Source organism: Cervus elaphus, chromosome 26 (genome assembly GCF_910594005.1).
Source record: "Cervus elaphus chromosome 26, mCerEla1.1, whole genome shotgun sequence".
Lineage (NCBI taxonomy): Eukaryota > Metazoa > Chordata > Mammalia > Artiodactyla > Cervidae > Cervus > Cervus elaphus.
This window is the reverse complement of record NC_057840.1, coordinates 47,877,945-48,018,954: the sequence shown is the minus strand read 5'-3', so window position 1 is coordinate 48,018,954 and position 141,010 is coordinate 47,877,945. Positions and strand designations below refer to the sequence as shown.

Genomic DNA, 141,010 nt, shown 5'->3' with positions numbered 1-141,010 from the left:
TGGTTGGATCTCCTTGCAGTCCAAGGGACTCTCAAGAGTCTTCTCCAACACCACCCCCATCCCAATTGATCCCATAAACATTCACCAAATTCTATCCTGGGTGTGAAGCCCTGGGCTGGCGGCCCCTCATTTTAAGGCCCTGTCCCCAGGGGGCATGTTCCCCAAGGCCCCTCGGAGGCAATGAGGTGACTTGATGTTTCTGTGATACACGCTTGAATCAGAATAACTCACTTCGCTTGACAACAACAGGCAGTCAAGGGGGGAGGGCGTGATCCCGCTGGATGATGACTAGCGTAACATTTTAAATGGGAAAAACAAGATGCAAAAGGGCGCCATGTGTCGGGGGCATCACTCAGGGCCTGCTGTGTGTGGATTCTGGGAAGCAGGGACAGGGGAATCAGAGGTGGCCCCCACCCCACGCACACTCCGCCCTCTCCGTCTTCCCAAGGCCTCCCTTCCTGGCCTGCTGCAGTTTCCATTCCCCAGCTCCCGGCTCCCTGAGCCCCAGCAGCTCGGGGAGGGGGGTTCCAGGCTCGCGGAGGGATTAGGGTCCCCCCCCGCCCCCCACGCACTGCTTCAGCCATCCCAGCAAGCTGCCCAGAAATCAGGGAAGGCGGGCTTGGCCGCCGCTGAAGCTGTCTATGCTGAGCAACCTCGCTGAGCGGGAGGACCTGGCCCTGGCCCTGGGCTGTGGCCGCCTCTCCCCTAACCCTCTCCCCATGGCACCCCTGCGGCCGCGGCTTGGGTAGCTGGGGCCGGTCTCCCCGCAGGGCGTCTCTTGGGGAGAGGGGCGACGGCACTGTGCTGAGTGTCATGGGGCACACACTCAGGACAGAGTGGTCGCCTAAGGCCAACGACATCCCCAGGAACACTCTTCGGACTGAAACGTGCAGACGGGCCGCCTCTCATGTTCGCGGCAAGGTGGCACATTCCCTCCCTCGCAGCCGCGACTGTTGGGTAGAAACTGGGATGGGGTGGAGCGCTGACCGTCTTTCCTGGAAGAAAAGGCCATCTCTCACCCCGTGCATACGCTCACTGCAGTCCTTCCACCAAACCCGGAAGACTAGCCAAGAGGAGCTCCGGGGAGGCCCTTCGGGAGGTACTTGGAGAGGGGAGCTCTTCACGGAGCAGCCGGGACGCAGCGCCGGGCCCGAGGGGAGGGCTTGGTCCCTCCTGGGTCGGTGTTGACGTCCCCTCTGCCTCCTGGCGGTCCCCTGAGCTCTCAGCCACTACTTTCCCATCTGCAGAGAGAGGCAACGCCCTGGGGGCTGTGAGTGTGTGAAGACACCCAGATTAAGACCCGACGACAGCCATCGATCCCGTGGCCCTGAGTCGGCACAGCGTTTGAACTCAAACTCCGAGCCCCTGTGCCCCTGAAACACAGGGTCCGGGTGTGGAACCCTGTTCCTGGCCAGTGATGCCGACAACAGGTGCTCCCGGAATTCAGAAAGGGCGGCAGGCAGATGGAGCAGGGGCAGCCACCCTGAGGAGGGCGTGTGTCTAGGCCACGGCAGGCTCTGCGTGCCGCGGGGACAAACTCAGGCCCAGAGAGCTCGCCCCTCAGCCCGCCGGCCTTGGGCGCCCAGGGCCTGTGCTGGGGCCACGCCGTCCTCTTTGCCCGGCAGCGGTGACCAGGGATGCTCTGTGGAGGACCGTCAGAGTGCACAGCCCGGGTCTCCATGGTGAACACAACATGGGTCTGCAGGGGGCTGGGAGTGAGGCAGGGCGGAAAGCCACACTGGATGCTGGGTGGTCTCCAAACTGGTCGTTGTTGGCCCAGCGAGGGAACACACAGCCCCCGGACCCCGGTAACCGCCCGGGGGAGCTGGGCCTCAGTCCCGGCCCCTCTGGATCGAGGCTAGACCAGCACAGACGCTGCTGGTCATGCAGCAGGAAGCAACCAGAGGGCACCATGTGGCCCCAGGAACGTCCAGTCCAGGTTTAGGAAAGCTTTCAAAGGTCATAAAAACAGCAGGAGAAGCCAAGCAGAGCCCCAGCAGCTGTGTGCTGGGTCGGCCCGTGGGCTGCCCAAGTCCTTCCGCCAGGATGCCACGTCTCCCTCAGACGGTGTGCTGCGTGCTCACCTTCCTGCGAGAGCCGCAGGTGTCCCAGCGAAGACGCTGAACACACGTTAACCCTGCCCGGGGCACCAGGGCTGTTGGGTGAGGGAGTGACGAGGACGTCACAGCCAGCACACCAGCAGGCCGGGAATTAAGCTTTCAGATCGGAGGCGAAGAGCAGGGGTCTCAGGACTGGACTTCCCCCACTTTTACCCCTGAAGTCGCAGACAACGCTTTCAAGGAGTTGTGCCCTAACCCACCGCGGTCACCAAATGGTTCAGGTAAACACAGCTTCTCACTCCTTCATAAACTACAGAGAATACATTTCGAAGAACCTGGAGCTAATCTAACCCAAACTCTTACTTTATGCTTGTCCGAAGTCCCATCACCAACGATAGAAGCAAAGCTTCCAGCCCATATTCTTGGGCCCCAGCTCCATGAAGCACACACGTTTTGTGTACAGATTCAGCACAAACGGAGTAATTCTCTCAAAGCTCTGTTTCTAGTCTCCCAGAAGACATGTGAGTTTCCTTGTGGCTGAAACAGATCTGTCTCTCTGCATAAATAGAAGATAGATGGGTGGGTAGACACACAGCCACACACATGCAACCTCGGCAAATGTGCACAAGACTATATTAGTGCTCATGTTTGGGTGTGTGTCTGTGTGCCTTTATTTTATGAAAGAAATTTTTTGGGGAGACAGAATGCTAGTTTCAATAAAACTCCTAAAGTTTTGTTGAAGGGTATAAATTGAATGTGGGTCAAAGTGGAAAATTCATTTCTTAGACCCCTGCTCTTACCTCTGGTTATCTACAGATTCTATAATCATTCCAAGTATCTGACTTAGAATGTCCTCAAATCATAGTGTTACCAAAAAAAAAAAAAAAAGTTCACCTTTCTCAGGGATATTTATATTCTTAAGTGAATTACTTAAATCCAAGAAAAACAGTGCCTATAGTAGAAATTCCAGGGTTCATACACATACATGTGTGTGTGCTAAGTCGTTTCAGTCATGGCTGACTCTTTGACACACCTTGGACTGTAGCCCATCAGGCTCCTCCATCCATGGAATTTTCTAGGCAAGGATACTGGAGTGGGCTGCCATGCCCTTCTCCAGAGGATCTTCCCGACCCAGGGATCAAACCCACGCACATATATTTTCTATGGAACAATACACACATCCGTTCTTCAATTCAATCACTACTGGATGTATTGAGTTACTGTCGTGTACCAGGAGCTCTTCTAGGTAAAGTAATGAAAGTTTCTGCCTTTATAGAGGATTCGTTCCAGATGAGTGTTTCTCTTAAAGCAGATTACAAAGCATTCTCACGCTCATTGCCTTAGGAGAAGCTCACAGGAACTTGTGAGTGTATTCGTCCAGTTATCACAGTAATGCTGAGTAACAAGCCACCCCAAAGCTCAGGGGTTTCCAAGAACAAAGGCTGTGTTTCACCCTCATGAGTGTCTAGGTCACTGGTGGTTCAGTTGGCCTACACGGGGCTGGGCTGGCTGTGTGGGTGGCTTGGCTCCAAGCTGTGGGCTGAATTTCTGTCTGACCCGAATGCTGTTCTGGGGCCACAGCTGAAGGACAGCAGCTGACCAGCTGTTCCCTTCGTGGTGGAGCATGAGAACTAGCAAGGACCCCTAGGTCCTGCCCCCAGAGCCTCCACACTGATGTCGCTGCCCGCATCCCTGCCAGGCAAGCCCCGTGGCCACGCCTGATGCCAGTGGGCCAAGTCACATGGTCAGATCCTTCCGGGAGATCTTGCAAAGTCACGCGGTAAAGGGCAGATAGACACTCTTTTCATAGGTGATGGAAGAGTGGGGACCAGTTATCCAACCTGCCACACCTGGGAAAGAGGTGAGGTCTCCATTCCACAGAGGAGGCGACTGGGTCTCCAAGGGGTGGGGGGCTTGTTCAAGCTCACATCGCCCCTCGTAACACAGCCGGGCCGCTTGGCCCCCGGGTCCATGCCCTTTGGTTATTCCCTGTTTCAGCTGCGTGACCTCTGCGTCTTTCTCACACGCCGATTAGGCTCGCTCACCGTGATGCCGCAAGCTCAGCCTCTCTGAGTGTACTGGTGCTAAATAAAACCTCAGACGCAGAGCTTTGGGAGACGTAGAAAAAGATGCTTTATTGCTTTGCCAGGGGAAGGGAGCCACCGTGGGCTAATGCCCTCAAAACCAAGTGCCAACACGTGGGGAGGACAGTGAGAAGCTTTATGGCAGTTGTTCAAAGTGGGCGTGATCAGTGGGTGGACACTCTTCTCATGGGTTGGTGGTGGTGAGGTGAGTCAGAGTCAGCATCACCAACCTTCAGGTCAGCTGCTCTGGGGTCTACATGCCCGTGGCAGCATACTTTGTGTCTCAATAACTTCTCCCACCTGAAGAGGTTTCAGTATCTGCAAAACAGCTCAAAGACACTGTTGTGTGTAGTCAGTAGTGGCGAAGCAGAAGCTTGCCCCAAGACTGTTCTTGACTGTTTCTCCCTGGTCTTATCAGTTCAGTCACTCAGTCGTGTCTGATTCTGCGACCCCATGAACTGCAGCGCGCCAGGCCTCTCTGTCCATCACCAACTCCCGGAGTTTACTCAAACTCATGTCCGTTGAGTCAGTGATGCCATCCAACCATCTCATCCTCTGTCATCCCCTTCTGCCTTCAGTCTTTCCCAGCATCAGGGTCTTTTCAAATGAGTCATTTCTTCAAAACAGGTGGCCAACATATTGGAGTTTCAGCTTCAGCATAGTCCTTCCAATGAATATTCAGGACTGATTTCCTCTAGGATGGACTAGTTGGATCTCCTTTCAGTCCAAGGGACTCTCAAGAGTCTTCTCCAACACCACAGTTCAAAAGCATCAGTTCTTCAGCACTCAGCTTTCTATATAGTCCAGCTCTCACATCCATACATGATCACTGGAAATACCATAGCCTTGACTAGACGGACTTTTGTTGACAGAGGTGCCAAAAACCCAAAGTACTCTCCTTTATGCTGTAAACTTTTAGAAAAGACCAGGGCATCTCTCAAGAGACATTAACCTCAAAACACAGCAGCCTTGAGGAAGTTGTTAAAATGCTTCTCTCTCAGCCGCCTTGTTGGTACCCTGGCTGCCCAGGCCCGCAGGGAGGACGTGGTTCCGCTGATGCGGATGCTCTGCGTCGGCCCTGAGCTCCACCTCTCTTCTTGCTCTTGACGGACAGGCCGGGTCTCAGGTCTCTGGTCGTAGAACAGGGTCCCTGGACTTGGTACACCCACTCCCCGCCTGAGTGATTACCCAGCTCCCCTGCAGGTCTGTCTCCCCCTTCCCCCTCCTTTCCGACTGGGACCTCTCAGGCTGCATTCCTCATAGGTGTCAAGGATGTTTTCTGTTGTACTGCTAATTATAAACAACCTTTAAAATGCCATTAAATATAAATCCATTCATGAGTAAGACCTGACCCATCCATTCTCCAGGCCAATTTTCAGCTTCAGTCAGGAAGCCAAGAACGCAGCTTTAAAGACTGAAGCCAGCCCCTCCAGCACGCCGGGACCAGGATCCTTTAAAGGCAGTGAGCCGATGTGCTGCCCCTTCCCGTGTGGAGTTCATGGCCCCACACAGAACGCAACAGCGTTTTCTCAGCTCTCTGATTGTATAGTTTCTTCTGGTCTCCGTGCAGACAGACTGCCCTTGCACTTGATTTCTGAAGATGTGCTAATTACTTGACATAATTAGCTTCTTATAATTTTGTGCTGTCTACATAAACCAGAAAGCTTTAATTTTTCAAATTTCAACTCGATCGACTTTCACATTTGCCTTTTCAATGTGGCCTTGCCTCGGTCCGATCATTTTAAGACTCACATTTGTCTTTGGGCTTCCCTGATGGCTCAGCAGCAAAGAGTCGTCCTGCAATGCAGAGATGCAGGAGACTTTCAGGAGATGCACGTTCGATCCCTGGTCGGGAAGATCCCCTGGAGAAGGAAACGGCAACCCCACTCCAGTATTTTTTCCTGGAGAATCCCACGGACAGAGGAGCCTGGTGGGCTACAGTCCGTGGGGTCACAGTAAGTTGGACATGACTGGGAGACTAAATAACAGTGTTGTCTTTGGTGGGTTAGCAAGTGAGCCATTACAATTTTATTTTTTGCTGGAAGACATGCATTTATCTGTATGAAAAGGACTGTGGGAAATGTAAATAAAGTAGATAGGGCATTTATGAGAGCACATTCATTGCCAAAGCCACTCAGAACATTTGCACAAATACATGCCTTATCAAATGCTTGCTTAAATTATAGGGCATGATTAAAAACCCAGATTGATTTTGACCCCAAGAATGACATCCTACCCCACCCCAAGAAATGGCAGAGGCTCCAGTACAGTTTTTTCTTTTTCTAGAATCAACCATGTCATTTTGATAGTTATGAGAACTGTTTTAAGATTAGGAATTAGAAACCAAGCTATATTATTTCTCAGGCCCATTTCCTAAAATAAACCACAATTTATAGGTGTGAGCTGCAGAAGCTTTGATAGTCAGATACAGTTAGGAAATGCAGATACTTGCAAAATGAACCGGCCTCTATTCTGAAATAACCAAACAAATCTTTATTTAAGGATCTAGAATGCAATGAAACAAAGACCTCCAAATACCCAAAATTGATCAGTAAGGACTCTGGGGATATCCATTCCCTGAATATTTCAAGGGCTAGGAAAATCTTACTTTGTAGTTTAAACCAAGGACATGTGGTCTCAAGGTCTAGTTCCTAATCCCCTAACCTGGTTTACTCATGAAATAGCAAGAAGCCTAATGCTTGAATTCACATAGTACAGCCAGGTCTCACTCATCTTTTTCCTGAGAGGTAATTACACTAAGAATGAAAAAGAAAATTCTATAGCAGGGTTTTCAATGGAGGTGCTATTTTAAAGCACGTTCGCTCCTCTTGGTGCGAACTGGACGTTGTGATTCGCTTTGCACAGGTGGAGTATGGCGGACGTGATTCATATCACTCCCCTGCGGATCACCAAGGCAGCTGGATCCTCCTCACGCTCCCTGGGAGGCCTCACTGGGGACAAGCCAGCTCGGTGTCATGAAGGCCCACAGCATCCCTGTAGGAGGCCATGCGTGAGGTGTGGATGCCATGGGAGATGCCACCTTGGACGTCCAGCCTTCAGATGACTTCCAGATTCCCCACCCACCAACTCTGAGATGCACACTGAGATATATTTATATGTGTGTGTATGTATACATATGCATATACATATACACATATACACATGTACATATGCATATATACATATATAGGCATACACACATATACATATACACATTTACATATGTAGTGAAAGGAAATGGTTCACATGGTCACGGAGGCTGAGAAGCCCCACCACATGCCGTCTGCAAGCTGAGACCAGAAGGTGGTGCAAGGCAGTTTGGTCTGAAAGCCTGAGAACCAGCAGAGCGGAAGGTGTGAACCCCAGCGAGGGGCAGGAGAGGCTGAATGAGCCGGCTCAGTGCATCAGTGAGCAGGAGAAATGGGGGATCCTCTGCCCAGCACCTTCTGTCCTATTGGGGCCCCAGCTGACTGGACACTGCCCAGTCACAACAGGGTGGGGCCCAGGGCTTTAAAGAGTCCACCTGTTCAAATGTTAATCTCTCATCTGGAAACACTCTCACACACACTCAGAGTCCTGTCTAATCCGGGTGCGTGCATGCTAATTCACTCAGTCACGTCCGCCTCTTAGCGATTCCCGGGACTGTAGCCCGCCAGGCTCCTCTGCCCGTGGGATCCTCCAGGCAAGGATACTGGAGTGGATTGCCGTTTCCTTCTCCAGGGGAACTTCTCTACCCAGGGATCAAATTTGTGTCTTCTGCATTGGCAGTGGGTTCTGAGCCAACGGGGAAGCCCCTGGGTGCCCTTGGCCAGTCGGATTGACACAAAATTTACCATCCTGACTACTCTGCTTACTTCTTCAGATAAAAATGAGGGCCTTATATGGCTTTTTAGGGCTTCCCTGGTGGCTCAGTGGTAAAGAATTTGCCTTCAATGCAGAAGACACAGGTTCAATCCCTGGGTCGGGAAGATCCCCTGCAGAAGGAAATGGCAACCCACTCCAGTGTTCTTGCCTGGAGGATTCCATGGACAGGGGAGCCTGGCGGGCTACAGTCCATGGAGTTGGACATGACTTAGCGACTAAACCACCAAGTACCACCATTGCTTTTTAAAGAGGCTGTGCTGTCTGTGAATTCCATTTGAAGATCATAACAGAGCATCACCAAGTATTTGTTGTAGTGGAGGAGGTGTGGGGGCTGATGAAACTGAAGCTGCTTTTATGAATAATGGTTCACTGAACTATTCGCAAGGGTGTGAAGGGTTTTTATTAAGCTTTTTTAAAGGCTGAAATACTTAAAGGTCTTGATTAATGCATGCATGCTCAGTTGAGTCCAACTCTTTGGCAACCCCATGGGCTATAGCCTGCCAGGCTTCTCTGTCCGTGGGATTTCCCAGGCAAGAATACAGGAGTGGGTTACCACTTCCTTCTCCAGCGGATCTTCCTGACCCAGGGATCGAAGCCAAGTCTCTTGAGTCTCCTGAACTGGAGGCAGATTCTCTACCAACTATGCCATCTGGGAAGTCAGTTTAAAGGTCTTAAGATAATCTGGTTCTAGTGCGAGATTTCATAAAATGTGGCAGAGAGAGAGTCAGGGACAAGGGGGAATTTTCTGGGGCCCCTGAAATCATAGCTCACAGATGGCCTTTGGATTCTGCCTTTCACAGCCAAAATGCCGTGTTAATAAGCTGAGTCCTGGCTTACCGAGTCTGAAATAATGATGATTTTTGCGCCAAGCACGGGATTAAAGCCATGATCACTGGGCCTGAGGGAAGTGCCCCAGGCTCAGGCCCTTGGCTGGGGAGGGAACTGTGTGTCCCTGACCCCAGGCCAGAGGCTTCCTGGCTGTCCCTGGCCGGCCTCCAGCCGTACAGGCTCTGCCTTCAGAATCTCTTTTCTCCGGGTCCTCACTGCTGAGAGGGTGAACTCAGAGGCCAGAGCGTGACCTGTGGCCTGCGGGCCCTTCCTTTACTTCCCACTGCCAATGTCTCAACGCTGACTCTGTGCTCAAGCGCCTCGTGCTGGATTTGGGCCTCGTGGAGACACTGAAGTCTGACCTGGGGGTCTTGAAGCTGCTCACTCCCCGCCTCCTCCACAGCTTCCCGGGGCCCAGCCAGGAGGGAGGGGAGCATGGCTTCCCCTGTAGCCCACGATGTCAGGGAACAAAGACCAGCCCCGGGGCTCCGGGAAATGCCCTGTTCTCTTAAGTTCACTGGGAAATCAATAATAACCCGGAGCAGCCACTTGCTCTGCTTCTGTCAGTCAAGCCACTGCTCCCACTCTTCGCTTTTCTTTTTGGGGTAAATTAAAGAAAGGGAGAGAAACGGAAATATTGAAACCTATAACTGCTGCTTTCCAGGGTCCTCTTGGAGAGCTGGATGCTCCTGAGCCCTTGCACGTGGGTGTGAAAGGAACTGTGGCCGTTTCTGGGGACTCTGACATCAAAGGAAGGCATTCTAGGCCACCGAGGGGTTTGGTTTCTGAAAGCTGCAGCCTTGAAGCTGTGCTACAGGTGTTGACTGTTCGCTTGCAGAAGGGAACTTGATATTCTTTTTTCGGTTCCAGGTCTTCCTGCTCAGTTAGACCTCTGTTTTCATTTGCTGCCACCTCCTGTTCTGCCCTGGTGGATTTCAGACGACACCTCACCAAACGGCCTGGCTGGCGTGAAGTCGGATACCTGCTCCTGGTGGCGGCGGAGTTGGGGGAGATGGCCCCCCGGGGGCAGCAGGAAGGAGGCAGCTCTTGTCTGGAGAGGACCCTGGTCCCCAGCTAAGGATGAAGGATGGAGCAGACACAGCCGTTTCTCATCACGCCCCTTCCAACGGTCTTCTTTTTCATTCTGGAATTTTCCCCACTCTGTGGGGGAGACCCCTGGTTTTCAGAAACCTTAAGTCTGAGAGAAAGCACAGCTTGCAGTCAGGCTGACAGAGGTTGGTGGGGGCCCTGACGGCCTGGCCAGGTTTGCTGAGCCCAGGACTCTGCCGCCCACCACCCCCGACCCCAACTGCCTCCAGTGGGCGTGGCCGTGTGGCCGATTCTGCCCAGGGAGGGCAGGATGAGCTCGGGGCCCCTAGCAACCTGGCCCTGGAAGCCTCCTCTCTCCTCTTTCTCTGGCTGAATGGGGAGACTTCATGATCTCCAGGGGCAAAATGGTGCCGGGACCAGGGGCCCGCATGACCACAGAGAAGGTCACTCACCCCCCAGGAACTTGGCGATGAGTGTTTTCTAAGCAAAAATTAACTTTCTGAAATTAAGGTACAGAACTGGGGTGTCTGGCGAGTCAGTACTGCCCTGAGAAACACGGGCCAGTGGCCCCCACTCATGCCTAGCCCTGGATTTCTTATCCACCCAGTGAGGAAGGATACTGCCCGCCTCGCTGTGTTCAAGCCAAGGTTGCAGGACAGGAAATCTGGGGGCGACTTGACCAGGGCCTGGTCTCGGCAGCTGCTCGATCAATACCTGCGTTCCTGCTTCTCAGACTAGCTCCTTCTCCCCTGAGTCTCCCCGCTGCCTGTCTCTGAAGCTCCATCCCTTCATCCCCCTGTGACAGAGGGGTCCCCAAACTGCCCGTGACAGTCAGTGAGGGGGGCTCCCTCACTCGGCCGTCTTCTGCCATTGGGGTCGTCATTCCTGCCGAGTAACAACCCCCCACCCCACCCCGTTTCCTTGGCTGCAGTAAACGGGACAAAATCAGAGACCGGGACAAGCGGATCTGTCCGTCAAACGGCCACCTAATCCCAGGAGGGCTCAGATCCTTCAGCTGGGACGATGGAGGCCCTCCTGGTTGGAACCAAGTGGAATGGCTCCCTGATAGCTCGTAATTATACATCCGCCAACTGCATGCCCAGGCAGAAATGCACCGGTGCGGCCCGGGAAGGAAGCGGGGACCCCCCCCAGGGGTCCTGCTCCTCAGGTCGGCCCTCAGCCTGGGTCTGGGGCCAGATACCAGCCTCTCCCTACGTCCTGGTCCTGGGGGGTGGCCCTCCTTTTAAGAAGCTGATTTATTCTGCCCAGCTTGTTTGAGGTAAAAGTGACAAATGGAAATTGTTTCTGAAGGCGTGTGGTGCGGTGTTTTGCATGCATGTGACATGTTTCCCACACCAGGTTCATTGACGCATCCAGCACCCCCACGGACACCTTTCATTCCTCATGATGAGAACACTTACATCTCCTCTCTGAGCATGTTTCAAGCAGATGCAGAGCGTTACTAACTGCAGTCGCCAGGCTGGGCATCGATCCAGAGCATCTTCACCTGCTAACTGGAGGTCTGCATCCTCTGATGGACACCTCCCGCCCCCCACTCCACTTCACCCCCCGCCCCAGCCTGGCGACCATCACTGTGCCTTGGTTCTGGCAGTCTGGCTGGTTTTGAGGTCACGCAGTGTTTGTCTTTCTCTGGCTTATTTCAGCCAGCTGGCTTTCTGGCTGTCTGTGTGTCTGTCTGTCTAATGGAGTTTGGCCTCTTCACACCCCTCCATTTTCCAGGTGATTCTCACGGTTGCCCAGAGAATGCACGTCAGTCTCCAAGGACAAGCCCCAGACGTGGACTTTCCTGACACCTGGTGGCCACTCGTCTCCAGGGCATCTCGGTTCTCACCTGTATTAGGGGCACTGCCGGGGGCCACCAAGTGAGGCTAATCTGAGACAGATGGATGGGAGAAAAGCAAACAGGAGCTCCTAAGGCGTGCGTGGCGCATTTACACGAGAACGCAGTGATGCGGGACTGGGGTGCTGGGCACCACAGCTTCCACGGCGTCCCAGCAGGAGAACGAGGGGCTCGGAGAGAAGGGGCAGGACAGAGGACTGGGACTCGAGCCCCCAGGGATAGCGAAGACGGGCTGGCACAGGCTGATGGAGGCAACAGTGTTTCAGGAGGGTTTGCTGCGCAGAGTCCTAAGTGCCGTCTGTGGGCTGAGAACAGTCTAGAATCGCCAAATAATTAAGAATCGTCCAGCCCTTACTGATGGGGGGTGGGGCAGAGTTTATCTTGTATTTCCTTTTTCTTACTGGTTCAGCTCAGAAGCCTCCCTGTGTAGAGCGGTGTATTTGGGGCGGCATCTTCCAGCCCCTCTAGAAGCCAGACCTAGGGGCCTGCAGTCCGGGGCTCCCAGGGCCTGGCTGTTCACCGTCTGGAGACATGACTTGAGGATGCATCTGTGCGTGTGCAGTCAGAGCCTCAGGCTTGGCCCCGTGTCGGTCCCTGGAGGGGCAAGCCTGCCAGGCCAGCGGTTTCCTCCACCGCTCCTTCCCCAGCAGAGCCGGGCCCAGCTGGGACGTCCCGCCCGCGGTCAATCCCTCTGAGGCACTCTGCTCCTCCCGCAGGATGCACTCTGGGGTCCTCAGAGTGAGTCCTTCCTTGGATTCGGATCTGAGCTGAATTCTCTAGAATCAGTGAGAGCAACCAGTGTGGGCTCTGGTGTTGGGATTAGAATGTAAGAATAGTATCAGTTGTAGGGAAGATAAAAACTTGAGGACTTTCGCCAGCTGTTCTCTACCAATTAGCCTTGAGGTGAGGTGCTTGGGGTTTTGTGACCCAACACTTATTCCCCTCAGGTGGATATTGAACTCTGAAAAAAAGTTGGGTTTATCAATACAGCCAACACTGGCAAACAATGTAAATTTTTTTTGTATGTGCTGGTTTGTTTGATTTTTTAAAATTAAACTCCTTAGCAGTTCCTACTTGCTCTGGCTCTGGTGGGGACTTCTGAAGAAAGTGAGCTCCTGAGGGACTCTCCTTTAGCTTTCTCTGAAAGGATGGTGAAAACTTTCTTTCTCCCTGACACATCATGGTTTCCCTTTCTCTGCGAACAACCTCCTAGAACATGCAGACACCTGCACAGAATGTGCTGGGGATGGAGAATGGTTAGGACTCTCGACTTTCACTGCCTAATGCCCAGGTTCAATCCCCGGTCAGGGAACAAAGATCCCATAAGCAGAGCAGTGTGGCCAAAGAAAAAGAAAGAAAGAGAAGAAAAACAGTGTTGCCATGTCAAAAACAAAGGATGCTGAGGCCTTCAAGCCATCAGCCACTGTAGCAGCAAATAGACGGAAACAGGGACAGATTTTCTCGGGCTCCAATATCACTGAGGATGGTGACTGCAGCCGTGAAATTAAAAGATGCTTGCTCCTTGGAAGAAAAGCTATGACAAACCTAGACAGTGTGTTAAAAAGCAGAGACATCACTTTGCTGAGAAAGGTCTGTTTAGTCAAAGCTATGGTTTTTACAGTGGTCATGCATGGATGTGAAAGTTGGACCATAAAGAAGGCTAAGTGTTAAAAATTGATGCTTTTGAATTGTGGTGCTGGAGAAGGCTCTTGAGAGTCCCTTGGACTGACAGATATCAAACAGGTCAATCCTAAAGGAAATTAATCCTGAAAAATCCCTGGAAGGACTGTTGCTGAAGCTGAAGCTCCACTACTTTGACCACCTGATGTGAAAAGCCGTTCATTGGAAAAAAGCGTGATGCTGGGAAAAATTGAAGGCAATGGAGAAGGGGGTGGCAGAGGATGAGATGATTAGGTAGCATCACTGACTCAATGGACATGAATTTGAACAAACTCTGCGAGATAGTGGAGGACAGAGGAGCCTGGGGTGCTGCTGTCCGTGGGGTCACAAAGAGAAGGACGCGACTTAGCGATGAACAACAACAGGTGCATTTGCCGTCTGCCTCTGTGGGCACCGAGTCCAGAGCTGCTGCAGCCGTGACCTTTGACCTGCCCTGAAGGGAGTTCAAGGGGGAAAACAGGGCTGAGCTATCTTGTGCTTCAGAAAACTGGTGGAACAGGCCTTTAGATAATTACAGATTTTCAGGAACTGGTTTTATGACTCCAATCCTGGCATCTCCTCTATCTAGAAAAGCACTAAATCACTTCATGGTGACATCAGCCCCTCATGACTAGCAGAAAAGCTTTTGTAAAGAGAAGTGTTTGTTTGCATGAACTTCCCCTTCAACAGAATCACCTATACTGACCTTGCCCCCTACCTCTTTGGAGCAGTTTCTCAGAGCTATTGGCTGCTGTCCTCATTTTGTCCCAAACAAAACTTAACGTGAAACTACCACATTGTGCTTTTTTTTTTAAGTTGACAGGTGTGTAAACAGGGGAAACCTGTGGATAGGAGTTTGTGTTGTTGCTATTGTTATCTGGACAAAGAATAGCAACTTTATTCAGAAAGCCAGCAAACCAAGAGGACAGTGGACTCAGACCCCAAAGAAGCATCTTGCCTGAGTTAGAGTTCAGGCTTCTTTTATACTAAAACGGGAGGAAATAAAGTCAAACATTTCCTGGCTGTGGGCAGTCTCCAGAGGGGCTGTATCCTTTCTCCTCCCTGCGGCCGTTCACAGGGAGTGATCCTCAGTTATATTCACAGTTATCCTCAGGATGACTTTGCTAAAATTCCCCTCTATGTCCCCTTGTTTCTGCTGGCCAAACGAACACTAATTTACCCAGTATTTGTTTTTCTATTGTCAACTAAAAAATGCACAATGTGAGAGTTTAGAATCAAATTTTATTTGCAGCAAATGAGGACTGCAGCCTGGGAGATAGCACGTCAGAGAGCTCTGAGAGGCTTCTCTAAAGAGGCAGTGCAGGGAGGTCAATGCATAAGATTTTGGTGAAGGGGGAGTTCAGTGCAGGCAAGTGCTTACTTTACAAGAGGTGTTCTGCTAGTCACCAGGAGCTGGGGGATTCAGTGCTCTTGTAGATATGATGAGATGCAAGGATTGGGATCATGAAATCAGTTCCTGAAAATCTCTTTCTGAAGGCCTGTTCCACCAGTTTCCTTGGAGCATGGAGTGCCTGCTTCTCCACCCTGAATTCCCTTCAGGGGGCGCTATAGGCCGGCAGCTATAGCAACACCAGGTTCAATATCTGCAGCGCCAGATTGCAAATGCCCTTGTTGCTGTTGTTCAGTCACTGGCAAATGCTCTTGGCGAGTGCCAACTTCTAGTTGACACTATCTCCATGCGAATTGTCTTGGTCCCTTCTGAAGTCCCCAACCCCCAACATCTTCTTTGGCATTTAGCTGAAAATGGTGTTTGAGGAGAGGGCTCTGGCAATTTTGGTGAATTACTCAGTTTTCTTGGGTCTCTCCCAGGTGGCTCAATGGTAAAGAATCTGCCTGTTGATTTAGGAGCCGTAGGAGACGTGGGTTTGATCCCTGGATTGGGAAGATCCCTGGAGTAGGAAATGGCAACCCACTCCAGTATTCTTGCCTGGATAATTCCATGGGCAGAGGAGCCTGGTGGGTTACAGTCTGTGGGTTCACAAAGAGTCAGCCATGACTGAGCAACTAATTAGACATGAAAGTGAAAGAGGAGAGTGAAAAAGCTGACTTAAAACTAAACATTCAAAAAATTAAGATAATGGCATCCATGATCCCGTCACTTCATGGCAAATAGATGGGGAAACAATGGAAACAGTGGTGGACTTTATTTTCTTGGGCTCCAAAATCACTTCATATGGTGACTACAGCCTTGAAATTAAAAGCCACTTGCTCCTTGGAAGAAAAGCTATGACCAACCTAGAAAACATATTAAAAAGCAGAGACATTACTTTGCCGATGAAGGTCAGTTAGTCGAAGCTATGGTTTTTCCAGTGGTCATGTATGGATGTGTGAGTTGGACCATAGAGAAAATTGAGCGCCGAAGAACTGATGCTTTTGAACTGTGGTGTTGGAGAAGACTGTTGAGAGTCCCTTGGACTGCAAGGAGATCCAACCAGTCCATCCTAAAGGAGATCAGTCCTGGGTGTTCATTGGAAGGACTGATGCTGAAGCTGAAGCTCCAATACTTTGGCCACCTGATGCAAAGAGCTGACTCGTGGGAAAAGACGCTGATGCTGGGAAAGATTGAAGGTGGGAGGAGAAGGGGACGACAGAGGTTGAGATGGTTGGATGGCATCACCGACTCAATGGACATGCGTTTGAGCAGGCTCTGGGAGTTGGTGATGGATAGGGAAGCCTGGTGTGCTGCAGTCCATGGGGTTACAAACAGTTGGACACGACTGAGCGACTGAACTGAACTGACTGATGTATACACGTTATCTAAATTTTGTTTGATTTTCTCTGATTGATCTGTCTCATGTTGATTCTTCAGCTCAGTTCAGTTCAGTCACTCAGTTGTGTCCGACTTTTTGCAACCTCATGAATCGTAGCACGCCAGGCCTCCCTGTCCATCCCTGTTAGTTCTTAGATTAGCCAAGTGAACCTAAAATGGTAGAGGACAATTTCTTCCTCCCAGTTGATGTAGGTGGCTGGATTCAACTTACTGATGGAACACTACTTGCCCCTAGGCTGCTGAGGCTCAGAGAGCCTGAAATTCCTGATAAAAGAAGTAAGCATTTTTGTAGTCAGTTAGCCTCTTGGAGCTCTGCCTGCAGGGTCTGGTGGAAACTGAGTGGTAAGAGTCCTTTATCTCTTTTCTAAAATTATATTAGCAGGAGAAAGAATGGTGCTAATTTCTTGGCTCAATGACTTGGGGGAAATTTGGTAAATTACTCTTGGTTTCCAGATTCTTTCCTCCCAGAAGTGGCGGTTGTTTGTCCTTTATCTGTTTTTCATAAGGAAGAACTTCGGTCTGGTTGGTCTTCCTGCTTGTTCTGAGTCTTGAGAGCTTAGGGGAGCACGGGGCAGAAGTGGTGAGAGTGCTCCCTGACCAGAACTGGGAGAGATGGGACGGAGAAAAGACAGGGGCCGGGGAAGGACTGTCACACTTGGCTTCAGCTTGAAGCCTTGTTGGCTGATTGTGCTCAGCTTCCCTTAGAAACTAGATCCTGTATGCCGCAACTGAAAAAAAAAAAAAAAATCTTGCGTGCCTCAACCAAAGACCCTGCGTGCTGCAACTAAGACCCAGCACAGCCAAACAAATAAATAAAAATAAATATTAAAAGAAAAAGGAAAGAGAAGGAAATAGCAACCCACTCCAGTATTCTTGTCAGGATGACTTGTGGACAGAGGAACCGAGTGGGCTTCAGTCTATGGGGTGGGGTCTGAGAGTCTGCTCCAAAGTGGCAGTGGGAGAAGGCCAATATAAAAGGTTTTGGTGAAGGGGGAGTTCACTACCATGAAGCATTCATTTTACAATTTTTTTTTGATCCTCAGTCATGAGGATCTGATGTCACCATGAAGGGATTTAGTGCCTCTAGATATGAGATTTAAGAATTGAGACCATAAAACCTGTTCCTAAAAACATCCAGCTATCTAAAGACCTGTCCCACCAGATCCCCTGGAGCACAGAGGGCCTCACCCCACCCGGAACTCCCTCAGGGGGTGGTGAAGGTCACCAGCTATCGCAGCTCGGGGCTCAGTCCCGGTAGAGGCAGATGGCAAAGGCCTTTGGTGTTCAGTCTTTGACGATGCTTTTGATAAGTGCCAATTTGTAACTGGCCATTGCATAGAGTTGTACACAGTTTAGCAACTAAACAACAATTGCTTAGCACAGGGAATATATTCAATATTCTGTGATAAACCATAATAGGAAAGAATATTTTTAAAAAGAATAATGTATATATGTATGTATGTATCTGAATCACTTTACCGTACAGCAGAAATTAACACGGCATTATGCATCAACTATATTTCAATAAAACTTTGAAAAGAAAAAAAGAATTCATCAAATTGAGGTATTTCTCTCCGGGAAATTTCAAAGTCAGTTTGAGGTCAAAAGACTCCATTTAGAATTTGATTTGGGGAAGTTGTCCAAAATGTCAACAGTTTTGAACATTTGATCAAATAGGATCATAGATCATTGGTAAATAATGTTTAATTGTCTGTTGGAACAAAGTGACAATGGGAGGTTTTAAAGGCAAATGCAGAAGTTTCAGGGGTTTCCCTGGTTACTCAGAAGGAAAAGAATCCGCCTGCAATGCAGCAGACAAGGGTTCGATCCCTGGGTCAGGAAGATCCCCTGGAGAAGGAAATGGTAACCCGCTCCAATATTCTTGCCTCGAGAATTCCATGGACAGAGGAGCCTGGTGGGCTGCAGTCCATAGGGTCACAAAGAGTCGGACAGGACTAAAATGACTTAGCACGCCCAAAAGTGTATATAATTATGAATAAAATTTAGCTCTTTTAATATTGAGAAGATTCAGTTCTCCCAAGTAATCAAAGACCTAAGAAAGACACAAAGCATAGGAGATTTTGATAGGATGCAGAATCTTTGCTTTCCAGACAGGTAACCGAAAAGGTAAAGACGAACTTTTCACAATCTCTTATCAAGAGCAGAACAATAGTTGAAGAAAATCTTGTTCTTTTTTAACAAAGAGAAAACTAAATTCTGATTTTGCACCAGATTGCACTTGTACCGTTATTAGAAGCTACTCTGTGACTTGAAAGTTGGAACGCCAAGGGCATCCGAAGGACAATAAAAGCAGCTCAGAGACTGTCCGAGGATATGCTGTGGGAGAAGGGCAGGGCTTTGGTGTCAGGGGCAGAGTTCGGCCCCCTGAAGTTCGAGGGCGCAACACCGCCTGTGTCCTTCGATCTCATTCTTGCAAAGTGGACACTATGAAGTGTTTGGCAAAACACCAAATGCCACAGAAACAAGAGTGAGGAGCAGACTGTGACAGGAACTGAGCTCAAGGATGCAGAGCTTTAATCACAGAGGCAGGCATGTACTAAACGCGCAGTGAGGGGAGAGAGCGCCACGCCCAGTGACAAACGCCGTTGCTGTTCGGTGATGGGCACAGCAGACTCACCGTTACACAAACGAGCTGGGAGAACGGAACACACGGCGCCTGCTTGGGCTGCAAGGCCTGGGGACGCTGTGAGAGGAGGATCAGGGCCCTGCTCCTGCCCCGCTCTCTGCCTGGCAAACTTTCATTTAGAATCTAAGTTCTGGCGGAAAACAGCTGTTCATCTAGAATTATATGCCCAGTGCCATAAGTACAATTTAAGATTAAAACTAACGAAAAACACCTGGGAGGTTTTACCACCCAAGAACTCATTAAAGCAAATTCTATAGAACAAACTTCCAGAGAAGGAAAGTTATCCTGTAGAAAGGGCTGACACATAAGAAGGAATGATGAGCAAAGACACTGTTGAACATACAGGGAAATGCAAACTAATATCCATTGAAAACAAGAAGTTTAACTTGGGAGATTAAATTGAAAACAGTTAATACAAAACAGCAACATATAAATTAGGAAGGATGTTCTTAAATTCTTATTATTCAAATGGAAAGTTTAAGACATTCATTAACTTAAGGTAAGTTAAAAGTCGAGGATCACCATTAAAGGAGTAGAAAAAGAATACGTAACATCTAAAATAGAAAATGGAGTATGAAAACAAGCATAAATTCAACCAAATAAAAAGGTGTAAAGAGCAACAAAATTAGGACAAAGAAAAAGCACAAGTAATATTGACAAAATAAGTTTATTTCAGTAGTTATAGTATTTTTGAACTAAATTTCAAGTGAATAGGTGAATTTCTCAGATTTTTTTTTAATTCATCTACATCTTGAGACTTGCCTAAGTTATAAGAATATGAACAAGTTGAAAATGAAAGTATGAGCTGATGCCTATCCATTCTCTGAAAACCACTTGTGAACCCAGACCTGCGCCAGGACTCTTGAACTCCCAGGAGGCGGTCTGGTGTCTGTTGCCCACGCCTGGCAGTGTCTCTGACTGTGCCCTTCCCCTGGCAGAACCAAGCGACTGTGCTGGATCCGAGTGAGAAAAGAGGCGGGGCGGAGTCAGGGGCTGGACTGGGGCGGGGCCGGGGGCGGGGTGGGGCGGGGCGGGGCCGGGGGAGGGGGTGCCGGGGGGCGGGGGCGGGGCGGGGCGGGGCGGGGCGGGGCGGGGCGGGGCGGGGCGGGGGCGGGGCGGGGCGGGGCGGGCCGGGGCGGGGCGGGGCGGGGCGGGGCGGGGCGGGGCGGGGCGGGGCGGGGCGGGGCGGGGCGGGGCGGGGCGGGGCGGGGCGGGGCAAGACGACGCTTCTCGGCCTTCTACCCCGGCCCTTTGGAGTTTCTCCGGCCCCAGAAGCTGGCCTGGCCTGTTTCCATGTGGGTCCTTCACAGACGCTCTGCCCAACGAGGCTCTCTGGAACGTTCACCACAAGTCCTGGGCTGTGAACTAAAAGAGCAGTTTGAGAGACCGACAGAGCAGAGGGGAGCTTCCCTTGTGGCTCAGATGGTAAAGAATACACCTGTAATGCAAGAGACCCGGGTCCGATTCCTGGATTGGGAAGAGAAGGGTTAGGCTACCCACTCCAGTATTCTTGGGCTTCCCTGGTGCTCAGACAGTAAAGAATCTGCCTGCAATGCGGGGGACCTGGGTTCGATCCCTGGGTTGGGAAGATCCCCAAGAGAAGGCATGGCGACCCACTTCAGTATTCTTGCCTGGAGAATCCCGTGGTCAGAGGAGCCTGGCGGTTACAGTCCATGGGGTCACAAAGTCAGACACCAGTGAGTGACTAACAAAAGAGTAAAGGGGAATTAGCTCTCCTGAAATTTGCCATTCTTTGCTCTGGAATTCTAAATTAAACGCAGTGCACATAGTATGGGAAGATGGAGAATTAGAAAACTCAACTCGGACCCTGCTTGTTGGGTTGCTCCAAGTTGAGTCCTGACTTAAATTAAATTTTAAAAATCATTTTGGTGGCTTAAACCCTCCCTGGCTCTGCCTCAGCCTTCTTCCATTCCATCAATTTATAGTCTGGTTTGGTTTGTTTGGTTTCCAAAACATCGGGTGATATCTTGTAGGTATAAAAGTCAGGAAATAGTGGCAAGCTGTTGAAGATACTTGTTCATGTGTGATTTGTAAGTAGGTGATGTGAGCAGTTCAGACAAACTCCCTTTGTGATTATTTGAGTGAATTCACCAAATATTTTGCAGACTCCATGGTTTTCTATTTTGAGGCACTGTGCTGGCTTCCCAGGTGCCGCAGAGGTAAAGAATCTGCCTGCAAAGCAGGGTTCGATTCCAGAGTCAGGAACATCCCCTGGAGCAGGAGATGACAACCCACTCCCGTATTCTTGTCTGGGAAATCCCTCGCGGGCTACAGTGATGTCAACGTCACTTAGGAGGCCAAAGATACAGTTGTTTGCAAACCTTTCAACCATCGCCATCTCTTCTGGACCCCAGGGCATTTCAGGAAATGATTCTGTAGAGTCAGAATCTCCCAGAGTGTCCTGGGAGCATGATACCCACAAGTCAGGCATCGTCTTGTTTGGTAGAGTCTGTATGTTTTACTAAATCCAAAAAAATATATACTGAAGGTCAAGTGCAAAGCGTGGAGAGAAATGCTGGTCAGACTGAGGGACAGAGCTACAGACGGACAGATGGACGGCTGTGTCCCCGCCTCGCGAGGCCCCGCTCTCCTCACTCCAAGGTGGGGGTGAGACGGGGGGCGTGCCTGACCTCTGCGAACCCACGTACCCCTTCTGCTGCAGCCCAGGGAGCCCCCGTCTACGTAGATTTCTGCTGTGGCCCCTGGACCACGCCCCACCCCCCAGCCTCCCAGGCACGGGGAGATCCTCGACAGAGTTCATAACCAGCTCTTAAGACACAGGGTTCTCAGCTCCTAGGAAATAAAGGAACTGCAGTGGAGCACCATGAAGGAAAGCTGTTGAGAACAGGTCTGACGCATCCATGCTGGGGAGTGGGGAGGGGGGAGGTGGAGACGAGAGGTGCCTGTCGCCCCCACCCCGTCCTCACTCGAGCCGTCCAGGTGAGGGGCGCTTCCCAAGCCACGGGTCAGACACGGTGAAGCGTCACACCGTTACTCAGCCGCACCCCAGAGTTTAAGAAGCAGGACATTCGGGATTCCTTGGAGAACCCTGACTTGGCCTGTGGCGCCCACGTCCAGACCCCTTTCCCAGGAAGAGCCCGGGTCCTAGGTGCAGAGCCACGTCCTAGCTCGGACGGCCACTGACACAGTGGGTGTGTCGCTGCCTCTCGGCCGCGGAAGACCAAGATCCCAGGAGATCTCAGGAGAGATCCCAGCCACGGAGGCTCTGCGTGCCCCCAGCTGGGGTTCCCTCTTTGGGGGCACTGGACACTCGGCTCACCCGGAACATAGAGGCCAGGTTTGCGGGCGGCTCGCTGTTCACACAGAACTCTCCCCCATTGTGACTCACAATCTTGTCCGGTTCTCAGAGCTCATCATCAGCCTGCCCCTGCCTGGCCCGAGCAGGATTACCCTTCCCCAGCCAACTGCCATCCCTGGGTCCCTGGCACAGAGGACGGGAAGTGACCAGACTGCTCAAGATGAGCAGGTATGCGGTGACGCCCTAGAGACAGGCAGCTCTGTCTGGGGCAGAGAGAGGGATGTCCGGTCCAGCTCTCTGGGGCAGAGAGAAGGATATCGGTCCTGCTGGCCGGGCTCTCAGCCGCAGGATTCCTGGCTGGGAGGCAGCCCTGCTTCTCCTCTGTGTCCAGGCCCCCGCAGCCCATGCAGAGTGCAGCCCCGGGGAAGTTTGCTGGATGCGGGGAGGCTGTCTGCAACACTGTCTGCCAGCCTCTCCAGGGGCCCCGCCACATCACTTGCTTCTTTAGACAGGCCAGGCCTCAGGGAGCTGTCAGTCCGGTGGGCAGGCAGTGGGAGGATGGATGATCAGGGTGGGGCAGTGGGACCACTTCACCCCCGAAGGCCGGCCCATGCGTCGGTGGGGCGCAGGGAAGGTGGGGTTCATTGGGGAGCGCAGGAGTGGGTGAGCGGCCAGGCTGAGGGCTGATCATCCGTGCACGCGCCTTGTACACCACCAGCTGGGAAGAGGGGCTGGAGAGAAACCAAGGGGAAACGGTTCAACAACGAAAGGGAGAGACCTAAAAAATGCCGAAGCTTCCGTTTACTTTCTGGAGTTCTTCATAACAATATGTCTTCATGAAAAGTATATTTTCCTTTACAAATCTTTATTTTTTTCTTTATTTTTTTAATTGAAGGATGTTTTACAGAATTTCGCTGTTTTCTGTCAAACCTCAACATGAATGAGCCATGGGTACACATATATCCCCTCCCTTTTGCACCTCCCTCCCATCTCCCACCTCATCCCACCCCTCCAGGCTGATACAGAGCCCCAGTTAGAGTGTCCTGAGCCGTGCGGCAAATTCCTGTTAGCTGTCTATTTTACATATGTAAAATAAGTAAATAAGTAACATAAGTTTCCATGATACTCTTTCCATACATCTCACCCTCTCCTCCCCTCTCCCCATGTCCATAAGTCTGTTCTCTAATTTGTTTCTCCATTGTTGCCCTGTAAATAAATTCTTCAGTGCCATTTTTCTACATTCCGTATATGTGCGTTAGAATATGATGTTTATCGTTCTCTTTCTAACTCACTTCACCCTGTATAATATGTTCTAGGTTCATCCACCTCATCAGAACTGACTCAAATGATTTTTATGGTTTTTTGTTTTTGGATTTTTATGACTGACTAATATTCCATTGTATATATGTACCACAACTTCTTTATCCATTCATCTGTCGATGGACATCTAGGTTGCTTCCATATTCTAGCTATTGTAAATAGTGCTGCAACGAACAATTTCTTTAAAAATCTTTATTCTTTTAAAAATGAAATCCTCTTTCTAAAAATATGGAAACAATGTAAAAGGGCATCGATAGAGCACACATACTGCTTCCCCCAACAGGTTCTACTGTACAGAGAAGGGTTTCGTGTGTCTCCTTACAGACTCATTGCATGTGTGTGTGTGTGTGTGTGTGTGTGTGTGTATGAGTGTATATATATTCCTACATGTTGTTGTTCAGTCGCTAAGCCGTGTCTGACTCTTTGTGACCCCATGGACTGCAGAGTGCCAGGCTTTCCTGTCCTTCACCATCTCCTGGAGTTTGCTCACATTCATGTCCACTGAGTCAGTGATGCCATCCAACCATCTCATCCTCTGTCGTCCCCTTCTCCTCCTGCCTTCAATCTTTCCCAGCATCAGTCTTTTCCAATGAGTCAGTTCTTCTATTTCTACATACATACACACAAATGTGGATGACTTTTTTCATTACAATGATTTCCTACCATTTTTATTTAGAACCCACACAATCATTTCCAGTAGCGATCTTTACACAATGTTCTCATTTAATCACCCCCAGTCTCTCTGTAGTCTCTCTACATCTTGCCAGCAATTTATTTTTTCCAAAGAGTTCAGAAGTTCCCAGGTCAGCAGCTGCCAGGGGCTCTGCAATTTACAAACAGGTCCTGCCACTTGCTGGAGCGAAAACAAGTATTATGACACAATTGCCCACGGTACCATTGCAAAGAGCCATTTCCTTTGCAACCGAAAGCCAACCAGGGAAGCATCTCAGGGTTCTGACACACTCCAAGGTTAAGAAGCCATGTGCTACGATGGTGCCTGGAACTAAGGAGGCCACAGAACTAGGTAAAATCGATGGAGGGTGGCGTTATTTAGTTTGGGGACAAAATTCAAATTGTATGGATGTTTGCGTGTTGTGGGAGCAGAGGCACAAAGTTATCTTTGGATATTTACCCGCGTACTGTTACCCCGCCATGGCCTGGCCTGTATAGAAAACGTACTGTCAGCATCGTCACCCTTGCCCACATCTGGGCTTTGGGAGCCCGTGGGCGCTGGGCCCTCGCTGTCCAGCTGTGGCGTCCGGCTCCTCAGCGCTCCGCCTGCCTTGCCAGGGCAGCCTGCTCCCCTCCGTGGGGCTCACCAAGCCGGTCTGTGAACGGCAGACCCGGGGCTGTGGGTTTCCACCCAGAGAAACCTGTCTGGGTTTGCATCTGGGGAGCTGAGTGGCTGTATCAGGGGCCTGAGGTTACTCGGCCAGCTTCGTGGAGACGTTGGGGTGGGATCCCGGTAGGACACGTCCCCAGGCTGCCGGCCAGGTTCCCTGCTCTGTTTGGGGGATGACACGCACGTCTCCCCTGCCTTTGTCTGATTTCTCTCTTTGCCTAGTTGTCTATTTCCCGTTCCTCCTCTAGGACGGGGGCTCTCACCGCCCCGTCAGTGTGAGGCCCCCGCTCCTGGGGGGTACCTGGCGTGGGGTGGGCACCCAGCAGGCGCATGGAAGATTGTGAAAGTAGTTCTCTGCCTAAGGCAGCAGAGGGCATCCTGGGCAGGGAAAGAGGTTATGCCTTTGGGAAAGGAAAGGTGTGCATGCATGTGTGTGTGTGTGCGTGCACGTGTGTGTGTGCACGTGGGTGCATGCACGTGTGTGCATGTCTGTGTGAACATGAGTGTGTCCCACTCCAGCAGCCCCCATCACAGAGCCCCCTGTTGCACGGCTGTCGGGGTGAGTGTGAGGCACGTCAGAAGTGGTGGCCGTGCCCTGCCAGCCTCCTCCACTCTGGATGAACTCCAAGCCACAGTGTCTGGCTCCAGGGGAGACGTGAACTCTTCAGCTGGGACTTGAATCCACAGTCTTCTAACTAAAGTCATACACCTTGTTTCAGGACTTGAAGCTCAGGTTCTTTATGTCTCAGCACAGAAGGAATTCAGTGAGAGGCAAAGTGATACGTGAGAAGTAGATGTGTTAATGTAGGACACTGTGAGGGGTACAAGCAGGCAGGTAAGGGGGCTCTGGGGAAATAAGTGGGCTACACTTTTATAATCAAAGGGAACACGGGAGGGAAGGGAAAGACCGCCTTCTTCCTCTTCCTCTGTAAAGATGTTGCAGGACAATGGGGCGTGAGAGGATGCTCACACCCCAGGTCTTGGCTGAGCCCCGGGATGGGCTGCTGTGAGGGTCCTTGGCTGCCAGCCGGGAAGTATTCAAGAGCCGGCCACAGTCACAGGCAACCAGGCCGCCGAGGTAGGTGCTCAGTCCATAGACAGAGTGTGGTCCCTCTGACAAGGCAGGAGCGCCCGAGGAGTGGGGTGGTTCGAGTCTACGAGCTGGGCAATTTCATAGGGGAAGGGGCCCCCACCGCCCACTTTCTGACCTTTCATGATAAGCCTGGGAACTGGGATGCTGCCCGTGGCTGTGTCATTTAGCTGATGTGTGAGAACGCATAGTGAGGCTCAAGGACCACGGGAAGTTGAATCTTCTGCCATCTTGGGCCTAATCGGTTCCAACCCGTTCGCGTGGTGTCCTCGACGGCCGTGGGTCTTCTGAGGCCGTGCCCTGCCCCTCTTCCTCCTGCCTCCGTTCGGCGTGAGGGTGTGTGGCCTCTTCAGCGCTGCAGGCCAGGGCCTCGGCAGTTCCCCTGGAAGGTTCTGGCTGTGCAGTCACGCGGCCCAGATGGACCCGGTGGAAGTGGGTTCTGAGAACCCAGAGGGCAGAGAAAACCCGGAATCTCGCGAGAGCTGGGCGCTGATAACATCGCGGGTGCTGTGAGGGTGAAAGTGTGTGGACTGTTTCTCGTCTTTTTCTGGCCCTGTGTCAGCAGAGACCCTGAGGAGGGTCTCTGCTCTCTAAGTGATGGCGTGGCAGGGTGGGGCTGGACCCAGGAGAGCCCCCGCCAGCTTCAGTGTCATCGTCCCCGTGGCCCGGACCATCTCAACTCGGGGTCAGCAGATGAGCCAGCTGCTGGAAGGGTTTGGCTGCTTTGGAAGACGCGCTCTGAGGAGATGAAACCATTCCCCTCAGACCGGGGCTTGAACCCGGCCAAAACCCACGGTCTTCCAACCGAGAGCACACACCTGGTTTCAGGACTTGATGAAGCTCAGGTTCCTGGTGTCTCATCGCAGAAAGAATTCTGTGGGAGACGAAGTGGGAGGTAAGAAGTGGATTTATTCCGATTTATTCAGACCAGTGTGGGCTGGCACAGAGCGGAGAGCAGCCTCGAAATGAGGTGTGGTTGGCTTTTATGGCTGAGTAATTTCCTAGGCTGATGGGTGGGAGGATCATTCCAATTATTTTGGGGAAGGGGTGGAAACTTCTAGGCATTGGGCCACTGCTCATTTTTTGGTTTTGATGGTCTGCCTTGCAACTGTCATGGCACTTCTGAGGGTCATTTCGCTTGCTGAGGTGCTGAGAGAACCCCATGAACAGTAAGAAAAGTCAAAAAGATATGACACCGGAAGATGAGCCCCCGCAGATCAGCAGGTGTCCAGTATGCTGCTGGGGAAGAGCTGAGGGCAATTACTAATAACTCCAGAAAGAATGAATTGGCTGGGCCAATGGGGAAAAAACACTCCGTCGTGGATGTGTCTGGTGGTTAAAGTAAAGTACAATGGTGTAAAGAACAATATTGCATGGGAACCTGGAACATTAGGTCCATGAATCGAGGTAAACCAGATGTGGTCAAGCAGAAGATGGCAAGACTGAACATCGACATCTTAGGAATCAGGGAACTGAAATGGACGGGAATGGATGAATTTAATTCAGATGACCATTATATCTACTACTGTGGGCAAAAATCCCTTAGAAGAAATGGAGTAATCATCATAGTCAACAAAAGAGTCCAAAATGCAGTTCTAGGGTGTAACTCAAAATGACAGAATGATCTCCGCTTGTTTCCAAGGCAAACCATTCAGTATCACAGTAATCCAAGTCTATGCCCCGACCAGCAATGTCAAAGAAGCTGAAGTTGAATGGTTCTGTGGTGACCTACAAGACCTTCTAGAACTAACACCAAAAAAAAAAAAAAGTCCTTTTCATCATCAGGGACTGGAATGCAAAAGAAGAAAGTCAAGAGATTCCTGGAGTAACAGGGGAGTGTGGCCTTGGAGCACAATAAGCGTGATATTGATGATCAAGGTCTAGTCTAGGTTGACTTTGCCACCTTGGACCCATTTGAGTCTAATCAGTTCATGTTGTGTCCTCGGCCCCTGTCATTATTTCAAAGGTTGTGCCCCACCCGCTTCCCTCCTGTTTCAAAAACACTTTCTCAAGTTAGAGTTATGCTAACATAAATTGCTTTTCTTTTTTCTTAAAAACAAAGCACGAAGTACATTTATTTCCAAAGTGTAAGAATTTAACTTAGGCAATAATTCGTTTCAGGCCCTCATATACATTTTTAATTCTTTATGTAGATTAAAGTATAATTAACGAATAGGACAAATGCAAATTTATTTGGTGCTGTTTTTATTAACAAAGATGTCAGATTTAAATGTCAAGAAAGTTGATATAAGTTTTCTTACATAAGCAATTCCTTTAAAAGAGCAAATCATTGATTGGACTTCCCTTGAATTCAGAGCAATTTTTAGCTTCTTAGCAGGAAGTCTGCTGATTTAAAATGTGATTCTTGGACTTCCTGGGTGAGGCAATGGATAAGAATCTGCCTGCCAATGCAGGGGACACGGGTTCCATCCCTGATCCAGGAGTACCCCTCATGCCTCGGAGCAACTAAGCCCAAGAGCCGCAGCTCCTGAGGCTGGGTGCTGCAGCTAGGAGGCATGAGTGCCCCAGAGCCCGTGTTCCCGAGAAGAGAAGCCTCTGCAGCGAGACGCCCAGACACAGCTAGAGAGCAGCCCCCGCTCTCCACAACTAGAGAATGCAGCAGCGAGGACCCAGCAGGGCCAGAAATAAATGCACACAATTTAAACGTGGCTCTTCGGCTCTCAGCCCCTTGTTGCTTTTGGTGAACTTGAGCAGCAGGTATCCTGGGTGGCTCAGTGGTAAAGAACCTGCCTGCCAAGCAAGAGACACAGGAGACCGGGGTTCGATCCCCTGGAGTAGACAATGGCAACCCACTCCAGTATTCTTGCCTGGAGAATCCCATGGGCAGAGGACCCTAGGGGGCTGCAGTCCTTGGGGTCACACAGAGCCGGACGTGACAGAGCACGCCCACACTGGCAGGCAGACCGTGACACCTAGTGACTGGTAGAATCACACCAGTGTCAGCCGTTACCCAGTTCCCTAGAACATTCCGTCATTTTTATATCCAGCAAGTGATCACGAACATTTAAGCAACTCTGCAAAATCATCCTCTTTCTGCAAAGTGGCAATGCTCCGTTGCTCTCTGCAACTGCATGGACTGTAGCCCACCAGGCTCCTCTGCCCATGGGATTCTCCAGGCCAGAATTCTGGAGTGGGTTGCCATGCCTTCCTCCTCCAGGAGATCTTCCTGACCCAGGGTTCGAACCTGCATCTCCGCATTGCCGGCAGATGCTTCACGCCCGAGCCACTGGGGAAGCTAATCAAGTGGTCTGGTATTGATGTTAACATTGAGGAGTGAAACGATAGCTGATATCTTCTGAGTCACTTATACCGCATCTCTTTAGCCACTTGAGGTTTGCCCTGGCTCGGGGTTCAGGTTCACGTTTCCACCAACACATCACTGCTGCTGCTGAAAGGTCGAGGCAGTTTTCCTTTCGGTTCCTGGAAATTCCCCTGCCCTGCCCATCCCCACCACATGCCTGCAGGTAGGCGTGAGTTAGGGGGGACACACCTCTGAGCCCGGGTCCCTCTGATTGTGAGGAAAGTGTCACATTACTGCCCTCCTCACAGTAACAGTTTGGAACGTGGAGGACGTTTCTTCTGAGAAGTATTTTGGGAGAGTGAGGTCACCAAGATGGTGACACGGGCCCTTCCTGACTTCACTCCCCTCACAAGAAGGGCAACTGACCGCCTTGGAGAGTGGGACAGCAGTGAGCAAACCCTGGAAGTCTGGGCGGAGGCCACAGCGCCCTGACCCCAGGGACTGGGAGACTGCATGCCAGGTAAGAAAGTGGCCACAGGCTTAGGGCACTGCCCCTCCCCACCGCCCCCGGCACCGCACCACGTGGAGGGGCCCCCTCGAGCCTCCAGACCCCTGAGTGGGACAAGAGCTGGGGTGGGGGGCAGCCTCCGCCCACCCGCCCCGAGCACTGTGCGCCGCTTTGCTGGGTGTGGATTTGCCTGATTTAGATCCTCAGACTGGAGTTTTGCCGACCTAAGAGCTGTTTGCCCAGGTCCAGGCAGGAGCTGAGTCACGGCCCCGCCCGCTGGCAGGCAACCGGCCAGCCCCGTCCGACCAGGAGGCTGGCAAGGACTCCTGCAAGCTGTGCGCCCAGTGCGCTCACGCTGGAGGCGGGCAGGCAGAGCGGGTCGCCCCCAGAGCAGAGCTGGGGGCCAGTGTGCCCGCTCTCTGCTGCCCACAGCCAGGGGACAAGCTCAGAGCCAAGGCTGACGGCAGCTCCTCGCATCTCCAGGCTGGAGAGCCAACTGGGAAGCTGCGGGTGGCCGGGAGCAGCCTCTCCCCTCCTGCCCGGGCAAGCGAGCCGGGGCACACCCCCAGCCCTGTCTGACCGGAGGACTGGCAAGGCCTCCTGGAAGTTGTGTGGCCCAGCAGGGCTTGAGCTGAGAGGTGGGTGGGGCCGATGGTTTGCCAGTGACTCTGTCTGATCAGAGAGCTTGGGGTGCACGTTGGCTTCAGTTAAGAAAGCCCCGAGCTTTCCTGGCCTTAGAGCTGCTTTTCCAGCTGAGCCAGGGCAGGGACTCAGAGGCCTGCTCATCGCTGAACACAGGCTTCAGCCTGAGCGACCAGAGACCCACCCAGAGCACCCGGGAGCCACAAAGCCCAGTCAACAGCCGCACGGGCAGGGGTCTTGGACCCAGAGCATAGCCTGTGGCTTCCCCTATCGGCAGACCAGAGAGGTCAGCGCACACTCAGACCTGACTTGGGTCCCCAGGCTCACAACGAGCATCATACTCAACGGTGAAAGGTTGAGAACTTCTCCTCTAAGATCAGGAACAAGGCAAGCCCACTCTTCCCATTCCTATTCAACATAGTGTTGGAAGTCCTAGCAGATCAATCAGGCAAGAAAAAGAAGCAAAGGGCTTCAGAATTGTAAAGGGGAAAGTAAAGCTGTCCTTATTTATATTTGATTTTATATAAAGAAAATTCTAAAGACTCAACCAAAAAAATCTGATTTCAGTAAAATTACAGGATACAAACAAATAACACAAAAATCAGTAGTGTTTCTACACAGACAACAAATTTTCTGAAAAAGAAATAAATTGATCTCAGAATAGCATCAAAAACAAAATAACTGGAAAAAAATTTTACTAAGAAGGCAAAGGATCTCTAAGACTGTAAGACATAAACGAAAAAAATTAAAGACACCAATAAATGGAAAGTTATTCTGTGTTCAAGAATTAGAAAAATTAATTTTGTTAACATAGCAATATTATCAAAATCTACTTGTAGATTCAATGCAATCCCTATCAAGATTCCAATGACTTTTTTTTACAGAAGTAGAAAAAACACTTCTAAAATTTATGTAGAACCACAGAAGGCCCTGAATAGCCTAAGAAATCCTAAGAAGAACAAAGCAAGGGAAATCACATGTCCTGATTTCAAGCTATACTATAAAGCTATCGTCATCAAAATAGTGTGGAGACAACATAATAACAGACAATTAAACCAATAGAACAGACAGCCCAGAAATAAACCGAATCATATACGGTCAATATTTGACAAGGGAACCAAGAATACTCAATAGATGATGCCGGAATCGTTAGATATTCACAGGTAAAAGAATGAAACAGGATCTATGTTTTACACCGTTCCCCAAAATTAACTCAAGATAGATTAAAAACTAACAGAAGTTCTGAAACTATAGAACTCCTAGAAGAAAACATGGGAAAATTCTCCCAGATGTGGATCTTGGCAATGATTTTTTTGGATATGCCAAGCAAGGCACAAGCACCAAAATAAAAATTAAGCGAGTGGGAGGACATTAATCAAAGAAGCTTCTGCACAGCGAAAGAAATCATCAACAAAGTGAAACGACAACCTACATGATTGGAAAAGCGTACTTGCAAGCCATATATCTGATAACAGGCTAATATTCAAACTAAAGAACCCATATAAACTCAACAGTGAAAAATAAAATAACTTAATTAAAAAATGGGCAAAGGACCTGAGCATTCCTCCAGAGAAGATACATGAACGGCCAGCAGGTACACGAAAAGTGTTCATCATTACTAGTTGTTAAGGAAATTCAAATTAAAGCCACTGAAATGTTGTTGCTGAACCTTGAAAGACTCAGGGATTCTTGCCCTCCGGAGGAGAAGAATGCAATCCAGGGCCAGAGATGAGGCTTGATCGCTCAGAGCTTTTGTGTAATAGAGTTTTATTGGAATATAAAAGAGATAGAGAAAGCTTCTGACATAGACATCAGAGGGGGGCAGAAAGAGTGCCCCCTCGCTAGTGTTAGCAATGGAGTTATATGCCTTTTAATTAGTTATTACAATGAATCAAAAGAATGTCTGGAGGTTGTAAAAATCTTACTAGACCCACTCCCATAATTTACATTTTAAGATAACAGGATTAGCCAGAAGGTTTTTTCCAGAAACTGTCCTCAAGCAAGATACATTATTGTTGTATAATCCTAAGGAATGTAGAGGGAAAAAAATATTTGTCCTTTCTTCCTCCTTGAGAATTCCAGACCCCTCTCTCCTTGGGGACCCCTGGACTTCTTATCAACCTGCCTAGGAATTGACTTTCTCACCACAAAGCGATATCAGCTCACACCCGTTAGAACCGCCATCACCATAAAGAGAAGACGTGGCAAATACCGGCAAGAACAGGAGGAAACGGGAACCTCCATGCGCTGTTGGTTGGAAAGTGGTGCAGCCACCATGGAAAACGAGGTTTCTCAGAAAATCATGAACAGAGCTGCCATCTGGTCCTGCGATTCCACTGCTGGGTGTTTATGCAAAGAAAGTGAAAACACTGACTTAGAAAGACATCTGCACCCTCAGGTTCATAGCAGCGTTATTTGCAATGGCCAAGATGTGGAAACAATGTAAGTTTTTATCAACAGATAAATGAATGAAGTTGTGGTATATATACATATATATTTTTTTCATATATGTATATTCCATATATACATATACATATATGGAGAAGGGAATGGCAACCCACTCCAGTAGTCTTGCCTGGATAATTCCATGGACAGGAGCCTGGCGGGCTACAGTCCAAGGGGTCACAGTCGGACATGCTGAGTGACTACGCACACACAGTATACATATATATATATACATTTATATAATATATATACAATTAATATAATATCATACACAACAAGAAAGACAAGGAGATCCTATGATTTGTGATGACGTGGATGGACCTTGCCCTCAATTATTCTAAGTGAAGTCAGACAGAGAGAGGAAATACTGTATGAACTCACTTATATTGGGAATCTTTTTTAAAAAATTTAAAAACAAACTCATGAAAAAGAGATCAGACTTGTGGTTACCAGAGGCAGAGGGTGGAGGGGGGAAAGATTGGAGAAAGGTGGTCCAAAAGTGCAAACTTCCATTTGCAAGATAAGTAAGGACTAGTGACGTCACACACTACGTGGTGAGTCTAGTTTCACTGCTATTTGATACAAAGCAGTGTTATTAAGAGAATGAATCCTAGGAGTTCTCATCATGAGGAAACCTTTTTTTTCCTTTCTCTTTTCTTCTTATTGTATCCATATGAGAAGATGGGTGTCAGATGAACCTATTGTGACCACAATTTCACAACAGATGTAACTCAAACTGTACACCATAAGCTTATACAGTGATGTATGCCGATTATTTCCTGAAAAAACTGGAGGGGAAAAAAGAAACATTTTTGTCTTGCTAGAGAGCAAGGTTGATTGCAAACCGTCTGTTTCATTTTAAACATCCCTCTTAAGACAAAGGGGAAACACCAAGAGGGAGACTGAAAAAGCAAGCCTGGCAAAGCATGATGTCAGCGATTGATTCCTGATTAGAACAAGGACAGTTAGAGGGGCGGGGTGGAACAGACCAGAGACAGAGCCCCGACGCGCCTCCGCACAGACTCACAGCTCCTCGGGAGACCCGGGCTGACGGTGAAATGGCTGGGTCGGCAGCTACTGGGAGGTGCGCGTGGAGCCAGTTAGAAAGTCAGGAAGGTCGTTCTGGTGACTTTGAACAGCGAGTAGCAGAAGGAAACCCTCGGAGGGGCTTCTGATAGGAAAATGTAAGTCTTCCACGGGTAAAGACAGATCAGAATTGAAGTAAGCTAGAGTGTTGCTGAAGAATAAAAAGGATGTCAGATAACTGATGGTAAGATTGGTGTGAAAAGCCCATGTCATGCTAGATGTGACATTTTAAAAGATTGTTATTGGAGTATAGTCGCTTACAGGGTTATGCTAGTTTTTACTGTACAGTGAAGTGATTCGGCTATGTTGTCGTTTAGTTGCCAAGTCATGTCCGACTCTTTGCAACCTCATGGACTGCTGCGCGCCAGGCTTCCCTGTCCTTTGCTATGTTCCAAAGTTTGGTAAACTCACATTCACTGACAAGGTGATGCCATCCAGCCATCTCATCCTCTGTCAACCCCTTCTCCTCCTGCCTTCAATCTTTCCCAGCCTCAGGGTCTTTCCCAATGAGCCAGCTCTTCCCATCAGGTGGCCCAAGTATTGGAGCTTCAGCTTCAGCATCAGTCCTTCCACTGAATATTCAGAACGGATTTCCTTTAGGATAGACTGGTTTGATCCCCTTGCAGTCCCTTAGACTCTCAAGAGTCCTTGCCAGCATCACAGTTCAAAAGCATCAATTCTTTGGCGCTCAGACTTTTTTATGGTCCAAATCTCACATCCGTACATGACTACTGGAAAATCAGCCATTACATGTAGCCCCTCTTTGGGGAGTTTCCTTCCGATTTAGGTCACCGTAGAGCGTTGCGCAGAGGCCCCTGAGCTGTGCGGCAGGTTCTCATTAGCTGTCTATCTCACACACAGTGTCTCTAGCGTATACGTGTGGCATTTCTTGGCATATTGTCCCCTCTGTATCCTCACTGAAAGTTGGCATGTCATCTTAGCCGGTTAACATTCACTGGTGATCTGTGTCAAGGCTGCGCCAAGGGCTTTCCCAGTGATTAGCTTCTTGAACTTCTGCAGCTCCTTTTTCAAGAGGAAGCTGAGGTTTGAAGAGTCAGTGATCCATCTGAGATGGTCCGGCTAGGAAGTTACAGGATTAGGGTTAGATCCTCAGATCGCGTTCATTTCTGTGGTTACCATCCCTTTTCCTAGACCACGCTGCTCTCGTGTCTTTGTAAGTGTGATCATTTATGGTCAGTCAATCCCCAGAACTGTCATTTTCTGCAAAATGTTATTTCCATAGGAATAAGTTAAGCTGCAAGAAGAACTTTATCACGCTATTCATGTGGTATGGCTTGCTTCCCTGAACTGGGTCACCACCCTGGGTAACAATTACCTACACTGTAAGGTTCGCCTTATTAATCTGAACTAGATAAAAATAACTGGCTTCACAGAGCTTTCAAAACAGTCTTCAAACTCCAAGATTTACTAATAATTGAATAGAGTGACTCACAATTGGAAAGACAAGTGATTTTGCTTGCTTATTGGCTGTGAGATATGAGATAAGCTGTTTAAACTCTAGACTGACCCTGTCCCGTACGATCACACTGGTCATATGTAGCCATTTAAATTTCTATTTTAATCAATTAAAATGAAATGCAACTATGGGTTCACTTCCTCAGTTGCAATAATCATGTGGCTTCTGAGCATGTAAAACATGGCTAGTGCCACTGAGGAAGTGCATTCCAGAGGCTGAGAGTGGAGGAAGGAAATGAAAATACTAACTTAGAAAGAATCTGCACCCTTAGGTTCATAGCAGCATTATTTACAATAGCCAAGATGTGGAAACAACATAAGTTTTTATCAACAGATAAATGAATGAAGTTGTGGCATATATACATATATATTTTTTTCATATATGTATATTTCATATATATACATATATGGAGAGGGAAATTTTTCATCTTAATTGATTAAAATAGAAATTTAAATGGCTACTATATTGGACGGTGCAGAAAGTTCTCTTGGACAGCACTGCTCTAAATCTGAAATTCAAACCCCTCAAAGTCTTCTGATGCTGTTTCCTGTCTGGTAATGGGTCTAAGATCTAATGATAATTATCACCGCACTGTAAGTAAGACAGCGTGTAAAAGGCTTTGCAAACTATAAAGTGTTATATAAATTCTGTTACTTTATTGCAGTGTCATAAAATCATCTAGTCTTTGACATACTAATACTTTGGCCCTTGGGTCTTACAATCATGTCAGCTCTTTTTCAGAAGTTGAATTATGGATCTTGAAGCTGACATGTATGCTTTGTTCTTTAAGATATACACATATATCTAATTATGTAATGTAGGCAATTATACCATGTAATACGAACATCGTCACTTTCCCACATGGACCATATCTAATGGAAATGAACAGAAAAAAGTTCGGTCCACGAAAGCTGATGAGTCCTAAGTGTCGCCTGGTGAGAAAGGGATGACTACGGGTTGCAGAAAAGGTGAGTGAATAACAGGGTCAGGGTGCCTCATGGCGTCGGTGGTTATCAAGCTCATTAACCCTCAGCAGCCCCGGTGACTAACGCACGTCTCACTCGGACTCCAGGACAGAATGTGACTTCTGGGTGCCGCTGCTCTCCCCGAGCCCGGCTGGTGTCTTTCAGGGAACCGCGGAGCCTCTCGGGCGTGAAGCTTCCGGCCGGCGCCATGGAAAGGAACCTGAAGAACGTCCTCCTGCTCTCCTTGGGGTTTCTGCTGCTCTTCACTGCCTACGGAGGGCTGCAGAGCCTGCAGGTAGGTGTGCGACGGCCGCGTGACCTCGCCTCCGGGACACCAAGATTACCCGAGCCGCAGACGGCGAGGCGCGTGGGGTCTGCCCAGGCCACCCTCCCCAGCCCTCTACACAGACGTGGCTCTACACGCAGCCCCCGCTCCCAGTTCAGCGGGATTGCGCAACTGCTGGTGTCTGACCCTTGGACGAGGAGAGCTGGACTTGGGTCAGTGGTTTGATAAGGTCCACCTTGCCTTTTGTGGGTGAGAGGAGACACACGACGAATCACTGTGAATCTGTGGTCGGGGCGGTAACGCGAATGCGTCAGAGGTCCGCGTGGACTCCTGCTTGCTGCTTGATCTGGGTAGTTCCACTTCATGTCTGACCTTTCACTATGGATGAAGCCTCGAGGAACCCCCAGGGCTGGGCAGGAAGGAGCCGGTCTTCAGGCCCCTGGTGCCGCCTTCACCAGCTCTGTGCCTTGGGCGCTGCCCCTCCATGAAGCATTTGTAAGGTTTCTGATGACACGTAGTGTGGTCCCGCAAGGTCTGTCGGTCAGGCTCCTACTGAGCGCACGGTATTGAACCAGAATAGCACACGGAAGGGGCTCAGAATCGGAGGGTCAAGACAGCGGTAGAGATTCGAACCTTCTGTTCTCATTGTTACAGTGCAAACTCTGGACTTGTGGTTGATGAGGAAGCTCAAATTCAGCCCTGAACCCCAAGTTCATGTTTTCCTCAATGAACCCCTATCTGGTCTCTTTTCTGATTAAGCTCTTGCAGAGAATGAAATTTCAGCCCAGGGGGATGCCCAGAGTCAAGTTGAAGGGGAAGCACAGTCCCTTTCTTGCCAGGATCACCCATGACTTTGTAGACACTGCTCAGCGCTCTGTGACGTAAAGTCCTAGCATGTGTGAAGCACCTGCGTTTTGGGGCTGCACTGAGCTCATGTTGAATGTGGTGAGTGGTGTCCAGAAGGAGAGCTGAGCGAAAGCGTGGACCCACCGGTGCCACCGTCCACACAGGAGGAAGTCGGCCAGGCCACTCTCCTTGGGCCCTGGCGTGGCTGGTGGGGTCAGAATTCTCAGGGAGCAGTTGTGATCTGACAGCAGATTGGCCCCTGGACCGAGAAGCCGGGCAGGGAGGGGGTCCCGCCTTAGGATCTGCCTGGACTCCCAGCTCTTGGGACTGTGGGCCTCCAGGATACACACGATCTGAGGGCCTCCCCAGGAGCCTGTCGGAGCGGCCTCTGTGTGGGGAGAGCGTGCAGTTGAGGGGAGGCCACGCCGGCCGCCACATCTTCCCCAGGGCACCCGCTGGGGCCTGCTGTCACTGGCGTGGCCTCCTCCTCCTCAGAAAACCAGCGATGCTGGGGAATGAGACCTCCAACCTGTCATGGGAGGAACCCACCTACCCCTCACCCCACTCTGTCCCTGCTAATTGGGCTATATCTCCTCGCCCACTGATCCAGAGCATGTTGTGTCTGAATGCTGGCAGCCGGAACTGGCTTCAGAAACAGCATGTAAGGACAGCACGGATGTGGCCTTCGGGGTGGCTGAATCCCACGTTGGAGGGATCTGCCTGCCCCCATTACTTCCTTCTGCTTTCATCTGCTTGGCGTCATTCTCGGGCCCCAGAGAGGTAGCAAAGGCAGCCATGAGCATGCCCAGTGTCCCAGCCCCGGTCTGGATGTGGTCGTGCACTTGCTGGGGACCCAGACACACGTCTACGCTGCCTCCCACATGAGCCGTCAGCCTCCTGTTTATCGTTCAGATCGCAGTGTGCCTGTCGCATTTCTTCTGCTCCTTCCCCGTGCCCGGGGTCTCACATCTGTGTGTGTGCACCTGGGGTCCTATGGGTCACACCGCACGGTGTGTGAATTCCACGAGGCCGGCCCCCCACCCACCAACGGCACCGCTGTATCCCTGCCTCAGACAGCGCTTGGCACACTTGATGGCCATTTGGTGAGTGAAGCCATTGATATGTGCTCATCTCCTGCTTAAGCCCCCCTGGGGCGCTCCACGGGCTTACAGATCTGCTCCAGGTCCCCAGGACGGGGTCCGGGTCTCCCGCAGGTCTAGTCGTCCAGCTGCATCTCCCTGGAAGAGAGCTTAGTGGCTCTGGCTGAAGCATCTGACTGTTCTGGGGGCTCCCCTCTCAGGATGGGGCCTCTGTAACCCACGCCCTAAACATCCCCCCCTCACCTACACCTCCTGACATTTCCCTGGTCCCCTCCACGTCCTGCAGGTCTCACGCCTTCCAGAGAGTCTTCTGATGCGAGAAGGCCCGGCCTTCGTGTCCTCCTAGGAGGTCGGCCCCCGAGTCTCCCCGGCAGGGCTCACTGTCCCCTGCGGTAGCCTGTTGGCGGCATCACTGACACCTGATATCCGTGCAGGTGTTGTCTTTTCCTTGAGCATCCCTGGGGCCTCACATCAGCCGCTGCTGGTCCACGCTTGTGACCGATTGACCTGCGGATCGAGTTGAGTGACCAGCCCGCTGTTGAGTACAGGTCACTCCCACGGGCTTTTTCTTGGGCAGGTGTTTTGCAAGTTGGTTCTCCTCACATTTGCAAAGACAGGCCTTTGAACACGGTCACTCGTGTAAGAAAGAGGTATTTGCTTTTGAAAGTCGTTTCCCGTGTTGGAGGTTGAGATCCACCTTCTTTCCCAGCGGTGGGCAGTGAAGCGCTATGGTCAGTAACAGACGTACCTGCTGGTTGGCTGTGGGGCTGTGGGGGGAGGACATCCTGGCGCAGAGCCCCGATGCCAGCCTCTCATTAGCACGTGAAGGGGAAAGCTCACGAATCGGGAGGCGTCAGGCTCGAGCAAGGGGCCCTGGCCAAGCCCGTTCTCTTGCTCCATGCTCCAGGAGACTAGTTATGAGCAGAAATTTCCAGGTACCCCCCACTTCAGAGCAGACTATTCAACTTCTGACTTCCAACCAGATTTTAGAATTTTCATGGGTCCATTCCTTGTTTTCAGTGCCAGTTAATCAGCCAACACGATTAAGTACCTATTTGGGGCAAGGCACTCGGGGAGATTCAGAAAAAGCACACCTCCCCAAACTCAAGACCCCTGGAGACCCTTGACCTGTGCTTGAAGATAGGGCACCATCCGGACAGAGGAGGATGGTCAGAGGGCAGGGCGTCGGTGCGGAGGGAAAGAGCCAGTCCTGGAGTGAGAGCTCGGCCTGTGGGCCTGCCATCTGCAGGAGGCAGAGCGCCCGGCGGGTGGGTGGGGTCCCCGGCGGTCTGTCTCGCAGGGTGGGGGGGCACCTGGTAGGAAGGAAGGTGAACGGTGCCGGTGTTTACGTCAGGGTTTGGCGTCGTCTAGACTAGTTAGCCAGGCGTGCAACTTGACACAGTGCCCAGCTTTCCCGAGGGGGCAGGGCCACCATCCCAGCCGGAAGGAGAAGGAAGGCGGGAGCTCTCAGTTCAGTGTCTGCCTGCTGCCGACACTCAGGCCATGGTGGTTTCCTGAGTCTGGGGCTCTGGCTTCTGCAGGGGAGAGACCCTGTTGGGGTCATGTTTCTCCCCTGGTGTCTGGTCAGTGGCCTGGAGGCCAGCCAGCATCCCTCCACGAATGACCACAGGGTCGGGCTGATCAGGATGTGGAGGTGAAGGAAACAGGGTCGGGAGGACCCTCCAGAGGGAGGGTCTGGCTGCTGGGGGGAGCACTTGTTTTCTTTCCCTCTCCTCCCCTCCCTCCCTCCCCCTCCTCCCTCTCCCCATCCTCCCCCTCCTCTCTCCCCTCCTCCCATTCCCCATCCCTCCTCCCAATTCCCCTCCCCTTCCCCTCCCCTCCCCTTCCTCCCACTCTCCTCCCATTCCCCATCCTCTCTCTCCTCCCCACTCCCTCCTCCCCTCCTCCTCCTCCCCCCCTTTCCTTTTACATATGAAACAAATGGAAGAAGCAATCAGGCTGGTTCTTCTGTCACAGCAAAAACCAAACATCACCCCTGGCATGGCCTTTGCCAAGCGGGTCTGGTACCTATCTGACCTTTTGGCCCCTTCACACTAAGCTACGCTAAGCACTCAAGTTAAAAACGACAGCACTAGGAGAAGCGTGCATCTGTGTTTGCACAGCTTCAGACCGGGGCTCCTTGCTCAGCCAGAATGCTCATCTCCCGAGGAGCCTGGGGACCCCAGGGCTCCCGGCTGCCTGGATGCCCTCTCCCCTCTCCCGACGGGGGCAGGGGCAGGTGCTGCAAAAGCCTGAGCCCCCCCACCCCCGGCCTCCCCGCGGTCTCTGAGCTGCCAGGGGCCCTGGGCTGCCCGTCCCTGGTCTCCAGAGTTGCTGACTCAGCTTGATCCGAGTCCACTGCCATCTCGTCTGCCCCGTCCCTCCCTCGGCTGGAGCAGAGGAGGCCTGCCGCTGGGCCTTGGGGGCGGGAGGCGGCAGGGAGCGCCTGGCCCCGGCCTCTGACGCCGTCCGTGTCCCCGCAGAGCAGCTTGTACAGCGAGGAGGGCCTGGGCGTGGCTGCGCTCAGCACGCTCTACGGCGGCATGCTGCTGTCCTCCATGTTCCTGCCGCCCGTCCTCATCGGGAAGCTCGGCTGCAAGTGGACCCTCGTGCTCGCCATGTGCTGCTACGTGGCCTTCTCTCTCGGCAACTTCTACGCCAGCTGGTACGCCCGCTCCCAGCAGCTGCCGCACCCTGCCCTGCACCCGGGGCAGGCCGTGACCGCGTCCCCTGCTTTCCCGCCAAGATGCCCCGACTCCCAACCTGACCTCTCCACAAGCCCCCAGCTTCCCTCCTGGGCCAGGGAGGGCACGTTCACGGACCCAGCAGCAAGGGGAGAAGCTGCCTAAGCTGTGGAGGGTGAATTTCAGGGAGACCGAGCAGAATGTGACCTGGGCCAAACCTCACACGCTCAGCCCATCACAAAGGGTGCATGTGGCAGGGCTGGAGCTGGTGTCCCGGGCTGCACCTGAGCTCCGCCTGCTCCGGGACGGACAGGGACCCTCAAGGGACCCTTGCTCCCAGGGGCACGCTGCTCAAGTGTCTCCTAGAGGGACACCCTTTGTCATCCAGGATGTACTGACGTGCTGCTGAGTCGTGTCCGACTCATTGATACCCCATGGGCTGTAGCCCACCAAGCTCCTCCATCCAGGGGGTTCTCCAGACAAGAACACGGCCGTGGGTTGTCATTGCCTACTCCAGGGGGTCTTCCTGATCCAGGGATGGAACCCACGTCTCCTGCTCTGCAGGTGGGGTCTTTACCGCTGAGCCATCAGGGAAGCACGCTGCTATGGTAGCTTCACGTTATTCTTTCTCTTGTTACCAGACAGGATCCTCCTGACAGAGAGCGATAGATAGGGAGGTGGGTGGATACATAGATAATAAATCAGGTTTAATCTTCTGCCATTAGAAACATCTAGAGCCCTCCCAGTCTTACCTGTTGTCCCAGCTCACTGTAGCTGCATCCAAGCACAAAAACAGCACTGACACCAAATTTCACTCTTGCAAATGACCCTGAACCAGAAAAGTGTCTGATTTTCTCATTCATCTGAGTCTGAGGGTGACTCAGTCAAGCTGGCCAACCCAACAACACAGTGACCTTCCCTGGGCCAGGCCGGGAGCTAGGGAGGGAGGAAGGGGCCAAGGCAGCCCACGTCCACTTTTGTCTCTCAGGTACACTTTGATCCCCACCTCCATCCTGGTGGGACTCGGGGCCGCCGCGCTGTGGTCTGCACAGGGCACCTACCTCACCATCGTGGGGAACATGCAGGCGCGGAAGACAGGACAAGTCGGCAAAGACGTGGTCAACCAGTACTTCGGCATCTTCTTTCTCATATTCCAGTCGTCTGGCGTGTGGGGCAACCTGATCTCGTCTCTCGTGTTCGGCCAGACGCCCACTCAAGGTAACAGGAAGTGGGGGCCACCCAGGGTCCCTGGTCCCTCCCCTCATGTCCTCATTCAGGACATGAGCAGGTGGTCACGGGGGCCCCCAGACCTGGTTCTCAGACTGCATGGACCCCAGCTCCTCCCTGGACAGTCTGGGCGGGTCTGAAGGCCCATCTGGTCCCTGGGTGCCTTGGCCGCCAGTCCTTAGGGAAAGGTGTCCTGGGGAAACTGAGGGCCACTACCTGTGGAACGTGAGTTCATGGAGTCCTTCAGTTCAGTTCAGTTCAGTTCAGTTCAGTGGCTCAGTCATGTCCGACTCTTTGCAACCCCATGGACTGCAGCATGCCAGGCCTCCCTGTCCATTGCCAACTCCCAGAGCTTACTCAAACTCATGTCCTTTGAGTCGGTGATGCCATCCAACCATCTCATCCTCTGTCATCCCCTTCTCCTGCCTTCAGTCTTTCCCAGCATCAGGGTCTTTTCAAATGAGTCATTTCTTCAAAACAGGTGGCCAACATATTGGAGTTTCAGCTTCAGCATAGTCCTTCCAATGAATATTCAGGACTGATTTCCTCTAGGATGAACTAGTTGGATCTCCTTGCAGTCCAAGGGACTCTCAAGAGTCTTCTCCAACACCACAGTTCAAAAGCATCAATTCTTCAGCACTCAGCTTTCTTTACAGTCCAACTCTCACATCCATACACATCCATGGAGTCCTTACTATCCTTCTAGACTAAGAATAGTTTCCAGGAATTTATTTTCCCACTGAATCAACCCACTCACCAGTATTTTAAATATTACACAAAAGACCACTATCCCCAACAGATCTGAACATTTGATGACCAGGGTCTTAACTTTTTTCTCTGCCCAGCCTCACTCACAGAGGGTTACAGAGTGTGTGTCTGTTTTATGCCTGCACACTTTGCTGTCTGAAGACTTCAACCAAGGGCAGAGGAAATGCATGTCTTCAGTTCTCACAGGACGCTTTATTAATGGGGAAGAAGTGCTAACTCTCCTGTTATCAGGAATATTTCTCTCTGCCTTGGTCCTCTGTATTGCTCACCCACTTAAGTCCCAGCTTTCAGAAATAAGAATCTTTCCTCCCTTTTTGCTCACATGGTGTCATCCTTGCTGAGTACGTCTGCAGAGGGAAATCGCGGGGTTGACAGACACCAGTCATTACTTGGTATTGTCCAAACCATCAGCAACCAACCAACCGAAGCCGGGGTGAAAGTCCGGGCTCTGACATCACTGGTGTGGAGGCGTGAACAGGTTCACTTTTAAAGGCATGCAGACAAGTAAGCTTACCCTCTCCCTGGTCACTGGACACAGAGTTTGAGGGCTGGAAGGCACGTGGGAGCCTTGCAAGGCGTCTCCACCTTCCTGTGCCCCCAGCCTCCACGCCGCCACCTTGTCCGTGGGCTGGACACCTCCCCAGTCACAGGGGTGCTGCGGCATCTCATGCACTGAGCTCACTATTATGGGAACTCTGGAACACTGAGGACGCTTGTCTGTGACATGTGTCCCCTTTCTTCAGAGACTCGATGTGGGTCTACTGAGAGTCACTGATCGCTCACATGTCTCTCTTTTAATGGCTAAGAAAGCAACATTCAGAGTGAATATGAATGAACGCCCCCATGGTGACGGGTCTCTTTACAGATGAGTCTGAGAACCCAGCGGGCCTGACACCCAGTCTAACGTACCCTATTTATCATTCTGAAAAGTGGAAAATTTTCAATGAAGTTAGCAACGCAATATAACCATAAGCCAGCATTTATTCCACATGAGTCCGGAGTGTCTTAAAATCAAGCATATAGACGTTTCCTAGGAGAGACGTGGCTGAGACACTGGGCGGAGCAGCCCCCGTGGTTGGCTCTGACCCGTGGTGGGTCTCACGCTCCGCATGGCCACACTCCTCTCCCCAGTGCCTCCTTCCGCGTGTCCCGTCTCCTGTTACGAGTACCCCGCGTCCTCAGCCCGCCTCTCTGCTTCCCCAGGGACCGTCCCGGAGGAGCAGCTGCAGACCTGTGGGGCCAGCGACTGCCTGATGGCCGCGGCGTCCACCAACAGCACGAGGCGGCCCTCCCAGGACCTCATCTACACGCTCATGGGCATCTACACAGGTACGTGCCGGCCCCAGGAACCCGGGCAAAGCAAGACGAATGCCTTCCCGGGCCAAAAGGACCGCCTTCCCAGGGCACGGATGATCTGAGCTTATCTGCACACGCCCCTCAGAATGCGTTCAGCTGCGGGTGCCCGGGGCTTTTCCCACATGAGACCCGGGGCAGCAGCCTCTGCTGTCGGAGGTCTCGTGTGATGATGGAACCAGCCCCGCGTCTGCACCGTCCAGGCCCACTGTCATCACATGTGCTTATTGAAATTCTAATTAACGAAAGTCAGATGACTCTTCCGAGGTCACAGCGGGCACGGTTCAAGTGCTCAGTGGCCACTCGGGGCTGTGGCCGTCCTGTTGGTGGCACCGAGGTGGCCCACGGCCTTGGTGCATCGGATACTTGTAGGGCTTCCCTGGTGGCTCAGACAGCAGTGAATCCGCCTGCAATGTGGGAGGCCCAGGCTCAATCCCTGGGCCAGGAAGATCCCCTGGAGGAGGGCATGGCAACCCACTCCAGGGTTCTTGCCTGGAGAATGCCATGGACAGAGGAGCCTGGTGGGCTACAGTCCATGGGGTCGCACAGAGTCAGACACGACTGAGTGAATGTCACACTTCACGTTTCAACTACATCTGGTTGGATTTGGAAGTCCCAAATCTCGCGCTTATCACCTTTTTCTGAAGCATATACTTGAATGACTTCTGAGAGGCTGGGGCTGGGCGGGCGTCTCCCACTGCCCACACTTGGGTATCTGTGAAGCCTCGTGGCTCCCACTGCTGGTCACAGGACAGCAGATGGTGCTGAAGACTGGAAGTTTGTGAAGAGATGGCTGCCCAAGGGGAGTGAGTCCCTGTGATGGCTCTTATCCTTGTTGTTCAGCCGCTCAGTTGTGTCCGACTCCTTGCGACCCCACAGGCTGCAGCACGCCAGGCTTCCCTGTCCTTCTTCATCTCCTGGAGTTTACTCAAACTCATGTCCATTGAGTCGGTGATGCCATCCAACCATCTCATCCTCTGTCGTCCCCTTCTTCTCCTGCCTTCAGTCTTTCCCAGCATCAAGGCCTTTTCCAATGAGCCAGCTCTTCCCATCAGGTGGCCCAAGTATTGGAGCTTCAGCTTCAGCATCAGTCCTTCCAATGAGTATTCAGGGCTGATTTCCTTTATGATTTCCTTGATCTCTTATCCTTAAGATGCTCATTTGAATGAAAAATTTCTAAATGACTCCACTACTTTGGGCATAGCTTTAGATTAGGTTTTTGTTTTTTTGGTGTCCATTTGAAGAAAATTTAAGGATATTCTTTATCATTCTTGAATTCTGGAATCTGTGAAGGCCTTGGATTGTATCCTTAATGACCAGGAGTCTGATAAGAGTCAGATTTTATGGGGCTGAGTGCAGACACCACTGGGAATCAAAGGTCGGGAGGCCGTGGGCACAGTCGGCTTATCTCCATGGAGAGATCTGCTACCACCAACACTCTGGTCTGTTTCAAAGTCACTTCCACATCAGAGGTGCCGAGGGGGCCCTTTACGCTGGCAAACCAGGGTGAGCACTAGAGGTGGGGCCCAGAAACCAGGCAGATGAGGTCCTGGCTGTTGGTGACCTTAGAGGCCAGATGTGCATTCAACTAATCAAAATTTGAGAGGACGAGTGTTTTGAACAAAGTTGTCAGTTGACAAGTAGCTACATCTCCTTGGGAAATTGGGTTCTAGGGCAGCTCTGATGGGGAGGTGGTACCCAAGCCGGGTATTGAAGGATGCGTAGGAGTTTACCAGCAGAGAAGGAGAGATGAGTGGGCCCTGAAGGCAGAGAAGCCCCAGAGGCAGCCAGCGGGGCTGGAGGCCAGAAGGCGAGGCGGGGAACCCGTGTGCGTGTGCGGGGCCCCTGCAGCCCCGCACGGCAGCCTGTCCCCTCCCTGTCCTTTCAGGGTGCGGCTTCCTGGCAGTCCTGCTCACAGCCGTGTTTCTGGAACCCGTAAAAGATGCTGGGCCGGAAGGTGACAGCGAGAAGCGGGCGACCCCTTTCTGGTCCACTTTGCTGTCGACATTTAAGCTGCTCCGAGACAAGCGCCTGCGTCTCCTGATCCTGCTGCCGATGCTCAGCGGGTTCGAGCAAGCCTTCCTGTCGGGCGACTACACGCGGGTAAGAGAGGGGCTGGCTGGCGGGCGGCTCGGGGCTCCCCGGGGCTGCACTCCGCCCTTCCGGCCTCAGGGGAGCTGCCCGTGGGTCTGAACGTGAGCTCATCTGGCCTGGGACCTTCCCGGGGACACCTCTCGCTTGAGACGTGTCTCCAGGTAAAGGACCAAAGCTGCTCGGGAGTCATCGCAGGGACTCTGTTTGCCTGCATCTCACCCGGTGTCCTTGTCTTAGAGAATAGAGAAAGCACTGAAATCTACAAATAACACTGAAATTGCTTTTCACCTAGCTTTTAAAGATTTTTTATTCTACATTAAAGTCCAGTTGATTTACAGTGTTGTGTTACCCTTAGGTGTACAGCGGGGTGGTTCAGTTATACATCTGTATGTATACATTCTCTCTCAAATTCTTTCCCCATTTAGGTTATTACAGAATATTGAGCAGAGTGCCCTGTGTTACATAGTAGATCCCTGTTGGTTATCCACTTTAAATATAGCAGAGTGTACATGTTCACCCCAAACTCCCTAACTGTCCCTTCCCTCCATTCTTCCCCTGCTCGTTACCATGTTAGTTCTCTAAGCCTCTGAGTTTGTTTCTGTTTTGTAAATGAGTTCATTTGCATCATTTATCATATGATATTTGTCTTTCTCTGGCCAACTTTACATAGTATGATAATCTCTGGTCACATCCATGTTGCCACAAATGACATCATTTCATCCTTCTTATGGTTGAGTAGTATTCCATTGTACGTAAGCACCACATCTTTATCCATCCATCTGTGGATGGACATCTAGGTTGCCTCCATGTCTTGGCTACTGTAGACAGTGCTGCGTGTATCCTCTGAGGCCATGTTCTTCTCTGAATATTTGCCCAGGAGTGGGATTGCAGGGTCATAAGGTAGCTCTATTTTTAGTTTCTTAAGAAGTCTCCACACTGTTCTGCACGGGAGCTGTACTAATTTATACTCCCTCTTACAGTGTAGAAGGATTCCCTTCTCTCCACACTCTCTCCAGCACTTATCGTTTCTAGACTTTTTGATGACGGCCATTCTGACTGGCGTGAGGGGTACCTCGCGGTAGTTTTGATTTGTGTTTCTCTAGTAATTAGCAATGTGGAGCATCTTTTCATGTGCCTCTTGCTCCTCTGCATGTCCTCTCTGGAGAAAAGCCTATTTGGGCCCTTACCTAGTTCTTGAATAATGAGTTACAGTCTAGAAACGGAGGTGGCTCAGCGCAGTTGATGCCCTTTCCCTGGCTGTCCACTGGCCCCCTGCACTGTCTGCCCACTCTGTGCCTTCTTCAGGGGTCCTTCTTCAGGCGTGGCTGGAGAGGAGCCCGTGTCTGGCTGGCCACTTTATCGAGGGTCTCTCCCCAAGCCCGTCTCCGGAGCCCCTGCCCAGGTGGGGTTCTGTCCTGCAGAGCCCTGTGGGATGCCGTGGAAGGGACGTCACAGACAGGGATGGCAGAGAGAAGGTTTCTGCCCAGAAAGTGTGGGAGAGCAGCTGGGTGTTGGAGGGGCTGGAGACAGCCAGGGCCAAGGCTGGACCCTCCGAGCTGTGTCGAGAGGCCAGCCCCCGAGGACCAGCACTCTTCCTCCAGGGAACTTCCACTGCAGCCCCCCGACGGCTCCTTCCTAGGAGGGGCTGCGGACTGGCAGGAAAAAAGGCAGGGCACGGATCTGAGTTCCAGACAAACCGCAAACTCCCCGGGTATACGGCCCTGCATGCTCGGGCGCCCGGGGCTGCCCGTGGCCCATGCTCTGAGGACTGCCCCGTTGGAGTCCTGGAGTTTCCAAGAACAGCGGGGATGACACACAGTCCCTGGGTCTGGACGCAGCCACTCCCCTCGGACTTGTCAGGGACCGCCTCCCGTGAGCTCAGGCAGGGCCTGCACCATCCGGGAGCCAGGGGCCTCCTGATGTGTCTGTCCTGATTGTGTGAGCGTGAGAGCCGCAGCCCTTGAGCCCTGGTCCCCCGGGGCCCCTCCGCCCCCCACCTCCCGGGTCTGGGGCAGGAGGTCTTTCTGTTCTTCTCATCTCTATGGAGATTCCCTCCCTGTTCCTTCCATCTTCTTTTTTATTAAGACCTTATTTTTTAGAGCAGTTTTAGGTTCACAGTAAAACTGAGCAGAAATTAGAGATTTCCCGTACCGCCCCACCCCGACCCCACCAGGCCACGGCCTCCCCCACTGTCTACAGTCCATTTGTCCGCCTGTCACTACTGGCGCACCCACACGGACACATTCTCATCACCCCGCGTCCTGCGTCTCCCTGGGGGCTCGCTCTTGGTGTGTGTGTTCTCGGGGTTTGGACGCAGGCGTGATGACATGAATGCACCATGACGGTATCATTCAGGCCAGCTTCAGGGCCCTAAAGCCACCCGAGCCCCCCCGCTCACTCCCAGCTCTGTCCTCAGCCAGCTTCCTACAGGCCCGAGGGGCACGGCCCGCTGCAGCAAGAAGACTTCAGGCTCTGAACAATAGTGCAGCACACCTGCGCTGCAGGGACACGGGGAGAAGGTCCGTCCAGACGGTCCCGTCTCAGCTCTCCCTCAGAAGGGCCGCCAACACTGCCTCCGCCTGCGAACGGAAGGCCGGGACAAGCTTTCAGGCCAGCTCAGCAGGCCAGCAGTCACACAGCAGACAGCGTTTTAGCACAGCCTGGATTCCCTGACTAGGAAGAGGCCCCTGAGCGCGGAGGCTCCCACGCGGGGCCTCCGGGCGCGGGTGACCTCTGCTCTCTCCCGCAGTCCTACGCCACCTGTGCCCTGGGGATCCAGTTCGTGGGCTACGTGATGATCTGCTTCGGGGCCGTCGACGCCCTGTGCTCCGTGCTCTTCGGGAGGCTGGCCCGGCACACCGGCAGGATCGCGCTCTTCGTGCTGGGTAGGCGGGTGCTGGGTGTGGCCCATCCGGCTGGGGGTTGGGGTGAGGACGGGGGGTCGCTGGAGGCACAGAGCGGGCGGGTGGGGGTCAGGCGGGAGGCAGGGAACCTCCCAGAAGGAGGAGATCTCGGTTCACGCGCCGGATGCAGCTGGCTGTCTAAACACGCAGCCCCTTCTGCTTCCCCTGGGGGACCAGGGAGCAGCAGACGCAAGGTGACAGTGAGAAGTGAGGGTGTTCACGGAGACAGCTAGAGTCTTTTGTTTTATATTGAGGAACAGAGACACCTAGTAACTTGCCCAAGGTCACAGAGCCCTGGGAAACCCCGGAGGGTCCCAGGCTGCTCTGTCCCCTCCATCAGGGGGCATCACAGGGTCTGCAGACTCACGAAGCCGAGACCTCAGGCCGTGAGGACAAAGCCGGGAGGAGCGAGGAGGCCCTGCCCCCAGCCCCTGCCTCCCCGTCCTGTTTGGAAAGCCCAGCTCCCAGGCTGGGTGGCCCTTTTCCCCTCCCCTCCCCATGCCCCCCACTCAGTGAGAAGCAGGGGTCTCACCAGTCTCCCTGAATGAAGAAGCCCAGTCTCTCCCACCCTGAGCCCCCACAATCTGGGGCCTCCTCTGCCCAGCAAGATGACACTTTGCTCTAAGACGCAGAGGTGTGTCACCCCAAGGACCCCCGTCCTTGCCCCTGTGGAGGCCACAGCCGGGCAGAGTCCCGCACCTGCAGGGGTGACCCCCGGCAGCCGCCAGCCCGTAAGGGTCACGTCAAAGGCGCGGGAGAAAGCATGCAGCAGTAGTCTAGGGAGCAGGGGGTCAGAGGCGGGGTCGGAGGCTCCGCCGGCGGTTCCGACGGTCTGAGAGGACCCCCGCCCCCCTGCCCCCAGGGGCCGTGACCCAGCTGGCCTGCATTGTCGCCCTCCTGCTGTGGAAGCCGCACCCCAGCCAGCTGCCCGTGTTCTTCGTGTTCCCCGGCCTCTGGGGCATGGCCGACGCGGTCTGGCAGACACAGAACAACGGTGAGTGCCTGGCGCACGGCCGGCCCGCTCAGGGGCCCCAGCTTGGCCAGCGGCGGAAGGCGCAGGGCCCCCGAAGGGAGATGGGGAGACGCGCGTCAAGGAGCAGGGGCCGGAGGGCGGGCCCCACTTCCTCCTGCGGACTTGGATGCGCGATGCCCAGGATAAAAGGCAACCGAGCGCGCAGCTGTCCTTGCTAACGCAACCGTCCCGTCGTGGGTCCCCCCCGGAAGAGCACTTCTGGGCAGAACGATGTCCTGCCCGTGGCGTCTGGGCAGAAGGGCTTCTGCCTGCTGAGGCCGGGGGTGGGGGGGGAGGGGGGCGGCGGGGCAAAGCTTATAGGTTACCATGGCAACATCCCTCGGTGGGCGGGGAGAACTGAACTAGGGGGTGGGAGGGGTCAGTCGCGGCTTCATCCTGGGGCCACGCCCGAGTGGCGAGTGATGTCCAGTCTGATTGTCCTCTGGGCAGCGGGGAGCCTGGGGGAGGCAGGGAAGAGGCCGGCTCCATAACAGCACCCCGCAGCCGGGGGTGGGGCTTGTAAACAGGAGACTATCCTGCTCATTGTTCCGGGGCTGGGTGTCCAGGATGAAGGCAGGCGGATCCGGGGTCTGGAGGGCCCGCCTCCTGGCTCATAAACATCTCACTGAATCTTCGGTGGATGCAGGGGCGGGGCGGGGGGGGGGCATCGGGCGTCCCCTTCACAAGGGCACTCTAACCCCGAGGGCTCCCCCCACAACCTCTTCGCTCCCAGAGACCACCTCCCAACACCGTCCCCTGGGGGTTTCAGCCTCTGTGTTTAGGGGGAACTGTGAGGACAGGCTGGCTGCAGCGCTGAAGGGAAGGGCCGCAGCTGGCCCGATCTGGGACCGACCTGCCTGGTGAAGGGGCGGGGTTCACTCAGCACCCGCGGAAGCAGCAGCAGGGGTTTACAGCTGAGGACGGGGGTAGGGTGAGCTGCTGCTGCAACGCAGGTGACGTGGGGATGTGCAGGGGTTTGCCGCGCAGAGGGACGTAGTGAGAAGGGGCTGAGCGGTGGAGCTGCTGGACGCAGGGAGGAAAGGAGGCCAGGACAGGCCAGGACCTGGCAGTCCCGGGGCCGGGCTGGACATCAGGACCCCCAGGGCTGGAGGCGGCCGGCAAGCCCACAGACAGCAGAGTTGGAGGCGTCCGCTGAAGGGCTTGGCTTGGGCTTGAACAGGACAGAGGACCCCGATCAGGGGGACCCAGCCCTGAAAGGGGTTGTCTTGGGCGTATGTAGCGGTAATGTTATTGTTAAGTCGCTCAATCATGTCCAACTCTTTGCGACCCCATGGACTGCAGCCCAGGCCTCCCTGTCCCTCACCATCTCCCAGAGTTTGCCCAAGTTCATGTTCATTGAATCAGTGATGCCATCCAACCATATCATCCTCTTCTGCCCTCTTCACCTCCTGCCTTCAATCTTTCCCAGCATCAGGGTCTTTTCCAATGAGTCAGCTCTTCACATCAGATGCACAAAGTATTGGAGCTTCAGCTTCAGCTTCAACTTCAGTCCTTCCAATCAATATTCAGGGTTGATTTCCTTTAGGATGGACTGGTTGGATCTCCTTGCAGTCCAAGGGACTCTCAAGAGTCTTCTTCAAAAACACAGTTCAAAAGCATCAATTCTTCAGCGCTCAGGTTTCTTTATGGTTCAGCTCTCACATCCATACATGACTACTGGAAAAATCATAGCTTTGACTAGATGGACCTTTGTTGGCAAAGTGATGTTTCTTCTTTTTAATATGCTGTCTAGGTTTGTCATAGCTTTTCTTCCAAGAAGCAAGCATCTTCTAGTTTCATGGCTAAAGTCACCATCTGCAGTGATTTTGGAGTCCAAGAAGAGAAAATCTGATTATTAATTTTCGATGCAGAGTGAAGGGCTGTGAGGAGAGGAGAAGGGGCGTGGGGAGCAGAGGACAGCTGAGAGGCAGGGAGGGCGCCCAAGGAGGGTGTGTGGGGTCAGGGGGACTGAGGGGCACCCAGGCTGGGAGGGGAGGGGTCCCCTTTCTTGGGAAAGTGTGAGAAGGCAGTTGGCATGAAGGACACAGAGATTACCACTCTGGGGAAAGGAGTTAAGTTCAGGCCTGAGAGTCCTGGCTTCCTGGAGGAGCCACAGCCAGGGATGCCCTAATGTGACAGAGGGCATTGGCTGTGGCCGGCAGGTTAATCCCGTGAGGATTTGCTCATGATGTAACCCAGCAGTTGGCATCACCCCCATGGCACCTCACCCAGCAGCAGTGAGGCACCTGCAGAGGTCTGGGCTGAAGCAGCGAGGGACTCAGGAGGGCAGGGTCTCCCAGGACCCATCGACAGCCCTGGCTGGGGGGCGGGAGTGTCGAGGCCCCAGGAGGCGAGCCGTCTCTGCGGCCGATAGGCCACCGATGGGTGGGCCGGGGCCCCAGGGGCAGACCGGCTCAGAAGGGAGCTTCTCCCCTTGGAAACGCCACCCACCGTCCAGCCCTCGTCAGGGAAGCACCTGGGACTGGAAAGTGGGTCATGCCCAGCCACAAACAAGCCAGCAGCCGCCGTTTCCAGGGACGGGGGCCTGGCTGCGGTCCCTGCACCCAGGGACGTCACACATGGGGCCTCGGCATCCCAGGACAGCCCTCCTTAGCACCTCAGTCGTGGCCGGCCTGTGAAACAGTGGGGGAACATCCCCGAGCAAACCCGATGCCATTGGAATCAAGGGGTTTGGGTTTCACAGTCTTTCTCCTGCCTCCACAACGCAGGAGGCGCTCCTGGAGTTCTGAGCCAGGGGACAGAGTTGTGCTCGGCTCAGCGCCACAGACTGCTGTGTTTGGAACAAAGGGCAGCTGGTGGAAGCGGTGACAGATTAGCCGCAGGTGGTGCTGTTGTTCAACAGAGGAAATGCCTGAGTCAGTAGAGGAGACAAACAGCAACCACGCTCGCTTTTCTCGGCCGTCTGGACTGTAAGCCAGTGAGAGGTCCCAACAGCCCCGGCAGGACTCTTAGGCGCTTCAGCCAGCGATCATCCGGAGAGAGCGTCTCCACGTCCCCGTGGAGGGGCGAGGGACCCCCACTGTTTACACCCCAGTGCTTCTGCCGACTTGCTCTCTGAATAACTGCCTTCCCTGAGCTCAGGGAGTTTTTTGAAGTGTTTACACTTAGAAGTCAGGTCAGGGCCTGGGATGCACAGCCATGCACAGCGTACAACAATCCCCAGGTGTTCGGAAGGCTCGCGGTAAACCTGTTTGGTTTTCTCTCTCCCTGAGACATGGGAGTAATTGCTCCAAGTCCCCCTTCCTTTCCACGGACACGAGAGACTGTCAGGCTGAGCTTCTGTCAGGTTGAGCAGCTGCATGAAGTCCAGTGAAAGACTCGGGTAAAGTCCTTCTTGAATAAGAATACCAATTTAAAATGAACTATTTCTGTCTTTTTGTTCAAATTAGAAGTAAGGGTTTTTTTTGAGTAAAAATCAGTTCTTGGAGGGAAACTGTTGTTCCCGTCTATGATTTGTGACCTTAACCATCTTGACCAGGAGGGCTGTGTTAACAACAGAGCTCCCTGCGGGCCGGCTCCACCTCCCTGTAGTGTGGTCCATCCATACTGTCTCTGTGTTTTCAAAAACTGCACATTTTGTGTAGCTTTTGCCACCTACCAAGACCAGCTCTCTCACTTCTGCTGTTTCAGTAGCAAGTTGGATTTCCTGAATGTGTCTGTTAAGAAAAGACATGAGTCACGTACATTCCTAGTTAATGAGACGGGATGCAACTGCATACAGCGTAACCCTCCTTTGCAGTCACCACTTCTCAATGGAAAAGCAGATTGCTACGACGGGGCGGGACCATCCCAGCCCCTCCTTCCTGGGGCAGAATCCTGCCTCTCCCTGCTCTGGGTTCCCACTGGGCTCCGGGGAGCCCTCCGGCCTGTGGAGCCATTCCTCTTGGCTGCTCTCTGCTTATCCACCCTGACAGTACTGTTGCCATGGCAACACTTGCATGCCAATGCCTGAATCTGAGACGACTCAGAAAGTCTGGCCTTGAAATACCCTTTTGCCTCATCAGCCACTGAAGGGGCTGTTTTCAGGCTGATAAATTCAGAAAATCTGTCCTCTCTTACATGCCCGGTTCACGAAACCTGTCGTTTCCAACCAAACAAGACTTGTCATCGTCCCGGCCTCTGAGCACGGGAGTCCGCATCCAGTCACTTTCACCTGGTGCCTTGGCCAGGTCGGACGGCGAGCAGGCTTTTCTTTTTGTTTTATAATAATCCTAGATCTACGAAAAGTTGCCAATAGAGTGCAGAATTCCCACATACTGTCCATTCTGTTTCCTTAATGTGAACATCTTACAAACCTGTGGTACATTTGTCGAAACTGAGGGATTAACACTGGGAAATAACGGAACTTAAGATTTTATTCCATTTCCCCAGCTTCCCCCCCTTTCTCTATGTGCTCCAAGACCCCAGGCAGGTGGCCACGTTACATGCAGCCACCGCGTCTGCTTTTTGGTCTGTGCCAGCCTCTCTGCTCTGCTTTGATGCCTGTGGCCCTTTTGGAGAATATGGGTCAGGGGTTGTGTAGACTGCCCCTTAATTCAGGCTCGTCTGATGTCTTCTCATCACTGGGCTGGTTTCAGGGAGGAAGACCCCGGCGTGCAGGGCCTTTCTCGTCGCGTTGAGCGGGGGGGCAGCACACAGCTGGCCCACCCGTGGACCCTGCAGAGGGGGCCCCTCGCCCTCATCTACTCAGGTCCCATCTCCCAGTCTTGCTTTCCTGACCTGTGAGGTACGGGGCTGGTTCACGGCCCCTCCGGAGGTCACTCTCATCCATTCTCTTTCTAGTCCACGCGATGGTGCTTCTCTGTGAGAGGCCCGCTCACCGGACTGGTTACCGTCCACACCGTGAAACCCTTCTGATTTCCAGACAGGAAGGTCCTGGGGTGGGTACCTGGGCCTCGGGGAAGCGGCAGCGTTCTCCGCCGGAATCACAGCCGCGTTTCCGCCTCTGCCTGCAGCTCTCTTCGGGGTTCTGTTTGAGAAGAACAAGGAGGCCGCCTTCGCCAACTACCGCCTCTGGGAAGCCCTGGGCTTCGTCATCGCCTTCGGATACAGCACGTTCCTGTGCGTCAGCGTCAAACTGTACGTCCTCCTGGGCGTCCTGGGCGCCGCCATGGCCGCCTACGGGGCCGTCGAGTACCTGGAGTCCAGGAAGGCGGTCGGGCCGCTGGCCGCAGCGCGGACAAAACCCGCCGAGGAGGGGGTGGCACAGACGAAGCTGTGAACCGACAAGCCCCGCGGTGGGCGGACCTGGGGCGGCCCCAGAGCAGGCGAGCGTTACCCGGAGACTCCGCGGGGTCTGCGGTTGATTCTTTACGACCGCTTCAACGCGGTTTTACTTTTAGGTGATGTTTTTTCTATCTTATCAGATTCTTCAGTCCACCATCTCATCAGCGGAGATGCAGAGTGTAGGTGGAGGAATCAGTTCGTTTCAGATACAGAAGAGATAAACTCAGGATACCACCAGCCACCAGGGACTTGCCTAGAGTCACGGGTCAATAGCCTAGGCTTGTTTGGGGGTTGTTGTTAAGAACTCGAAAGTCGCTGAAAAGACGCAGCCCAATGCCAGCACTTTGCAAATGGGCAAACTGACGCCCTGGCAAGTCAGTGACTGCCTCCCAGAGTCAGTGAGGGACAAAGCCAGACGAGGCTCTCTGTGTCTTGAAGCTTATAGGGTATGAGTTTCTAAATAAATGCAGTTATTTTATGGACCTAACTCTTGTCCAAATACTTTACTCCACCCACCTGGATCACACAAACAAACGTCATCACATTGGCTTGTCGGAGGCCACTGATGACAACAGATGCAAGTTACTTCCAACGGGACTTGACACATGGGGCTGATAACACATGAACCCGGACGCGGGCCCACCAGTCTCCTGGCCTCTGCCTGCCTCTCCGGCAGGTACATCCATCCTGCTCCTTCCTCCTCGTCTGACGCCCGATAATGCAGGCACAGGCATTCTCTGAGCCCAGCTGTCTTTTGGAGACACCTCACCCCGGAACCTCTCAGACAGGGCTCCCCATGTCTCCTCTTTTCTCCTTTCAGCCCAGCTTGCCTCCTCCCCCGCCTCGGTCCCTGCTCTTCTCCAGGCTTCTCTCCACGCATCCCGTGGCCGTGTGCCTGCCTGCCCTCCTCCAGCCCTGAAGCAAACCTGTCTGGCAGGCCCTGTGGCCCTCCCAAGGCTGAGTTTCCGAGGTGTGTCCTACAGCCGAGCCCAGGGCCTTCCACCTTCCAGGGGGCCGCCCGGCCCCTCTCCAAGGCACTGTGGCCTCTAGAGCTTTGCTCACGGGCCTCCTCGACCTTGAGTGCCTTCCTGCCCTCAACACAGACCCCTCGGGCTTGTCCGGGCTGTGGCCGTGGCCGCGGGACGCACACTTCCTAACGCTGGCATTTGTGTGCGCCCCCTGCTCAGTACTGTGGCTGGCAGTGCTTGGTCCTCCTGGGCCTGGGTGCTGGAGCTGGGGACACTCTGCCTACAGAGACCCAGTGGACTCGCAGAAATGCACGAACGTGGGCAGAGGGGCTCGGCCGGGAACATCAGACCACAGCCGCCCCTTCTCCCGACTCCAGGCTGAGAAGCCACGGGAGGGCCCTGCGTCCCCGTGAGGTCCGGAGTCAGAGGCCAAGGCACCCCGGGCTCTGGCGGAAGGCAGAGCTCCTTGCTCTGTCTGCGGCTGTTGCTGCTCGAGGGAAAATGTGCGGGAGCCCCAACCCCTCGGGCGACGGGAGGGCTGCGGGTCCAGGGGGTGAGGGCCCGGGCCGGGCAGCCATCTGAAGAGCGGCCGCCGGGGACGCCGAAGGCTCCCACTGGACGGCAGCTCCCGCCTGCTGGCCGGCTGCTCCTGGAAGGTGGCCTGTGGCACTCAGGCCTGTTCTTTCCTGCTCATCCTCTGAACTTGGCCTGCGCCCTTCAACCTGGGTGTATGTTCGGGTACCTTGATGCGGGCACAGAGACAGAACAGGGCTCTTGCTTCCTCCTGGGCCCCGGGCTGGGGCGGGGGGTGAGCGGGGGTCCCTGGGTTGCGCCAGTGTTGCTCTGGGAAGGCTGAATTGTAGCAGAAAGTAAGGGACTTAATCTTGAGCATAGTACTCTATTTGCAAAATGGAAATGTTCCTCCTTCATGAGGAATCCTTGAGACAAGATGTTATTCAAAGGGAAAAAGCAGAGGAGAGATAAATTAGGAGTTTGAGAATAACATATACACCCTGTTACATATAAAGTAGAACAACATATACAAACTATTACATATAAAGTAGAAGAACAACAAGGACCTACTGTATAGCACAGGGAAATATACTCAATATTTTAAAATAACCTATAAAGGAAAGAGTCTGAAAAAGAAAAATATATATATATATAATGCTTAGAATTTTTTTGAAAAAACACTGTGGGTTATAAAACGCTATAAAGCACTGTACGGACTTCCCAGGTGGCTCAGGGGTAAAGAACCCGCCTGCCAACGCAGGAGATGCAGGAGATGCTGGTTCAGTCCCTGGGTCGGAAAGATCCCCTGGAGAATGCAATGGCAACCCACTCCAGTATTCTAGCCTGGAGAATCCCATGGACAGAGGAGCCTGGCGGGCTACTGTCCATGGCTCTCAAAGAGTGGACACAATTTGAGTGACTGAGCACACACACCAAGTACTGTACACAGTGAAATAAGAATGAACACCTCAGACTAAGATTAAATGCAATGGTTTCGTCCATCTCTAAACCCCAGTGGGGCTATTATGAGCCTCAATTAGACTGGATCCAACAATTGTAAGTCTCTTATCCACCTGCCAGGGCTCAGGAACAAAGGCAAAATTTTACTACTTGCTCAGAGTTACTCACTAGGAAAAGATTTTCAAAAATAAAATGTGCAAATGTAATGTCACAATGTATGGTTAAACATATCCTAAAAATTAAATGTGTATCTAAAATAAAGTGGTAAGTGTAGAAATGAAGTCACAAGCACATAATAATAAAGAGAAAGTCTGTGTGGCAATAATCCAGGCTCATGGGCGCAGGAGTCACCATCGTCTAAAACAAGCCCTGAGTTTACTGGCAGCCCAGGTAAGAAGAGAGAGCACAGACAACCTCATGGTCACTATTTGATGGAAGGGGGCTGCCAGTCTTCAGAAGAGAACAGTCCTCTAGGTGACACGTAAATGAGCACCCGCGTGGGTCACGGGTGAGGAACACCGGCGAGCCCGTGGACACCGCCCCTGGCCGACGGCCAGGTGTCCTGCTGGTCGTGGCGACAGTGACCACTCTGGGAGCCCGCCGGACGGGCTTCTGCGGACGGGCCGGGGGCCCCAGGAAGCCAGGAGGGCGGCCTTCAGTGAGAACGGCCCGTCACGTCACACCCCACCCTCCAGGAGCCTGGAAACTCCTACTCGAGTCGAAGCGTTGGGCCTCGGGAGACCCTCACCCTCACCCTGACCCCAGCCAGGTTTATGTAGTCCGTGAGTGAGGCGCTAGTTTACTAGTTTACTAGTTTACCAGTTTACTAGTTTACTAGTCAGAGAGGATGACAAAATAAATCACATGGAACGAGAGGGTTAAAAAGGACTCGGGGTTTGGCAGCCTCTTCTAGTTTCACACCCAAATCAGAAACGGAAATTTTTTTTTCCCCCTCCTGAGCCCCCTTCCAGGCCCAGGTCATGCTTCTCCACGTCTCTGAGCACCCCCCCACCAGCCTCCTCCAAACAGGCCCTCAGAACCCCCCTCCCCAGTCACACAATCCTTTCCAGGCCTCCCCCTGCCCCATAATCTGAGTTCATCTCCCATCTCCCTGCTCCTTTAATCGCCTCCCTCCCAGTTCCTGGGCCCAGGCTTCCTGGTTTTCTTTTTCAAATACCAGACTAAAAGTCTGACACATTCATCTACCTGCAAAGTCTGTCTCCATGGCTTCGTCTCAGCTCACGGGCAGGTCTCTGTCCATCCATCTGCGGGGAGGCGACGTTTGCGGACGGAACAGACAGGACACGTTCACGGAAGGTGCTGCGTCCACCACCTCCAGACGCCTGGCCAAGCGTCGGGGGGACCCCACTGTTGGGGGAGAGCCTTGTGGGCTGCAGGGCAGCCCCTCATCCCGGGGACACGGTGGGCCCTCCACAGGGCTGTCACCACTGCCGCGCTGAGTCCGTGACCAGTTACGAGGCTTCCTCATCCCGTCCTTACAGCTGGGGCGGGGGGGAGCACTGGGTTTATCTCTCCTGACCTCTGACCCAGGGGCTCAGCCTGGAGTGGAGCCTGGGCATCCGCATTTTGGAAAGCTCCCCAGTGTTGGACCGTGTGGCTGGGTTTTAAAGTCATGTCATGTCTCTGCTCTTGCAGCGGCTCGCTCACTTAGCTGGCTAACAGCATATGAAGTACATTTCTGAAAAGAATTTCTGGGAGTAAGCACCACTGCTTGTCGTTGTCATTGCAGCTCATGACAAGTGACATCGTGGAATCCCAGTGCCCCCTGGACGCCATGAAAGAACACGACAGTAGTAGCAGCTCCACTGACGTTTAGCCAAACAGCCGAGTGAGGGGCCCATCACCGACGGCACCGCTCGGCCAAGAGCTCCCGGGGGAGACGCCTCGGCCTTCGCTGTCCTCGCGTTTCCTGGTGGCGGCTCAGCCAGGCCCTCCGCGGGTCCACTGACCCTTTCCCTGCCCCGGACCCGCCGCACCCCTCAGCCTCCAGCACCCCCTCCAGGGGCCTGGCCTCCCCTGCAGGCCTCTGCCCCCCAACGCCTGCAGACAGCGCCTGTGACTGCCCAGGACTCTGGGCCCAGCTCCAGGCAGTCACTCACCCGCCCCTGGACAGGCCTCTGTCTCCAGCATCATCTCCCATAGGGAGCACCCCCCCACCCGCCACGCACCCGCCGGCTGCCCTGGCCTAACCCACACCCACCACCGCCTCTGTCAGGCACCGGCCCCGTTGGCCTCACTTCTGGGAAGTCTTCCAGCCCCGCGCTGTCTGTGGCCTCTGGTGGCTCCTGACCCAATGACCATCCTTCAAGAGTCAGACTCACCCGCTGCCTCCTCTACTCATGACCGGCCAGTGCTGACCATTTTTTTTTTTTCAACACCTTAGTCGGGCCTGCTGGACCCTCCGTGAGTCAGTCCTGACTCATCCTTGCCCCCACCCCTTCTCTCCCCAAATTACAATATAAGTTCCCCCAGTATGACATAAACTTATAAATATATTGCATATAAATATCATAATCTCCACACCTCAGCAGTGATCGCTGGCTTTATCAAAATTCCTTTCCTCCCCCTGTGCTCAAAATTCACCTCAGATGCCTTTTTTCAGGCGCACACTTTGAAAACTGCCTTGCTCCTCCCAGGCAGAGACCCTTCCCCAGAGGGTTCAGCGCTTCCTCCCACGCCTCCGGTTTCACCAGTCTGTCTGTCTGTCCCTTCTCTGGCGGGACGGTGGGGATGGGGGCAGATCCCGCAGCGGGAGGAGCCTGGGTCTGCGGCAGCGGTGGGCAGCCCGCCTGTTCCCCTCTCTCCCACGGGGGCTCAGCACCCCGGGCCCGGGGAGGCGGGCAGGAGGGAGGCGCCTGTCTGTCCCCTCTGTCCGTCCAGGCCGGGGAGCAGCGCGCCAGCATCACCTGGACCGCGGAGGCCGGGCGGCTGCACGGCGCCCCCTGGCGGGCAGGGAGGGCACCGACCCGCACCCGAGCTCCCCGAGGGATGCTCCCGCCGCAGGTGACACCAGGCCCACCTCCCTCTGGCTCCAGGATCCGCTTGTTATTTCTGTCAGAACAACCGTCCGACTTTCGTGCAGCGCTCCTTCACCGCTCCTCCCTCATTTCCTTACGAAAAATAAAACAAAAGAGCCACAAGCAGGCTTCCCTCGTGGCTCAGACAGTAAAGAATCTGCCTGCAGTGGAGGCCCAGGTCCTAGCTGACACTCGAGTGAGCGGCCGGAGGAAAGTGAAGATCTGAGGTCTCAACACTGGCATTTTCCAAGCTTTAAACGTCAGGGTGAGGGCGAGGAGCTGGGGGACGTGACCGGGGAGGCTGGCTGAGCGGGGCTGCAGGGTCCAGACAGAGACCGGGTGAGGTGGGATGAGGGCAGGCCGGTTGCTGACTTGGCGGTGATGAGGCTGCTGCTGTCCGTGATCGCAGAGACTGGCGGGACTTTGGAGATGAAGACGGGAGCCCAGTGGCTCAAAGAGGAGTGTAGACGGTGGGGTCTCCAGCTCCGCCCAGAAGTTTTCTCCAGAGAGAAGAGGCCACAGCTCCAGCGTGGCCTCGGGTACAAGGGTCATTATGTCACCAAAATTGGTGACAGCTGCTCACGGGTCATAAGTCAGAAAACAGGCAAGGTTGGTGAAAGGGAAAGTTTGCTTTATTCTGGTTGCTGGAACCCAGGGGGGCGTGTGACTCCTCTCCAAAGGCCAGCTCCCACCGCTAACCCCCCCGACCATCTTGCCGCTGAGGGTCAGTGGGCAAGAGCTTCTAAGGCGGAGTTTCAGGGGTGTATAGATGGAGGGAAGGGGCTACATGCAGCTCTGGCGTCACTGGTGGTCTAACCAGCATCTTGACTATTTTAAGACCAATTAATCTTCAGTTCAGGGCTTCCCTAACGGCTCAGTGGTAAAGAATCTCCCTGCCAAGCATAAGACGTGGGTTCGATCCCTGGGTTGGGAAGATCCCCTGGAGAAGGAAATAACAGCCCCACTCCAGTATTCTTGCCTGGGGAAATCCATGGACAGAGGAGCCTGGCAGGCAGAGTCGGACACAAGTTATCGACTAAACAACAACGACTAAACTACATTATTTAGTCTTGTTAGACTGCTTTTCTTTGCTTCTGCATTTTCTCACTTCTCTGATTAATCTTATTCTTGGCTAAAGTTTTTCCACAGACAAAAGGCCCTGGAGGGCTTGGGGGTGGGGAGGACCATAAGGTTGAAATGATTCTAGATCAAATTCCTCCTGAGAAATTGAGAAAAGCAAGACTAGACAGCAAGGTTAGTGACTCGTCCTGGATCACACAGCTGGCTAACTGAAGAAATGATACTAGAACCTGGTTTCATAACTTATGGTTGAGGATGTTTTTCTACTAAAAGGCACAAGAGTGATAAATAACTCCCAATGCTCCTCAACTGAGATAGATGCTAAGTTTTTAGAACTTTTTATTGAACTGCAACATAAAGACAGAAAAGGTACAATTATATGTGTACAGTTTGGTGAATTTTCACAAACTGAACACACTGATGTAACCAGCACCCAGACCAAGAAACAGACCACCACCAGCGTGGACCCCCAGGGGACTCACTGTTGTCACTTCCTCCAAGGGTGACAGCTCCCAAAACCATAGGCTGATTTTATGTGCTTACTTACACGCGTCTCTCTCAAGTTTTTCTTACAAAAGTATCTTGTTCATGTAAGTTCTTCAACAGTACTTAAGCGATGATGGTAATTAATAACAGTCCATTCTCAATAAATACTTACCATCCTTCCAATGAACCAGGCACTATGCAAGTTTCGATTTTCCATGCATATTAACTGGCAAAGTGTCAGTGGTGTGGTTACTGGTTGGGACGTTCTTTGGCGTCCAGGAAAGACTTCCACATTCCCATAATCATGCTGCTTTCCCTGGCTGCCTCCCTCAGGCTTGGTAGATGGGGTTGTTTTTCTATTGACCACTTGGGGCAAGGGTCTTGGTGATGGAACTTGGTGTAACAAAATAGTGAACATTCTATTGTGGATTCAGAGTTTCCTTGGACTTCGTGAAAATTCTAGATTTTAAACATCATAATGAGTTGGGGCTGGGAAAAGAGGAAGCATTAGGCGCTTCCTCCTGATGCTCTCAGAGGGGAGCGTGTTTAGTAAGACTGTCCGGTCTCAGAGAACAGACCTGTGAGCTTGAGGGTGAGGTTAGCAGATGCTGTAAACAGTGGATGCCTGTGAGGTCCACATAACTGATGACAGAAAGCCTCAAAGGCTTTGGTGTGGAGCCGGGCAGAAGGCTCCATGATCCAGGCAGATCAGCCCTGCCCTGGAGCGTGGACGCCCCTTGGAGGCGGTTTTGCATGTGGGCAGTGACCAGCAGGCACTCACTGGAAGCCTCTCTATGCGTGAGGAGGCCCAGGTTCCCCTGGTGAACTCAAGCCGTGGAGAAAACTGAGCCCATTGAGAAATGATCAAAAGGAGGCTGAACGTCGAAAAGACAGTTGGGAGAAACGCGTTTTCTCATTTTGGAAAAGGACATCATTGTCATCAGATAAGTGCCCCCTGCATTTTCCTTGCTGTTCATGGGCCCTTAGCAACCGCCTCTCATCGGGACCATCACCTCCTTTCCCAGCCCCGGCACCCATCGGGGCACCCAGCTTGGAACTCTGGAAGCTCAAGCGACCATCTCAAGCTGAATGGAACATCTACAGCTGTTGATCAGACTCAGACAATTCAGGTCCAGACGCCTCCACTCCAGCCTGGAGGCCTCCCCCGGCGTGCGTGTCCCTGACATCCTCCCAGACCTGCCGTTTGACTGCTGTGCCTGAAGACAGTCAGCGGCGGAAGGACTTGATTACTCTTGGTTTTTAGAAAATTTACTAGGTGGGTGGCCGGAGGACAGCAATGAATAATTAACAGGTTAATACGACAAACCGAAAAAGAAAGATGCCTTCTAGGCTCCATACAAGGAATGATTTTATTCTTGATTTGCTAACTAGAAAATCTGCAGTGATTCCCTTTTGTTTGACACCACTCAGCCGGCATCTTTGGCTGCTGGGCTGTGCGGCTTTTATATAGTTACGTGAAGCAGTTTATTGGTCCCGAGTGGTTATAACCGTGCCTGTAATGAGGTAGGTGATGGGGAAACATTACACATTAATCAGTGAGCGATAGCGCGCTGGAACCTGAAGGGGCTGAGTACAAAGTTTCTGTGTGAGGCCCCGGCTTCGAGACGGCTCTCTTGGGTTGGGTTGAGGCCTATAGTCCACAGGCCTGGCCCACAGGCCCCAGAAGACGGGGTGAGATTCTGGGGTAGCCTTCCTGGAGGGTGCATCCACCCGGCATCTGCTGTGGCTTCAGTGGATAAAAAATGTTCACTTTGGAAATGCAGATGTTTTATGTAGAAATAATATTTATTGTGGTCCCACTAAAGTAAAGCCCAGGAGATCCCCAGGGGCTCACCAGAGGAGCCCACCACCTCTTCTCCGAGGCCTCAGGAGTGTCGTCAATGGGACCACTCAGCCTCGGCCTGTGTGGTCTCCTGAAGGGAGGGAAGCCCAGGGCCCACACCCTGACGGGCCCCCAGGGTTTGTGAGGAGAGCAGGCCGCATCACTGGTGACCCGCACACCTGCATCTGGTCCTGCCCTTCTCAGCTGGTCTCTGCAGTTGCCGAGGGAAGGCCCCAAACCCACCCCCGGATCAGGGCCTGACAACGCAGCGTTCCGTTCCCGCTTGGTGCCCTGCGTTTACACCCAGCCGGCTCAGGGACCATCGCAGCCACGCCTGGACATCGCACTCACACTTGGACACCGCACCCCCGCCTGGACACTGCACCCCCGCCTGGACATCGCAGCCACGCCTGGACATCGCAGCCACGCCTGGACATCGCAGCCACGCCTGGGGGGAGGCCTCTAAGGCTCTGGGTCCAGGGCCACTAGGATCGGTGAGCAGACGTCCTCTCCTGTGGGCATAGCAGGCAGGTTCGATACTGTCTGAGCCACCAGCGAAGCCTGGGACCATGGCAGAGTTTTCATTTCCAGCCTGGCCCCTTCCACCAGCGTTTATGAACCGCGAACACGTGCTCGGGAGGCTGGGTGCAAGAGGTGTTTGGAAGTGGCCTTTGCCTTCAGGAAACTGAAGGATTTAATGATAAAATAGACTTCCTTACAATTAACACCAAAAATGGCACATGGATTCTGTTTGAGAATAATGAAATTGTTCTGGGTTTAAACAATGCCAACTTTTTCCTGAAAAGAACATGTATGTATGTAGTACATAGGAACTCTTTTTACAAAGTTATTATTGAAGTTTAGTTGATTTACAATATTAGTTTCAAGTGTAACAAGGAATTCTTAAGTTGGCTGACTTAAAATATAGGACAAATCAGGGACTTGCCTGGTGATGCAGTGGTTAAGCCTTCACCTTCCAACACAGAGGTGGGGGTTCAGTCCCTGGTTGGGGAGTTAAAATCCTACATGCCTCATGGCCAGAGTATGGCCAGAAAACCAAAATGTAAAAGAGAAGCAATATTGTAACAAATTCGATAAAGACTTTAAAAAATAGAGCAAGTAATACATAGGTAATATTTTTCATGTGAGAGGCACTCTGTGTTTCTATAAACTATAAACCACGACTGAAATCTATAGATTATGCATCAGGAAAGGGGGATAAATAGGATGGTGACGTCTCTAAGACAAACGGCTGAGGTTGATTCATCCCCATAAGCTGGCTTCACCATCTAGAAAAATTATGCTGGAACCTCCCGCTACTGCTGGCTCCCATTCAATAAAAATGGAAAATTTTTTAAAGTTTAAACAATTAACTTCTCAATTTGCAAATCGCTGTGTTAAGCCGTGTGAAATATCATCTGTGGGTACAAATTCTACATTCACAACAAGATGGCATTTTAAAATATACTTACACTGTGACTGAAGGTAATGCTATTAATAATAAGAAAAAAAAAGGAAATCACATTTTCACAAGAGACGCATAAAAATAAAGGCTTTGTAAAGGAAATCTCCAGTACTTCCCAAAAAAGGCGGGGAAAATATTTTTGGATTTAACTTTTCAAATTGAAATATCAAGGCCTTTCTGTAGAAACATACAGTTTCATGACTTGTATCTTGTGCACATACACGCTGTAAACAGGCTCGTAGGCCGCATCCGCTGACCGACGTTTCTTATGGAACCAGCCCCCACTTAGGTGGACTCTGTGCTGCGTCTGAATCAGGGTCACCTGAGAAGGTCCTTCTCCCGGCCCCCACACCTTTCCTCTCTCAGTTCATTGGCGAATGAAGGGCAAGGTGTTAATTAGATGGTTTAATACTTCAGTGGGATCCTGTTCCCGTGGAAGATGCCCCAGGGCAATTTGTCTTTTAAGCAGTGGAAGTGCCAAAAAATAAAGTGTGAATTAAAAAAATAAAAGAACTAACTCCCAGTTCTTCTCTGAGGGTCTAGTTTGGAAGGAAATGTGAGAACTGGCAGTCTGACAGGCCCTGGGGGCCAGCCCCACCCAGGAATGCATGTGCAGAGATTGGTCTTTCGGGAGAAGCAGTGGGCCCACAGGGGCATCCCAGGAGCCGGGATTCCAGTGATGACAGAAGTGCTGTCTGACTGATTCCCTTCCCCAGAACCCGTGTGCTCTGAGGTATCATCAAGGTCTGGGAAAGAGAAACTTCCTTCATGGCCAGGACTGTGTGTGACCGGGGCTGAAAGTGAAAGTCGCTCAGTCATGCCTGACTCTTTGCGACCCCATGGACTATACAGTCCGTGGAATTCTCCAGGACAGAATACTGGAGTGGGCAGCCTTTCCCTTCTCCAGGGGCTCTTACCAACCCAGGGATAGAACCCAGGTCTCCCGCATTGGAGGTGGATTCTTTACCAGCTGAGCCACCAGGAAAGCCCAAGAATCCTGGAGTGGGTAGCCTGTCCCTTCTCCAGGGGATCTTCCTGACCCAGGAATCAGGCCGGGTTCTCCTGCATTGCGGGCAGATTCTTTACCAGCTGAGCTATGACGTCATGAGACTAATTATGCTCATGACCTCCTCTGTGTCTGGAATTGTCTTGCTCCTGGACCAGCTCCTGCTCTGATGAAGTCAGCGTGTTACCTCCCACGGAAGACATGGAATGCGGCATGTCTGAAACATCGGTCTTGGGTAGCCCGTTCCAAGGTTCCCTAGGCTTTGACGCACTCCACTTCACACAGCTGAGTTCGAGGCTGGTCCTGGCCCTGTGTGCTGGATCGTCCATCTGGATGAGGGCTCTCATCTCAGGAACCATGCAGAGTGTTCATTCACCGCAGCAGCGTTGGGCACACACAGGATGCTGGCCCTGGCTGCTGCAGGGTCTGCAGAGCTCACAGCTCCCCAGAGCTGAGGGGGCTCCTGCCTGCCGCCTCCTCCAGGGACAGAGACCCGCCCCTGGCCTCCATCCTCGGGGCGGGGGACCCCTCTCCTTGGGGGTGCTGGCTTGGGAGCATTCCAGGAGGTACCAGTTTCCAAGGGACTCTCTACGACCCACGTCCCTCCTCCCACAGAAGGGCTTCAGAGTTTGTCTCCAGCCTGTTTTTCTTTTTTAAATTAGAGTCTAGTTGACATACAGTGTTGCATTCATTTCAGGTGTACAGAGAAGTGACTCAGTTATATACGCACATATATATATCTCCATCCTTTTTTAGATTCTTTTCCCATACAGGTCATTGCAGAATATTGAGTAGAGTCCCCTGAGCTGAACAGAAAGTCCTTATCAGTTGTTTCTTTTATATATATGTCTCTGTTTTCTACATCTGTGACTACTTCTGTTTTGTAAATAAGTCCCTTTGCACCATCTTATTTAGATTCCACATATAAATGACATTATATGGTATTTGTCTTCCTTTTTCTGGATTATTTCACCGAGTGTGCCAGTCTCTGGGCCTGCCTATGTTACTGCAAAAAGCATGATTCAGTCCTTTCGCATGGATACGCTCTCCTGTGTATATGTCCCACATCTTTGTCCTTTGATGGACGTCTAGGTTGCTTTCATGCCTTGGCTATTATGGTATTGCAAGGAATTTTGGGGGTGCATGTACCTTTTCAAGTTGTGGTTTTCTCTGGAGCTCTGCCCAGGAGTGGCATTGCGAGATCATATGGTCACCCTGTATTTAGTGTTTTAAGGAACCTCAGTACTGTTCTCCACAGTGGTTACAACAGTTTGCATTCCCACCAACACAGTCCTTTTCTCCAAACACTCCCTCTCCACCTTTTATTGTTTGTAGATTCTTTGATGATGGTCCAACCTATTTTTAATCCCTACACATAACCTCTACACATATTTTTCTTAATTGAACTGTTTGCTGTCATCAGTACCTGTGAGAACACGGCAGGATAAACACATTTCAAGTAGCTCCAGAAGGACTTTTATTCAGGAGAAAAAGCTCAAATATGCATTTGGTTTCTCAGTGAAATTTTAATAAGAAAGTGGATACTTGATTGAAACGAGGTCCAAGGGCAGTGTGTGTACCGCCCAGCAGCCTGCCAGGATTTGGCCTCCTTAGACTTCGTTCCCCCCCCCAACCACCCACCCCAGGATGAGCCATGGCCTCCTGGGCTCCGCGGTGGGAGCAGACCCAGGCCAGCAGAGCTGCTTGGGAGCAGCGTTTCCCGTTTCTGTTCTCCTCCGGCTTCTCTGACCGCCACCTGCACAGGCTGGGGAAGGCTGGCTCCAGCCTCTGAGCCCTGATTCCAGGTGAAGCGGGCTCTGGTAGAGCACACCTTCTTCTCTCGAGCCTCCGAGAGGTTTACTCCCAAGGTGGGAGAAGGCGGAGGCGGCCAGAACCTGGACACCAGTCCAGCTGGTTCGTCCGACTCGGCATTTCTTACACTGCTTTTGTGAAATGCTACCATTAGCACGTCACACACACCTGAAGAGGGGATCCTGTTCAATCATGGCAACTTTCTTGCAGACAGAGATAAGCATTTTTAACTTTGTTTAATCAGCTTCCATCATTATTTGAGCCAGCCTCACCCAGCCCTTATTTCCACCCTCACACCTGCCATGCACACACACAAATGTACACACTCACAAATGTACACACACTCACACACACACACACACACATGGCTTGAAATACGTGTTAATACCACTGAACACAGTTTGAAAACATCACGGTCAATTGCAAAGACAGAATTCTGTACCAGCCACGACAGATCTATAAATTCTATAATTTATAAATATATATTTATATTTATAAAATTTTTTTAAATTTTATAAATTTTATAAATTTATAACTATAATTATAATCATAAATTTAAATTTTATAAAATTTTATGAAATATTTATAAAAAATCTATAAATACGTTCCAGGTCAAAGCAGTAATGACGCTGAAGGGGCACTCATTTTGTTGATTCTGCTCTGTTCATAACTCTTTCGGACCCTTGTGTGGAAGCCCTTCCTAGCCCACTGGCAGCCTTGATAGCAGAGGCGACCCACACCCTACAGGTGGCTTCAGTTCAGAAACAAGGTCGCTTGGCAACAAGTATCTCCCTTCCTCCTCGACAACTTCTCGCAGCTTCAAATATGGAGAAGGTGGGTGAGCAAGTCGAGTCTCCCCGCCCCCTCCCTTTCATCCTTCCTTCCTTCCCTCCCTCCCTTTCTTCCATTCTTCTTTTTTCCCTTCTTTTGTTGATGAAAATTCAATTAACCATCAAGTTAGGAAGAAGAAAAAAGGGAATTTTATTGGAGCCAAATTGAGGATTATAACCCAGGAAGTAGAGGCTCAGAATGCTCGGAGAACCGTCCCAACCGCTAGAAGTCAAAGGCACAGTCATGTATATTTGAGACAAGAAATTGTACATCAAGATAACACACTGCTACATTACATAAAGTTCACCAAGGATCCATAGTCCAAGTAAACACATACAGAGTAAACAGCAAGTCTCCATGACCCTCGACAGAGCTGGGAAAACACTCTACTTTTATGAAGTTTTATTGCTAATGTCAGAAGAAAGAAAAAACTTGACCTTTATGGTTGCCCAGGCCCTCCTGTCTTTGAGGAGCTCTGGTTAACATGTAATGAGATGCACATGGCCCTAACACACACATACATACAGAATTTTATGTTTAATTTTTTTCTTGTCCTGCCTTAAAATAATAAATTTCATTTTATCACTTTCTTCCTTCTTTCCTTCTTCCCTTCCTTCCTTCCTTTCTTGTCCAGACTGGACACCCTGAAAATACAGCGTGTGTCACATTTACTCCTGCTCCATCAATTGGAATCTCCCGAACACCACAGAATTTCCATCAAATAAATTATTTATGTCACTTTACGTGGTTAATTATGCATGAATGATACAAATATGGTCAAAGAAACAGTCAAAGTGGCCTGAACTTGGAATTTTTGATGAGCACAGAGGACTTTGGAATACTGACATTTTCTCCCAGAGGCTATGACTATTTTCACCTTTTTTCTAGGTCATACCAAAGCCTCAAGCTTTATCGTCAGTTTTGGTTTTTCTCACAAATGTTCCTGTTTTCTTTCTTTGAAAGCTCAGAAAAATGTTGAATCTGCACTTTCTGTTTCTCTTGTAAAATGTGAGGTGCAATCCTCAGACAACCATTGCGATCACAGAATGAGTTTTTAAAAACTCCAATGTTCTTCCTCAACTCTTTCTTGCAAATGAGCTGATATTTGAACAAACTGGGGCCTCTGAAACACCTCCAGGCCCTGGGACCATGAGGTGGGCCCTAGGAGATAGTCACAGGGGCCCGGCCCGAGTTCTTGAAACTTCTCAGGCCAACCAGACCCTGGCTAATCTCGTAACACCACGGTTCCCAGCTTTTTACACATGCTCGGATTCACTTAACTGTAGAAACGTGGCCATTTTTGCTCTGAACAGTGCTCACGTTGTAGCCAACAGGGTCCACTGCGGCTCAGTGGAAGTGTGGCGGGGTCCCTGCCGGCACGTTTAGCTCATTCTTATAGAAGGAGGTGCGCCGGTGAGCTCCGAGGAGAAGAGCATGGGGACACGTGGGTCTGGGTCTCTAGGCAGCAATGATGGGCATGTTTGTGCAGAGGCAAGAGTCCATGAGACCGGATAACGTCTGGGAGGGTACAGACCACAGGTGACCTCCGGACTTGGACTCCTAGATGAAATCTCCACCAGGTCGCCATCTGTCCACCCAACCTCTTTTCTAACAATATATTTTATTTTTTTTAGTTGAAGTATAGTTGCTTTACTTCCTTCTTTGAAGTTGGGGCTTCCCTCATAGCTCAGTTGGTAAAGAATCCGCCTGCCATGCAGGAGACCCCAGGTCAATTTCTGGGTTGGGAAGGTCCACTGGAGAAGGGATAGGCCTCCCACTCCAGTATTCTTGGGCTTCCCTGGGGGCTCAGCTGGTGAAGAATCTGCCTGCAATGCAGGAGACCCCGGTTTGATCCCTGGGTTGGGAAGATCCCCTGGAGAAGGGAAAGGCCACCCACTCCAGTGTTCTGGCCTGGAGAATTCCATGGACTGTACAGTCAGAGACGACTGAGTGACTTTCACTTCACTTCATAGTTGCTTTGCAATGTTGAGTTAGTTTCTGCCACACGGCAAAGTGACTCAGTTAGGTGTGTTATGCGAGTCACTTCAGTCGTGTCCGACTCTTTGCAAGTCCATGGACTGTAGCCCGCCAGGCTCCTCTGTCCCTGGGATTCTCCAGGCCAGAGTGCTGGAGGGGGCGCCACTTATGTATGTTTGTTAATCGCAAACTCCCTCTCCATCCCTTCCATTATTCTCTTCCTCTAACACTTTTCTGATCATCCATTTCTAGAAAAGAAAACCATATCTGATGGCGGAAGATGAGCCTCCAGGGGCCAGTCTGAAGCCCCTGGTGTTCCGGGTGGACGAGACCACCCCCGAGGTGGTGCAGAGTGTCCTCCTGGAGCGCGGCTGGAGCAAGTTTGACCAGCACGATCGGAACGTGGAGGACTGGAACCTCTACTGGAGGACCTCCTCCTTCCGGATGGCCGAGCACGCCAACGTCAAGCCCTGGCAGTGCCTGAACCACCACCCGGGCACCACCAGGCTCACCAGGAAGGACCTCCTGGCCAAACACCTGCAGCACATGGGGCGTCTGTACGGCACCCCACTGTACGCGTTCCTCCCCCCCACGTTTGTCATGCCCAGCGACTACAGCAAGTTCGTGGCCGAGTACTTCAAGGAGAAGCAGGCGTTGGATGCCAAGCTCAGCTACTGGATTTGCAAGCCTGCAGAGCTCTCTCGAGGGCGAGGAATCATCATTTTCAGTGACATTAAAAACCTGGTCTTTGCTGACACATGCATCATACAGAAATACATCTGCAACCCTCTACTTGTCGGGAGATACAAGTGTGACCTCCGCGTCTACGTGTGTGTCACTGACTTCAAGCCGTTGACCATCTACATCTATCAGGAAGGGCTGGTGCGCTTTGCCACAGAGAAGTTTGACCTCGGTGATCTGGAGAACAGCTACGCCCACTTGACCAACAGCAGCATCAACAGGTCCGGGGCCTCGTATGAGAAGATCAAAGAGGTGGTGGGCAGCGGCTGCAAGTGGACCCTCAGCCGCTTCTTCTCCTACCTGCGGAGCTGGGACGTGGACGACCTGCTCCTCTGGCAGAAAATCAACCGCGTGGTGATCCTCACTGTGCTGGCCATCGCACCTTCCGTGCCCTTCGCGGCCAACTGCTTTGAGCTCTTCGGATTTGACATCCTCATCGATGACAACTTGAAGCCGTGGCTGTTGGAGGTCAACTACAGCCCGGGCCTGTCCCTCGACTGCTCGGCAGACGTGTCCGTGAAGAGGAGGCTCATCCATGACACCGTCGAGCTGATTCACTTGCACAGTCTCAGAAACGAGAGTAAGGAGAGCTGTGGGGCTGCAAATGCAAGTCCCGGCGTCTCCCTTGCTGAGAAAGACAGAGGTCGGGGCAGCGACCTTCCTTACGAGTCCTTCTCACAACTCAGGAGCAGAAGAGCGTTCAGTAAGGATGAAACTCCAGTGAAGAAAGCGGTCACGACGTGCCCTGAAAACCGGCACACCTGCCAGCCCCGAGAAGCACTGAGCAGGCAGAAGGAGGTACACCCATCGACGCGGGAGCCTCCCAAAGCCAAGCCGAAGGCCGGGGCCAGGCACCCGGCCCTCAAGACGCTCATCCCCTGCGTGTCGCTCATCCAGCCCCACGGCCGGGAGAAGGGCCTCTCCCCACACGTCCAGCCGGACAGCAGCTGGGTGCCCGGCCCCCAGGCAGGCAACTTTGTTCTCATTTTTCCTTTCAACGAAGCAACTTTTGGAGCATCTAGGAATGGACTCAATGTCAGGAGGATAATTCAAGAGCTCCAGAAACTAACGCATAAGCAATGTTCTCAAGTGGCAGAAAAGAAAATAACATGACTTCTTGAAAACCAGGAATTCCTCTGCCAGGGAAGGCAGGTGGTTCTGTCCCCACCTCAGTTACTTCCCTGGGATGAGAGCTGTCGATTTGTACATAAATATAAAAACTCACAGTAGAGCATGCTCGGGTGTGGTTCTGTTCCGTCACATCACCCGTCTCTTTGCTCAAATCTCTAAGAACCACACGACCCTTACCTGTACTTAGAAATGCCTTATTACAGTTATACTGTGTGTTTTTAACATGAAAAAGATTATATTTAAAAACATTCTTAGGTGAAAACAGTATAAGAAAGGCCAACGGTTAGCTTTTTCTTTTTTAATAGACCATATTTTGTTCACCATTAATCTTTTGTTCACAATTAACCTTGTTAATGATCAAACATTTGTCTAAAATGAGTTACTGAAAGCTTCCCCACAAACAGTCAAATGACTATGGTCTTTATGGATCCTCAGTCCTAAATCAGACACTGTACCAAATAGCTTCCCACCGGGGACATCCATCAGCCATATTTGGAAAGTGTCCCCTCTCTGCTGGCTTTATCACTATTAGATTACCCTCCAGCCCTGCAAAGTCCAAAACTTCCAAATTAGGCAAGTTACCATTCCTGCCAGATAGGAGAGACATAAAGCTCCAGTATTTATTGTAAACGCCTTGCTGAGAAGCCAGACAGATCTTGTGCTGTATGATTCCATTTACATGAAATGCCCAGAGTTGGTAAATCCACAGAAATAGAAAGTAGGTTGGTGGTTTCCAGGAGTTGGTGTGGGTGGGGAATGACAGTTAAATGGCAGGGTTTCCTTTTGGGACAAAAATTTCTGGAAGTAGAGTGGTGATGGTTGCACAACATGTATAAATGTTTAGGACCAGATAAATGTGCTAAATGTCACTAACTGTAAATTTCATCTTGTGCTTGTTTTACCACAATAAAAAACAGTTAAAGCAGGAAAAAAAAAAAAAGACAAGATTAAATTATTGAGAATTGGAATGCATAGCACGTGATGCAAGTATAAATAGCCAAATGCAAGGAAGTAAGGACTTGGGACTATCCTGGCAGGCCAGCAATTAAGACTCCACACTACCAGTGCAGGGGACACAGATTCGATATCTGGTCAGGAAACTAAGATTCCACATGCCTCGCAGCTGGGCTTAAATAAAAAGGAAGTGAGTAGCATCCATTTCAAGATAATGATTACTTCCTGTTTTGGGTGCACATGGAGGGGCTTTTGAAATGACCAATAACATTTTATTACTTGACCTGGATGGTTCAGAGGAAAAAAAAGGGGAAATTTTACAGCAGGTTTAGTCCCGACACTGCAATGCATCTCTTATTCGTTGCCTGTTTTCAGGCATCTATACCTTATTGCTCCCCTCCTTGTTCCAGGAAAGGCTGGAAGGAGTCAAGAAGATAAGTGCATCAAGGTGGTTTTGAGCTTACCTGTCAGTCAGGCTTCCCAGGTGGTGCTAGTGGTAAAGAACGCCCCCCCCCCCCACCAGCCAATGCAGGAGATATGAGAGACAAGGGTTCAATCCCTGAGTCAAGAAGATACCCTGGAGAAGGGAATGGCTACCCACTCCAGTATTCTTGCCTAGAGAATCCCATGGACAGAGGAGCCTGGCGGGCTGCAGTCCATAGGGTCACAGAGTCAGACATGACTGAAGTGACTTAGCATTCCTCAGCCAGGCTCCTACATTACATCTGGCAAATAAAGACAGGAGCCTTTTCCACAGATGCCCAGGTCATCTGATGAGACCAAACCATGCAACACCCATCACTCAAGAACCAGAGATAAGATCTCAGTCTCCCTCAGTGTTTGAAATGCTGGCTTCTTTATTACAAGCCAGGTTTTAACGATTCTTTAGACGTGAACGTGAATCTTACACAGGTGAGCAGAGCATGTGTTATTAAGGAAAGATGCTCTTGTTTGTGCATTTGGAGTTTTTCGGGCTAGAATAGCCTTGGGCCATCCAAAAATCCCAAACCTGGGCTGTACCTGTCTTATAGTAAAGGGTAGGCCAATTAAACTGAAATAATAACAGACTAAGAATTTCAAAAGAGATAGGAAACGTTTTTGCTAATTTCCTAGAATTAGCATCAGGAGTACCGATGTGGGGTGGGGTGGGGGGTGGGGTATGTGGAGGAAAGAGCCCAGACAGCATCTTGCTGAAGTGGAACAGCAAAGCCCCAAGTTGGGAAACCGAGGAGTTCTCTAGAAATACTTGGGCCTCTACTCCCCAAGGAGGGGAGGAGGCGAGTATTTCCCTGTTCCTCCACGAGGGACATCTGCAAACCTTGAGCAGAGCGTGTACATTGGGCAGGGGAGCCCCTGAGAGGTGGGAAGGAGGCAGCCCACCAAGGACCCAGGAAACCCGGGGCGGGATGTCGGGGGTTCTTTTTGGCCTCATCCCCTCAAAACGACACTCCAAAGGAGCAGGCAGCCCAGAGAGGGAAGTGGACGCGGACCGAGGAGGCCCAGGCCTGCTCTCCAACCCGGGGACTGGTGACTGAGCAATTGCAAAAACTGTCAGTTAGAGAGTCTGGGAAACGGCCTGGGATCTTTGGTTCTGAGAGACCTCCAGGGCCTGGAAGTGTCTTACAGCTGAAAGGGAAGGTTCTTCTTTCGTTTCAAAACTGGATTGACTTGGGCTTAGAGGGAACCAGCAGAGAGGGAACAGGAAATCAGGATCAGAATCTTCTAGAAGGAATGAGGAACGAAGGGGTTTGTTCCTGTGACACAGAGGTCACTCTGGGCTGCGTGGGAGGCCCACCTGCCGGACTTCCCCGAGCAGAGTGGACAGATCCCGCATCACCTCTGCAGGCACGCTCCCGCCGCCTCTGGACCACAGGTGGGGAGGCCGTGGGGGCCCAGGGGTCAGGGCCCCAGGCCCGGGGCATGGACAATTGACCACTGCTGTCCCCGTGGCCACGCGGCGCCCTCTGCCAGCCTGTCTCCTCATGCCTTGCCTCTTCCTTGTTCCCAGCCCACCGTCCACCTGCAGGCTGGCTGCTGACACAGTGGCCGTGGAGGCGGGGAAGGATGCTGGACTGGGCTTCTCAGCTCCCCGCGGGGAGGACCAGTCCGGGAGGTGTTAGCAGAGCCACCCCGCCCCGCGCCCCCCTCCTGAGATAGGAGAAGCTGATGTCCCGCCGGAACAGGAAACAGTTGAAGTGCCCGTCATCAGCCCTCCACCCTTCCCTGGAATCCATCGGGGGACGGCAGCAGGACAGTGTATTGGGCCGTGTAAGTGACGCAGACTCAGCTGGGCTCAGGGCAGGCACCTGTGGGTTCTCATCAGTGCGGGGAGAGGCCTCGGGCAGAGGGGCGGGGCTCCGTGTTCCCGGCAGGGCTCCGCCCTCCGCGGACGTGGAGGGCGGACCCAGGAGTCCTTCCAGGCCCAGGGCGGCCGCGCTGGGCTCGGAAGGACAGCAGAGGTGACCCGGGTGAAGATGCGGCAGGTCCCGAGGGAGGGGACTGTCCCTGGGTGGCGTGCGGGGTGCTCAGGGTGGGCTGCGGTGAGCGAGGAGGGAGGAGCCAGGAGAAGCAGCTGGTCCAGGGTCTCGGGAAGCCCAGGGCCTCGCTCTGAACAAGCACCTTTTCCTTGAGGGACACGTGGAGCCTCTGGGGGCTCCACAGGGAAGACGGGATTTGGGGAAGCCTGCATTCCTGAGGCAGCCCCCTCCCTGGTTACCCGTGGAGGGGGCGGGTCTGCTGCTGACCCTTGTCCCCACCCTCACCACACTCCTCGACGTGCAGGCCACACGTTCAGGCAGGATGAGCAGGAGACTAGTGGGCTGCCCTTGCCAGGACCACAGAGGACCGCCTGGTCGGGGAAGCCCAGCTCCTCCTTCAAGCCCCACCTCTGGAGCCCGTGGCTGGCTCCTCCTGTTTTCCCCACATGCCCATCTTCCCTGTCCTCTGAGGCTGTCGAGGCCCTTCCAACGAACTCAGCATGCTGCAGACTGCTGCAGGTACATGGAGCTACGCATGCATGCATGCTAAGCCGCTTCAGTCACGTCCGACCCTTTGCGACACTATGACCCACCGGACTCCTCTGTGCATGGAATTCTCTAGGCAAGAATACTGGAGTGGGTAGTCATTTCCTTCTCCAGGGGATCTTCCTGACCCAGGAATGGAACCCGAGTCTCCTGCCTCAACAGGCAGACATTGAGCCACTAGGGAAGCCCAGATTTAAAAGTACGTTCTAGATTTTGGGAATCAGAATGAAATGTTTTTATAAGCTTGTTCTGATATGCAGCGTACCAGAACACACAGCACACATGGGCCTTCTGGGTGACCTGTCTTATTCTGACCCACGACCTCACGTGCGTGGCTGTTGAGGAGCATTCTGCAGGCTAGAGTTCATGCAGACTGCCCATCAGGCAGATTATCTGCTGTTTGAACACAGTTTACCCACAAAATTGTCTGCTACTTTCTTCCCCTGATCTCCCCAAACAGCTAGAAGTCCTTTAACTTGGTAGAGAGGTTTTTTTGCTTTGTTTGCTTTAATGAAAATTTCCAGGATAAGCCAACTCAAAATAGTCAAAGCAATGAGCGAGTCCATTTCTGGCTTTTCCCTGGTGGTGGTCAGAAGGTAAAGAATCTGCCTGAGTGCAGGAGACCTGGGTTCAATCCCTGGGTTGGGATGATCCCCTGGGAATGGCAGCTCACGTCAGTATTCTTGCTTGGAGAATCCCATGGACAGAAGAGCCTGGGGGGCCCTGTCCATGGGGTCACAAAGAGTAGGACACGACTGAACAACTTACACTTTCGCCTTTCACTTCTTTCTATTTTTGGCTTTTCAGCAGTGGGTTGGTTTTGTCTGTTACATCTGACAAATGACCTCACTCTGTGGTAGCTGCCTCCTGGGCAGAAAAGGCCCCATCCAGTGTGATTGCAATAGAATGCTTCGATTTTCAAGTCAAGCCAAGACCACACATTACTCTTGAGTTACTTCAAAAAGCCTCACCCAACCACGGAGGCGACCGAGCTGTGTGCACCATAGACTTTAGGACTGAAATGATCACACTCACTAACAGATGATACTTCACTTCTGTCACATGAAGACATGAGCACATACAAACATCTTGTCATAAGATTTTTCAGGAAATTATTCCTTTGTTGTATTTGGGGGCTATTTTAGTATAAAAATCAGTTAAATGCCAGTTTGTGTCTTATTTTCTAGGCTGCTTACAAAACAATAAAAGAGGCAACTGTCATTGCCTTGACTGCGAGATTTAACAATGCAGAGTTTCAGGCGGTGGCTTACCACCCGCACAGCTATGGGCATGAGGCCAGGTCACTTGGACCCTGGGTCAGGCTCCCTGTGGGTGCTCCTGTAGTGGCGTGAACTGTATTCTTATCTGGCCCAGCAAGGTCGTGGGCACTGTGCCCTGAGGATAATGGATGGGATGGTCAGGCTAAGCTGGTATAATTCAGGAGGAGAGGGCCAGGGGCCAGCTGCAGGCAGAGGTAGAGGCACCCAGGGCCCAGGGAAGGCTGCCCGTCACGTGTAGAGCTGGTTCTTGTGATGGGCAGAGAGGAAGGGGTCTGGCCGGGGGCCCTGGTGTCATTGTCTGGGAGCTTCCTGTTCTCTGGCTGGTCTAGTGTTGATACAGCCACCTTTCCTAACCAGGAGCCCTGGGGACCAGGCTGTCTCTTCCTTTATAATGTCTGGATGACTTGGGTAGTCCTCAAGTTTTACATGATTTTTCATCACATAGGGCCACATATATTAGTCGTTTCTTTTTTTAGCAAATAATGTAGTTGGAAGGTTACACATAAGTTGGATGGTCACAAGTAATGTTGGAAGTTCACAGGTAATGTTGGAAGGTCACGGGTAATGTTGGAAGGGCACAGGTAAGGTTGGAAGGTCACAGTAATGTTGGAAATTCACAGGTATTGTTGGAAGGGCACAGATAAGGTTGGAAGGTCAAGGTGATATTGGAAGGTCACAGGTAAGGCTAGTTTTGAGGGAGAAGCTACTTCCTGTCCAGGATGATGTTTCCAGCCTCATCCCTGACCTTGACCCTCCCAGACGCGTCCTTGGTCTCCTGGTGGCCGTCATGGTACACGGTCTTGGTGGTGCCATCGGGGTACTCCCTCCTCTTGAACTGGGCCGTGTGGATCTCCCGCTGACCGTTGCTGAGCACAATGGTCTTGTCACCGTTCCTGGTGGAGAGAACAACCTTGTCAGTGGCCAGCACATCCCATGGGGAACCCGTGGGGCCCAAGGGATGTGACCATCCAGGTCTGCACATCTGAACCCCAGATCTTGGTAGATGAGGGTACAGGTCCCGCCAGGGCAGGAGCAGTGAAGACACCTGCAGAGTCAGGGTATAGACAGGAGCTGAGCGGGGCTCAGGGCGGCCCCGGGGAGAGCTCAGGAGAGAGGCCGGGCTCGTGGGCCTGTTTGGGCAGAGTCGCTCGCGGGGCGCCCGAAGGTAGTTCTGAGGAAGGAAGGAGAGGCTGCAGGGCTCCACCCAGGGGGCAGGGACCTGAGGTGGAATCACCCGGGGAGCAGAAACCTGAGGTGGAGTCACCCGGGGAGCGGGGACCTGAGGTGGAGTCACCTGGGGAGCGGGGACCTGAGGTAGAGTCACACGGGGAGCAGGAGCCTGAGGTAGAATCACCTGGGGAGCGGGGACCTGAGGTAGAATCACCTGGGGAGCGGGGACCTGAGGTGGAATCACTCGGGGAGCAGGGACCTGAGGTAGAATCACTTGGGGGGAGCGGGGAACCTGGGGTAGAATCACCTGGGGAGCAGGAACCTGAGGTAGAATCACTTGGGGGGAGCGGGGACCTGAGGTGGAGTCACCCGGGGAGCGGGGACCTGAGGTGGAATCACCCAGGGAGCAGGAGCCTGAGGTAGAATCACCCGGGGAGCAGAAACCTGAGGTAGAATCACCCGGGGAGCAGGAGCCTGAGGTAGGATCACCTGGGGAGCGGGGACCTGAGGTGGAATCACCCAGGGAGCGGGGACCTGAGGTGGAGTCACCCAGGGAGCAGGAGCCTGAGGTAGAATCACCCGGGGAGCAGAAACCTGAGGTAGAATCACCCGGGGAGCAGAAACCTGAGGTAGAATCACTTGGGGGGAGCGGGGACCTGAGGTAGAGTCACCCGGGGAGCGGGGACCTGAGGTGGAATCACTTGGGAGCCACAGGAGCCTGGTGTAGTCACTCGAGCACAGTGACTCTGGCAGTGATGGCGACACTTGTGCCTCTGTGACAGGAGAGGGGACCCACGGAGGCAGCAGCCCACCAAAGCCAGGGCCCCTGCACTGTGGGGAGGGGGGAGCTCGAGGGTCTGAGAGTCGGCACAGGGGAGGGGGTGCAGGGCCTCCCTGCTTGTCCCCCATCAGGACGGCGCTTCCCCGTCCATCTTAGTTGTTGAGCTGCTGCAGGCTCGGGCTGCTACACAACACGGTCTCAGTGGGCACACACCAGACGCCGGAGACTATTTTTATGGCTGCAATTCAGTCATGACCAATGTCAGTGAAGGAAACACTTAAAAACGAGTGTTTGTGGAGTGGGAGGTGGGAGGGAGCGTCAAGAGGCAGGGGACTTGGTATATACATGGCTGATTCACGCTGATGTCTGGCAGAAACCTACACAGTCTTGTAAAGCAACTATCCTCCAATTAAAAGTAATATTTTTAAAAAATGAGTTTTTACATCCATGTTCGCTATGAAATCCATCAGATCAAGGTCATAAGACCAAACCTCTAGGGTCAAAGACGTTTTCTATTATATTTATACAAATACTGAAACTTTTACAAAAATTAAATTAATCCAGAGACTTGACAACTGCACAAACCACAAATTGCGGAGACTTCAGATTGACACCGCCTCTCCCGGTACCAACCTCTCCACACTCACAATGGTCCCGTCTGGGAATACAGTCTCCTCGCGTCCATCATTCAGACGCCACACCGTCCCATCTGGAAACACGATTTCCTTTGAGCCGTCAGGGCAGACTTTTTCTGAAGAATATAGGTTAAGTCAACAGATCTTCATAACTAGAACACTTGTTGCATTATTTAGCTGTACAAACATATTTTACAGTGATCCGCTCCAAGAGGACTAGTATTCAAGACGTTCTTGTATCCTACTCTCTCATATTTTATTTATATTTGCATATCTTGCTCCAGGCAGGCCCATCCCCCTGGTCTCATTAAAATACATAATTTATATTCTCCCAACTTCACTCAAATTATCTCCCTAATTAAAATTTTTCTTTCCTTCCATATGCTCTCTGGCTCCCTAAATCCTGCCTTTCAAGACCCAAGGTCATCACTCCCCCCACAGCATGTGGGCCTTTGAAGGCCTTGGACCCTCAGTAGGGTAGAGTTCACTGTCACTGTTTCCTGTTGACTTGAGGGGTCAGGCCAGATGGTGAATGTTCGAGGGGAGAGAGAAGATGTGGAAAAGCATCGGACTGGAATTCCAGAAGAAGAATGAAAGAATGTGGAGGAACACAGATATGATCAAAGATAATGACTGAATTTCCCAGACTGGATGCAAAAATGTGGCTCTACAGATCTAAGAGGCCCAGCTTATTCCAAGCAGAATAAATGAAAAGAAATCCGAGGGGCATGCTATGGCTTGACCTGTCCCCCACCGCAGAGTTCCTGTATTGATGTCCTGGCCCCAGCACCTCAGAGCATGGCCTTATTAGGACATGAAATTAGTCAAGATGACGTCATGCTGGAGCAGGATGAGCCCTGACCCAACAGGACTGGTCATAGGAATGGAAGTCGTCATGGTCAGAGGGGCACTGATCTTCATATATGCAGCTTATCCCCAAGGGGAACGGAAACTATAAACAATGGATGTGTATGTTTGCATGTATACATACACGCACCCAGAGAATGATACAACAGATGTGGCAACAGGTTAAAACTTGGTGAATCTGGGTAAAGAGCATATAGGAAACTTACATTAAAATAAATATGTATTTTTTAATTTAGGGCAAACAAAAAATACAGGAGCTGGGTAACAGTTAAAGAGTTTGCTCTAATTGATAAATACAGAATGCAGTGCCCAAAAGAGCTCACATTCCTCTCAAGCTCACACAGAATCAGGACATTTAAATAGGAGTCGTACGGAAGAAAGGAGTCATACATAGGAGTCATACTCCTATAAAGAAAATTAAATCGGCAAAGCTAAAATAGAGGGAAAAGTCTCAGACTGAGATTCATGTCCAGGATCACACACACCCGATAGAAATATTTTGTCCTATCTTACTACCCTCAGTGGAACACGAGGTTCTCTGCCCCCAGTCAATACCCATAACCAGCTGTCCTTGACACACCCTTCTGGGGTGATTAGTCGCATTTCATAGAGAGAAAAAGAGTGGCCACCTAAATGTGAGAGAACTAGACAGGGGAACACACTTGGGTGGTTTGCATGATGGTCAGTGAGCCTATATTGAGGGTGGTTTTGGTTCTGTAGGTTACAAACTCAGAGAGATGAGTTTCCTGTCTTAGTGAGGGAAGGACGCCTTGGTTTGGTATCATTTCAGCATCTTTGTTTTGAAAAGCCGAGGGCAGTACTAACCCACCTCCAATTATGTGTAAGGAACAACAGGATTTGAAACACTTGACAAATAGGAAATAACTTTTTTGGTTGGAAAATATAAAGACAAAGTAATGAACCTCTTGAATTGAACAAGTAAGCTGTCACTGGTTCATTCATCAGGGACCCTGGTCCTTCAATGCGGACGTTGGTGGGTGTTCACAAATTGGGCCTATGGTCCCGATGACCACAGAGAACATGTTATAATTCCACCCTCTCTCAGGACAGCTGTGAAACCATGTACAGTGGTCAGGAAGGATATTAAATGATGGCACATGGGAAGTGTCCCACCCAGAGGGGGATCTATTTTTAAATCGGTCCCAGATCAGGAAGTGACACTGTGCAAAGAAGCCGAGATGGTGACCACAAGTCTGACCCTCCTTCTATGACGGCTCGGGAGACAGACAGCCCCATAATGGGGTGGAGGCTGACCGGCTGCAATTAAGCCATCCCAGGGACAATCTTTTGGAAATCTACAAAGCTCAGCACAGGACCAGGACTTTGTTAGTTTCAACAGCAAGAGCAGCAACTCAAGAAGATGGAAATGCCCATCTCACACAGAGCCTCAGTAGCTATAGGCGGCAAGAAAGACCTTGGGGATGCAATCTGTACACTCTTTTAAAAATCCACTCCAGAGGCAACATTCTCAAAGTTCTGGCTGTAATGCTGATGGCGGTTGTTTAATCACTCAGTCACATCCCGTTCTGTGACCCCGTGGACTGCAGCATGCCAGGCTTCCCTGTCCTTTACCATCTCCCGGAGCTTGTGGATGGTGGAGATGATGCTAAATGGGAGGATTGTCCACTAGCTCGTACCATTTAGAGAGCCAGGTCCTCTGAGGATATTCAAATCATTAATATGCAAAATATAGGGATTCAAAATAATGAACGATAAAATTAGATCACAGGTGAAGCAAATTCACAAGGCCAGATTTCTCAGGTTTTAACCCGAGCTTTGCATTCCAGAGTCCCTGTAAACTTGGGAAAAGAATTTGACGTTTTAAGAGGATGAAGGTGCAAAGTTAAGCGTCAGGCCCTGTGGCTGGTGACTTTGCCCCTGATGCTTGATAGGACCAGGCGGGAAAGCTGACTGCAAGCCCACTGACCGAGGTCCAGAGGCGTCTCTCCAGGGGCCAGGCTGGAGAGGCGGGCTCACAGTCATCTGATAAGAATAAGGAAGGGGGCAGTTTTCATTGTTATCATTGTTGTTCAGTCGCTCAGTCATGTCTGACTCTTTGTGACCCCATGGAATGCAGCACGCCAGGCTTCCCTGTCCATCATCGTCTCCCTCCCAGAGCTTCCTCAAACTCATGTCCACTGAGTCTGTGATGCCACTACGCCACCAGAGTTTGACCTCAGGCCAAACTACAGGGAGGGAACACAGCCCCACCCAATAGCAGAAAATTGAATAAAGGTTTACTGAGCATGGTCTTACTCACCAGAGCAAGACCCAATTTACCCCACAGCCAGTCCCTCCCATCAGGAAGCTTCCACAAGCTCTGAGGCTTATCCATCAGAAGGGAGACAGAATGAAAACCACGATCACAGAAAACTAACCAAACTGACCACATGGACCACAGCCTTGCCTAAATCAATGAAACTGTGAGCCATGCCGTGTAGAACCACCCAAGATGGACAGGTCATGGAGGAGAGTTCTGACAAAACGTGGCCCACTGGAGAAGGGGATGGCAAACCACTTCAGCATTCTTGCCTTGAGAACCCCAGGAACAGTCTGAAAAGGGCTTGTATTAAGTGAGTTAATTGCCGAGTCATCTGGCCGACGTCTGCATGGAGAATTTGCTCTAAAAGCGCCCACAGCTGGTAGAATTAACCTTTCCCCAGACAGCGCCCTGGGCATCTCCTGCCCACGGCCAGCACCTCTCCCCAGAGGTGCACTGGCATCACTCACCTGTCTGCTTGTTGGGAACGCGCCCGACTTCCAGAGGCCGGCGATGAGCCATGCGTGCTGTCCGAGCCCCAGCAGAGTGTGTCTGCAAGTGCCAGAAACCCCTGTATTGGGATGCTGTCCAGGGGTCACTCTGAGCTTGGGTTTAATCTGTGAATCGAGTGGAGCGCTTCCTGCAGGCGGAGGCCTGAGCTGTGCGTGGGAAGGGAAGTAGGGCTTTGGAAGAGGAGCTGGACACCAAAGCCCCCAAAATGAAGGCAACTGGGATGCCTCGTTAGTACGGGAGGTCAGTGGGCCAAGAGGTAGCCCTCAGCCCTTCACCCAGACGGGCTTCAGAACCTGGAACCTGCCCAAGCTAGGCAGCCTTGGGGAGATCTGTAGCCATCTAGATCCCCCCTATTTCGTGATGAGCTCAGTGAGTGTGGGCTGTGATCCCTGCCACCGAGAACCTCACCACCCAGCTCCGGGTAACACACAAGCTCCTCTATGGTCATCCGTCTGCACATCTCTGCCTTTTTAACAGTTCCTGTGATTGTGAGCTTCTGAGTTATGGTGACTCCTTTGGCTTCCGATCAAGTGTAGAAGGACCAGGTGGGAAAGTGCAGGAGAGGAGGGGGAGAGGCTTGTTGTTCGGGGGGTCCCTGGACTAAGCTGGGTGTGCCTGAACCACGCAGCAGCGAGGGCAGGTTAAAGAAAGGAAGGCTACAGATACAAAAGGCTGTTTAATGGATGGGTTTGTTTTCAAAGTGAGAACTTGGGAGGAAGAAACCTCAGTCTACTCCGAGCTCTGAGGGTCTGGCCCGGTCAGCTGGTGCCAGACATCCTGAGCATCTCTGCTCGTCAGGAAAAGAGGCTGAGAGAATGAGCCCGTGGAGAGAGCTGTTTAAGTAAAGCTGAATTATTTGGAGAACTGTGCTACCAAGGCTAGAGGGACTGCGGCGCTTTCTTGTTTTGAAGTGAGTCTTCTCACATGGATCGTCTGTCCCGAAGTGAGCAGAAGCAGAGAGAAGGCTTATTTGTCCAGCATCACAGTAATTATGAAGTTCAACCAAGTTTCAGAGGCCAGGTCTCCCTGGAGACCGGAGGGAGGCATGGAAGAGAGCCATGTTCGCCCAGCAGGGGCCCTGGGGTCATCCTCCCCCTCCCCCCCCCACCCCCGTGACTTCCCCGTGACCACACAGCAAGCCGATCCAGCGGCTCGTCTTCACCATCTACACCTACCATCTACACCGAGCATCTACACCCATCCTTGGTCTCTGCGTCTCCACCCGCTCCTGAGTCTGGCTAAGAAACAACTATCTATTACCCCAACGTCAGGGAAACTCAGAGTTCAAAGTCTGAAGGGTTGGGTAGGTTACGAGATCAATACCACATAGCTGTGACAAAATGAGAGGCCACCTTCCAAACAGGTTCTTCCAGACTCTCCTGTTTGCCTTGGTTTGCAAGTAAAAGGGAACGTGTAGGTTAACTCAGGCCAATGAGAGCTCACGTGGCAGGAAAATAGTTTAGCACTCCAACGTTCACCCTCAGAAAGGGTCAGAGGCTTTAGCTGGAGTGAAATCACAGAGCCATCAGCTGACCCAATTAAAACCAATAAAACATGAGGGAAACAGCAGAGATGAGCTCTGCAGTCCTTCAGGACTCCCAGGGCCCTGAGCACTACCTCTTAATCCCTAAGCCTGGTTAAAATAAAAAAGTCAAGTTGAGTATTTAAAGAAGGCTTAAGAAATGTGTAGAACACAGTTTGGTGATGTTTTAGTGCTAAAAGACAGTTATCAGTCTATTACAACCCTACTCTCATCTCCAGGCCTTACTAAAAGGATGATTTGTAAATTCCCAAAGTTTCCTTAGTTAGAACCAAGTTAAATCCCAAATTATCTGGACAATTGCCTTTCTGGAGAAGTTCCTGTAAATTCTGAGATTGTGCTGAATCTCTTCCCCCAAATATGATAACTTAACACAACCCAGACATCAGTTTGTCCCATGAGCCTCGGTCAACACTGACCCCTGCTCCCCCCAAACACATCACGTGCCTCTACCAGTTATAACCAGAGACTGAGTGCTCGATATGCACCAAGCAATACCAGCCTGGTGTGAATTTAGTCTGTTTAATAACCTGTATCGGATTTTCCCAGACTGGGCACAGCTGGTAATTTGGGCCAGATTGTCCTTTGTTGTGTGTGTGTTAGAATGCAAGGGGTCATCCTACACCTGCTGTAGGACATTGACCGTGCCCATGGCCTCCACCTTCTGGATGCCAAACCCCCCCTCCCCCCATCACTCCAGTCATGACAGCCAAGAGGGTCCCCCAGCCTTGCAAATGTTCCCGGGTGCCAGTTGAGAACTACTGATCTGTTAAACAGGTGTGCCCTGATTTTCAGATGCAGAAACTGAGGGCTCAGAAGATCAGTTCATTTCCCATGTTCATACTCGTGGTCATGGAGAAATCTCAGGTCACTGTCCCAGAACCTTGTGGCTCCAAGGCCCAGGCTTCCTGCTCCACCCAGCACCCAGCATCCAAAACCCAGAACCAGAAGACCAGCACTGAGCACTTAGGGCCAACACCCAGAGACCAGCACCCAGTGCCCAGCACCCAGCACCTAGCACCCAGCACCCAGCGACCAGCACCTAGCACCTAGCACCCAGCACCCAGCACCCAGCAGGCAGCACCAGCTTTGGGAAGACTGCCTCCTTCTCCTACCAGACTGTGCAAAAGCCATCCAACTGAAGAAAAGAGAAGCCATCCCTTCCATTTGACCTCCGGCTCACACTAGGACTGAGTTCTCTGCCTAAATCTGTTGCAGTACTGACATTAACTCTATAATTAAGGCACTTTCGCTAAGTGTTTACCACTGAGTTTGCAAACACAGGTTAGTAAACACAGGCGCTGTTTGCTACACAGGTTATGCCCTGTGTCACTAGCTATTCATCACCATCCATCAAGTGACGCTCATGTTACAGAGGCTTAGAGGGCTGACCAGTGCCTGAATGATGGAGTGAGAGCTCACGGCCGGAAGGGGGCTGGCAGCTACTCCCTCTGTGGTGTGGAATCCCGAGTTTCCCATTGACTTGAGCATCTCACCGGCCCAAGAGCGCCCAGTAGGCAGAAGAGCCCCCCCAGTGAAAGCCTGGCACCTGCCCACTTTCTAGCTTCCTCATTGAGCCCCCGAGGAAGAGGGTGACGATGAGCAGAAACTTTCCTAATGACCGGGTGGGGTTTGGTTTTTTTTAAGGCTGTGCACACCAGTCTGGTGTCTGGTGGGCTCTCCTACATGTCCCGGTTAGAACACCGTGGGGAGGCGGCCTTCTTGTCAGCACGCACATCCTTCTCAGTGCCTTTTGAGAAAGTGCCCATTTTACAAGTGTCGCTGAGTGCTTGTCCCCCCTTGATGGAAACACAAGGGTTCTGAGATGGAAAATTACTTAAAGTCTCACTACTGTGGTTTCATGATCTTTCCTTCTGTTCAGAACTGTTATAAGCCTACTGCCTGCGTGGCATCATAGACACCAACTGTAACATTTCCATGAATAAGTCTCACTAAATTGATCAGCGCCAAATCCCCACCCTGAATTTGGTTATGAGTAAAAAATGATATGATTTGCCTTTCAAATATCTGGTTTCCTTAAGGCCATGTTATGTAAATGTGCCTAGATTATCAAATTATTAAGTATCAGTCTAGATAAAATCCCCAGGAGGAGGGCATGGCAATCCACTCCAGTATTCTTGCCTGGAGAATTCCATGGACAGAGGAGCTTGGTGGGCTACAGTTTGTAGGGTAGCAAAGACTCAGACACGACTGATCAACTGAACACGCATGTGCACGCATGCACGCGTGCACACACGCACACACACACACACACACACACTAGCTATTTCATAGTCATTGAATTTGTTAAATTTGGAAATCCTAGGCCATGTAAATACAATAATTACTGTCTAAACATATTCCGTTTCACATTTTTCTTTTGTTTCTACCCCATCTTGTTGATGCATACACTACTCTGTCTGGAATGTTTATTGATTTCAGTTGACCATTGGCAAATATTATATTGCTTCATATCCATCATGCTGAACTAGAAATTTAGAAAAGAATATCTATGTCTTCCCCTTGAAAATATTGTCATGATAAAAATGAACAGAAAGGAGAAAACTGACAAATAATATCAGAATTTTGGGAGTTAATATTTGTGTATATTTTCCAATTAGTAAAATGTGTTGTGGCTAATTTATGGCCTTATTACTCCTACCATAGCTCAGAAATACAGCAGCAATTCAACTGAGAAAATACAGAGGAAATGAAAGCTAACATTGGCTTCTGAAAATACCCGGAGCAAAATCCATCAAACGAATTACGGTGGATGCTCTGCTGGCCAACACAGTAGCCTTCCGCTTTGAGGTCGGAGCCAAGGCTGCGCCGTCACCCAGGCCCCAAACCGGCCAATGAGGAAGGGAGGTTATGTTCTGTTCAGTCCTGCTGGTGCTCAGGCCTAGACCCTCAATCATGTCCAACTCTTTGCGACCCCAAGGACTGCAGCCCGCCAGCCTCCTCTGTCCACAGAATTCTCAAGGCAATAATACAGGAGTACATAGCTACTCCCTTCTCCAGGGGATCTTCCTGACCCTAAAGAGCATGGGTCCATCTTCACCTAGGCCAGAGGCAATTCAACAAGCAAGAATGAGCCAGACTCCGACCTTGCCACAGGCCGACGACCAGCTCAAAATGCCGTCAGTTGAATGCGGATCTGGGTGGTCATTTGGGCATCAGTGAATATTCGTCAGAGCCCACGGGACGTCTGGGGCTGCAGCGGCGGCCATACTGTTCCACCCGCTTCCTGAGAGCCCTGCCCCCCACACCCCCCACCCCCGCCCACTGCATGGACGTGACCTTCAGGAACTGAGACTCTTCTCAAGGGTCGAAATGTGGAGCAAGGAGACACTCCAGGCAATACAAGACAAATTATGTTTAAATCTGTTTTCCTCTGGGAAGCATGTGGCTTTGCTTACTGGAAACAGACTGTCAGCCCAGGAGCTTGGCCTGGGAAGATGGGCAGCCGTACCACCGCCTACCTTGTCCTTGGGGTGCTGGACTCCCCCCTCCTCCTCCTGTTTTATCTCGGTGTCCTCATGCTGAGACGCATTTGGGGGCGACTCTGGTTCTACAGGAAGATCCTGTGCAAAGAGCATCAAAGTGTCTGAGGTCTCCATGGAAACCGTGGTTAGGACCCCTGCCACCACACCTCACTGGGCCAGCCCCGCACCCGATCCAGGGCTGTGTTCTGGGCTTTTATGAAGGCACATGTCCCCAGCATCCCTGTTCATCTGATCCAGGCCAGGATGACTGAGTGACTGACGGCAGGTAATGAAGCACTTCCTGATGGAGACGTCGGCCCCCACCCAGAGCTGGCGGGGTTCCTTCTCAGGAGTTGAGGTGAACCCGTGAGTAAGGGTCCAAAACCAAGTAAAAGCCAGAGAAAAATGTCACCTCTTAGCGCCTTACTTATGACGTCAGAAAGGGCAGAACAGAATGTGGGCTGTTCTTGGGAGGAGGGAAGGGAAGTTATCTCTCACAGCTCCCTACTTCCACACCATGTTGCTGTTGTTGGGCTCCCCAGGCGGCTCGGATGGTGAAGAATCTGCCTGCAATGCAGGAGACCCCTGGGTCAGGAAGCTCCCCTGGAGGAGGAGATGGCAACCCACTTCGGTATTCTTGCCTGGAGAATTCCATGGAGAGGAGCCCGGCGGGCTACAGTCCAAAGGGTCACAAAGAGTCAGACATGACATAGTGACTAAACAACAACAACTTTCACACCATAAATATGTTCAAGCCCAAATTTCCTTCCATGGAGAAAATTATAAATTCTTAAAGAGATGGGAATAACAGACCACCTGACCTGCCTCCTGAGAAATTTGTATGCAGGTCAAGAAGTAACAATTAGAACTGGACATGGAACAACAGACTGGTTCCAAATCGGGAAAGGAGTACATCAAGGCTGTATACTGTCACTCTGCTTATTGAAGTTATATGCAGAGTACATAATGTGAAATGTCAGGCTAGATGAAGCACAAACTGGAATCAAGATTGCCGGGAGAAATATCATTAGCCTCAGATATGCAGATGACGCCACCCTTATGGCAGAAAACAAAGAACTAAAGAGCCTCTTGATGAAAGTGAAAGAGAAGAATGAAAAAGTTTGCTTAAAACTCCACATTCAAAAAACTAAGATCATGGCATCCAGTCCCATCACTTGATGGCAAATAGATGGAAAAACAATGGAAACAGTGACAGACTTTATTTATTTTTGGCTCCAAAATCACTGCAGATGATGATTGCAGCCATGAAATTAAAAGACGCTTGCTCCTTGGAAGAAAAGCTATGACCAACCTAGACAGCACATTAAAAAGCAGAGACATTACTTTGCCAGCAAAGGTCCATCTAGTCAAGGATACGGTTTTTCCAGTGGTCATGTATGGATGTGAGAATTGGACTATAAAGAAAGCTGAGCGCCGAAGAATTGATGCTTTTGAACTGTGGTGTTGGAGAAGACTCTTGAGAGTCCCTTGGACTGCAAGGAGATCCAATCTGTCAATCCTAAAGGAAATCAGGCCTGAATATTCATTGGAAGGACTGATGTTGAAGCTGAAACTCCAATACTTTGGCCGCCTGATTCGAAGAACCAACTCATTGGAAAAGACCCTGATACTGGAAAAGATTGAAGGTGGGAGGAGAAGGGGATGACAGAGGATGAGATGGTTGGATGGCATCACCGACACAATGGACATGAGTTTGAGTAAGCTCCGGGAGTTAGTGATGGACAAGGAAGCCTGGCGTGCTTCGGTCCACGGGGTCGCAAAGAGTCAGACATGACTGAGCGACTGAACTGAACTGAATAATACTACTTATTCTTGTTTTAAATACAGCATATAATAAGCAGATTGCTAGCTAGCAGTTGGAGGTAATTACGCTATATTTGCCTTTGATTTTACTATTAATAGTTTTGGTTAAAAATTATAAGTAAAATTATTATAATATAAAACTTAATTTGAGAACTCAAGTGATGGAAAATTATCGCTCTTATTTTGACAACATGCTAAATGCATCCAAGTGAAAGCTAGAAAAAATGTTTCGACATATCGGTAAGGCTGCAGCCCTTCGGCAGGTTAGGAGGGGCATTTGGAATCATCATCATTTTCTGTTCTCCCCATGAAGACAGAGGGGGTGTCCCTCCCAGTGCTGGGGGCTGCACCCCCTCACCCCACCCACCTGTGGCTCCTCGGAGATGGCTGGGGAGGAACACGTGGGCTCATCCGTCGGGATCCGGGCAGGGGGCCTGCCTGCATCACTCCCGGAGGGCGAGGAGCGTGTGTCTGCGGAGCAAGCGCGTGAGGTTGAGTGAACAGTGAACACACGTCTCAAAACCACATTATCTTCATCTGGTTCCCAAGTCCCACGTAAACTGACTGTGAACACGTTCTCTTTCCTTCATGAGATCAACATGCAAACAGAGGGTCCATTATGCAGACACAGCGTCAATTGATCATGCAGGAAACATGAACTGTTTAAAGAATATGTGTGCTAAGTCGCTTAAGCCGTGTCCGACTCTGCGACCCTATGGACTGCTGCCCGCCAGACTCTTCTGTCCGTGGGATCCTCCAGACAAGAACACTGGAGTGGGTTTTACCATTTCCTCCTCCAGGGGATCTTCTGGACCCGGGGATCGACACCGTGCCTCTAACCTCTCCTGCACTGGCAGGCAGGCTCTTTACCACTGGCGCCACCTGGGAAGCCCATTTAAAGAATATATTCACCCTTTTTCGCATAGTAAGATGGCTCGGGTGATGGAATCCAAAGGCCTGTTGTCTGCCTTGGAGCTGCGAGTGAGCCAGCCGGCAGATGGGTGCGAGGAGAGAAAAACCTGACCCCACGGTGGCAGGTCTGCTGGGCAGAGGGCGCTGGGGGTGAGCGCCCCCTCGGTCCCAGGAGTCGGGGAGCGTGTCTCCAAGGAGGCACCGCTCCTCAGGGGAAACAGGACTGGAGGTTGAGGCTGGGGTGGGGTGGGGGCTGTCCTACTCGGCAAGTCAGCAGCAGGAAGCACCAGCAGGTAAACTGAGGCTGGGGGAGCAGGGTCGGGCCTGGCCCACAGGGTCCTCAGGGGGTGCGAGGGGCCGCCGGCATCGACCTTCTGGGGGATGAATAGCTAGCCTGGGCTGTAGGGAGACCGCCGGGGGGACCCAGAGGACCGGCGCGGGGCAGGGGCCCGCGTCCACCTGGGCCGAGGGCGGGCTCTGAGATGGCAAGGCTGGGGGTCCTGCCAGGAGGACTGGCGGGGGACAGGCAGCTAAGTGCGAGGGTCAGGTCTCCAGAAGCCAGGCAATCCTGATTGTCCCGCTGAGTTCTCGGTGCCCGAGGCCCCGCAGCTCCTGCTCCGCGCAAAGGCCCCACCCTCAGGGCTCTGGCCGGCGCGGAGGTGGGCTTTAGGGTGGCAGGCAGGTCGAAGGTGACTTGGGAAGGGCTCCCCGACACGTCCAGAGCTCGGGGCTCTCTGGTCCTGCTGCTGGGACCCGGAGCCAGGGTCACCCAGCTCAGCTATGCTGAGAGCCCCGAGCTCAGAAATGGGGCGGGGACGGTCCCATCTGGGTGGCGGGACCGCCCGCCCCCAGGACCAGCTCTGCGTGTGCGGGGAGAGCGGGGTGTGCGGGAAAGACTGGCAGAAGGGGGCCCGGCGAGGGAACCAGAGAAGAGGGTCAGAGCAGGGTGGACGACCTGCTGAGAAACACAGGCGCTCGCCCCGGGAAGATCTTCAGGATAATAAAACGCTAACAGGATAATAAAACCGACGTCTGGGAGCCAACAGCAACGCCGAGGAAAAACCCGCTCCAGGAGGCTCACCCGGGTCGTCCTTGGCTCTGTGGTCCTGGGGGGCGACCGCTAGAGCAGCTGGCGCTGGGGACCTCCTGCCGCTCCATTTCTGCAGACTTTGGGGTGATTGTTGGAGCACCTAGGAGCAAGGACGGGCACAGAGCCCACAGGCCCGCTCAGCTGCAGCCCTCAGGGCCGCAAAGACGCCGCAGAAAGCCCTTCCGCGGTCAGCGTTTTCAAAACGTCCGAGGACTCTGCCAGCAGCCCTGAGCCCAGCACTGCAAGAAGGACCTTTTTTTTTTTTTGTCATATTATTTTTGTTGTTGTTGTCGTTATTGACGTAGAGTTGATTTACAGTGCTATGTTAGTTTCAGGTGTAAAGTGACTCAGTTAAACATCTGTATTCTTTTTCAGCCTCTTTTCCCTTATAGGTTATTACAAGATATGGAGCAGAGCTCCCTACGCTATACAGCCGGTCCTTGTTCCTTATCCGTTTTATCTGCAATAGTGTGTGCATGTTAATGCTAATTTATCCCTCTGCATACCCTTTCCTCTTTGGTAAATATAAGTTTGTGTTCTATGTCTGTGGGTCTATTTCTGTTTCGAGTGTAAGTTCATTTATATCATATCTTAGATCCTACATGTAAGTGATATCATCATGTGTATTTGTCTTTCTCCCCTGATTTTACTTAGTAGGATGCTCTCTGGTTATATCCACGTTGCTGCAAACGGCCTTATTTCATTTGTCTTGTGGCTGAGTGACGCTCCACTGTACGTACGTGCCACGTCGCCTTTGTCCTTCCTCTGCTGATGGGCGTCTAGGTTACGTCCGTGTCTTGGCTGTAGTAAACAGTGCTGCTATGAACACTGGGGTGTGTGTACCTTTTCAAATTATGATTTTCTGCGGATGTGTGCCCAGGAGTGGGAGTGCTGAGTCATATGACAGTTCTATTTTTAGGGGCTATTTTTTTTTTAATGTATTCTATGTATAGACACAGGTGTATAGAATAGTTTTTTGGACTCTAGGAGAGGGCGAGGGTGGGATGATTTGGGAGAATGCCATTGAAACATGTCTATTATCATACGTGAAGAAGATCACCAGTCCAGGTTCGATGCGCGAGACAGGGTGCTTAGGGCCGGTGCACTGGGGTGATGACCCAGAGGGATGGGATGGGAGGGAGGAGGGAGGGGGGTTCAGGATGGGGGACACATGTACACCCGTGGCTGATTCATGTCAGTGTATGGCAAAACCACTACAACAGTGTAACGTAATTAGCCTCCAATTAAAATGAATAAATTTATTTTAAAAATAGTTGATTTGGGTAAGTTATCTTAGTTCTCATATGCCTGTAAATAACTGCTTAAAAAAATAAAATAAAATGTATTCTATTGAGGTATATAGCTGGTTTGTCGTATTTCTCAATGTCTGCCATAGAGTCAGTTCAGTTCAGTTCAGTCGCTCAGTCGTGTCCGACTCTTTGGAACCCCATGGACTGCAGCACGCCAGGACTCCCTGTCCATCACCAACTCCCAGAGTTCACCCAAACTCACCGCCATCGAGTCAGTTATTCACGGGGCCGTGTTTAGGTGTAGGAAAATACAGAGCACAACGGAGAAAATGATAATCAGCTCCATTCATTTACTTTTTTAGCATTAAAGTCAAATAATATTCATTAGTATATGAAAATATAATTATTCTTAATAAATTTAAACTATTTAGAATGATAAATTGAGGATTCTTTTTAGACATAGTGGAATTCCATCTAAACCTAGACTTTCAGCATAAGCAGTACAAATTCTCACTACTCCCCAGTGCTACCTTGGCATCCTCAGACAGGGCTGGCCTTTCTTCAGAGGCTTGTTCCCTCCCAGGAGGCTTTGCACGTTTGTCATGAAGATTTCTGAAAAGAGCTTTATTGCCATCTTCACACGGTACCGGTTTCCCTGAGTCAGTTTTCTCTGTCTCTCTGCTTATTGGCTGAAAAGGAACGTGGCAGTACTTTTGCATTAATGACAATAATTATCCAAAAATATCAGCAAAAACCTCATGCTAGGCTGTTCTAGCCCTGTTTTGCACATGCTGCAAAGCAGAATTCTTGGTGTATCTAGTCTCCCACGTGCTAGCCCGTGTTCACACGGAATCGAAGAAAGTTAGCATTGATTGTCTAGAAGAGATTTGCTATCACAGCAAAACAAATTGCTCAAAACTGAATTTTAAAACATGCAGCAGAAATTTTTTCTATCCTTTGCATTATTCGAAAATTGATAGCTTTGTGGTGTGAGCATACCAATTCTTCACTTACACATGCATTGATTAAGGAATTACGTTGCACGCTCCTAATTAATTCATTTCAATGCAGAACATAAGACAACGCTTCGTCCCAAAGCAAACCAGCAACTCCACACAGCGCTGGAGCTTCGGACACTCCCCACCCCAATGACCCGAAAAAGACAGCTTTCCCACTTTTAATAAACACCTGGATTAGGAGAGCCCAGACCCTCCTTCAAGGAATAAAATATTTTCTGCTCAGTCGAGGCATTGGGCAGGAGGGCAGGACACCAGGCCATCCCCAGGAGTCCGGGGGCTTTTCAGCCCGAGTCACCCATTACCCGATGCTGGCCTCCAGGTGTGAAGACACCTCAGAGCTGAAGTAGCAAATATGCTGCTGGTTAAGACAGACTAAAGAGGAGCTGCCCTTAGCCAGGAAAATGCAGCGAGATAAAATAACACCCCGCAGGAGGCCCCCAGACAGCAGCATGAACTGTGCGTGGAGAGAGTCCAGGGCACGAGCCACAAGGGGACGCGATGGCTGCAGGTACACACGACGATGAGCCAGACAGCGTCGTGGCTGTGGTCACCTGGGCCCCGACCCGAGGCTGGATCGGTAGAAATACAGCCCAGACCCAGGTGTACGGCCCTCCCGCCCGTGGCCAGCTCCCTGCCAGGCCCTCTGCCCTCAGGGCCCCAGGGAGACTGCGGCAAGAGAGGGGAACCCTGCTTTATCAGGAGGGAATCCCTCAAAGAGGCAGGGTCCCCCCGGGACGCTGCGGGGACACGTGGGCCTGGGTGCCCAGCCTTCGCGTCCTTTCACAGATGACAAACCCAAGAGTCAGCGGGTGGAAGTTACCTTCCCTGACGGCAGTCCTAGGAGCGCTGCACTGTGACTTTGGCCAGCGTGTTTCGGTGTTATCCCTGTATCAGCTGGCAGAGGGGACGTTTTCCTGACAGTAGGCTCTGACACCTAAGACAATTTATCACACAGAAAATTCAGGAAGCGAGGTCACGTCTCCTGATGTACAGTAACTGGGAGAGAAACGCACATTTAACTCATTCAACAGTAACTACAGTGTCCTAGGGAAAAAACAGGGATGCCAAGTGGGGGACCAGGGTGGGATTCTCCCCTCAACGTGTGGAAGGTTCTCCAGGAACACACACCACATCCCAAACATGGGGATGTCATGGCTCACTGTTTGAAAATATCCCAAGATCCCCAAGGCAACAAAACCAACACCTAATTTGTTTCCTTGCGCTGTGTGTCTTCAGCTGAGAAAGAATTCAAGAAGGAAAAAAGTGCCCCCGTTTCTAGCATCACTCACAGTTTATCTAAGATCGGAATTGGGAGAGCCATAGCCTCCCAGATCTGAAGCATGTGGCCCAATCCCTCAGGCGGGAGGAGGTATTCTAAGTTACTCACCATTCAGCTCAGAGGAGGGCTGGGCGGGGAAGGGGCGAGGGTGTGGGGGATGGGGGGAGGCTGGTCCAGTGTGCTCGTGAGTGGTCACTGACCTTGAGGTCGCTGACCTTCTGATCTTCTGTCCCTGAAGTCGTGTCTGCACACAGATGCACCTGTGTGCACCTAAGGTGTGCAATTCCCATGTGTGTCTGTTCCCTTCAGATCGGGTGTGTACTTTGGAGGGCAGGCCCAGTCCCTCTAAGTAACCCCAGGACCCTGCGACGGGGACTGTCCACAGACCTAAGGCGTGTTTGGAAGCCCGCCAAGTACAAGAGCTCAACACGAGAGAGAGATGAGAGAGGGAGGGCCAGCCGTCATATCAGAGATACCCCCAGGGCTTCCCTGGGGGCTCAGCTGGTAAAGAATTCGCCTGCAAACTGGGAGACCCTGGATCCATCTCTGGGTTGGGAAGATCTCCTGAGAAGGGAGTGTCTCCCCACTCCAGTATTCTGGCCTGGAGAATTCCATGGACTATATAGTCCCTGGGGTCACAGAGAGTTGGACACAACTGAGCAACTTCATTTTTCAGTTTCAAGTCCTTGAACTACAGACTCAGAAGCACACGGTGCGTGCAGACAAGAAGTGTTGGCGCTTCCCTTAATCTGCTAGAGGAAACCCCCAGTTACTTTTCGAGGGTGTTTACATGGTTTCTTGCTGACTCCTGCACGTACAACTCGAATGGTCCAGTTCTTTAGATGCACTTGCCAACACAGCAACAAGTCCTGGCCACCCCACCATCTCTGCGGCCTACGCTCAACCATGCCACCCACACGTGGAAGCCGGGCGCTGCGTGCAGGGAAGCAGGGTGGTCGCTTTCCCACCTCTCCATTAAGCAGTCCCACGGCATGGACAGAGCGGCCCTGGGGCCCATGGGCTGCTTCTGGAATCAGCGAGCTGGTCCGAATCTAGACTCTGGGCTCCCCAGCCACTTGACTATCCCTAGGGTAGGACAGACCCACCTCAGGGGTCATGGCAGGGGTCAATAGGGGCAGAAAGCACAGACTGCCCCCGTAAACCTGGGCAGCATCCCACGTGCTGTTGCTTGGTGTTAGGAGATGTCTTTGCAGACAGACGTGCGGGGCCCCCGTGAATGGCCTGGCCCCTCCCAACTGAACTGGTTGCTCATGGGGTGTGGATTTGGCCAGAGGAAGCAAGCCCCCTGTCTCCTGCATGGGAAGTGCCACGGCCGCCCAGCACCAAGCACGCAGCTCTGGGGGAGACGCTCTGGGCAGCAAACAGAGGCCCCGGTACCCGAGTGTCTGAGCATCTTCTCACGTGCACCGAGCCCGCCTCACTCCGCTTGGCCTCCAGGCGCTGCCTCTCTGAGGCCCTCAGCCCGGCCCGCAGCTCCAGGTTCTGCTTCACCAGTACGTCCATCTGGGCCCGGAGCTCACGGTGGGTGGCTGCCCAGCGGGCCTCCTGCCTCCTGAACTCCTCTCGGAGCCCCGAGACCTCCTGCTGCAGCCGCTGCGCCGGGAAAGAACAAGGACCGCTGTCAGGAGCCCGCGGCCGCTGGGCGCGATGCACCCCCATTTATACACCCAGGCCTGCATTGCTCCAGGACTGCACCCCCAGGCCTGTACCACCTGGACATTCATCCCCTGGACCTTCTATTCTCCCTACAGGTCTACACTCCCTAGACCTTCAACCTCAGATCTGCACCCCTCTGAGACTGCATTCTCCAGGCCTGCACCCGTCCAAGGCTGCACCCCCGGGCCTGTGCCCCGCTCACCAGCATATCCTCAGCCCTGCCGTCCTCTGGGGAGCGCCCGGCCGCTGTGTCAGGGTGAGGCTCAGCCCCACCATTCTCTGGGCAGCTCAGTTCCGTCTCTGCCAGCTTGTCGGCCCCCAGGTGAGCCCTCAGCATTCTGAGGAGGGAGCAGAAGGTCGGTGGGCAGGGAGGGGGTGCAGGCTGCCCCCCACTGCAGCATGGGATCCCCCTTCAGGACAGTCCAGCTCGGCCTGTGTGATGCCTACAAAGCTGACTCATGGACAGGCCATGGCGGTGTCCGCCAAGCTCCCACTGAGGACTGAGTGGCCACACGCAGGCTCTCCTTGGTGGTGGAGAGCAGACACTTTAACTCACAGACCATCGGGCCGTGCAGATGGGACTGTGGCTGGCCCCGCGACCGCGGGTGTGCTCAGGAGCGTCTCCGTGGGAAACTGAGGGCCCCTGCTCTGCACTCAGCATGAGGGCCACTGCCCAAAAGCTGGAACGGACCCTCCTTCCGCCGGGCTGAAGGGGCAGCTTTTCCAACACCCTCAGCGGGCCGAGTCTGGGCCACTGGGGACAAGGGATGTCACCCTAGAGCGGGGTGCTGGCCCTGCCCCCGGACACCCCAGGCAGGGGACAGGTGGACGCATTTCCTGCCTTCAGGCTGCGGGCTTTCGGCCATGGAGACTCCTGTGGCTCCCGGACAGGCTGTGCGCAGACACCGGGAGGAACCAGGCCTCCGGGACGGCGCGTCCACCACCGCCGCACCTCACGGCGGCAGAAAACAGAGCGATACCCGAGAAACCAAATTCCCCAAACACAGGGCATTCTCTGAAACCACCCTCAGCTGATGGTCTTTCCGCTCCGTTTTAAGTAAACCCAGCCCTTTATCAAAATGAGGATTAAGCCTGACTCAGAGTAACAGGCGAGTGTGGCCTTGAGTACAGAATGCAGCAGGGCAAAGGCTAACAGGGACTTTTGTCAAGCGAACACACCGGTCACAGCAAACATGTTCTTCCAACAACACAAGAGACGACTCTACTCGTGGACATTACCAGGCAGTCAAAACCCAAATCAGATTGATTATATTCTTTGCAGCTGAAGATGGAGCTCTACACAGTCAGCAAAAACAAGACAGGGAGCTGACTGTGGCTCAGATCACGAGCTCCTTATTGCCAAATTCAGACTTAAATTGAAGAAAGTAGGGAAAACCACTAGGCCATTCAGGTATGACCTAAATCAAATCCCTTATGATTATACATTGGATGTGACAAATAGATTCAAGGGATTAGATCTGATAGACAGAGTGCCTGAAGAACTATGGATGAAGATTTGTAACACTGTAGGGGAGGTGGTGATCAAAACCATCCCCAAAGAAAAAGAAATGCAAGAAGGCAAAGTGGTTGTCTGAGGAGGCCTTAGAAACAGCTGAGGAAAGAAAGAGAAGTGAAAGGCAAAGTGGGAAGGGAAAGATAAACCCAACTGAATGCAGAGTTCCAAAGAACAAGGAGAGATAAGAAAGCCTTTTCAAGTGAATAATGTGAAGAAATAGAGGAAAACAACAGAAAGGGAAAGATTCGAGATCTCTTCAAGAGAATTGGATATTTCAAGGGAACATTTCAGGCAAGGATGGGCACAAAAAATGACAGAAACCACAAGGACCTAACAGAAGCAGAAGATATTAAGAAGAGATGGCAAGAATACACAGAAGAACTTTACGTAAAAGGCCATAATGACCTGGATAATCATAAAGACCATGATGGCGTGGTCACTCACCTAAAGGTAAACATCCTGGAATGTGAAGTGAAGTGGGCCTTAGGAAGCATTACTACAAACAAAGCTAGTAGAGGTGATAGAATTCCAGCTGAGCTATTTCAAAACCTAAAAGATGATGCTGTTAAAGTGCTGCACTCAATATGCCAACAAATTTGGAAAACTCAGCAGTGACCACAGGACTGGAAAAGATCAGTTTTCATTCCAGTCCTAAAGAAGAGCAATCTCAAAGAATGTTCAAACTACCACATAATTGTGCTCATTTAACATGCTAGCAAGGAAATGTTCAAAATCCTTTAAGCAAGGCTTCAACAGTACATGAACCTAGAACTTCCAGATGTTCAAGCTGGTTTTAGAAAAGGCAGAGGAACCAGAGATCAAATTGCCAACATATGTTGGATCATGGAGAAAAGAGAATCCCAGAAAAGCATCTACTTCTGCTTCACTAACCATTCTAAAACCTTTGACTGTGTGAATATCAGCAAACTGTAGAAAATTCTTAAAAAGATGGAAATACCAGACCACCTTACCTACCTCCTGAGAAATCTGTGTGCAGGTCAAGAAGCAATAGTTAGAACCTGATATGGAACAACTTACATGATTCAAAATTGGGAAAGGAGTACGTCAAGGCGGTGTATTGTCACCCTGCTTATTTAACTTATATGCAGAGCACATCATGAGAAACACTGGGCTGAAGGAAGCGCAAGCTGGGATCAAGATTGCCAGGAGGAACATCAGTAACCTCAGATAGGTAGATGATACCACACTTATGGCAGAAAGTGAAGAGGAACTAAAGAGCCTCTTGATGAGGATGAAAGAGGAGAATGAAGAGCTAGCTTAAAACTCAACATTCAAAAAACTAAGATCATGGTATCTGGTCCCATCACTTCATGGCAAATAGAAGGTGAAACAATGGAAACAGTGACAGACTTTTATTTTTTTGGACTCCAAAATCACTGCTGATTGTGACTGAAGCCATGAAATTAAAAGATGCTTATTCCTTGAAAGAAAAGCTATGACCAACATAGACTGTATGTTAAAAAACAGAGACATTACTTTGCCAACAAACTATGGTTTTTCCAGTAGTCATGTATGGATGTGAGAATTAGACCATAAAGAAAGCTGAGCACCAAAAAAATGATGCTTTGAACTGTGGTGTTGGAGAAGACTCTTGAGAATCCCTCGGACTGCAAGGAGATCAAATCAGACTATCCTAAAGGAAATCAACCCTGAATATTCATTGGAAGGACTGATGATGAAGCTGAAACTCCAATATTTTGGCCACCTGATTCGAAGAGCCAACTTACTGGAAAAGACCCTGATGCTGGGAAAGATTGAGGGCAGGAGGAAAGGGGGGCAACAGAGGATGAGATGGTTGGATGGCATCACTGACTCAATGCACATGAGTTTGAGCAAGCTCCAGGAGATACTGAAGGACAGGGAAGCCTAGTGTGCTGCAATCCATGAGGTCACAAAGAGTGTACATGACTTAGCGACGGAACAACAGCAACAGAGGACATCAGTGATTGTCCCAGGGTCAAGCGCTTGGGGGAGGGCGCAGGCTTACAAGGACAACTGAAACTATGACATCTACACCTGTGTGCAAACAGAAACGCATTTATTCATAAACTTCAAACTATACTAAACATGAAATGAACAATTTAACCACAGTGGCAGCAAAGTAAGAAGTTAAAAGCATTTGTTTTGTGAAGAAAGATAATCAAAAGCACCAACAGCAAAGACTAATGAACTGATCATTCCATCATCCCAGCCCCAGCTGGGTTTTACTAAAGTCTCACTCAGAAGCTGGCTTGAGCGTGTCATCCTTGTGACTCTAAAAAGGTGCTCCTTTCCTGACTCTCTAACAGGATGAATACCAGCTCCTAAGGCAGTCTTGGGGAGACCCCACCCTCGGCCGACCCAACAAGTCTTGCCGCCTCACCTAGTCCAGGGTGGTCATCGGGTGGGGTCCTGGCCCCCCACAGCCACCCTGACCCCGCCACTCCTTCTCAGAGAACAGCGATTGATTCTAAACCGCCTCCCCGCCTTAAAGGGGCACACACGTACCACACTTCCCAACACTCTGGCGAGCTTTATGATTTCATAAAGTTAGAAGACAGTTAAATATTTACAAACGTGTGGTTTGGGTGTAGTCAGTTCAAAGTCAGCGGAATACATTACCCACAGAGGGAACTGAAGGTGGTGGGACTCCACCTCCCAACTGACCACCCACGATGTGTTTAATATCAAGCTTTCCATGCATAACACAGAGCAAGTCCTCATTTCTCTTAGCCCGTGTCCTCGAGGACTTAAAGCTGTCCTTTGACCCATCATTTGCTAGAAGGGTAGCAGGATCCCTGCAGACACAGAGGGAGTGTGGCTATGTAAGTCCGCAGTTGGGGAAATAAATCAGATGAAGCCCCTGGAGGTGGGGGAGGGGGCCGACCCCGAGCCTGCAGACCCTGGACGGGAGGAGAGCAGGGCTTCCAGGTGAAGCCACAGGATTAGAGGACCCGGACACGGGCCCTGGGCACCACGTGTCAGGGAAGCTGTGCTCTCAACCGTGCCGGCTGTTGCTGGGAGTTCTAGGAAAGTGCTGGAAGAAAAAGGCATTTCTAGGCTCTCACTTAGCTCTATGAAGGCATGATCCTGTGGTTCAGTAGAAAGACTATTTGTGACTAATGCTGCCCACTGAGAAAACAGTTTGAAAGTACATTCCTAATACTGTCTAATTAGAGAACCCTCTTAACAAGAACAGTTTGACCAGATTGTAATATTCTTCAGATACACCGGGGAGAATGTCTAGTTAACCATGGCCAAGGTGTTTGAATTTGGAGTATGACTTTAAATGTGCTCCTGGCTCTGGGACCCCATGAACGTGCCAGGTTGAGGAGCCCGGTCGGTGCGGAGTGGGGTCCTCTGTGAATACCAGCTCCTCTTCTCTCAGTCACGGGACTTCGGCACATGGGACAGACCCCGTCTCTCCATGTCCCCTGTCTGCCTCTTCTGAGCGTCAGGTAAGAGGGTCCCTTTTCCCCTCGGTCCCCCAGCCTGCAAAATTTAGACGTGAATGTGGTTTCAGTTTTTGTTCAATGTCGATAAATGAAGAGGACTACCTGGTAAACTCTGATTCTCTTTCAAAGTTTCCCGCACCCCCGAGCCCTGTGGGAAGCTGCCACCCACGGGGGGCTGCCCGAGCAGGGTCACAGCTGGGGAGCAGCCAGCTCGTCGTAACCACAAGCCTGAGAGACAGGAAAGGGCGGGCCTGTCCCTGAAACTCACGCTTTTGCTGGCCTGAGTGCAGGTTCCCAGAGCTGCGTGGAGCCGGACAGGAAGGTTCGTCCCGGGTCACTGACGGAGCAGCGGGGCGGCACTTCCGCCGGGTCGCGGCTCAGTCCCAGGGGTGTGCGTCGGGCCGGGGCAGGGCCGGGGGCCCTGCGGGGTCCCACGGTAGGAGAATCCACTCCCAGTGCCTCCTCAGCGAGCCCCCCCAAAGTGTGTTTCTTCCCCCAGTTACTGGCCTAAAAGATGTATAAAGAAAACCAAAGAAATGCACGATCTTCTGTGTCAACTCTACACCTATTTACTAAAAACAAAAAAATTTAAAATCAAACACATGCAAAGCCCTCCTATATCATGGACACAAGTTCCATCTCTTAGAACCTTCTGTAAAGTCATAGCTAGTGGCATAGACAAAGGCTTGGCTGTAGGATATCCCTCACCGTGTCTACGATGCTGATGTTCGAAATATTTCAAAGCACAATGACATGAGAAGCTTTTTAAGATTACAGATTAAATGGAGAAAAAATATCCACTTTGTAAACATCTACTTCTGCTTCACTGACGACACTAAATCCTTTGCCTGTGTGGATCACAACAAATTTCGGAAAATTCTTAAAGTGATAGGAATACCAGACCACCTTGCCTGCCTCCTAAGAAATGTGTATACAGGTCAAGAAGCAACAGTTAGAACCAGACATGGAACAATGGACTGGTTCCAAATTGGGAAAGGAGTACATCAAATCTGTATATTGTCACCCTGATTATTTAACTTATATGCAGAGTACATTATATGAAATGCTGGACTGGATGAAGCACAAGCTGGAATCAAGGTTGCTGGGAGAGATATCAATAACCTCAGATACACAGATGACACCACCCTTATGGCAGAAAGCCTCCTGATGAAGATGAAAGAGGAGAGTGAAAAAGCTGGCTTGAAACTCAACATTCGAAAAACAAAGATCATGGCATCCGGTCCCATCACTTCACAGCAAATAGATGGGGAAATGATGTAAACAGTGACAGACTTTATTTTCTTGGGCTCCAAAATCACTGCAGATATGAAATTAAAAGATGCTTGCTCCTTGGAAGAAAAGCTATGACAAACTTAGCATATTAAAAAACAGAGATATTTCTTTGCCAACAAAGGTCCATCTAGTGAAAGCTATGGTTTTTCCAGTAGTCATATGGATGTGAGAGTTGGACCATAAAGAAGGCTGAGTGCTAAAGAATTGATGCTTTCAAACTGTGGTGTTGGAAAAGACTCTTGAGAGTCCCTTGGACTGCAAGGAGATCAAACCAGTCCATCGTAAAGGAAATCAGTCCTGAATATTCATTGGAAGGACTGATGATGAAGCTGAAACTCCAATATCTGGCTACCTAATGCAAAGAGTCAGTCATTTGAAAAGACCCTGATGCTGGGAAAGATTGAAGGCAGGAGGAGAAGGAGACGGCAGAGGATGAGATGGTTGGATGGCATCACCGACTCAGTGGACCTGAGTCTGAGCCTGCTCCAGGAGATAGTGAAGGACAGGGAGGCCTGGCGTGCTGCAGTCCCCGGGGTCACAAAGAGTCGGACACGACTGAGCCGCTGAGCGTGCAACAGCAACAAGCGGTGTGAAGCAGCGCCTCATAGAAAGAACTGGAAGGAAATTCACCAAAATTTTAGCAAATAGTGTCTCTAAGTAGTGGGATTAGAAACAATTTTTTTTATTTTACTTATAGCTTCCTATATGTTCTATAACTGAATAGATCACTTCAATAATAAGGAACTAGCTGTAAATTCTAAAGTTTTTAACCTGTGAGGTTACACTTGAGAGGGACGCATTTTCTTTGGAAGCGTCAGCCCGAGGCTGAGGACGCAGTGTTCACTCGTGTGACGAGCAGCCTCGCAGCGCGGTTAGTTATGTGGACACGGGCATCACACCCTCTTGAGAGACGCACAGACAGAGATAAAGACGTGGGGAAGGGCGAGAACATGTGTGATCAGTGTCAAGATTGAGCTCATGAGAACGAGAATTTAAAGCCCACTAGACCACTTTCCAATCCTTCTCATAAGCACAGAAATTGCGTTGGCCATTTTCGGGTCTGGGGGAAGAAGAGGCGAGAGAAGCAGACAGTACTGACCGGAGGGCGCGGTGGGGGCAGTCACACCACCCAGCCGGCAGCCCTCCCCACGCGCAGAGTCACGTCCGCTGATGGGCGAGAATGGCCCAGCGGGAAGCCAGGCTGCGCACAGCAGGGACTGCGTGACCCTGTCTCTGTGTAAAGGCCCGCATGTGACGGGCGGGTATGTAACAGCGACTTCCCTTTTCACTGCGCTTCCTTGTGTTTCCTGTTTGTTAGCGCTGAGATGATGAGACGAGATCTCATTATGAGATCTCATCATGAGATGATGAGACTGGCGATGGGATGAGATCTGAGACTCCTCTGTAAAAAAGCAAACCTGTGTCTAGGAAAATGAGCGTCGATTTCTCCTAATCCTCTGAGCTGTGTGTTATCAGAGTGATGGTGGGAAAGTCGAGGGAGTGGGTTGTGACAGTAGAAGGCGGGGGTGGTGGGGATGAGGCGGCTGCACTGACCCCCTCCCCGCCCCCTGCCCCCCAGACTCCGCCGGGAGGGCGAGGAGAGGGGCGCAAACTCAGGAGCACAGAATCACCGCCCCTGGTCCAGGCGTGGGGAGGAGCGGAAGCCAGGGGCCACGGCATCCTAGCAACAGTTATCCAGGTTGCCTTCAAAGCAAATCTGAAAAGATCTGATGTAGCAGTCGTCTTCCCCCGAAAGCTAGCTGAGCTCCTCTCGGATCAGTGTAGAGATCTGTGATGCACACACAGACACACACGTGTGCATACTCTGTCCATATCTAGCAGTTCATCACCACATGAGGGCTTTTTAAAACAATGATTTTATTGAAATATAGTTGATTTACAATGCTGTGCTAAAATCCGCCGTACAGAAAGTGACCCAGTTATACCGATATGCATTCTTTTTCATAGTCTTTCCCATTGTGGTTTATTATAGACTGTTGGAAACAGTTCCCTTGCTCTACAGAAGAACCTGGTTGTTAATCCATCTTGTATGTAATAGTTTGCATCTGTTCACCCCGAACTCCCAGGCTATCCTTCCCCCAGCCTCCTCAGCCCCTTAGCAACCACAGACCTGTTCTCTGCCTGGTTCATCTGAGCCACACTTTAGATTCCATGCGTAAGGGACAGCATGTGGTACTTGTCCCGTCTGACTCACTTCGCTTGGTGCGGCCATCTCTGGGTTCATGTATGCTGCATAAACAGCATGCTGCAGTCCGTGGGGTCGCAAAGTCTCGGACACTGACTGACTGAACTGAAGATCACGCTGCAGCCCAAACGTGGTTAAGGCAGGAGAAGACTTGCCACCTTACAAAACGTCAGTAGCTGCCACCCTGCTCACACGTCATCCAGATTCCGAGCTCCCATGTGGATCCTCACTCTGGAAGGAGAAAGTTGCTCACTCCTGACCCCTCGGGGAAGCCCCTTCTGGCGAGTTTCCCCAGGTGTGAGGGCTCCTCCGGCAAGTGCAGGCCTGCAGAGGCAATGCCCCTTCTCCCTGCCTTTCCTCCATGTGGCACGGCTTCCAGGGACCTTCGTTTCACTCACAGCAAGGAAATTTTGACAGTGGCATGGGGTCCCTGCCAAAACTTGGGTCCTGCAGGGACCCTCGCCAAAGCTGCCCTCTGGGAGCCTGTCCCCCATGGACCAAATCTGCTCACAGGCACGGGCACCACAGAGGGTGTCTGGGATTTCACACACTGGGACAGAAGGAAATGTCTCAAGGAAAGCACAGAGTCCTGAAAAGCAAATTTATCACATTCTGCATATTTGACTGTTTCTTTACTAAAGGCAAAGGAGAAAAGGAAAGATATACCCATCTGAATGCAGAGTTCCCAAGAATAGCAAAGAGAGATAAGAAAGCCTTCCTCAGTGATCAATGCAAAGAAATAGAGGAAAATGGATGGGAAAAAAGAATGGGAAAGACTAGCAATCTCTTCAAGAAAATTAGAGATAGCAAGGGAACATTTCATGCAAAGATGGGCACAATAAAGGACAGAAATGGTACGGACCTAACAGAAGCACAAGACATTAAGAATAGGTGTCAAGAATACACAGAAGAACTGTACGAAAAACATCTTCATGACCCAGATAATCACAGTGGTGTGATCACTCACCAAGAACCAGGCATCCTGGAATGTGAAGTCAGGTGGGCCTTAGGAAGAATCACTACTAACAAAGCTAGGGGAGGTGATGGAATCCCAGCTGAGCTATTTCAAATCCTGGAAGATGATGCTGTGAAAGTGCTGCACTCAATATGCCAGCAAATTTGGAAAACTCAGCTCTGGCCACGGGACTGGAAAAGGTCAGTTTTCATTCCAATCCCAAAGAAAGGCAATGCCAAAGAATGTTCAAACTACTGCACAATTACACTCATCTCACATGCTAGCAAGGTAATGCTCAAAAGTCTCCAAGCCAGGCTTCAACAGTATGTAGACCATGAACTTCCAGACGTTCAAGCTGGATTTAGAAAAGGTAGAGGAACCAGGGATCAAATTGCCAACATCCGTTGGATCACAGATAAAACAAGAGAGTTCCAGAAAAACATCTATTTCTGTTTTATTGCTTACACCAAAGCCTTTGACTGTGCAGATCACAACAAACTTCTTAAAGGACAATATCGTCTTCCAGAAGTAAGGAGAACACACAAGTATTCTGAGAAAAAGAAGCAGAATTTTTTTAAGTCTATAACTTTGATTTTTTATATGTAAAAGGAAACATATAATTATTTATATATTATATAAATATATATTAAAATATATAAGTATTTTCCTTTTATATTTAAAGGGAAAATACATAAGTATTAATGTTTATGTTACCTATTGAGCTAGAATATTTATAATTTAGAAAGTTTTTGGTATACTGTGAATCTTCTGTTAAGGGATAGTAGCTTTTAAGGTCTCTCCAAGTTTTCAAGGCGTTGAAATGATTTAATCAATTTCTTTCCTGCATTTGTGTGACTTCTGTCCCTGAGCAGTTGAGTAAGTGCCAGCTTTCCTGGGCGTCACCATGAGCCACAGCATCCCTGGAGACGAGCTGGTGGTCTCCAGCCAGCCCTCAGCTGGAACGAACGCATCCTCTCATATCCCTGGAGGCGTCACAAGAGGTACCAGGCAGGATGTTTCTGCAATTGCAAAAGCTTAGACAACTCTCCAAATGCATCTTCTTAGGAAATAAGAGGCAGGCGAACCTGCATGATGCAGAGATGGAAGAATGTGTGGGCTGGTGGTCCAGTTGAAAAGGAAAACCTGATAAAATTAAAGCAAGAAGGAACACAAGTCAAATTGCCTGAGAAGTCATGCAAATCAAAGGCCGTGGCGGGCTTGCTGGGACCTGGACTTTCCACGCACACAGGTGTGAGGCGTGGAAGCCGTGGGCAGAGTGGCCGGGACGCGGGCTCTGGGGCAGGCGGGGCTGGGAGGACCCAGCTCCTGCCGCTCACCGCCCTGCAACCTGGAGCGAGCGACCTCCCCTCTCCGAGCCGCCACGCCGTCGTCCACGGCGCAGAGCTTAGACCGGTGCCTCCTGCACCTCATGCCACTCAGTTCATCGCAGTAACACAGGTGAGCACGGGACGGTGCCTGAAACATGGCAAACATACGGCAGCTAGTAATCCTCACGTTAGAAAACCTCCTGAAGCTTCCAGCTTAGGTCTCAGAAACGAAGGCGTCGAAGAACATGGAACTGAAGTCAGGTGTGGAATTGTACCACGACGTTGGGAGAGAAGAGTTTTGCTGAAAGTCTAAGCATCGGATAGAGGTTAATGACGACTGCAGCACACGCGTCTGGCACCCGTGAAGCCCCAGATGATGGCACACAGCGCCGTGCCTGTAAGAGTGTCTCAGACACCGGGACCCTGCACGCCGACGTCCTCATATGCACCCCGCAGGGCTGCTGAGTGGAGAAGCCGGATAGAACTAAACCCTATTTGACTCCAAAGCGCAAACCAGGCTGAACAGGGACTTCTTAGCGGTTCAGCGGTAAGAACTGCTGTTGCAGGGGGCACAGGTTCAAGCCCTGGTCAGAGAACTAAGATCCTGCATGTCATGAAGTCAAAAAAGAAAAAAAAAATTCAGGCCGAAGAGAAACAGGGAGAATCAGGGCCAAGACCCAGTGAATTAGGGTCAGGATGGGTCGGAATGACAGGTTCATCAGTATTTGGTTTTTGACTTTGCTTATGCCTTAGGCACTATTTCATCACCAGCACACAGAGCGCATCCCTGGGCTCGTGGACCAGCCATGCTGGTGGAGCCTGTGCGTCCAGACCCATCATCGGTTTTACTCTGCTTTCCAAGCCCGTTGAGGGGGGCTTTCCGACCCCCAGGGGTGCGGGTCCCCACGTGGGGAGTGTGGGAGGGTAGGGTAGGATCTTCTCCTCAACAGAAGGCCAGCTCTGATGAAATGAAAGGACAAGTGAAAGTGGGCAACTGTCAAACGACCGGGTCATCCACGTCCTCTTCTTGGGGATCACAGCACCGGGTCTGACTGTCGGAAAACAGTGCAAACTCGAGAACAATCTGTTCCCTTCATTATCTTAACTTTATAAAGTCTTCCTGAACTTCCCAAGCCCCTCTGGGGCCACACACAGACCCTCAGGATAAAGCACTCGATTTAACACAGGACAACGGGAAGTGAAACACAATTTCCCCTTTTTCAGGGCAAAACAAAACTGCAAGGGTTTTTTCCCCTCTGCTCCTGATCCTCTTTCCCCAAACAAATTTTACTTTGTCTCTGACTTCATCCGGATGCTGTCAGTGTGTTCCCTGTGGGAACCAGCACAGCCTCGGGCTCCATCCCTGCCTTCCACTCCCGAAGCCTCGGCTCCCTGGACAGACGGACGGACGGATGGCGGGGACGCGCGACATGCTGCCACCGAACTGCTCGGCGCACAGCCAGGCGGCGGAGGTGGCCACGGCCTCGCTGCTGCTGCTGGAGTGCGGGCTGGGCACGCTGGGCAACGCCGTGGCGCTCTGGACCTTCTTCTTCCGTCTGAAGGTGTGGAAGCCCTACGCCGTCTACCTGCTCAACCTGGTGCTGGCGGACCTCCTGCTGGCTGCCTGCCTGCCCTTCCATGCCGCCTTCTACCTGAGTCACAAGCACTGGGACCCGGGGCACGCGCCCTGCCAAGCGCTGCTCTTCCTGCGGGCCCTGTGCCGCGGGGCGGGCCTGGCCTTCCTCACCGCCGTCACCCTGGACCGCTACCTGCGGGTGGTCCACTCCAGGCTCAGGGTCAACGCGCTGTCGCTGCGGGCGGCCTGGGGCATCTCGGGCCTGGTCTGGCTGCTCATGGCCGGGCTCACGCACCAGAGCGCCTTCCTCTCAGAGGCGGAGTGCCCCAGCTCTGAGCCCCGGGAAGAGTCCTCCTTCCGCCGCCTCTGGCAGGAGGCGCTCTTCTTCGTCCAGTTCATCCTGCCCTTCGGCCTCATCCTGTTCTGCAGCGCGGGCATCCTCAGGACCCTGCGGAAGCGGCTGCGGGAGCCGGACAAGCAGCCCAAGCTGCGGCGGGCGCGGGCGCTGGTGGGCGCGGTGGGCGTGCTGTTCGCACTGTGCTTTCTGCCCTGCTTCGTGGCCCGCGTCCTGCTGGCCGCCTCCCGGGGGGCGCGCAGCTGCGGGCTCCTGACCGCCGCGGTGCATGCGGCTGACGTGACCGGCAGCCTCACCTACATGCAGGGCGTGCTGAATCCCGTGGTCTACTGCTTCTCCAGCCCGGCCTTCCGGCACTCCTATCGCAAGCTCTTCTACACCCTCACCCTGCGGGCCCGCAGGCTGCACGCAGAGGCCCCGGGCTGGGACCTCAGAGACTCGGACTCCTGAGGACTGCCCGCCCTTCCCTGTCTCCAGGACGACTCCCCCGCCCCCCCCACCCCCCGGGCCAAGCAAGCAGGATGGGAAGTCAGGATTCGGCACTACACACTTCACACCGCACCAGCAAGCGTCCTGCTCACGCTGTTCACTGCGATTTCCTCCAGCGACAGAGCCTCACGGAGCCACTGCTCAAAACCGAGCCAGCGGAGCCTCCTTGACACAATCACGGGGCATGCTGAACTGCTCGATTATGGCCCCATGCTCGTCGCTGAGAAAAGATGCTCTGGTGTCCAGTGATGGAGGGGGAGGAGGAGGAAGGTGGCATGCCTCGTGTGGTTCTGACGGTTCGGCGTTGGCAAATCACTTTAACTTCCTATGCTGGTTTGTAAATGCAAAGAGGTCTCTGCTCCTTTGCACCTACTGTGCAGACTGTGGTCACCGACGTGGGGAAGTGGGGCTTCGGGTCTGAAACCAGGTTCCGCCGGCTGTAAGCATCCCGTGCTCAGCTCTGCTTGATAAACTTGAGCTCCACTTGCGTAAATTATAGGTCACACCCAAGACAGCACGGTCAGTGCCTACCTTTATTATTAGGCGTACTTTCTCACTAAACTTCTCAGAAGTGCTTGTAGAACTCTTTAAGGTTTGAATGGCTACGTGCTTCTGAAACTCCGTCTGCTTCCCCTGCTCTAAAACAACTGCTGCGCTCTGAGCCTCCCGGGAGGAGCACTCGGTGTGAGAGCGTGCTTTCCACCCAATGCCCGCGATGCAGAAGTCCTGAGCAAGGCTGCTGGGGACCGGCCGGGTGCAAGGCCACGGCAGAGAAGGTGGGCAGAGTCCCTGGACACTAACAGCGGCTGCCTCTTCTCCTTTGACTCTTAGATGATGTCCCAGATTTGCAGCCCATGCTGCTGACAGAGGACTTAGAACATCATCTTCATATCTGCCTCATCTCCCATCCTCTGTTCAAGGCAGTGGTGCCGCCCCAGAGAGACTCTAAGATGCTTAGAAGGGGCCTGGGGTCTGCCCGTAGCTCTGGATCCCGGGGTCCGCTCGGAGCACCAGGTCCCGGGATCTGCCTGTAGCTCTGGATCCCGGGGTCCGCTTGGAGCACCGGGTCCCGGGATCTGCCTGTAGCTCTGGATCCCAGGGTCTGCCTGTAGCACTGGATCCCAGGGTCCACTCGGAGCACCAGGTCCTGGGATCTGCCTGTAGCTCTGGATCCCGGGGTCCGCTTGGAGCACCGGGTCCTGGGATCTGCCTGTAGCTCTGGATCCCGGGGTCCGCTTGGAGCACCGGGTCCCGGGATCTGCCTGTAGCTCTGGATCCCAGGGTCTGCCTGTAGCACTGGATCCCAGGGTCCACTCGGAGCACCAGGTCCCGGGATCTGCCTGTAGCTCTGGATCCCGGGGTCCGCTTGGAGCACCGGGTCCTGGGATCTGCCTGTAGCACTGGGTCCCATGCAGCCCACACTGGGGCCTTGCATGACCTTCACCTGTACCACCCCCAGGGAGAGACTTCTGCTTTTCCCAGGTGCTCTATGAAGGTACTGAAGGTTAAAACTGCTGGAATTAGGCAACGGGAAATGGCAAAGCTACCTCCCCTCCAGGATCTGTGTGCCTCCCACGTAGGCTGCTTGCCAGAACCAGACCTGAAATGTGGGCATGACCTTCCCACTGTGCCCCTGAAGGAGGCAGGCTGCCAGTACTAACCCAGGGAATGTGGGTCCCCCAGCAACACTGCGCTCTCTTTTCGGAGTTCAGTTCCTCCTGAGTGAACAGAATTTCAAAGGACTTAGAAGGGAAATAGGACCCGATGAGGTGTGATGCCACTGAATAAAATTCTCTGATGTGGCCATTCTAAACTGTGTTTCTTCCGTCTCAAAGAAAAGAATTGTCTCCATTTTTCTTCCTTTGATCTTACTGCACATACAATGCTAAATGCTGCTTTAAAGAAACAGGGTAGCCTGGCGTGCTGCAGTTCCTGGGGTCGCAGAGTCAGACACAAATGAGCGACTGAACTGAACTTAGAGAAACTAACATTCAATATAAGCCTTTCCCATATTATGATAAGTTCCCCATAAGCCTTATTGATAACCCAGTGATCTACTCAGGAGGTGTTTCTTAACAATCTTCATACTGATGACATCTCTGCCCCTACGCAGGTAAATCCACACCCTGAAAACACACAGCCGTCCAGACGTCAGGTACACTTGGGGTGGGGGTGGGCAAAGCCAGCCAGCCTGACCGTCTGGACAGGCTTGCTGGCCCACCCTGGGCACTGACTGCTTCCCACAAGCCGTCTTGCCAGGCTCCCTCCACAGCGCTGTGGCCAGCGGCTCTGCCCACACTCGGGGGGCCAAATGGGGAGGTCTCGTCACAGAACTGCTGCCTCTCAGGGTCCTGATGACCGTCTCCTGGACTTGCTGGGGGATCAGTCCGGGAACTTTTGTAACCTGGATGCCTCAGCTCACCCTGGGGGTTCTGACTCAGTTAGTCTGGGAGGCATGGGTGAGACTGAAGTCCCCTCATGAATTCCGTTGGGCTTCCCAGGTGGTTCCAGGGTAAAGAATCTGCCTGCCAATGCAGAAGATGTAAGAGAGTTGGGTTCGAACCCTGGGTCAGGAAGATCCCCTGGAGAAGGCAATGGCAACCCACTCCAATATTCTTTCTGGAGAATCCCATGGACAGAGGAGCCTGGCGGGCTACAGCCCATAAGGTCATAAAGAGTCAGATGCGGCTGAGCAACAGCGTCAGTTCTGACGCCGCGCAGCCAGGCTGAGAGTCCGGGGGTCAGCGTCCATGCCCGGGGCCCCTGTGTCAGCATGCTTCTCCATCGCTTCCTTGCCTTGTGACCTGGGACAGTTCATCCAGCTGCTCTTAACTCTCCTCTCCTGTCAAATGGGGGCAGGAGAAACAGGCCACACGGGGTGACCGTGTGGCTGAAACAATCCACGAAACTGTGGGCATGGAACCCGGCTCATGACACAGCAGGTGCTGCCTGGCCGCTTCCACACGACCCGCTCAATCAGCGGTCTCTGTGTACGTCCCCACAAGCCTGTGGTCCCTCTGGGGACTCAGCCTTTCACCCACACGCCCTCAGCACGGCCTCCTGAGCCGGCTGTCCGGCAGCTCTGCTACATCAAAGCTTTATTGCTATTCTTTCCTTCCAGCGATTCCTTTCTGCATGTTTTCTAAAGATCCTGTGAAACGGGACGAACTTTTGTGTGTGTGGAAGGTTCAGAATCCACCAGGCATCTCTGAGGATGTTTTGGCCGCCTGGTCCTGCCTCTCCCGTCGGACGCCAGCTCTGCACGTGGACAGGCCTCTTCTTTAAAGACACGGAGCACGGAGGTTGTCTTCTCCAGATGATCTTCTCCGATTAAGGAAATGACTCAGAATGAAAGTGTGAGCAGACAGCACACGACGGCCATCGGAACCGCAATCATCCTGCTGCCAGAGGCAGGTTTTGGTTTCTCTTCTCCCGTGACTCACTTCCTGCAACGCGGTGGGTCTCCAGCCTCGCTGCGCACCTTGCAAATCTCAGCCCTGCCTCAGCTCTGACCCAGATTTCCGTACGAGAGATGTATTTCTTTCTCTGCTCAGATCACGCCGCTGCTCTTTGAAAATCCCGGCCACCTTCTCCTTCCCCTTTCCAGAGTCTAGCACCCCCTGCGCCGGCCTGGGTCACACGTCCTGCAGGTGCAGGTTCGGGCCTGGGACGCTCCAGGCTCTATCCTGGGGGTCCCTCCCTGCCCACCGCCCCCTGCCTGCCACCTGGCTCACCCTGGCCCAGAGGCCTCCGTGGACCTCCCGTCTGCGCTCCCCACACTGGAGGCTCCTTGCACGAGGCTTGGCACACAGTAGAGGCTTAATAAATCTGCGGAATAAATACATACACAAACCAACCTGATCTAAAGTTAAAAATTCACTTTATTCACTGTTTAATAGGGATCTTTTTTAAATGGGTAGAGGCCATCCCAGCAGAGCAACGCTGGGCCCTGTCGCTCCAGCTCTAGTTGAGGATTCCCCACACCGTATCCACACTGCCGGCCCCATCTCACATGCCTGCCATGCGCGAGGGTTCCAATTGCTCCACCTCCTTCCCAGACCTTGTCATTTTCTGGTTTTGCTTGTTCGCTTCTTCGTGTTTATAGCAGCCATCCCAAGGGATGTGAGGTGGAGAAATGTTTCTTTGAAAATCAGGAAACACTTGATGACTTCAGAGACGGAGAAGAAGGCGAGACCCGGGCCCGCAGCGGGTTCGTTCTGCGGCCACCCTGCTCTGTGCTCCACCGAGATCTCAGACAGCTTCCATGCCTAAGCCTCTTTTTCACTGGAACCGTTGGCCAGAAGACACGTGTCCTGAGGGTGGTCGGAGAAGCCACTCCTGGAAGCAGAGCCTAGAGGCCCCCATGCGCAGCCTCTGGCACGGGACCCCCGGGAGCCTGAGTCAGAGTGGGACGGGCTGCCTTCCCCGGGAGCGCTCCGGCCTCAGCTGGAGGCTCAGCCCTGCTGCCCTTCTGTCGGGGAAACTCGAACCCATCACCGGGTGGGGCCCACATCTCCATCCAGAAAGGCTGATGACCGTTCACTGGAAGGACGGCTGGGAGGGCGGCCAGCCCCCCAGGACCACGTCCTGACCCGTGCACATGGGACGCCTGGGGTCTTCAGCGCAGCCCTGCCGAGCAGCCGTCTGCCGACTGCGGTCAGAAAACGGGAGACCGGGCAGCAGGGAGGCGCCGGCCCTTTTCACACCCTCCCCCGCCCCCGCCTGGTTCCCAGGCTGACACCCCGAGTTCACCCGCCCCGCCGCCTCCCCAGGCAAGCCCCGCCCCAGGCTGGGCCGTCCGGGACTTGATGGGAGCTTCCCTCCGTCAGTCCAGCCCCTGGACAAGCGGCACAGATGGTTTCCACGCTCACATTCGAACGGGACAGGTTGCTTAACGCGCCAGTCTTTGTCCTGTGACTCACTTTACCTCTTCAGCCTGTAGAGGAGAGCAGAGTGGAGACCATGCTCCAGGGCACTCCTCGTCCCGCGTGAGGCTCAGAGGGCGGAGGACAGAGATGTGAGTGTGCTGCACAGGGCGTGGGAGACGGAGGGGGAGAGGGTACCAGGCCCGACCCCAGAGGCCCTGCACAGCCCTGCACGGCCTCCTGGCGTGCTCCCAGCCACCTGGCCCGTACCCAGCCTCCTGGCGTGCCCCCGGCCGCCTGGCCCGTACCCGGCCTCCTGGCTGTCCGCTGCACCATCACAGCGCCCGCCTGACCACCGAGAGGTGCAGGAGGGGCCTCCCCAGGCTGCCGCTGTGTCTGGATGGTTAAATCCTCGTCCACCTCAGAATTCTAACAGCTGCCCGAAGGCTGCATTCTGCTCGCAGAAGGCTTCTGTTGAACTCACAAGTAATTTTTAATTTGCCTTATACTATATGTAGTTAAGGAGACCCAAGACTCTTCATTTTTAAAAGTCTAGGTTTTGAAAACTGGCAGAGCTGCCAGCCCTGGGCACAGACCCCCCCCCCCTCCCCGCAGGCCTTGGTGGGGGTGGAGCCCCACCCTGGAGTGGACGTCCCTGCCAGTGCGTCCGGGCCGCTAGGTGGCCCCCTTGGTCCCTGCGAGCAGCTATGCCTTCGTGGACTCCGGTCTGCACCTCCCTGCCGCTGTGTGTGTCTCAGTCCTGTCCGACACCGTAGATGGCAGCCCCCCAGACCCCTCTGTCCCTGGGACTCTCCAGGCAAGAACACTGGAGTGGGTTGCCATTTCCTTCTCCAGGGGATCTTCCCGACCCAGGGATCAAACCCAGGTCTGCCGCATTGCAGGCAGATTCTTTGCCAACTGAGCTCTGAGCAGTAGGCTCACTGACCTACCCATCACCCTAAAGCATGGACCACCTGGGAAGCCCCACCTACACCTCACTGAGTTTCAAACGCATTTTTCAGTTTCCCTTCTTCGGTCACCATGATGGTTACTTGTCTGTGTCTACACGGCCAGACCTTGGTGCCCAGGGACTCACCAGACCCTAACCCAGGCACTGTGTGGAGGCTTTTCTGGACGGGTCAGCGTCTGCATCGGCTGCCTGTGAGGAGAGGAGCTACCTCACCCTTCCTGACAGGGTGGGCCTTGTCCGATCAGGAGGGGGCCTTAGAGGCAGATCCCTGGGTTTCCCGGGGAGAAGGAGGCGTCCTGCGCTCAGACCTGAAGGCAGAAACCCGCCGGAGCTTGCAGCCCGCGGGCGTAGGAGTCAGGCCCTTTAAACGAATCCCTGCACCCGTGTGCACACCTGCGTGCTCCTCGGAGAGGAGAGCTCTCCTCCCTTCTTGCTCTCCCCTTCCTGTTCCCACAGCAGTGATTTCAGCTCGGCTGTCAGGGCAGGTCATCTGAAGTTCTGCTCTTAGCGCTTTATTTCCGTTTCCACCGCCCCCGTCTCCTGGTGCACCTCTCCTCCACGCTCTCAGCGTCAGCTTCACCTGGGCCTCCGTTCCCCCCATCCACAGTGCCCTCCTGTCCTCTGAGGTCCTCGCTTCTCCCCGACACACGCCACCCCCTCGCCGGCTTTGCTCTGCCATCTTCCCGTGCCTGCATTAGGGACGATCAGGAGTCCCCAGAGCGCGTGAATCTGGTTTCCGTTCGACGCGAAACTGAACATTTCTTGGTTAGATTCAGCTCCTATCAGATCAGGCTGTGTGTTCACATGGGGGTTCAGCGCATAGGACAGATTTGTTTTCCAGTTCAGTTCAGTTCAGTCGCTCAGTCGTGTCCGACTCTTTGCGACCCCATGGACTGCAGCACTCCAGGCCTCCTTGTCCATCACCAGCCCCTGGAGTTTACTCAAACTCATATCCATTGAGTCAGTGATGCCATCCAACCATCTCATCCTCTGTCGTCCCCTTCTCCTCCCGCCTTCAATCTTTCCCAGCATCAGGGTCTTTTCCAATGAGTCAGCTCTTCACATCAGGTGGACAGAGTACTGGAGCTTCAGCTTCAGTCCTTCCAATGAACACCCAGGACTGATCTCCTTTAGGATGGGCTGGTTAGAGCTCCTTGCAGTCCAAGGGACTCAAGCCCAGGGGGCTTGTCTCCCACCTCTGGACAAAAGCCCAAACCGCTCTAGCAGCTGTGTGCTCACACGACCAGTTCTTCCCTCAGTGAGAAAACAGGGGCCAGGTCTCAGCACACCCGACCCCGGTCCAACACCGGCCTGAAACTCAGCCCCCAGGTCTCAGCTGCAGCTCTTGGTTAGTCTCGTTACTGTTGTTTTTGAGTCACTCAGTTGAGTTAGACTCTTCCTGACCCCATGGACTGCAGCACACAAGCCTCCTCTGTATTCCACTATCTCCCAGAATTTGCTCAGATCCGTGTCCGTTGAGTTAATGATGCCATCCAACTACCTCATCCTTTGCTGCCCCCTTCTCCTTCTGCCTTCACTCTTTCCCAGCATCGGGGTCTTTTCTAACGAGCCAGCTCTTTGTGTCAGGTGGCCAGAGTTTTGGAGTTTCAGCTTCAGCATCAGTCCTTCCAATGACTATTCAGGGTTGATTTCTTTTAGGATTGTGTGAGTTGATCTCCTTGCACTACAAGTTAAAACTCAACAAATATATTTAATTATAACACTTATTTTCAAATTTAAAATACAGGCAAAAAAAAACACAAAACACCTCTTTTTAAGCCTGAACAGAAACCTGGGATGTGAACACACTCACCATACTAGAGAAAATAAATGTATTTTACAGAATTAATTCCTCCAAGCAGCCTCGAGCTCAGCTCAGGGGGAGTTGCAGGCACACCGTTCTGGTTTCTAACTTAAATTTCAGTGTTGAGTGGGAGAAACTCTAGAACTCTCTCATGACTCACTTATCTCATTTTTACTAGAACTCTGATGCTATCATACTTTTATTTACTAAGAACCCCCCCCCCAATCCTGCTGCATCATAACAAGCCTGCAAGCAATTAGAGCTTTAATTTACTCTAAAATATTTAGTTTGATTCCAAACACCAGCATCATAAAATCTGAAGCGCTGTCTGCCTAGGAAAAACGCACTGGCTGTGACTTCTGCCAACACGAAGGCAGACATTGTTAAGATAAAGGAAGAAAACAGCAAAAATGAGGCAGCAAAATTCCCTGGAAACTGTGGACTCAGCCATGGCGTTACTTGAAAGTTAAATTCCCAACCTGACATTTAAGGGGAGTGTGTGGGGAGAGCTGGTGAAGAGAGCCGGTTCATCAACAGAGAGGCAGACGAAGGGACCCTGCCGTCCTCCGTGGGCGAGAGACAGGAGGGGGCATCCTGCAGATTTTGATGGGGGAGGAAGGTCTCCCAGCATCCTTGCCGACTCACACCAGACCGCGGGAGGGAAGGGCCTTCCTGGGCACTGGCAACGGGGGCCGCTCCCCTCCGGGCCCTGCTCTAGTAACCATGGTAACCGTCACCGGCCTGTGGAAACCTCGGTACCCGAGTTCCTGGCAAGCATCTGGCAGCGTCCCTGCTTCAGCTGTAAACCATCAGCAGATTCCTTCTCCACCCAGGGCTGGCGCACAGGGTGTGAACGCCACCAGGGGAGAGCGCAGGAAGCCCAGCTCTGACTTAACAGGAGGCTCATCACGATTCCCATGCAGAGGGCTCTGCGTCTGCTCCTCCCGGCCCCTGAGCCCGCTGCCACACTCAGCTTGGGTCCCATGGGACAAATGAGGGGTGCTGAGACCCGCACCTTCCTGCCAAGACAAATTGGAACAGCAATGCTGGCATTTCCACTTCAGTTTAGTCACGTCCGACTCTGCAGCCCCAAGGACCGCAGCACGCCAGGCTTCCCTGTCCATCACCAACTCCGGGAGTCCACCCAAACCCATGTCCATCGAGTCGATGATGCCATCCAACCATCTCATCCTCTGTCGTCCCTTTCTCCTCCCGCCTTCAGTCTTTCCCAGCATCAGGGTCTTTTCAAATGAATCAGTTCTTCACATCAGGTGGCCACAGTATTGGAGTTTCAGCTTCAGCATCAGTCCTTCCAATGAACACCCAGGACTGATCTCCTTTAGGATGGACTGCAAAGAGTCTTCTCCAACACCACTGTTCAAAAGCATCAATTCTTCAGCACTCATCTTTCTTTATAGTCCAATTCTCACATCCATACATGACCACTGGAAAAACCATAGCCTTGAAAAGCTGGCCTTTTCGGTGGGACCATAGTGTTCATGGAGAGAAGTGTGAGACCCAAGTGCCGACCGCACACCAGGCTTCCTGGGCCCGGGGTGCAGACTTGGAAACACGGCCAAGGACCGCTCCCTGGGAAGGCCAGGCTGCCGGCCGCCACTGACGGCATCTCCAGGGCGCCCGCGCGTCCCCCACTGACCTCGCGGGCAGATGGGGCGGGGTTGCCCTCTGAGATGCTGGGGCCTCTCTCCTGGACGTCCCGTAAACGCAGACTGTGACCAGCAGGTGGCAGCCGCGTCCCGTCCGGAGGTCCGCCCCCACGTCGCCTGCGAAGTCAGGCCCCTTGAAATTGTGGTGTGCGATCGGTCATTGTGTCCAACTGAGTCAGTCCCTAGGCAGCAGTCCGGGGTCCCCAAGGAGGAGACAGAGATCTGGGGCCCTCGGGGAGGGGAGAGGGGTCCAGAATTCTCAAGGACGAAGAAGGGACAATTATTTTTTTCTACATTCCTTAGTCTTCATCACATAAAACATTCTTTTCTTTACGCCCGGAGCTGATGATTACACGAAACAACTTAGCTTAAACTCTGTTCTAAGGATCATATAACAATGTACCCTGCTCCAGGACATGTTTCTCCTTAAGAGAACCTTTCATCTACTCCTGTGATCTTAAGACGTATGTTGTGGGAGTGGGTCTGATAAAAGTATGTAAGGCCTCGCTGAAGGCAGGAGGAGACGGGGATGGGATGGTTGGATGGCATCAACGACTCAATGGACATGAGTTTAAGCAAGCTCCGGGAGTTGGTGATGGACAGGGAGGCCTGGCGTGCTGCAGTCCTTGGGGTCGTAAAGAGTCGGACACGACCGAGCGACTGAACTGAAGACTACCGAGGGGGCACTCTCCTTCCCCCTCCTGATGTGTCAGAACCTTTCTCTGTCCCTTTTCACACTTAACTCCGCTGCACAAAGGCTTTTGAGTGACCAAGCCTGGTCCTGGAGCTAAATCTTCTTCAGAGATCACGAATCTGACACCGCTCACCGTAAACTATCACAGCTCTTGGGGACCCCATAGACGGCAGCCCTCCAGGCTCCTCTGTCCCTGGGATTCTCCAGGCAAGAATACTGAGTGGGTTGCCATTTCCTCCTCCAGGGGATCTTCCCGCTCCAGGGATAGAAACTGCATCTCCTGCATTGCAGGCAGATCCTTTTCCATCTGAGCCACCAGGGAAGCCCCCAGATGTGGTGCTCAGATGATTTAGAGTGACTGGCTCCGGATGCTGTGCTGGTCATCACAGCAAGTGTGGGAGGAGGCCGTGGGTAGGCAGAGGGCCCCGGGCCGACCCGCCTCTCAGAGGCTGAGCTGAGACTGTTACCAAGCTTGCACTGTGCTCTTTTTACTGCAGCTGAGCATTTCTTTAACACATACAATCTTTGCCCTTGTTTTTTAAAGCAAATGGTACTTCTTTCCATTGAAATCCATTTCCCCAGTGCCTCCTCTCCCCTCCCACAGAGTAATGGTCCATCGTGACACAATTACATAAGTGTGTTCACTGTTATTACATGTGTGTGGACACATGGCTACTCATGGGAGACATTTCTCCAGCCTTCCTTTCCCCTGTTGGAAGCACAGGACCACATCGAGGCCAGTAGGTTGGGAGAAGTGATTTCTATGACTTTCACACTGTGTCATTAAATAAAAGGCTACCTGTTTCCCCCTCTCCTTTTTTCTGTTAGCTGGAATAAAAATGTGATGGAGGGAGCTATAGCAGCCGCCTTGCATCACGAGGACAGACTGACATTGAGGACAACAGTGCCCTGCTGGTGGTCTGGAAAGTCCACCTGGACTCTAATATAAGAAAGAAATAAACGAAGGATTAGAGGGCTTCCCTGGGGGCTCAGTGGTAGAGAATCTTCCTGCCAATGCAGGAGACGTGGGTTCGATCCCTGATCTGGGAAGATTGCACATGCCGCAGAGCAACTCAACCCTTCTGCCACAACTGCTGAGCCTCTGCTTTGGAGCCTGCGCTCCATAAGAAGTGAAGCCACTGCAGTGAGAAGCCCCTACTCACCACAACTAGAGAAAATCCCGCACAGCAATGAAGACCCAGCTACAAACACAACTATTTAAAAGACAAAAGGGAATAGAAAAGACACAGCTCTTACTGCTAGCTAGCTCTATGATGGATTTACCTAAAAACATCAGGGAAATGACTGTATTAGCAAATGCAACTCTAGGAAGAATGTGAGAAAGCAATCTGGCAATTTTCGGTGAGTTGCAAAATCATAACAGGAAAATACAAGCCCCAGCTGCCCGGTCTGAGCGCTGGTTCTGTAGCCTCCCCGCGTGGAAAGTCCCTGAGCTCGAGGCTCCCTCGGGGCAGCAGGCACCACGCGGGAGGAGGTGCTGCGATTCCGGTAGGCCGACCGTACACGTGAAGCCCTGACTCTCCCTGCACTTGTGAGGGAGGCTGCGGGCTGCTGATCAGACAGCAGGGGCCTCTGCAGCCTCCAGCCAGCGATCCCCTGCTGTTGCAAAGAGGTGGGCAAATGGGGCCCCGCCTCCCCTGGCCCCGTCAGAGATGCTTCTGCGGCCACAGCCGCCGCCCACCACCCGGAGGTCCCCGGGAGAAGAGGGTGCCCTCTGCATTGAGCCCAGAAGTGGCCCAGGTTTGGGGGAATCCCCCCTATGGAGCTGGAGGGTGGGGCTGGGGAAGCAGGACCACCCCTTCCCCCAGGGCAGGATGGAGGGGGCAGGTGACCAGTGGAGGCTTCCGAAGGAGGCCCGTCTGCAGGGGGTGCCTCAGCGCAGGCCAGCGGGCAGGGGTGTCCAGCCAGGACCACAGCACCGTCGTTGTCCGCATCTAGCGGGGAGCACAGCTGAAAACTGAAGCCCGCAGTGGGAATGACTGCCCAGGATGCACCTTACCAGGGAGGAGGGACCACCCAGAAATGAGTGCTCACATTTGAAATCAACTCGGGTGTGAAGAGCCGCTCTGCTTCCAGAAACCTAGTCGTTATGGGCTAGTGGGACTTGTGACCTCCAGATTAACACACTGGGGTCCTGACCCCTCTTCCTTAGAATGTGACTATGAGCTAAGTCACTCAGTCATGTCCGACTCTCTGTGACCCCGTGGACTGTAGCCCACCAGGCTCCTCTGTCCGTGGGATTCCCAGGCAAGAATACTGGAGTGGGTTGCCATGCCCTTCTCCAGGGGATCTTCCTGACCCAGGGATGGAACCTGCATCTCTTATGTCTCCTGCATTGGCAGGCGAGTTCTTTACCACTAATGCCACCTGGGAAGCCCAGATTTGGAGAGAGGAGCTTCACGAGCTGATTAAGTTAAAAACAATACCGTTCGGGTGGCCCTAATGTGACTTATGTGGCCTTATGTGACTGGTGTCCCTATAAGAAGAGGAGATTAGGACACACACACTGCCCCCCAGAAGCACGGCCAGCGAGGACACAGGAGTGAGACGGCCGCCTGCAAGCCAGCGAGAGGCCTGGGGAAGAGCCAGCTCCGCAGCACCAGAGCCTCAGACACGAGAAGTCAGCTTCTGCTGGCCAAGCGGCCTGGTCTGGGGCACTTTGCTTCAGCAGGCCTCCCAACGAGACACACCAGTAGACTGTGCCCATGCACACACGCTGTATCTTTTAGACCAGACTGTCCTGATACCCCCCAGAATGCCCAGAACCGGCACACTGGAGGAAATCTTGCAAAGATTTTAAAACATTATACTTTCCTGGCCTCATTTAAGAGCTAGCCTCTCGTCATCAGAAGAAAATCAGGGTACAATTTGGAAGATAACGCTTCAGTGCCTGAATTTTCACCTTTGCTGACATATCATATATACATATACATACATATATATATATATGTAAATCTCAATTATCCAGAAGTAATTGCTCAAGACCATCTCATTTACTTTGTAGCGAAAACCAAGAAAAATTATCTTCTGGTCAGTGTATATTAAAAACACATACATATGCCTATGCAAGAAATTATGCAAGTGCATGTGATTAATTTATTACCAACAGCCTGGCAGGCACGAACCCGCTGTGCCTCCAAGTACAGGCAGCTGATCCCCAAACACGGTGGAACAGTGTTTGCAGAGATTCAGGGGAGAGGCGAAAAGACCTGACTGTGAGCGAAGACAGGAGAAACAGGAGAAAAGACCCAGGTGCCACAAAGTCCAGTCTGGGGTCATGTAACGTAGAGCAGAGACATGGGAGTCCCAGGTGGACCGGGAGTATCCGCCTCTGAGCACCAAATGGTTGTTGATACACCTGTTCTGATGCCCAAGGCAGCAAGAAAAAGGATCCCATTTGTTTAATGAAACAAAGTACATAGCAAGTTTGCAAAACGTCTTTATTCTTTATGGCTGAAATCTGAGAAGAGTTATTGCGTAAAGAGGCAGGCTTCACCCCTCGGGGGCCAGGTGCAGAGGGGCTGTGAGAAGCTTCTGTGCGGGTTTAGAAACACACTTCCCCAGATCTCATCAGGGCTCTGGTCAGACTGAAAGAGGCATCTGAGTGACACCTCCTCTGCTTTGATTTCTAGAGTCACATGCTAACAGATTTGAAAGACATGGGACTGCTGAACACCTGGGTCTCCCGTCAGAACCCTGAGACTGGAAGACGATTCCTACTTCACCCACAGAACAGTTTTATTTTGCAAAGTGAAATCCATGTTTTAAAAATACAGACTTTGGATCTTAAGAAATCCCATTGAATGGCATATAGAGACACAGCTGAGGCTTGCAAGAACAGGAGGAAGTTTCAAATAACATGCTGGTCAGCATTAACCATGTCAGTATCTTTGCAGTTCATGTCAGGACCTTTCTAATACACATTTGTAGGGGGTGGGGCAGGGAGGTTGTTTATTTTTGGCCATGCAGCTTGGGGAATCTTGGTTCCCCTATCAGGGATCAAACCAAGGTTCTCAGCAGTGAAAACAGTGCTAACCACTGGACCACCACAGATTCCCGCATTTGTGTTTCCATAAGATGTGTTGATACTTTCCCACTTTGTTGGCGGTGGTGGTGTTCAGTCACTCAGTAGTGTCCGACTCTTTGCAACCCCATGGACTGCAGCACACCAGGCCTCCCTGTCCATCACCAACTCCCGGAGCTTGCTCAAAGTCATGCCCATCGAGTCGGTGATGCCATCCAACCATCTCATCCTCTGTCATCCCCTTCTCCTCCTGCCTTCAGTCTTTCCCAGCATCATGGTCTTTTCCAATGAGTCGGCTCTTTCCATCAGGTGGCCAAAATATTAAAACACTTTCAAAATTTGAGTCCTATGAACTTTCTATGAAGTCAGAGAGAGTTGTTAAAATCTGATTTTGCAGTTAACTTCAGACTTCAGGTAACACTTTATAGCAGCAGAAACCTACATGACCCTAGTTCTCTGCCAGCTAATTTGAAGCTCGTCACGACCAGACTCCACACGTCTCTCTCTAACACCGCAATGGAAAGGAACAAAACCCCTTTCATTATTGTCTCAGTAGTTTCCTGGTTGTTTTTTTTTTTTAAGTATTCTAAACAATTTAATTTTTTAAAACTAATTTTTAAAAAAATTTAAACAACTAACTCAAACTGGAGTTTGCCTGGTAGCTCAGTTGGTAAAGAATCCGCCTGCAATGCAGGAGACCCCAGTTCGATTCCTGGGTCGGGAAGATCCCCTGGAGAAGGGAAAGGCTACCCACTCCAGTATTCTGGCCTGGAGAATTCCATGGACTGCATAGTCCATGGGGTCACAAAGAGTCGGACACAACTGAGCAACTTGCACTCTTGCCTGTCCTAGGAGCCCCAATTTTATTATGTTTTGTTAAACAAGTGTTTATTAAGCACCTTCGTCTGATTTTTAGAAGATGGCCATCGTGGAGAGAGATACAGCACACTGTACCTCCTGGCGTCCGTGACGACCGCAGCTGCCTGGCCCCTGGGCCGGCGTCACCAGCACTTACGCAGCCACCTCTCTGGTCTCGGAGCTTGTTTTTCCTTCTGCCCTTTTACAATCTCATGCAAGTTGAGTGCATCACAAGGAAATGAGAAAAAGCTCAAGCCAGCCCGTTTTGCTGCTCTGATGACCAACAGTATCCATGGGGATGGAAAAATGTTTAATCTTTTGCCTAAATGAGTTATGTGAGGGCTTTTGATGGTTGTTCCTGTTTCCTTTTGTTTTTAAGTCGTGGGATGTTTTGCAATGACCAGAAATTGTGGTTGAAGGCTTCCTTGCGAACATTCCTGAAAGTGTTCCCGCTTGTAAGCAGTTCCCTTTCATCCAGCGCTTCCCAAAGCCTGCTTTGTGGAATGCCAGCCATCAGGGACAGGGGTGCAGGGCATTCCCGGTCAGGTGAGCTGGGGGTGCTCCCTGTGGGAACCCCCCGGCACCCGGGGCACCCGCGGCCCTGATCCTGCAGGAAAGACCCCGCTCGCTTTTGCTTCATTTCCACGGGCCCCGTGCGTTTCCATCCTGTCTGCGCCAAGCCTGGGGGGCGTCACATGGTGAAGGAGGATGGGTTGTCGTTGTCCGCGGTCTCGCTGTTCTGCCGGGAGGTGAAGGTGTCCGAGTGCAGCCGGGAGCAGGAGAAGCCCGGCGCCTTCTGCTTCCGCCTCACGCACCACAGGTCCTTCATGATCTTCAGAAAGTAGCTCCGAAACTTCTGGCCGATGAAGGCGTACAGCACGGGGTTGAGGCAGCAGTGCAGGAAGGCCAGCACCTCGGTGACGTTCCTGGCGTAGCCCAGCAGCTTCTCGCCGCTGCATGAGCGGTCCGTCCGGCCCAGGTTGACGGCGGTCACCAGGAGCACCATGTTGTGCGGGATCTGGCAGGCCAGAAACACGAGGACCACCGCGATGATGACGCGGATGGCCCTGTGCCTTTTCGAGTTCTGCGCCTGGACTAAGGTCTTGACAATGAACGCGTAGCAGAAGATCATGAACACCAGCGGGACGAAGAAGCCGAAGAGGAGCTGCAGCCCCAGCATCAGCAGCTTCCAGCGGATGGGCTCGGACACGGCGTGGTACCGGGGCTCGCACACGTCGCCGCCCTGAAGCTTGTACTTCTGGTTGAACGTGAAGGTCGAGCTGGAGATGAGGACGGACACCACCCACACCGCCAAGCAGATCAGCTTGTGGTGCGCCAAGGCTCTGGAGCGGAGCCGGAAGGACTTGGTGGCCTGCACGATGGCGATGTAGCGGTCCAGGCTGATGCAGGCCAGCAGCAGCATGCCGCAGTTGAAGTTGACGGCGTAGATGCCCCGGGTCAGTTTGCAGATGGTGTTGCTGAAAATCCACTCACCAGTGGCGTGGTTGACAGCCCAGAAGGGGAGGGTGAGGACAAAGAGTATGTCCGCCACGGCCATGTTCAAGAGATAAACGTCCGTCATAGATTTGGCTTTCTTATAAAAGGCAAAGGTGACAACCACCAGAATATTGCCCAGGAGACCACAGACGCATATCAAGGAGTAAGCTACCGGCACGAAGAGCCCGGAGAAACTTCTGACCTCCTGCAGGGAGCACAGAAAGCTGTCATCATCCAGTAAGTAATCCGAACTGTTAGCTAATCCAAAGTAGTCCTCATTTGAATCGTAGATGTTGGTGGAATTCATTGGTTCCTAGAAAGTGAACAAAGACAGAGCCAGCTGGAGTGTAATTTTCTGGGAGTCAACTTGACGGATATTATCCTCCCAGCCAAAATAACAAGGATGCTCACCCCTCTCATCCTGGTGCTCGATCTGGGCAGAAAGGCCAGGCCTCGGACAGAAGGCAGCAGACTTTTCACCTCCTTTGGCTCACAGTGGAGAGAACAGGAGAGACGTGAATCTAAGGAAGAAGGAAAGCAGAATGCAGCACAGTTGCGTATTCTCAGAGAGCCAAAGAGTTAAGGAAATAGAATTCTTCCCATTTCAACACGAGTGCACAGCATGCTATTTTATACAGAAATACTCATTTAGAACTGGTGTCAGTAACCGCTTTCCATGGAAGGCAGACAGTAAATATTCTAGAATCTGTAGGTCATGTAGTCTCTGACATCACTACTCAGGTCTGCTGGTGGAACCTGAAAGCAATTTCAGACAGCTGTGTGAACGAATGGGCAGGCCAGCCGCCGGCCGTGGGCTGTGATAGCCGATCCCCGATCTGGAGTGTAAAAACAGGTGATACCAGCAAAACCAAAGGTTCAATCTGCAGAAAAATATTCTTGAAGAATTCAGTTTAATTACATTCAACAAGATGCCACTGAACAAAACCTGCAGAAGGGTAGATGTTGCTAGGATACTTAGACTTTATAGTCCTTGCTTAAAAATATTATATATAATTTTAAAGACTGCATGGCTTCCCAGGCGGCACTAGTGGTAAAGAACCTGCCTACCAGTGCAGGAGACACAAGAGACCTGGGTTCGATCCCTGGGTCGGGAAGATCCCCTGGAGCAGGGCATGGCAACCCACTCCAGTCTTCTTGCCTGGAGAGCCCCATGGACAGAGGAGCCTGACAGGCTGTGGTCCCTAGGGTCACAAAGAGTCAGACACGACGGAAGGGACTTAGGAGCCACAGATGTATCCAAAATACAGTCTCGTTAGCAACCGCTGATCTGCTGGAGCCAACACACCCTAATCTTCGGAAACCAGGCTTCAGGGAGGGAGGCTCAGGCCGGCGTGGTCAGGGAAGGCTCTGTGACTGCACAGGCCTGGGTCCCTGCAGAACCAGTCCCTGGCAGGTGACCACTCGGGCTGAAAAGGAATGCTGAGCCCTGCGTGTTTCTGAAACCCCTGGCTGGCTGGGTTGGCTTGACCGCTGCTAAACAACCCCAGTGGCACTGAGGATGTGCTGAGGATGCCAAGAGGGGAGCTGCAGGGCTCCAGGCTCAAGGAACTCACCGGGAGGGGGGTGCAGGCTGGAGCGGGGCCTTGCAGGAAGGCCTGTGGAGTCCATCACTTTGAAACAAACAGGCAGAGGGGAAAGAAGGATTTGTTGCTCTTCCCACATGCCCTTATCCATCTTTACCTGGTGTGGTGCCTCGTCCTGGTTTGTTATCCAGCCACAGACGAAACCCTGGATGTCTGAGACTCACGTGGAACAGGCGTTCCCTCTTCTCCTGCAGCTCCCCCCCACCGGTGGCCCAGGAGGCCAGGAAGAACAGAAAGGCCAGCCTTGGAGGCTCAGGTGGAGAAGGAGGACCCTGCCCCGAGCCCATCCGGCTGTGCCTGGCCCATCCTCGGCTATGGAGGCCACACTGATCCTGGGGGAGGGATCCTGTGTACTCAGAGGTCACCCTGGAGGGCTTCCTGCACATGCTTCCTGCATCACGTGTCTCTCCCGCTGTGGCTTCCTGACCACACACAGATGGCCTCAGCCCCCTCCTTCTCTGCTGCCCGGAGCCCGAGCCTCTGCACTGCCTGCTCCCCGCTCTGGACGCGAGGCCGCAGGGACGCTCGGCTCCCCTCTGCACTTCTACAACAGCCTGCAGAAGGCGCGCAATCAGAGCTCCCATGTTGCTGAAGCAAATGAGGAGATAAGCAGCCATCAGATCACCAGATTAAATGTATCAGACGAAATATGACCTCAAGATTTGTGCTTCCAGCCATGAGGGATTAGCAGAGACCGCGCGCCCTGCTGCATCGAGCAACCAAGAACGCCCACAAAGTGCATCAAATCACGGCTTTCAGACGCTGGGTGATGGACGGGGACTGTGTTCCCTGCCCGGAGGACGGTGAGGCGGGCAGTGGTCTGAGCTCTGCGCAGCCCCCTGGTTCTCACTGGGAGCCGTTCCCATGTGCAGAGCAGAAGCACAGTCCAGAGAACGGCCTCTTCTCAGTGCTGAGGAGACAGGCCTGAATTCAGGGAGGTGGGCGGATGAGAGAGGGGCCCCCGCACAGACAGACAGGGGCCCGCAGAGCCGTCCTGAGAGCACGGGGCGCACGGCCAGGGGAGAGCCCCCAGAAGGGGTGCGGGGCCGCCCGCAGAGGCCCCGCAGGCTGGAGACAGGCCTCCCGAGGGCAGGGCGGGGCTGCAACAGACAGCTGACGGCCCCCACCGAATTAAACCTTCTGCGTTTATCCCAGCCCAACACTCTCACAGACTTTTTTTTTTCCCCTGTCCTTGTTGAACTGCACTTTGAAAGTGATTATTTTCCAGTGAGAACTATACTCTGCCCCCGTTGTTTACTTCTTCGGGAAAACACTCCTTCATGGCCCTTTCCTTCGGGGCATCCTTCGTTCCAGAAAGAAGCTCAGAGAGCAACAGCCTCTAGGACCACCAGAGCCTCTGGCAGCTGGACGCCAGCTGGGATGGTTCTGAAGCTTTCCTGAGGTGAAGGAGATTACACACCGGCACCCTCGTCTGCAGCCCCGGTTTCCCTGGACTGTGAGACGCTTTCCTCCTCTCTCAAGGGAGGGCACCGGCTGGAGGGCCCAAGCCCTGGGGCCCCCTTTGCCTGGCAAAGCAGTCAGAACTGCTCCTTTCTGCTTCACCCAAAACTCTGTCTCTGCATTTTTGTTCAGCACCAGTGAACAGAGGCTGGTGTTCAGCATTAGCAGCGATCACGACCTTCCGAGTCCTGGGGCCCTGGGAGCATCCTCAGAAGGGAACCGTCTTAGGAGTAACAGGGTTAAGATAAGCCAACCTAAAAGCCTCTCCAGACCCGCCAGGACAGAGCCTGAGAGAAAGTCACAGATGAGCCATCTGACTCCAATCATACGGCTACCTTCAGAATGAATGAATCCCCAAATTAAAGATATATGACAAAGTTCAACCTTCAACATGTGAAATTCATAATGTCAGGTGCCCAACAAAATGTCTAGACCACTGTAGGTTGAATGCTTGCAGCTCTCCACGGTTCACACGCTGAAGCTGAGTCCCCAGGGTGACCGTGCGAGGAGATGAGAGCCCGCCCCCGTCCCCAGGGGATCAGGGCCCTCGTAAGAAGAGAAGCGTATGAGAGCCCACTTCCTCTCCGCTCGCCATCCTGCGCGGACGCCGTGAGAAGATGCAAACCAGGAAGCAGGCTTTCATCAGACCTGGATCCGCTGGGGCTCTGACCTTGGACTTCCCAACCGCTAGAACTGTGAGAAGTAAGACGTTTGTTGTTGAAGCCAGTCGGTCTGCAGTAATTTGTTATCGCAACTCAAACTGACTAAGGCACACACCTTCAAAATGACAGGAAAGTGACTCGTGATCTACACAAAGAAACAGAAAAATGGCAGAGATGATGGAATTAGCAGAAAAAGATGCTCTGGCAGCTACTACAAATACACTATCCGTCTGTTAGTCACTCAGTCGTGTCTGATTCTTTGCGACCCCACGGTCTGATCCTGGGATAAATGCAATGGGCTTCCCAGGTGGTACTAGTTGTAAAGAACCTGCCTCCCAAAGCAGGAGACATCAGAGACATGAGTTCCATCCCTGGGTCAGGAAGATCCCCTGGAGGAGGACATGGCAGCCCACGCCCGTGTTCTTGCCTGGAGAGTCCTGTGGACAGAGGAGCCTGGCGGGCTGCGGTTCACAGGGTCACAAAGAGTCGGACATGACTGAAGCCTCTTAGCACGCACGCACTATAAACAGACTGCACGTGATCAGGAAGACAGAGGAAAGCATAGACATGATGAGGAACGCCATGAAAGATATAAAAAGACTAAAGAAAGATCCTGAAGATGAAATGCACAATGTGTAGAACAAGATTACGCAGACTGGGTGACCTCCCTGCTGGTCCAGGGGTTACGGCTCTGTGCTCCCACTGCAGGGGGCTCAGGTTTGATCCCTGGTCAGGGAACTAGATCTATAATGCCTCTCAGGTGCAGCAGGAAAAAAAAAAATACACCGATGGGGATTAACATCAGACTGAACTCTGTTGACACGCACAAAGCAATTGTGATTCTATATCCCAGCAACATTTAGAAATTGAAATTGAAAAACAAATTATCATAGCATCAGAAAGCATGAAATCAAATATTTATGGATACATTCCCCCCTTATCCATACCCTGAAAACTATAAAACAACGTGGAGAGAAATTAAATAATCTAAATTAATGGAGATATATATTTAAATCAAACAGTTCAATATGGTTAAAATGTCAGTTCACTCCAAATTGATCTACAGGGACAAACAAACCCAAGTGAAAACAGTGGCAGGGGTGTTTGTAGAAATGGACAAAGTAAATTTAAAATGGTTAAGAAACTCAAGGGATTTAAAATAGCCTAAGCAACTTTGAAAGAGAGAACAAACCTGTAGGACTTACAATACCTGATCTCCAGACTTGCTACAGAGATACAGTAGTCATGAGAGTGGGGTGTGATAAGAGAATAGACCCAAGAAGCAGCCGAACAGAAGAGAGACTGAGTTTTAACTAAAGGTCCAAAGTAATTCAGTAGGAACAACAGTCTGTCCAGTATATAGAACCAGCACGGCTGGATATTCTTGTATGAAAGTTGATCTGTACCCCTTATCTCATACCATAGGCAAAAAAAAAAAAAAAAAATCCTCATAGGTTATAGATCTGTATGTGAGAGCCAGAAGCACAAAACACCTAGAAGAAAACACAGTGGATAATTGTCATGCCCTTGAGAATGAAGGCGATCTCTTATATGGATTGCTCAAGGCACGGACTGTTAGAGAACTGATAAATTGTAACTCATCAGAATTTAAGACTTCTGCTCTTTGAAAGACTTCACAAAATGAAAAAGACCACTGAATGGGGCGGGGGGAATGTAAATTTATATCTCATCACTGTAGCCAGCATCTTCAAACACTTACAACTCAATGACAACTCAAGAAGAACCAGGCGTAAGATTTTAAGTCGATTCCCCGAAGAAAACACATGGATGGCAAAAGAACATGAGAAAAGGCACACCAGGTCCCTCATTACTAGGAAAATGCAAATTAAAACTGCAGTAAGAAGTCATTTCACACTCACCAGACTGGCTGAAATCAAAAGGGCAAATGTGGAAGACACAGCCACGGGCGTCCCACCCAAGCGGCGGGGCCGTGATGCCGAGGCCCGCTCTGAGAAAACAGGGCCAGGCCTCTCTGGTCACACACACACACACTCACCACTCGAACCGCGAGGGACCCCTGCGTTCACCCGAGAGAATGAAAATGAAAGGCGTGCAGTCACAGGTTTGCTCTTCACGGCCCAGGCTGGAAGGAACCCCAGTGCCCATCGGCTGGCAAGCAGATATGTAAATGGTGCCCCAGACACACACTGGGCCCCAGTCCATGGGTGGCCAGGGGCTGCTGAGGCCCGCTTCACACACTCAGAGCGCCAGGGCATTTTTCTGGGTGAAGAACTTAAACATGTATGCCCAGGTTCTGCGTTGTTGCATTTATATGGAATTCTAGAAAAGGCCAAACGACGGTGGTGGAAGCCCAGTCGGTGACAGCTGTGGGTGGGGAACGGGGAGAAGGGGCCGGCTGGAATGGCCCAGGGGGCCTTTCTGAGGTGCCCGAGACGCACCCCGTCAGGATGATGGCCGCTGGCAAAGCCCACTGAAGGCTGGCTTTCAGACTGGGGGCATTTACTGCTATCAGTTATGGCTCAAGCGGCTAATAAAAACAGCTGCACATGGTTCCACATAAACGCACTGATGCTGGCGACAGGTCCCCACTGAGGACAGAGCGGGTTGTGGGAGGTCTGTGGGGAGGAAGGACTAGAGACGACCCCAGAAGGAGGAAGAGGGACAGGTTGAGGTGGGTGGGGGTACAGGTGCTCGGGGAGGGGGCTGAGGCGGAGCAGGAGTGTAGACCCCGTGCTGCGGGGGGCCATGCGGGGACCGGGGACCCAGGGGGAGGCCAGACCCGGGGCGTCAACACAGGCCCTGGGTGGGGCACCCTAGCTGGGGCGGGGTCAGTTCCTCGTCCCGTATGCAGATGAAGTGGGCAGCCCAGCTGAAATGCGGCCAGGGAGGCCCCAGCGCACTGGGCCCAGCCAGACCCCCACTTCGGGAAACTACTTTTTAACTGCACTGTGATAGATAATGATGCTATCTATCTGTTATTATTAACAAGGATAACAGTCAGTTCAATCAATGATTGTGAAATGTCTACTGACGCTGAGCATGCAAAGATGCATAGAACGTAAGCTCCAGCTTCAAGAAGCTACCAGGTGAGCAAATCGTTATGAAACAGCAGCACTGGCGGTAATAGCGGAGTGGGCAGGGCAAGAAGGGCTTTCCTCTCAGCGAAGAGAAGGCCCGGGTCGGGAGCGGCTTTGTCGTGGGTGTCGGTAGAGGGTCTGGGCCAGACCTTCAGGCCACTCTCGGGGACACTCCCAGAAGAGACCTTAGAAGCTGGGCCAGAATTATGTCTATTCCTGAGTGAGTGAGTGAAGTGCACGCTCAGCTGCTCAGTCGGGTCCGACTCTGTGACCCCACAGACTGCAGCCCACCAGGCTCCTCCGTCCATGGAGTCTCCAGGCAAGAGTACTGGACTGGGTTGCTATGCCCTCCTCCAGGGGATCTTCTCGACCCAGGGATGGAACCTGCATCTCCTGCATTGGCAGAGGGGGTTCGTGACCCCTGCACCATCTGGGAAACCTTGAGACATTATTTTAATTTCCTTTGATTGACCCTTTTTTTTCCCTAATTAAAATGGCAAAATACACCAGAATAACCCACATCTGTAAATTCCATATTTTTCAGGGATAGTGTTGTACACCTGTTGGGAATAAGCATCATTCAAGTGTGGATGATGACGGATGCATCGCTCTTGTGGTGAAGCTCAGTGTTCTTGAAGACACGGCTTTTGGGTCCTCGTGTGTACCAGGCACGAGCAATACCTGGAAATGATCCAGCCTGCCCCAGACCACCGTCTTCATCACAGAAATCATGTCAACTCTGCGAAGGAATCGTGTTGGTGACAGATTGGCCCAGCGTCACCACAACAGGCAAAGAGCCTTTCTTTCCCCTCAGGTAAATGACCTCAGATCTTGAGCAGCAACAGTCAGCTTTTTGGAGAAGGATTCTGTTCTTTCTAACAGAAGCACTTTCTGTTGTTCTTATGAAAATTGGTAAAAACATTAAGACTGTTAAAAGGAGACATTTCTGTACCTTCTTTAATGAACAGAGAATAAAACAGACATGAGGAAATTTGACATGACCACAATAGGAAAGTGAAATAATGCTCAATACGTGTTAAAAGTAACTGATGTTCAATTCTTAGGCCAAGTCATTGGAAGGTTTGAAAAGAGGAGCGCGATAGTGTCACCAAGTCTACAGTGGTCAGACTTACAGAGGAATTTAGAGTTGCGCCGTGGGAAACATGGCTGGCCGGAAGCAAGGGAAGCCAAGCAGCGGTGATGGTGAAGAGACCCCATGCGTCAGAGCGGGGTGCTCCTCTGCAAGGATGGGGGCCAGGGAGGGGTGATATCACTGACCACCTGCAAAGCGGCCTTTAGAGAGGGTCTAGGTTTACACCTCCCTGCAAAGGGCAAGAAGGCAGCCAACGAGTAGAGATGGTTTCCAAAGAACTGACCAAACGTCAGGAAGATTATTTGAATGGTTTGGCAAGCTTGGCATGAGCTGCCTTGGGGGCCAGCAAAGCCCACCCAGGTCAGGCGCAGTGGTCACTGCTTACGGAGCATGAGGCGGGTGTGAGCCGGGTCAGACCTACAGAATCGGAGTCTCTGCTGCAGTGCTCTTTGGAGATGAAGGGGTGAGAGCGGGTGCCCCTCTCCTCTCCAGCTGGGGACCGTGGGGGCAAGATGGGCTGGAACCTCGGGAGGTGCCTTTGCAAGCGGAGGGTCTGAGCGAGGAGCTCTGAGGCAGACACCCCCGTGTGCCCTGAATGTTTCACCACCAGTAAGCCTGGAGCTGGGGCTGCTGGAGCCCCATCCACGCGAGGGTGTGGGGCGGCGGAAAGGCAGCTTCCAGCCGGGCGGTGAGCGGGTAAAGACGCGGGTGCCCGGAGGACGGTGTTTTCACGTGTCCTGCTCATGGCAGGAGCCCGCACACGCCTGTCTTTTGAGCCATCAATGCAGTTGGGCATTAGATGAGCTTGAAAGCCTGCTCAGGGCGGCCGCGACGGCTCACCCCCCTTCACAGCGCCTCCGGGGACCCGAACGCGCGCTTGTGTGAGCGTCGTGGCTTCGTCAGGGAGTCCAGCCTCTAACAGCTGTGTCGCTGGAGTTTAGATCAGCTTGTAAACCAGTGAGCTTAGATCAGTGAGTCCCTGGGAGATGTTCTGGCTGCAAAGAAAGCCGAGGGGGAGGACGGGCCAGGGAGAACTGCTTTGGGGTCAGTTTTGGGAGCTGCCACCTCCTGCCTGCTCCTTCTGGAACGTCCCCTCCGGTACCAGCTGGTCTCCACGCCAGGCTGCGGCCAGGAGTAGACGCGCCCTCAGAAAGTGCAGGACGGGGACGGCGAACCCCTGCACCAGCCCCGGTGGAGTCGCCTCTCATCGCGGACACACAGAACCCAAGTCAGGCCATCGAATGGCTTCTCTTCCTTTGGCAGAGGCACGCAGTGATAAGCTGAACCTTTGCATGACTTTTGCACTGAAGCTTTGAGGCCATAAATGAAAAGTAGACGTTCCAGAACCCCAGACTGAAGGAGCCTCGGGGAGCAGGCCTCTGCCCTCAGTTGTCACACCGCAAAGACTCGAGAAAACCTTAGTGCTACTAAATGAGATCAACATCTTTAACACGGTGTTCACAATGCTAATTTACATTTCATCACAGTTAAGCGATGTGGCTGCCTTGGACCACTGGCATTAGGTACCGTGTACTACAGAAGGTACCTCAGAAACTAACAGCTAATTGACTACCTCGCTCAAGAATGCAAAGAACACCTCACTGTACATGCGTGTCCTCAGATCAGAACGGCTGTGCAGAGGGCCATGGTCCTGCCCCCTGCCCAGCTGCTCTCAAGCCCACCAGAGGCTGCCCCCACTGCCCCCTGGGCCTCCATTGCACAGAGGCCTCTTCTCGGGACTCTGAGGGCTTCGGAAGCCTCCTGGTCACAGGCAGAGGACAAGGATGGGGAACGGCTCCGGTCCTCAGCAGGCATCGTCTGCGCTGGGACCGGGTGACCAGGATGGGCTCGCAGGGAGGCCGATTACTGGTCTGCTCTCTGCTGGGCCAGATGCAGGTGGGGGCAAAGGGAAGCAGGATACTGGAGAGGAGAGGGGAGGGGAGGGGAGGGGATGGGAGGCGGCTGGAAAAGCAGAAGGGGTGGGCAGCAGGCCGCCCTCAGCCTTTGGCCCCTCTGGCCAAGGGCAGACTCTACCCATGAAGATTAAATATGCAGAAACATTAACAACATTTATCAAAGTATTATCAGCAAGGAAAACTTAAAGTTTTGATTTAAACAAATTAAACAAGTTTAACAGTTTGCTAAAATTAAAGCAGAAGGTTTTCAATCTGTGCTTATTTTCATAAATAGTGATGGCCCCCAAGACAAAGAATGAGAACAAAAGGTATGTGTGTGTGTACATGTGTGTACATGGTGAGTATACACATGCACGTGCATACATGTGGGTGTAAATGTGCACGCATGTGTGAATGTTACATTGTGTATAGGCATGTGTGTGTTATGTGTTACATGTGTGTATAGTGTGTGTGTGTGCTGTGTGCACACATACAGGCGTGTGTGTGTGTAGGCCTGTGTATATGCATGTGTGTGTGTGTTGAGTGTTGGAGGGTGGGTGTGCATGCTCTAAGTTCTAATTGCTCAGTGGGCTTTGGGATCACTGCTTTATGTCTATTACCTTGCTACGTCTCTCAACATCCCTTTCAGATGACTTACAACCACTTTACAGGCTTTCCTCGCGGCTCAGTGGTAAGGAATCCACCTGCCAATGTGGGAGCCACAGGTTCACTCTCTGGACAGGGAAGATGCCCTGGAGAAGGGAATGGTAACCCACTCCAGTATGCTTGCCTGGAGAATTCCATGGACAGAGGAGCCTGGAAGGCTACAGTCCATGGGGTCACAAAGAGTCAGACGTGACTCAGAGACTAAACAACGGCATACCCACTTTACAAATGGGAAGACTGCAGTTCGTTCTAATTCACCTTGTCTCCAGCAGGTCTTACTGAAGGACTATACAATTCCCACAAGATCTTCAATAATATCTTTATTTTAATACATATGGGGATCAGAGTCTTACATACCATAGAGGCAGGCATTCAACACCAGGTCGCTGCTGTCTTGATTCATTTGACTCACAGGCACACAGCGTTTTACCCTTTTTTAGACGAATGTCAGTGGAGCTGAAACTCTAGGCTGGCTTCCTTCTGCTTTTGCATATGCGTGGTTAAGAAAGAAGCCAGAAGGTTTTTTCCAGTGAGTTGAATATAGGTTTGTATTTTTTTTCCTTCTGGTTCCTTTTGCTTCTTCAAAAGCTCATTTTACCTTTTCTTTTTCATTTACAGTAATTAATGTTATACCTCTAATCATTTCAAGAACTAGTGACTAATTCAGACTTGGCATTGGTTTCTTTCCAGGGCTGATCACTACAATATCTGTTTTCTGCAGCTACATGGGCTCTGGAGGGAATCTGTGCAGACTGTCTTAAAGACCACCATGCATCCTTTTATAGTCATGAGACGCTGACTCCCTAGTCACTGTGGCGTTAGCAGCCATTATCAGAGCTTTTCCTGTGTTGTGCTGAGTCTCATAACAATTTCCACCCCATCAATTTCTCTTAAATGACTGCCTGACAAGCTCCTTCCCAGTCAACCTCCAACTATTCAAGACCCTCACTCATACTTTGCCATAAATCACCTTCCTCGTCACCTCCAAAACATTTTTAGCTCAGGTTTGGCTTTCCAAACTCTTTGTGGCCTTATTTAAGTAAAGAACTGCATTTCTCCCCAGACCGATGCCCCACGGATATCACATTATGAGGCAATGACCAAACTGCCCAAGCTCTAGTGCGAGACAATTAGAATGCAATCACTTACTGTACGTTTAGGGGGAAAGCAAGCTTCCTGAAAACACGGCGCTATTCCTCAAAGTGCAAGGACGCTGCGTGTGTGAAAGTGAGCATGCTTTATGAAGAGTAAACACAGACAGCACGCCAGCGTCCTGGAGTCCTCAAGAGTCAAGCAGGTCCATGTCTAATATCCCTCAGATGCAGGGATCAGAGAAGAAGAGACGTTTTGAAAGGGGCTCAGCAGGCTCACCTCCAAAAGGCCGTGGTCCGGAGTGCACACAGCGGTACACGGCCCTCACGACGCCCCAGGTGCGGGCATCCCCACTGTGACCTCTCGCCAGGCGCACTTTCTAATGGTCATTAAGAAAAAAGCAGTGAGGGACCAGGATTAACCAGAAGCAAATTGCTGAATTACCACTTCCTATGTAAAGGGAACGCCTATTTGCCCAAATACAGATGGTTAACCATCTATATCCTGTAAGTTATAAAACAATCATATGACCCCCTGGAGCCGCAGTAGCGCTGATGAGAAGGGGGGGGCCGGGGTGCGGTTACCCCCGCAAGAGCAACTCTGAGCTGCCTTTCAAGGTGTGGCAATGACGTTGTGCTCAAACACGGCCTCTCCGGGCCGGCGACCTCTGGGAGCCTGGAAAGACGCACCAGA

At 52.0% G+C, this 141,010-nt stretch overlaps 5 protein-coding genes across 15 annotated transcripts in view; 3 read left to right on the top strand and 2 right to left on the bottom strand.

Moving 5' to 3' along the window:
- The first annotated feature begins 24,382 nt into the window (after nt 1-24,382).
- On the top strand, nt 24,383-56,268 carry UNC93A (unc-93 homolog A). Of its 7 annotated transcripts, XM_043888502.1 has the most exons (11): nt 29,221-29,361; nt 29,447-29,658; nt 36,118-36,264; nt 36,369-36,556; nt 40,977-41,158; nt 42,166-42,395; nt 44,376-44,501; nt 46,414-46,628; nt 49,369-49,504; nt 50,385-50,516; nt 55,511-56,268. In XM_043888502.1, exons 3-11 carry the CDS (start codon nt 36,243-36,245, stop codon nt 55,774-55,776), a joined length of 1,497 nt encoding a protein of 498 aa, XP_043744437.1. In that variant the 5' UTR covers nt 29,221-29,361; nt 29,447-29,658; nt 36,118-36,242; the 3' UTR covers nt 55,777-56,268. The 7 variants fall into 7 exon arrangements, with proteins under 7 accessions (XP_043744442.1, XP_043744437.1, XP_043744443.1 ...); XM_043888508.1 differs by lacking the exon at nt 36,118-36,264 and having other exon boundaries at nt 36,427-36,556; XM_043888505.1 differs by lacking the exon at nt 36,118-36,264 and having other exon boundaries at nt 36,408-36,556.
- Nucleotides 56,269-65,139: 8,871 nt separating this feature from the next.
- TTLL2 (tubulin tyrosine ligase like 2) lies at nt 65,140-73,614 on the top strand. Its single transcript, XM_043888275.1, has 2 exons — nt 65,140-65,163; nt 72,013-73,614. The coding sequence occupies exon 2, from the start codon at nt 72,031-72,033 to the stop codon at nt 73,612-73,614; it is 1,584 nt and encodes a 527-aa protein (XP_043744210.1). The 5' UTR covers nt 65,140-65,163; nt 72,013-72,030.
- Nucleotides 73,615-78,921: 5,307 nt separating this feature from the next.
- Nucleotides 78,922-90,183, bottom strand: LOC122684520 (centromere protein J-like). The gene is made up of 4 exons (XM_043888665.1): nt 90,159-90,183; nt 85,094-85,175; nt 81,474-81,591; nt 78,922-79,782 (listed from the first exon to the last, which is right to left on the bottom strand). The coding sequence occupies exons 2-4, from the start codon at nt 85,143-85,145 to the stop codon at nt 79,593-79,595; spliced, it is 360 nt and encodes a 119-aa protein (XP_043744600.1). The 5' UTR covers nt 85,146-85,175; nt 90,159-90,183; the 3' UTR covers nt 78,922-79,592.
- A 21,106-nt stretch (nt 90,184-111,289) lies between these two features.
- GPR31 (G protein-coupled receptor 31) lies at nt 111,290-113,638 on the top strand. The gene has a single exon (XM_043888320.1). The coding sequence runs from the start codon at nt 111,378-111,380 to the stop codon at nt 112,344-112,346; it is 969 nt and encodes a 322-aa protein (XP_043744255.1). The 5' UTR covers nt 111,290-111,377; the 3' UTR covers nt 112,347-113,638.
- Nucleotides 113,639-127,173: 13,535 nt separating this feature from the next.
- Nucleotides 127,174-141,010, bottom strand: part of CCR6 (C-C motif chemokine receptor 6) — a 27,392-nt gene continuing 13,555 nt past the window's right edge. For 2 of the 5 annotated variants that reach the window (XM_043888621.1, XM_043888624.1), the window contains exons 2-3: nt 129,197-129,306; nt 127,174-129,098 (exon numbers count right to left, since the gene is read on the bottom strand). In XM_043888621.1, the coding sequence (XP_043744556.1) occupies nt 127,980-129,098; nt 129,197-129,205 (1,128 nt within the window). In that variant the 5' untranslated portion in view covers nt 129,206-129,306 and the 3' untranslated portion in view covers nt 127,174-127,979. Of the gene's footprint in view, nt 129,099-129,196; nt 129,307-130,486; nt 130,705-140,374; nt 140,555-140,596; nt 140,734-141,010 lie in introns of those variants that run through there. The other 3 variants (XM_043888620.1, XM_043888622.1, XM_043888619.1) reach the window with 3 other exon arrangements.

Bases quoted from the DNA above. Each gene is read 5' to 3' on its own strand.
- GPR31 (XM_043888320.1), top strand. From the start codon at position 111,378: ATGGCGGGGACGCGCGACATGCTGCCACCGAACTGCTCGGCGCACAGC.
- UNC93A (XM_043888502.1), top strand. From the start codon at position 36,243: ATGACTACGGGTTGCAGAAAAG. The intron at 42,396-44,375 runs GTAACAGGAAGT...CTGCTTCCCCAG, and splicing joins CGGCCAGACGCCCACTCAAG to GGACCGTCCCGGAGGAGCAG. The intron at 50,517-55,510 runs GTGAGTGCCTGG...CTCTGCCTGCAG, and splicing joins CTGGCAGACACAGAACAACG to CTCTCTTCGGGGTTCTGTTT.
- TTLL2 (XM_043888275.1), top strand. From the start codon at position 72,031: ATGGCGGAAGATGAGCCTCCAGGGGCCAGTCTGAAGCCCCTGGTGTTC.
- LOC122684520 (XM_043888665.1), bottom strand. From the start codon at position 85,145: ATGGCTCATCGCCGGCCTCTGGAAGTCGGGCGCGTTCCCAACAAGCAG. The intron at 81,592-85,093 runs GTGAGTGATGCC...TATATTCTTCAG, and splicing joins CGTTCCCAACAAGCAGACAG to AAAAAGTCTGCCCTGACGGC. The intron at 79,783-81,473 runs GTTGGTACCGGG...TCTCTCCACCAG, and splicing joins ACCATTGTGAGTGTGGAGAG to GAACGGTGACAAGACCATTG.